The 126,142-nt window shown below is 41.9% G+C and overlaps 1 protein-coding gene across 1 annotated transcript; it reads right to left on the bottom strand.

Annotated features, from left to right (window-relative positions):
- Positions 1 to 26,609: 26,609 nt before the first annotated feature.
- On the bottom strand, positions 26,610 to 99,992 carry LOC124711235 (UDP-glycosyltransferase UGT5-like). The gene is made up of 6 exons (XM_047241196.1): positions 99,833 to 99,992; positions 55,641 to 55,890; positions 43,405 to 43,994; positions 34,998 to 35,220; positions 32,080 to 32,299; positions 26,610 to 28,348 (listed from the first exon to the last, which is right to left on the bottom strand). The coding sequence occupies exons 2-6, from the start codon at positions 55,888 to 55,890 to the stop codon at positions 28,042 to 28,044; spliced, it is 1,590 nt and encodes a 529-aa protein (XP_047097152.1). The 5' UTR covers positions 99,833 to 99,992; the 3' UTR covers positions 26,610 to 28,041.
- Between the last annotated feature and the right edge of the window lie 26,150 nt (positions 99,993 to 126,142).

The raw sequence follows: 126,142 nt of genomic DNA, 5'->3' as shown, positions 1-126,142 counted from the left end.
GTTAAACCTAACTAACCTAAGGACATCACTAACATCCATGCCCGAGGCAGGATTCGAACCTGCGACCGTAGCGGTCTTGCGGTTCCAGACTGCAGTGCCTTTAACCACACAGCCACTTCGGCCAGTGATGAACTGGTGTCAATTACAATTTTATAACATAAGAATACAATAACAAAGGTACAAAATACTTCATTAAAAACATAATAATACAGATAACATTTGTAGTAATACAGGCTTTACAAAACAATAGAAATAAACATATACGTCAGTGTTACAGGAATTATGACATAAGTACATACATAAAAGATCAGAATAACTTTTGAAACATCAACTTCACACATGAGCATTAAAACAAAACAGAATAAATAATGTCTAAACATCTTTACAAAGTAAATAACATATTATCAGAAAAATTCTACAACGTAACTCTCATAAGAGAAACACATAAAGACAGGAAGAACACAAATACCCAAAGGTACACAAACACATAGTGGGATAACACAAGGAAAGGACAGGGTTTGTTTTACTGCAGTATTTTGCAAACAAAACTTTCTTTACTTCTCGGAGATCTCCCTTTGTTCTTCATTATTTCCAAAAAGACCTATCTATATCTGCTTTCTGTACTTTTTTCGTATAACTTCTCAATGCATTTCTTCCAATTCATCGCAACTCATTCTCTTATATAGTCTATCCCTCCTAAGCTAACTTAAGTCTACTGAGCTCAGATGCATAAACTAAGGGACGAGGCAATGCAGCAGCACAAAACAATTAATACAAACAGCAATGACAAAAAAATGCAAATTGGCAAAGCAAGCAAAAGTATATCTAAATTAGCAGAGAAAATGCAGCATTACAACTAATATTAGCCAATGTGCAGCAACAAGAAAAATAAATCAGTACTAAAACTGGCTTAACAGAGTAATACAAAGCCAAATTCAGTTACACTATGCCTGGCAAACAGCAGCTGCAAATGCTATAACTAATATCTAAACATGACAAAGCTCAAGCAGAAAAAATAGTACACTAAAGACAACAATGCAGATAAGGAAAATGTCTATTCACATTTTAATGTCTATGTCATTAAAGTGGTGCACCACAACTTATTCTACCATAAAAATTACCAAGTACTTGAAAAGAAAATAATATATGCAGTTACTGTTATTAGTCCCTTCTTGTTGTTCTTTCCTTTCCAAGTGCTCCTTTTTCAAAAAATGTAGATCATAAAATTATTATCTAACAGATCTGTTGACAGAAAGTGTTCACATTAGCAAATGCATTTAATTTTATTTTATAAAACCAATGATGCAACAAACCTGGAAAACAGATATCAAATAAAATAAGCAACTATGTGCAAAGTAAAGCATAAAAATATCATTCAGTAGTCATGAGTTAGTAGAAGTTCTCTCAATTCTCGTAGAAAGACACTTGTCATAATCAGGTGTGCAGATGTACGAATATTTCCCATCAATTCATAAGCATTTCAGTAAGTAGCACAAAGTATGAGTAATCATATGTTTCCAAGTAATGAGCGTGTCGTATTTGCGATGCTTTCTACAAAGGAATGTCAATAGCGAGGTTAATGGCCTCTTTTTGCTCCACCTAATGGCTCTTTCTCCAGGCGGCTGGCACAGCTGGCCGCTCACGATGCATTACATCAAGGTCACTTGGCTTTTCTACGGAAATATTTACGACAGCAGTTTGCGCTACAGTGACAGTCTCACACAAAAAATTACACAGGTCGAGAATTTGCGTTACAAATCTGTAGAAACAAAATCCTATAAATATAACATTGTCCAAAAAATTTTCGACAGCATTGTAATACATTCACGCATGTACACACATTTCATAATTCTTAAAGTACGATTCTTGGTTTCCAACATCCTTTTCCACAAATCAGAGTCCCTAACCACTACTCATTATTTCTTACCTTATTACACATATACATACTCGTTGACACTTCTTCAATATTTCATCACAATAAATACAAAGCATAATCAAATTCCTCATATAGCATCAGCATATTGATCATAAACATACCTCAACAGCATAATACAAATCGTCGTCGTAATAATATCACAACACCTCAGTCAATTCTCAAAATCGTCGTAGCTTCCTCCAGTAATTTCAAAACCTAAAAAAAATTCTCTGCCCATTTCAGTAGTGTCATCTACCTCAAATGTACTTTAAAATCATGATCCCATACCAAATACATCATTCAGAGCTCTCATAGCATCACAATGGTTCCGAAAAAATATGAACAGTTCACAAAGTACAGACAAAATACAATTTCGTAAGTGTGAAGTTATCCAATGGTGTAATTACGTAAACATCTGTCACTGATGTAGTGAAAAAAATTTTTGTATCTCTCAGTTAAATGATCAGATAGCTGTGTAATTTATGTGGTAGAGAAATATGGTACCGATGTGTAAAGTTGTATAAGCAAATACCATATTAGCTAGTGCTCCTTGTGCTTGCCAAACACATGGTTCACAAAGTAAGTGTGTACCCCCCTGAGGATTAATGTAATTATACCCTCAGGTGTTACAGATTACAGCAATGGAATGAAATGTATCATGGAAAACTTTCTTTGTAATTCAAAAACCTTGAAAAATAAATGTTTTATGTACAAAATTAATTACTCAAATGCGTGTCCTGTAGCGCTAAATGTGCGTCTTGCTGTTAGATAATTCTGTGGAACTGTCGTAGTTATCGTCCTCTGTAAGCAAAGTTCTGCTGAAGTCAATGTACTCACCTCCTCATAAACAAAAGTGAAATGCTTTTGCGTATAGATATCTTAGTTATTACGCTTATTGCCATGATGAAGAAAGTACTGTGCTGTAACGTATTCTTGTGCTACGGAAAAGGCTGTCTCATTGTAGCTATACCACAAAAGTTACTACTAAAACATGTTTTACTTTCCAGAAGAATTCAGAAAAACTGTGCAGATATAAAACAGATACAGCACAAAAGCAATAATATAAATTGTGTCACTCATTAGTAGCGTCGTGATATAATCGTGCAGTTATCAAAGATACCAAATGCTAAGTCATCTTTAATCTCACCGAATGTACTTCAAATAAAGAGTATCTTTTCAAGTAAACCAAAATGTTGCATTAAAATCTCATTAGCAGTACATGTTCGAAGTATGTAAGCCTTATAGTCGTTACGTAATCGTGCAATTAACAAGCAAGAATGTACACACACAATAACACTGTGTCGTCTGTTCACTATAACAATGCACTCGTAATTTCTGTTTAAATAAGTTCTCTTGGTTCTTGACTTTGTTGCATGTTTACAGTTTCTAAGTCTGACAAAGCATACTAGTAATGGGAAGTGAAAAATTTTATAGCAAAGACTAAGTTAAAAAGCAGATTGTCTTTCAATAAACGGTTTTACATGTGAAATGTGGTGCAATCCTTTACTCTTCCTAGTACGCAGAGTTTCAACTTCAACGCAATTATCATGTGGTATACATCGGTAAAGAATACTGGAATTTTTCTCAAGGTTAGCGGCTATGTTATTTTTCTCTGAGCCAGCCAGCGTACGCGGCTGCCTGCGGTGCAAGTCATTGTCTGTTCCTTTGTTGGCACGCGTCGTTATTGGGATTAGGAGACCTAACTTCTACAAATTCACCTTGCCAAGAGGGCCCAACCCTGTTTGAATCTCGCTGGTTCTGATGAAATTCAGGTCTGTCGTAATGATTATATCGTCTGTCGTCATGTCGGTAATTTCTGTAATTAATTTCTTGTCGGTCACGTGGTGGAGAACTTCTCCCTGAGTCGTAACTGCGCGGAGGACATTTGTGTCTGAAGTTATTCTGTCTCCCTTGATAATAATTGTTTTGGTTCCCATATTGTCTGTTTCTATGGTTGTCTCTGTCACTTTCATTACTATGGAAATGCGATCTTTCTCTGTAACTATTAATACTCTGCCAGTGGTTGTCATATGGGTGGTGTCTGTTTTGATCATGATTTGTGTTGTAGGAATAGCCTTGTCGTGTCCATTTATTATTTCTGTTATCGCAGAATTGTGATGGATGTGACCTGTAATTGTTGTGTTCCTGTTTTCGCATCCCGCGATTATGAGTGTCAATTTCCAATTCTTGTAAGAGTCCCTGAAAAACTTCAATGTCCTCTTTGCAACGTCCTGCCAAAATAATGTGTCGTAAATGTTCAGGCAATTTGATTAAGCAAATGCGGATGAGTTCTGAGGGGCTGTATGGGTTTGACAGGTACTGATTCTTGTTCAACATGTCTTCAAAATATTTCAGAAGACTGGAAAATTCAGATTGTTCTAAATGTTTCAACATTATGATGCTATGTTTTACTCGGTCTTGTGTAGCTTGAGACCAATATGCTGAGAGGAAGGCATGATAAAATTCTCCTCCACTGTGGCAATCGTGAATGACCGATCACATTCTTACAGCTGGTTCATTCTCTAAATAGCTACACATAAATTCTAATCTGTGCTCTAATGGCCAGTTGGGAGGAAAACAATGAGAGAATTGAAGAAGCCACGCTTGTGGATGAATGTTGTTGCCGGAATTCTTAAATTTTTTGAATTTACATGTAGTAAATAAACAGCTTATAGTCAAAATCATCATGTCGGCGAGTCGCATATCGGTCATTGTTACTTCGTTTTGGCGGTTCCATCTCAAAATGCGGTGTACCTTGCCAATTTCTTTCATAATTTCCGAAGTACCCCGTGTTATTATTTTGTCGCTGTTCCGTATTTCTATGTCCCTCTTCCCGTATTGGAGCACGAGTGTCCTCTGAAATACGTAATTCTTGTATTACCTGTGTCAGCTGATCCTGTACTTCCCAGATTTCTCTTTGGTGTTGCGTATTAATTTGATTCTGATTTTGTTTGAATTTCCTAATTTGTTCGCACTCTTCTGTGTCATTAAAGACTACCGGTTTTGTGTCATTCAGATTATCATCTACCTTCGTAGATAAATTATTTAGCTGATCCGAAAGTTCAACTACTTTCTCTGATAATGTACTAATTTCCTCCATGTGTCTTTCTGAACCAATTTTCAGAGTATCTACTCTGTCCTTCAAGTTTTCCTGAGTTTTTGCAAGTTGCCAATTTTAGCTTGCAAGGTCTCATGATTTTCATGAACAATAGTTTGCAGTTCTTTTATGGCTGCTTTGTGATTCTGTAATGCATTTTCATGCCGCGAAAAAATAGGTTGAAAATGCTCACAAATTTGTGTTTTTACGTCATTACAGACTTCTTGACATTTCGATTCGATTTTAAATAACTCAGTAGTTAAATCTTCTCGTGTTTGTTCAAGTGTGGTGTCTAACTTTTGAAGATTTTGTTCCATTGTGTCTAACTTTTGAAGATTTTGTTCCATTGTGTCCAACTGTTGCTGTGTTTGTTTCTGATTTTGTTTCATTTGTTGTATTAAGTGCAATAATAATGTATTAGTGTCTGGAATCTGTTCCTCTATGCTTTTCGGCAGTGCATTTGCATCGGCAACATTCACATTTTGACGAGCAGAAAATGTGTCTTGACGCATTTGGGAAGACGGTGAGGACCCAAAACCTGAGTCTACAGTATTTGCAATATTGTGTTCTGTCATTTCGGATTCCTGAGGCGAGCTGTTGCCGACCGGTCGATCGATAATGCTTCCCTGTTCATTACTTGTTTCCCTGTCTACGCCATTGCTCCATTTCCCTACGCACAGTTACCAAATTACTACTTTGAATGGCTGTTAATTCATTACACAGTGGTGCCGATAAGCTACGCTCGTCGTCACTATTATTTCTCAGTTTACTTTGGAGCCTAGTGTTACGATTTTCACACGCCATTATTGTCACAATATTTCGCACGATAACACAGAAAAGCACCATTTGAAGAGCAAAATAAGAAAACACATTAACATAGAACTGAAAATAATATCTAGTTAATTGCAAGCGCAGCTGCGAAATACTTGGTGCAAATCTACATGCATGCCACAACTGTTTTACTGTACAACAATAAAAGACTGCAACTACAAAGGAGATTCTCTCTACAATTACGCGCTAGCAATAAACAAAAGCTACACTAATTAAACAAACTACAAGAAAAGATCAGAAGATTCCAGTGAGGTATCCTCGGCTAAGGGTGAAACGTCCCCTTTTGAAAAATTATACATGACTGTGCTTAAACTGACACACAATATTTTTTAGCGCAACGCACTCTGACTTTCAATAATACCTACAAAAGAATGGCCCTGACTAACATTAACCTATACCTTTCACAAATCACTTACCTCACAAAAATCTTCGTTACTCGAACTACTGCAATAAAGCGAGCGCCACTACTGCCAGCTAAATAAAAGATTCTAACTACTGAAGGCACTAACTACTGATAGGCATAGTTAGCAAATGAAAGATTTTGATAGAGAACAAACAATGTATTTACCTTAATAGTGTTCAAAAGTCGCAATATATATAGCAGTTCATGACATTCAGTCTTACAAATGTACTGTCTTTGATGGACACACGTCCAGATCATCCACTCTCAGAAATCCGCCATCTCACTTCCCCACATCCACCACTGCGGGCGGCTCACCTCCAACTGCGCAACGCTACGCGCTGTTAACAGCCAACTGCCCAACACTACAATAGCCAACAAGAATGCAAACCAGCCACAGACTGCATGCAGCACAGCCAGTGATTTTCATACAGAGCTCTACGTGGCGTTACCAATAAAAAAAAAACCTAAACAGCCTACTTATAACGTGTCGTGCTTCAATTGCATTATGCGCTGGGCAGCCGTCATGCTGAAACCACATGCGTTGTCGAACATATAGGGCAATAGCTTGGATTAGTACCGATAGTTCCTGCTCCAAAAACGTTCGATATTTGCGTCCATTGAACGTGCCGTCGATAAAATATGGACCAATGAGTTTGTTCCTCATGATGCCACACCATACTTTAACGGACGAAGGGCGTTGATGGTCAGTTTGCCGTTTTAGCAGTGGGGACTCCAGTAATGCACGCTACCATTGTTTATGAATGTAGACTTATCGGAAAATAGTACCTGGGGTAAGAACGCGGTGGTCGTTTGCATTTGTTGATGTGCCCATTCACTGAACACTACCCGGTTTCGGAAATCGGCGCCATGAAGTTACTGACGCAGTGACACGTGGTATGGATGATGCTTATGTCGATGCAGTATTGTGACATTATTACCTACGGACATACCGGAATCAGCGGTGTAATTGCCGGCTGCTTGTCCATGGGTTGTGGTGCACTACCGCTAGTACAGCTGTTTCACTAGCTTCTCCTATAACACTTTTGCTTCGTTTCCTTTTGCCGCTCTGTACATAAAGGCGTTCACAACCTTGTAAAAGAACTACCGAGAGCGACCTTTCTCTGGAAAACGCTCGGCAAACAACGCAACAGCAGCCTCAACATTTCTCCTACATTATCCTTAAATCAGGGTCATTTCAGTTTTTTCTTCTGCGGTTGCAACATTCATCGTCTACTTGCCGTCTGTTCTCCAAATGATAGGTAGGTATGTAGGCAACATTGCCCATGTATTGTTATGTTTATAAACGCTATCTGTTCTACGTTTGTACAATACGTGACCTCCGGTGGCGGTGTACTGCCTGTTATGACATGTCGTAGTTAGTTTAGACGGCCGCGATGGCGCGCCGAGTAGTCCCATATCACATCTGCCAGAGGAATATAACGCTGCGAATGGAGTTTCCAACTAGAAGTTACGATATACTAGTCTACCCTCGCAGCATGGAGGTGGGATCCCATGTGTCCTTGGATATTCAAGGGCAGCTGAGTAGCATGTCGTAAATTACGACTGCGTATCCATTTCTATTCCTCTGATTACAGCGCCACCTGTTGCGAAACAAACAAAATACTTCAGCGAAAACGTCCGTAGATTTTGCAGTAGAATCATAACCTGCAATAAAAAAGGGGGGTTCCCACCGAAAATTTCAAAGTTGACCCCCTCCACCCACGCACGTGGTGAGGTGGCGGGTCTAGTGTGGTACCGCTTGATGTCCCCTCAGAGACAAACAAATTGTAATTATAACTTTTTTATCCGATGTGTAGTTTTTGATATATTTCAATGTCTTCAGTTAAAATGAATTCCCTGGATACTGCAGTCGGTTTCAGTGCAAAGTTGCTCATGCAGTCATGATCATATTTCAAGGCAAAACCACTTGCTCTGTAGCCGAGCGCTGTTGACGTAAGGTTGTACAGTGGCACTACAGTCAGTGCCAGAGGTCGCGCCTGCAGCTACAGTGTGATTGCAGTTCTCAGCCTGCAGACCGCCGTAGAGCGTCGATGGATAAGGTGGTGAACAGTGGCGTAGAAATATTGTGGGTAAACAGCCAAGAAATGAATATGCTTAGGCGTCAGCAGAAAGTCTTTCAAGAGGGCAAGATTCTAAAATTTCCGCTGTTATATGATTCGGGGAGTTTAAGAATAATTTTGTACCATAAGAACTTGATATATAAGGAATTACACAAAACGTTCGACAGTTATCCACTCATCGTGTGTTTTAAGATATTATTTTCTTACCTAAAAGGTAAGCATATACTATTAATATCTGCGAAGTACATTTTTTTGCTATTATTAAATACAACGATTTACGAAACAAACCTCTAAAATATTTGCAAAAAAGTTTTTATTGAAACATTAATAACGTTTTAATACTGAAAATTAGAATGGTGAATTATAATAAAATCTATAATGAAGTAATAAGCAACCAGTTTTATTAAAGAAACGTCATTTCTTTACCGGCTTCGGACACTTAGTGCCCTTCTTCAGAATGTAATACCTATCGCATTATTTACCCAGTGTCAACAGTTAGATGCATGCAACAAAATTTGGTGCTCATAAAAAAATACAGTAGCAATATGTAATACAATACTGAATACATTAATAAAATAAAGAGCTCGTAGATGCTTAAACGCGGTTCATAATGTCTGTACAAAAAATATTTGCATATTATTTCCTTATATACAACTACAGCTGCTGAGGATGGATAAAAAACTAAACAGTAAAATCTGATCCGTTGAAGAGTTCCTACCGGATGTTAGCAAAAATACATAGTGGAAATGTCCCTGTTTCATACTCCTCTAAGGGGGGAAATAGGAATAAACTTATGAAAATAACGCTTCCTCAATTTTGATACCATCCGTTTTTACTCATAGAACTTCACGTCTGGTCATGCTAATGATTATTTTAAGCTCTGTGCCTTTTTAATGTGACTGTGATGATAAGAGTTCAATGAAATGTGTTTTGAAAGCTACAATTTTTTGGATTGTTTGCGTAACATGTGACTCAGGATCATAATTAGAAGCGATGAATCTGAGAATATTCCGGAACAACCACTCAATTTACTGGTGGAACCGACTCTTAACAACCTTAGATTGAACCAATACACCAAGTCTCTGTACGTCTTACAGATGGTTGCGGGACTTGGCTGTTCGATACGGGATGTCGAATTAAAGACCTGTCAGCCGTCTAGTTTCCAAATTTGTTTTACTTGGCTAACACTTTCAGAGGTTTACTACGGCATTTTCAGGACCCTGACCGACATATAGGAAGATTCTACCTCTCTTCTGATCAAAACAGGGGCCAGCAATACTCGTATTAGTAGATTTTTGCTATAGCGATCACTTCACCCATCATCTGCCAACTGTTAGATAAACATTTCATCTCCTCAATTGATACGTTGTTGTACAGCCGTGTCGAATGCGCTGAATAGTTAGTAACACGTTGCCTATACGCTGTATTGGGCTGAAAAGTTGCCAACTATATTTCTACAATGTTCTCTAAAGATCTGCATTTTCAGTTACTGAAGAATAGCTCCGAAACCACCGCAGCGCCAAGCAAACGCTTTAATTCAATGTGAATATCCTGACAACGAAACGGATCAAAGTTATGTCGTGCTTACTAAAGCCACATTGTTTCCTATTGTACTCGGCAATGTTAAATCTGGGTTTAGTAACAACAAAGACAAACATTTCTTGAAACAGATGAGAATTCTGTAGTGAATAAGGGAGTCTTGAGAAACAGATTCCAGATTGCCGCCCCTCTCCTCCATTCTTACCCACAGCCATGTGAATATATCCATTAGGCCAAATATCCTGAAGTCTGACAGTTCCCATTCGGCGAAGAGTATCTGCGGATAATACGAGCATATATCTAATGAAGTAGGACTGACTGAATCGGACGTAGGGGGCCTATCTGATTTTCAATACAATTCTGTTTCAAATGCCGTGTATGTACAGTAATGCAACGATTTGACACGTTGTATTGTATTGTATGTTAACCGGTGACCTAGAAACGACGAAGAGGCTCTGCCCCCGCCACAGCCGCAGTTGTCCATAACACCACAACGACTACCGCAGTCCACTTCACCCCTCCGCCGCCCCACACCGAACCCAGGGTTATTGTGCTGTTCGGCCCCCGCTGGACCTCCCAGGGAACGTCTCACACCTGACGAGTGTAGCCCCTATGTTTGCGTGGTAGAGCAATGGTAGTGTACGCGTACGTGGAGAACTTGTTTGCGCACCAATCGCCGACATAGTGTAACTGAGGCGGAGTAAGGGGAACCAGCCCGCATTCGCCAAGGCAGATGGAAAACAGCCTAAAAATCATCCACAGACTGGCCGGCTCACCGGACCTCGACACAAATCCGCCGGGCGGGTTCGTGAGACGGACCAGGCGCTCCTTCTCGCCCGGAAAGCCGTGCGTTAGACCGTGTGGGGGGGGGGGGGGGGGGGGGCATTTGACACGTTAATGAATACTGGAAGAGAGATTTCCAAACAAGCCGAGTAACGGAGAGATCATACAAGCAGCTACATAACACGCGGGCGTAGGTATGAGATCAGTTAACGTACTATATTTGGTAAAAATTAATATAATCAGTCACGTTCCATCCTCAGTGGCGAACGTGTGCCATTTGTGGTGTAGTGGACCGTTTTCGCACACTGTGCCAGAAATTAGGAAACAAAATTGATAACGTAGACACAGGTGCAGTTAAATGGGGGTAATCACAAAAAGAGCACTCAGATAGGCATCCAGAACAGGTAGTTAGACCCGTACAACTGAAGGGCAATATTCAGGAACAATCTACTAAAAGTAATCTCTGAGGCAAAAATACGGTACAGAATATCTAAAAAAAATTAATTATTTGGCGATATCCAAACATATACGTGGAGTATCACAACGAAGGACACTCATGTGCAGATAACATGGAACTAGACAGTGGAATGCTTTCGGAGAGGCGACATTAAAAGGGTACAGGTTGAGAGAACAGACAGTCAGAACATATTACAACTAGCTGAACTCTCTAGAAAGAAAATCAAACCTTGCACAAGCCGCACACTGTTTGTGGCGATCGTAAGTACTGAAAACACTTTAGTGAAAATGTAAACTATCACGTCACAAACCGGTTCACTTAGGACAGTTCTCGGTGAGGAACAGGAAGAAAGAGAGGCAGTAGTGAATTAGGCGCAGTCAGAGAAGACGGAGTAAACCTGAGATGGAAAAGGAAATTTACAACAAGCCCAACCGTTTGCGAGAACAAACTGGTAGTATTGCCGAAAAAGCACATAAACAGACTAATTATTGTCTTTAAATAAAAGGGTCATTGAAACTTCCTGGCAGATTAAAACTGTGTGCCCGACCGAGTCGGGCACACAGTTTTAATCTGCCAGGAAGTTTCATATCAGCGCACACTCCGCTGCAGAGTGAAAATCTCATTCTGAAAAGGGTCATTTCTTTTCGTCTCATAACGTATTTGTTTCAGTTACCTACTTACTGTACTGAACAGCGTGCGAACAGGCCTCGGAAGGTGGAATGGCACCGACCGACCGCCGTATCATTTTCTGCCGATAGACGTCACTGGGTGTGGATATGGAGGGGCATCTGGTCAGCACTTGGCTCTCCCGGCCGTTGTCAGTTTTTGTGCCTGCAGCCGCTACTTCTCAGTCAAGAAGCTCCCCAATTTATCTCACGGGTACGGAATGCACACGGCTTTCCAAATGCGCTGGGCAGACTCGACGATCACTCTTCCAAGTGCTAGCCAGGGCTGTCAGCGCTTTAAACTTCGGTGGTCTCACGGGGACCGGTGTTACGACTGCGGCGAGGCCGTCGGCACTCTGCTATGATGTAGCAGCTACTTCTATTTTTTTGTAAACAGGTAGAATACGGCGCTGCGGTCGTTAACGCCTATGTAAGACAAGTGACTGGTGCAGTTGTTACATCGATTAATGCTGCTACAATGAAGGTTATCAAGATTTAAGTGATTTTGAACGTTGTGTTACCGTCGGCGCACGAGCGACGGGACACAGCATCTCCGAGGTAGCGATGAAGTGGGGATTTTCCCGTACGACCATATCATGAGGGTACCGTGAACATCAGGAAACCGGCAAAACACCAAATTTCCGACAATGCTGCGGCGGGAAAATGATCCCGCAAGAACGGGACCAACGACGACTGAAGAGACTCGTTCAACGTGACAGAAGTGCCGCCCTTCCGCAAACTGCTGCATATTTCAGTGATGGGCCATTTACAAGTGTCAGCGTGCGAACCATTCAACGTCACATCAGCGATATGAGCGTTCGCAACCGACGCCCACTCGTGTACCCTTGATCACTGCACGACACAAAGCTTTACGCCTCGCCTGAGCCCGTCAACACCGATATTGGACTGTTAATGACTGCTAACACTATTGTCTGGTCGGTCGTGTCTCGTTTGAAATTGTATCGAGCAGCTGGACGTGTACCGGTATGGAGACAACCTCAAGAATCCATGAATCCTGTATGTCAGCAGGCAAACGTTCAAGATGGCAGACTCTTTGTAATGGAGTGCAGTTGGAGGGAGATGCGACCCCTGATACGTCTAGATACGACAAGTGATACGTACGTAAGCATCCTGTCTGACCACTTGCATTCATTCACGTCCACTGTGCATCCCGACGGACTGGGGCAATTCCACCAGGACAGTGCGACACTCGCATGTCCGCAATTGCTACAGAGTAGCTCCAGGAACAGTCTTCTGAGTTTAAACACTTCCACTGGCCACCAAGCTCCCCAGACATGAATACTGTTGAGCATATCTGGGACGCCTTGCTGTTGAAGAAGAGATCTCCAGCCCCTCGTATCCTTACGGATTCATGATGTCAATTCCCTCGAGCACTGCTTCAGACGTTAGTCGAGTCCTTGCCACGTCGTGTTGCAGCACTTCTGCGAGCTCGCGGGGCCCTACAAGATATTAGGCAGGCTTACCAGTTTCTTTGGCTCTTCAGTGTATTTTGCACAAAAGTGAAGTAATGGCGCCCTGAATGATACGTTTGGCAACTTCATCATCCCTCAGTATGGCTGAAAACTAGTGACGCCAGCCATGCGATAATATTTCACCGTAGCAACCTCTTCTATTACTTTTATCGGTATCTTGCGGCTCAGTACTCTCTGGGTTAACTGAATGTCCTCAAACAGTCTCCACCTAGCACAGTATGTGAGTTAGCACAGTCCGAAGTAACTTAGTATCAGGTTGTGTGGTATCTATGCCCCAAAGCTGAGGTCTCCATGCATGTTTATGTTCTTTAGTATGTCTTAAACTTAGCGAAGGATGCTCTCGGACAAATCTGTAACTTCGGATTACACTTATTTTATTAGCCTGAAATCTGTTCTTGTTTTTTGATTAGCGACGTCTCCCAAACCTTCTTCAGTCTGCAATCTAATCATGGACCACCTGCAGGAAGGAATGTCGCCGAAGACCTTAAACACTCGGACGTTGAATAGGTATCAAGTTTGAAAATCCCAGCAGCCTGTTAATATTTATCGCATTTGCAAACTAGGGCAAACTCCTTTTAATCAAGCAGCGCGGGGCGGGAGTGCTGTGAACACAAAAATAATTATTTAGTTAAAGGTGTCGACGATCGAGAGCGCATTAAGGGGGAAATTCCAGTAGACGCCGCCTCGTGGCCTCTCTGTGGAATGCTTTGTTTTGCTATGGCGGTGCCTGCGGGAAGAGGCCCGCTCTGCATGTCTTTGGTGGTCAAATAAACTCAAAGCCCATGCCAAGCTACTGCAGCGTGAGACGCTGTTCACACTAATCAACTGAGGTGGCGAAGTTATGGGATAGCGATATGCAAGTATACAGATGGCGGTAGTATCACGTACACAAGATATAAAGGGGCGGTGCATTTGTGGAGCTGTCATTTGTACTATGACGACTGATTTGATAATTTTTCTGACGATATTATGACTGCACGGCGAGAATTAACAGGCTTTGAACGCGGAATTTTAGTTGGAGCTAGGCACATGAGACATTCTATTTGGGATATCGCTAGGGAATTCAACACTCCGAGATCTAAAGAGCCAGAGAGCCTGCCGAGAATACTAAATTTCAGACATTACCTCTTATCATGGAGAACGCAGCGGCCGACGGAGTTCGCTTAAGGACCGAGAGCAGTAGCGGTTCCGTAGAGTTGTCAGTGGTAACAGACAAGCATCACTTCGCGAAATAATCGCAGAGATCAACGTGGGACGTACGAAGCACGTATTCGCTAGAGCTCTGAGGCGGAATATGGCGTTAATGAGCTATGGCAGCAGATGACCGACGCGAGTGCCTTTGCTAACAGAACGACATCGCCTGCAGTGCCTCTCCTGGGCTAGTAACCATATCGGTTGGACGCTAGACGACTGGTCAGAGCTGATGGCAGAGTTCGAATGTGGCGCAGACCCCACGAAACCATGGACCCAAGTTCTCAACTAGGCAGTGTGCAAGCTGATGGTGCCTCTGCGATGGTGTGGGCTGTGTTTACACGGAATCTACTGCGTCCTCTGGTCCAGCTGAACCAATCATTGACTGGAAATAGTTATGTTCGACTATCTTTAGACCATTTGCAGCCATTCATCGTGTTCCCAAACAACGATGGAATTTTTATGGACGATAATGCGCCATGTACACCAGACCACAGAGTTTTGCGATTGGTCTGATGAACATTCTGGACAATTCGGGCAAATTATTTGACCACCCAGATCGCCTGACATAAATCCCATCCATCATTTATGGGACATAATCGAGAGGTCAGCTAGTGTACAAATGCCTGCACCGGCAACACTTTCGCAGTTCTTGGCGGATATAGAGGTAGCATGTTTCTATTTTTCTACAGTGGCTTCCAACAACTTGATGAGTCCACGCCACATCGAGCTGCTGCACTAAGCCGGGCAAAAGGTGGTCCGACACGATATTATAATGGGTCGGGTTGTTTGGAGGAAGAGAGCAGACAGCGAGGTCATCAGTCTCATCGGATTAGGGAAAGACGGGGAAGGAAGTCGGCCGTGACCTTTCAAAGGAGCCATCCCAGCATTTGCCTGGAGCGATTTAGGGAAACCACGGAAAACCTAAATCAGGATTGAACCGTCGTCCTCCCGAATGCGAGTCCAGTGTGCTAACCACTGTGCCACCACGCTCGGTCATATTATAATGTATCCTATGACTTTTGTCACCTTAATTTAAATTCCTGAGTAAACCGTAGCAGTCTGAGGCGTTCTGCCTTTCGGGAGATGATTAGAGAGTGAAATTATGATGGTCCATCTGATTTCACGATCCCGATCTAGAACAGACCGTAAACTATCAAAGTCTTTCGCTAAGATGAGTACTCCCAGAGCAGGTGTAAGGCGATCACGTCATTTTGATGTCTCTAAGCCATCGATGTGGACGTCAGAGAGAGCAAGTTACGTTACTGTTAAACGATCGTTGGTCTTACCGTGGCACAGGCTTTGCCTCTATGCAGTCTGGTATATCCTTATTTGAAATTTGGCTGGTGATGGACGTATTCTGTAGAGTTGTGTTGACTTGTAATTGTGTCCGTTAGACGAAGAAAGATTTGTTGTAAAGGACGGCAAGGATGAATATGATGTATATATCAGAAGGAGAAAACGATATAAATTTTGAATAATGTTATTATTTTTGAAGATAAGAAGTCTGAGGTAAGACTGCAGCACTGCGCAGCTAGTTTTTCGGAGTGATTATTGTCAGCTAGTTAACTTGCTCGGCCGGCCGGAGTGGCCGTGCGGTTCTAGGCGCTACAGTCTGGAGCCGAGAGACCGCTACGGTCGCAGGTTCGAATCCTGCCTCGGGTATGGATGTGTGTGATGTCCTTAGGTTAGTTAGGTTTAATTAGTTCTAAGTTCTAGGCGACTGATGGCCCCATAAATTAAGTCGCATAGTGCTCAGAGCCATTTGAACCATTTAACTTGCTCAAAGCTGAGAGAAAGACAAGGCGACTTTCCTGAGTCATGCATTAAGGTATCAACTGATTAAGTTATTTGGTTTTTATAGAAATTCTCTGTTAACTCTGTACCCTTTTCAAATCATTGTTTACTTTGTTAAGCGTAGTACTGTTCAGGCCAATGTCATGTGTGAAGATTTCGCGAAATTTTTCTCTGTCATTTTGAATATATATTTCATTCTAAAGCCGTTGTTTTGGAATTTCATTTCGTAGGAATAGTTATTCGTTCCATGTCACTGTTTAAAGAGGTTTTATCATTACGCATTGCCACACTGCAGCACATCGTATGCAACAGTTTGAATTATGTTTGAAAAATTAAAAAAAAAATAGAAATCTAGCTTAGCCGTTGCCTGCTTGTTGTTTTCTGTCGTGCTTTCCATAAATCTGCAACAATGTCGTCAAGACCCGAGGTAAGTGGAAATTTTGTTCAGGTCCAGATAATTGTTTTACTTCAGTTGTGCATTTAATATAAAGACAAGCTGAATTCAGGCCAGTTACGGTTCAATTCAAATTGGGTTCTGTTTCGTCAAAAGTTGACATACGAGTTTAATAAGTTCGATAACTGTTTGTGGGTACATAGTTTATGTGATACATGGGGTTTTTATAGAGAGGGAGGTAAATTTGGGCTAAGTTTCTTACTGAAACGCATAGTGGGGATCTTGCACAGAGTCCTAATGTTCGAATCCTCGTAAAAGCATGATGTTGAATTAGACTGATTGCCCTAAATGATTAATGATATCACTGCGTTGCAGTTAAAAGTTCTTTCCTGCTTTCGAAAGCTAAATTTCCAAATCTCTAGAAAGCCTAGCGTTTCCAAGGACTAAATATTATGCACTTTTCGTAGCTTTTTTTCCATAATGAAATAAAAATATTCAATATATTAAACTTCAATTTAGAATTCACAATTCCTGGGTATCAAACAACGAAGTTAAAGCTACGAATCATACAGATGGCAAATACTACAACATATTTACTCGTATTCTTCCAACAGTTACTACACGCAATGCGCCGTATTTTCTCTCACTACCTTTTGAATATTTCAGTTCAGTTCAAAATCCATACTAAACGGAACAAAAGCATGTTTCCGTGCAGTATAAGGTATGCCGTCGGTCAATTAAGAATGCACTGCAGGGACTGACTATAAACCATTTAAGTTTCTATTGCATGCAGTCTACGCCAAGCACTTATATCTTCCCCAGCGCTTATGGATACTGCGTGGGGTCGTTATAGAATCTCTTTTAGGGCACGTTTTTACACACATTTGCATATAAGAAATTCCCTACTTGAGGTTCACCTCGGTCACTCGACAATATTGTTCGATAAATTCTCCTGCCTTAACGATTCGTATTGCACGAAAAGTAAAATTACTTGCTAACGGTCAGCACAAGCGAACCGTTACAAGGTGTTAAACTCACTTTGTTCATTAAGCAATAACTTCAGTGGCCAATTTCTATGTACGTCAATCTTCATTTCCTCCAGTAGCTCTAATACTTGTTGTTTTACTGTTCTAAGCAATATTTCTAAATTAGCAGAATTATTGAACCTATTTCAGAAAATGAAGATTTACTTACATAGAAAATGGCACCCGGAGTTATTGCTTAAAGAACAGAACGAGTTTAACTTGAATGCATATTTGGGGAACTTACTAGTATGAACAGCACCCTTTAATTAAACAGTTACAATTTGATGTCATCATTTGTCACTAGACGTCTTGCTTTATGTACTTTGTCATGCTAGAAGGTTTTCTGTAACTAGATTTCATACCACTTTTACACACTTCATTCTGATTTTACTTGGGTGGTTTGATAAATCTGGAAAATTTCGACGAAAGAACGGAACATATTTGCTCCGCATTCATGGCTGGTAAGCTTGATTATTCCAAGGGTCGTGTAAAGAATTCCAAGAATGTACTGTGTATAGTTCATTGTTGCCAGTGATCTGAAATGATCAGTGTGTCGGCTGCGATCGAAAATGGAAAAACCCGAATTTCGTGCTGTTATTAAACATTTTCATTTGAAGGTTTGGACTGGCGCGATTGCTCACAGTCGACCAAAAGAGCATCCGGCATAACATTTTCAACACAATATCTGGTGTTGTTTAATCGCAATAAACAAGACGTTTTGAGCGAATTTGTGACTGTTAATGAAATGTGGATCCATCATTACACACCAGAGTCAAAACGACAGTGAAAACAATGGATAAAGGCTGGTGGAAACGCACTACACAAGACAGATTATTTTGTCAGATTGTAAGGTGATGGCCACTGTTGTTTTGGGATTTCTAAGGAATAATCCTCACCGATTACTTGAAAAAAGACAGAACCATTACTGAACCCTATTATACTTCATTATCGGATCGTTTGAATCATGCATTCGCTGGAAGAAGACCAAGGTTGGCGCAAAAAGTGCTCTTTTTAGCATGATAATGCACCATCCCGCACATCAGCGATAACAATGGGGAAAGGACATGAACTGTTCACTAGACTTAGCCCCAAGTGATTTACTCCTATTGCCCAGTTTGATACTTTGGCTTGCCGAGAAGAAATTTTCGTCAAATAAAGAAGTGATAGTTGCAGTCGACGAGTATTTTGCAGAGTTTGACAGCACTTGTTTTTTTGATAGGATAAAAAATCTGGAGGATCATTGGACCATGTGTATATCCCTCAAAGGAAACTATGTCGAAAAATAAGGTGAATTGTGTACACCAACTTTTTTTAATTTTTTTACGTGACATATCAAACCACCCTCATAAGTATGGATTTTATTGCTAATTATTCTATCGTATTTTATGTTTTGCTTTTAGACACGCACCTTAGCCTATGAAACCAGTTTAATTAATGACTATGTATATCCTGTTTTAACTCGCTTTATCTCGTCACTAACATGGCTATAGCTCGAGCTTGCATAAGAGCAGGACGCCCTCAGGCCATCGCTAGCACTTTTTTGTGAACCAGCTTGTACAAAAGCATTAAACATTGATACTCGAATCAGAATAGTTTTAATGGTATTTTATGGCCACCAGCCATGTTATCCTTATCATTTAATATTAAATTTTTTCAGTGCCTTTGGCCGTCAGTTAAATTAGTTATTTTTTTTCTATTTTGTTTCAATAGATCTGATTATTCACTGAAACTCCCTGGTTGATTAAAACTTTGTGCCAGACCAGGACTCGAACTCAGGACTTTTGCTTTTCGTGGGAAAGTGCTCTGCCAATATTTTATGATTTTTTTTTAATCTTAGTGTGTGGTATTGCTCGTTATTGTTCATTGCATTTGCTCGGGACGGATGTTCGTTGACGCCTGTTCAAGTTCATCGTTGATCCGTTCACTCAGTTTTTTTTTTATTGCAGAGGGCAGCTAACCGCCTGACCGAACATGCTGAGCTACTGTGCCGGCAAAACTAACTGAGCTACCCACGCACGATCCATGACCCGATCTCACAGCTTAGCTTCCGCAGTACCTCATCTACTACTTTCCAAACTTCGAGTCGCGATCCAGCACACACTTTCAATCTTCCAGTAAATTTCATATGAGCGCTTCCATCGCTGCAGAGTGAAAATTCGTTCCTAATCAAATAAAATGCACCGTATTTAACTCTCTCTTCTTAATTTATTGCCCTCCCGCCGGAAGTTCCAATCCTCCCTCGGGCATGGGTGTGTGTGTTGTTCTTAGCGTAAGTTAGTTTAAGTAGCGTGTAAGTCTATGGACCAATGACCTCAGCAGTTTGGTCCCTTAGGAATTCACACACATTTGAACATTTAATTTATTCCAGAATGATATTTTCACTCTGCAGTGGAGTGTGCGCTGATAGGAAACTTCCTGGCAGATTAAAACTGTGTGCCGGACCGAGACTCCAACTCGGGACCTTTGCCTTTCCCGGGCAAGTGTTCTACCAACTGAGCTACCCAAGCACAACTCACGCCCCGTCCTCACAGCTTCACTTTTGCCAGTACCTCGTCTCCTACCTTCCAAACTATATAGAAGCTGTGAGGAGGGGGTGTGAGTCGTGCTTGGGTAGCTCATTTGGTAGAGCACTTGCCTGCGAAAGGCAAAGGTCCCGAGTTAGAGTCTCGGTCCGGCACACAGTTTTAATCTGCCAGGAAGTTTCATTTAATTTATTGTTTAGGTTCGCAATGAATCTGAACGTACGTCCGAGCTACGCTATGGCTCTTTGCGCTACTTACAAACATGGGATATATTTTTGGTATTTAGATGATGCTTCAGTTGGCCACTCGACTCCACCACGTCTCTGAACATTAGGCAGCATCGGCAGTGTTTAGCACCTCGACACGATTATTCTGTAGTCTCTCAATGGCTGTGCTTCTGTAATTGTGAATTACAATGAAAGTGATCCCGAAACTGAGCATTATGTCCCCACCTGACAGACACCCACCTAGCTAGCCTTTTGTACTCAGACATTCGCGTCCATTAGATGGAACCAACGTTCATATGTCATATCAAGATGGCACACATTCCTTTGCTGGATAATATCAGTGAAGACTGCTGCTATACCACTAGGAAACAAATGCATTGCATATATCCTCCTAACAAAGTTGTCCCAAACGAGAATAATGGTGCCACCACACCAGTATCTCTCTCCACAACAGCGGCAGAGTTGCAACGTGTCTCATGGGCACTCTAGAAGAACAGCCGACGGGAATCATTATCCTGCCTAAATCTAAGCTCATCTGTAAATGGGACACTGCGCCAGAGTTACTGTATCCAGCCCGGAAGGAATAGCACCTTATTTCGTGAGACGGACTAATTCTATGTCTCCATACTGTCGAGCAGACTACTGCTACATGGCTCTCCCCATTCTTCCTGAAACGGATACGCCGACTTGTGTCACGTCCGGATCGGTTATACAAGATGAACTGGTAGTTTTATCTTCTGTAAAGAAGCATCCACCCTCAAATTGTAGCTGTGGATCCTAGTGGAATGACCGCTCGCTGTGGCTCTCCACACATGGTCTTGCCTCTAATGTTGACGAACGATCTATGAGTTCAAATAGTTCTTCGTCTCTTTGACAAAATGGTTTTTTGTGCCATTTTCACATTTTTAGGGGTGCTCATCCGACAGCACTCTAATGAACGAAAGAGCTTAAGGATTCCTTAGCCTTGAGACAAGCCGATGACAGATTTTCATCCTATCTGTGACAAAATGGATTCTATTCTCATTTTTTACTATATCGGATGGAGGATGAGATGGTTTTGGGAAGGAAACCCAATCGAATATTGTGCCCCGAGAGGCGGGGGGACATTTTAACTATGCTCACTCAGCTACTAACCAGATTATTTCTCTCATCTTATTTTACTTATTTTACTATTGTCGGTAGTACTGATATTCATTTCTCCTGGCTAGAAGGATTTACACTCTAAGACAAAAGAAAAAAAAGAAAGCGATGCAACACGGAAAAGTTATACAAATTGTCCCAAACTCATATTCATGCAGATATCGATGGAAAATGTAAAAGTGTAGACTTTGGCAGCTGATGGATGAATGTGTGACGCTGCATCGCAGCTGGCAAGGATAGTAAACATGAAACATGTCGATGCCAGAGCGTAAAGTATTTGCGAATTTCATTCCATGTACTGATTCGAACAGTAACGATGGGTTGTGGACAGGCACATGAACAATATACGCAGGTGTCAGCATTTGAGACAGGACGTGTAATTGGGCTCAAAGAAGCCAGTTGGATTAATCGTTGAATCGTCCAACATTTGAATAGGACTGATGCCATTATTCGATGATGCTGGCAGGAATGGGTGAAACATAGCTGAAAACAGCGTCAAGATGGAAGTGGTCAACCTAGAGAGACGACACAACGTAAGGAACGAGAAATCGTTGCCGCGCGGGATTAGCCGAGCGGTCTCGAGCGCTGCAGTCATGGACTGTGCGGCTGGTCCCGGCGGAGGTTCGAGTCCCCCCTCGGGCATGGGTGTGTGTGTTTGTCCTTAGGATAATTTAGGTTAAGTAGTGTGTAAGCTTAGGGACGGATAACCTTAGCAGTTAAGTCCCATAAGATTTCACACACATTTGAACATTTTTGAGAAATCGTCAGACAGACTCTCAGAGCCCTGGTGCTTCAGTGACCACATTAAGCATTAACAGATGGCTCACAGAAAGGCGGCTGAGCTCACAACGCCCCTTGCGGCCATTACCACTGACTTCTGTAAACCAATAATCCGTCTACAGTGGTGTCGGGCACATACCACCTGGAACCTCATGGCGTGGAGTAGAGTTGTCTCCAGTTATGAGTCCTACGTCTGACTGAGCCCACATGACCAGAGAAGACATGTCTGGAGATGCTCCAGACAGCAGTGGGGTAACAATGTGACTGTCACCCGCCATATGGCCCAGCAATCAGGAGTGATGGTGTGGGGTGTCGTTTCACTTCACAGCCCGACTCCTTTGCTTGTCGTCCGCAGCTCATGGTCTCGCTGCCACGTTCTCGCTTTCCGAACATGGGGTCCCGGGTTCGATTCCCGGCGGGGTAGGGATTTTCACCTGCCTCAAGATGACTGAGTGTTTGTGTTGTCCTCATTATTTCATCATCATTCATGAAAGTGGCGAGATTGGAGTGAGAAAAGGTTGGGAATTTGTAAGGGCGCTGATAACCGTGTAGTTGAGCGGCCCACAAACCAAACATCATCATCATTATCCTTTGGTTGTCATCTGTGGCACCATTATAGCATAGCAGTACGTCGCTGATGTTCTAGGCCCAGTTTTGTTGCCCTTTATATCAAGGCAGTCTGGCCTTACGTTCCAGCAAGACAATGCTCTCCTACACACAAGGAGAGTGCTGGTCTTCATGCCTGCCAAACACTAATTTGGCCAGCTAGTTGGCTGAGTCTTTGCCCAGTTGAGAGCTTCTGTAGCATTAGGGGAGGGGCTCTCCAACCAGTGTCGGATTGTGATGATCTAAAGGGCCAATTGAACGAAATTTGGCACGATACCTCTCAGGAGGGCATCCAACATGTGAAGCTTTCTCTCTTGAATAAATCATGTAATTTTTCTGAAACTGTATTCATTTGTTTGTATGTATTTGTACTTCTACTGATTTCCATGCCTCTCTGATAGTTTCTTCATTGTGCGTTTTTTTTTTTCCTTTTCTCTTACAGCTTATTTATTCCGTTCTGTCTTACCCTGTTTCCAGGAAGTTCTCGTTGCACTTAAGACCGCGGAAGGATCTTGTCTGCTCTTTGTCCTGCAGCCTGTTTTCACCTATGTACTTGTACCTCTCTTTAAACTACTTCTCATCTGTGATATCAATATTCAATGCCATACTATAGCAGTTCTATCAAATTTGTTGCTCATGTAAATGCAAATGAACTATTCTTTGAACGAGGGACTGAGAACTGATGTTTCGCTTCCCCAGCCCCTCCCCCGACCAACCACAACGAATTCCTTTCGTAAGGGGAATGCTTATGGTAGGTCGACAAGCGCGCAGAGAATCCTGTACAAACTGTTGATAGACAACCTGATGGGAGATGTACAACGCAGAGTTTGCTACAATGTCTTTAAGCAGGACAGGTATTTTTGGGCGCTTGATGCAAGTCTCTTGTTCTAAAATTGTGCTGTTGTATGTTTCCTCCTCCTCGTAATTCCCCTCACATAATGAAATGACATTGCAGGATGGCAGTAAAATCCTGATCTGGAGTAGTTTGACTGATATCGCCGACCTTTTATCCGCCAACGTGTTGGGCACACTAATTTCATCTACATTTATTTTCTGCGCCATACTGTTTCCCTTTAACTGGAATATAACGCATACACTGCGTAATTATCTCATTTCTTAGCCCATATTTATCAAACCTCTTGGACAGCAAATACTCCTGTGGGACTGGAAAAGAATGCAGATCTATAAAAAGGGTTAATGATTATTTTACACATATAGTTTTTGCATACCCTAGGCATTGATTAATTTTTTGAATTACTGGTAACAAATTATTCTTTTTTTTTTTTGTTTTTTTTTTTCTCTTTTCCTGTTTCTTTCACGACAGGTGCGATAATTATTCTCGCTAATAACCTGAATTTTAAATATGCATTTCACATTAATAGCCTTCCCCCACGACGCAGCTAATCTGCATACAATATCAGTTGCCCAGTCGCTTTGAAGTTAAATGCCATTATGAGGGCACTCAAGAGTATCTACACTCATTATATAAGAGAGCACTTAGTGTAGTTCAGAGATTACAGCTGGAAGGTAATACAATGAAAGTTCGTTCAGTTTGCATTTTTCGCTCTATCTTACTTTATAGCATGAAGTCTTGGAACAACTCTGTGCACTCACAAAGAATATTTTCAGTTCAGAAAAAAGCAGTTCCAACGATCGGTTGTGTCAGATAGCGATCTTAAAAAAAGAAAGATCATTGTTTTACAATTTGCCAACAACGAGGTCATTCCACAAGCTCGGGTTGTTTCCAGGATGAGGAAGGAGATCGGCTGTGCACTTTCAAAGGTACAATCCCATCATTTGCCTGGAGTGAGTTGGGGAAATCACGGAGAACCTAAGTCTGGATGGTCGAACGCGGGTTTGAGTCGTCGTCCTGAATACGAAGTCCAGTGTGTTAACCATTGCACCACATCGCTCGAGTCTTGAAAGTAGTCCTGGTCAGTGTTCAAGCGTCTCGAAATTCTGACTGTATCTGTCTCGTGAGATTTGTGGTTAATGATACGGATTCATTCGGAAGGAACAATGGTTGACAATATGGGTTCAACCAAAAAAAAAAACAAAAAACTGCCGTTTCACTCACTTCCAGAAAAGGTGATCACTACTCACGGATAAGGCCTTACACCTGTTCCTACTGGCCGACTTCTGCCTACAAGGCAGTACGAGAAGCGATATACGCTTGCGGGACATGTGATCAGCACGTCGCCGATCTTTCCAGATGTTAATGCCAGTAGCATATTTCGGCGGGGTACCGGGCATCAATCCCGGGTCCCTCACCTTTGAAGGCATTCGAGTATGGAGGTGGTCACTCAGTAGCATTAAACGGAAAAAGATTTGATTAATAAGATTTGTTTATCAGTTGTACAGGAAGATGTGCATTATTTCGTAGTTTTCATTTCCAATACGACTGCGGCAGAACTGTAAATTTGAGTGATAAACCTCAGGTTTTCGAATTTAAGTTGAAAGGCTTCCTTAAGACACAACCCTTTTATTCTATGCCGGCGATCCACGCAGTACTGTAGTAGTATTTATTGCGTAAACTACTGTAAACTTATTGTTCTTTCAATTTTTATTTTTTCCTCTTTTGATAGTTAAAATTTCTTGCTGTCTTTCTCTGAATTATGTAGTAACTCGTTCCATGGCCAAATGCCTTTGAGCCACATGGTTCTACACATCCTTGTCAATAAAATTAAATGACAGTTGTAATGAGACTAATATCGCTGTCGCCTTTGTATACCAGTTATCATTTAATCATTACAAGTAAGACTTTTATTGCTCACTGCAGTACAGTACATTCTATTTTTAAGAAAATCTCGTACAAATTAATGTAAAAACGTTGTTAAATTACTATTTACACTATCATTAACATTACATGAAATGAGTCAAGTTTAGCCCAGTAAACACTAAAAGTTCAAAATTGGGCTGCTCTTCATGTCATATAAAGGGTGATTCAGCTGCCCCTACTGATGTAGTTTTATGCAGCCCACTATGTTAGATCTGGCCTTCAAAAACCACGAGCGAAATTTCCACAATCTCTCGCTCGTTACGTGCAAACTGTTAGTCCAACAGAAAAAAAATCACCAAGACATTTATTTAATGAAGTTAAATTTTGTACTAGCATACGTTTTCTCTAGGGACCGTAGTTTTCGAGTTATTCAATAAAAGCGCAGGCTAGAGGTGTGACCTTCAAACCCACTTCCTCACCCACACTCAGCCCCCACCGGTCAGGATTTCTAGTGTGTTGTTCATGACACTCCATCCACCACTGTACAAAAATTTGCGACTGCACGAATTATTTTCCCCATTCGACCTTTTCTGGTCTTTATTGATTGACCTATTACGCCACCGCCTTCGTCGAGCACGTAATATTGTAAAAGTAGCGTATGTGTAAACATTGTCCAACAATTTGGAAAATTTGGAAATTTGTGGTAAGGACTACGGCACCAAACTGCTGAGGTCATCAGTTCCTAGGCTTACGCAGTACTTAATCGAACTTAAACTAACTTACGTTAAAGACAGCACACACACCCATGCCCGACGGGGGTAGGTGGCAGGGGGTGGGGGGGGGGGGGGGGGGAGACCAACGCGAACCGTGACAAGACGCCTTACGAACACACGGCTACCCCGCGCGGCAAACATTGTCCAACAATTCTGTGAATTTTAACAGCGTATAATAAACAATTCCATCGGCGTATTCATCAGGGCTTCTGACTGTAAAACTACTGTGCTTCTAAGGCTCAAACTTGGATGGAATTATCAACGTTATTAGTTTTAGCGTAACGTTTACCTTAGTCGTTTTTCGTTAATTACCCTTATTACCACGCTGCTAGCCCGCGCGGCAAACATTGTCCAACAATTCTGTGAATTTTAACAGCATATAACAAACAATTCCATCGGCGTATTCATCAGGGCGTCTGACTATGAAACTACTGTGCTTCTAAGGATTAAACTTGGATCGAATTATCAACGCCATTAGTTTTAGCGTAACGTTTGCCTTAGTCATTTTTCGTTAATTACCCTTGTGCGTGCGTTCAGATTAATAGTGTTAACAAAGTAGCCGACTATGCTGGTGCCGCAATAGATCAATCAATAGAGACCACAAAAGATCGAGTATCGTGAACAGCGGGATTTGGGGGGAGGAGACCAAACTGCGAGGTCATAAGTCTCATCGGCTTTGGGAAGGATGAGGAAGCAAATCGGCCGTCCCCTTCCAAAGGAACCATCCCAGCATTCGGCTGTGGTGATTCAGGGAAATTACGGGAAACCTAAATCAGGATGGCAGACGTGTGATTGAACCGTCGTCCTGCCGAATGCGAGTCCAGTGTGCTAACCACTGCTCCACCTCGCTCGGTCTCGTGAACAGTTGGTGTAGTCGCAAAATTTTATTTAGTGGTAAGAGGGAGTGCCACGAATAACACACTTTAATTCTAGCTGATGAGGAATGTGTGTATTGGGGGGAGGTGCGATTGAAAGTAATTTTTGTACGTTTTCTGGAATAACCATGGTCTCCAGTGAATGCGTATCCTATTCCGATATTTAACTGCCTACAAAAAGGTCCATTTTTCTGTAGGACTAATAGTTTCCGCATAGCGAGAGAGAGAATATGAAAATCTCGCAGGTGTTTTTTTAAGGCCATATGTAACACTGTGGGTTGCATAAAACGACATCTGTAGGGGCAGATAAAGCACCCTGTATGTCTCATCCACAGTCTCCACTTCAGATCTTGAAGACAACAGGAGAATAAACAGATTAACTTCAGTAAAATATATTTTCATAATGTTATTGTAGTTAATGAAGCTTTGCAACTACTCATCCCTTCAGAGCCTAATGAGTATGTGAATTCCCAGCACATTTCTTGTGAACGACTAGAGTACTTTGAAGTTGGCTAGCAACAGAATTCCAGCCGATAAATAAGGTCAGACATGAGATGGGGCAGAAGAGCTTTACCTAGATGTGATAGCCCTCGGCGACTTGATATCACGTTTTGTAACGTGAGTCGCAAAGCATCATGGACACGTTGTTTGAACTGTCAGTTATTAATCCTGTTACACTGAGAGTAGCGTCTCTTCGGCTGCGGCACCGCTAGGGTAAGACGTCTCCTTTACTCCTTCTTCGTTGTTTTCTTTTTCTTCTGTTCGTGTGACGCAGAAGTTCTTTCTGTGATTAGCCTGTAGAGTGTCCTGACTGCCACGACAGCGATTGTGAGAACTAGGAGCGCTCCAGACAGCAGCAGGGCAGCGACGTCCAGCAGGAGGTACTGGTACCAGCTGAGGTGGAGGGCGGCGCTGCGCAGGTGGGGGGCGCCCCGGTGCCTCAGCACGTACTCTGTCCAGTACACGGCCGTCTCCACAGGGCTCTCTGGACGGTCCCAGAACAGGCGGGATCGCTGCTCCGCCTTCTCGCGGTATCTGCAAATAAAGACATGTGACATCAGATCTGCAAGTACACTGGGTCTCATAAATGAAAGCGAAAAACTAAAAACTGTTAACAGATAATCACGATATGTGTTAAATGTGAGTAGGCTTACATAAAGCATAGGACAAGTAATATGAAACAAACGAATCGTGAAAATACAGTTACAAACTAACAAGCTCAAATGTAAGGAAGATATACGTATCAGTTCAGAATAACTCTTAGCTCTAATACGAATAGTTATAAACTTGTAGTTATCTCATCGGGAAAATCCGATGTCTGTTCAGAAAATAACCGCTGAGTTCTACATCGACATCTACATACACATTCCGCAAGAAACCGTACAGCGTGTGGCGAAGGTAACCTGTATCTCTACTGGTCATTTCCTTTCTCGTTGCTCTCATAAATAGTGCGAGGGTGAAACGATTGTCTACACGCCTCCGTATGTGTCCCGGCAGAAAATCCAAAGAGTTTCTGGTCGTATGTTAGCGGCTAGAAACAATCAATGCCTTCCCTGCGTGAGAGCAATGGAGATACTATTGTAGACAGTGCTGCCAGATCAGAGCTACTAAACACAGCCTTCCGAAATGCTTTCACAAAAGAAGACGAAGTAAATATTCCAGAATTCGGATCGAGAACAGTTGCCAACATGACAAACGTAGAAGTAAATATCCTCGGAGTAGTGAAGCGCCGGCCGTAGTGGCAGAGCGATTCTAGGCGCTGCAGTCTGGAACCGCGCGACCGCTACGGTCGCAGGTTCGAATCCTGCCTCGGGCATGGATGTGTGTGATGCCCTTACGTTAGTTAGGTTTAAGTAGTTCTAAGTTCTAGGGGACTCATGACCTCAGCAGTTAAGTGCCATAGTGCTCAGAGCCATTTGAACCATTTGAGTAGTGAAGCAACTTAAATCACTTAATAAAAACAAGTCTACTGGTCCAGACTGTATACCAGTTACGTTCCTTTCGGAGTATTCTGATGCATTAGCTTCATACTTAACAATTATATACAACCGTTCGCTCGACGAAAGATCCGTACCCAAAGACTGGAAAGTTGCACAGGTCACACCAATATTCAAGAAAGGTAGTAGGAGTAATCCACTAAATTACAGGCCCATATTGTTAGCGTCGATATGCAGCAGGATTTTGGAACATACATTGTATTCGAACATTATGAATTACCTCGAAGAAAACGGTCTACTGACAAACAGTCAACATGGGTTTAGAAAACATCGTTCCTGTGAAATACAACTAGTTCTTTATTCACATGAAGTGTTGAGTGCTGTTGACAAGGGATTTCAGATCGATTCCGTATTTCTGGATTTCCGGAAGGCTCAAATGGTTCAAATGGCTCTGAGCACTATGCGACTTAACTTCTGAGGTCATCAGTCGCCTAGAGCTTAGAACTAATTAAACCTAACTAACCTAAGGACATCACACACATCCATGCCCGAGGCAGGATTCGAACCTGCGACCGTAGCGGTCGCTCGGCTCCAGACTGTAGCGCCTAGAACCGCTCGGCCACTCCGGCCGGCCTTTCCGGAAGGCTTTTGACACTGTACCACACAAGCGGCTAGTAATGAAATTGCGTGTATATCGAATATCGTCTCAGTTATGTGACTGGATTTGTGATTTCCCGTCACGGAGGGCACAGTTCGTAGTAACTGACGGAAAGTCATCGAGTAAAACAGAAGTGATTTCCGGCGTTCCCCAAGGTAGTGTTACAGGGCCTTTGCTAGGAGACAATCTGAGCAGCCGTCTTCGGTTGTTTGCAGATGACGCTATCGTTTATCGACTAATAAAGCCATCAGAAGATCAAACCAAACTACTAAACGATTTACAAAAGATATCTGAATGGTGCGAAAAGTGGCAGTTGACCCTAAATAACGAAAAGTGTGAGGTCATCCACATGAGTGCTAAAAGGAACTCGTTAAACGTCGGTTACACGATAAATCAGTCTAATCTAAAAGCCATAAATTCAACTATATACCTAGGTATTACAATTACGAACAACTTAAATTGGAAGGAACACATAGAAAATGTTGTGGGGAAGGCTAACCAAAGACTGCGTTTTATTGGCAGGACACTTAGAAAATGTAACAGACTTACTAAGGAGACTGCCTACACTACGCTTGTCCATCCTCTTTTAGAATACCAGATAGGACTGACGGAATACATCGACGAAGTTCAAAGAAATTCAGCAGGTTTTGTATTATCGCGAAATATGTGAGAGAGTGTCACAGAAATGATACAGGATTTGGGCTGGACATCATTAAAAGGAAGACGTTTGTAGTTGCGACGGAATCTTCTCACGAAATTCCAGTTACCAACTTTCTCCTCCGGATACGAAAATATTTTGTTGACACCGACCTACATAGCGAGGAACGATCACCACGATAAAATAAGGGAATCAGAGCTCGTACGGAAAGATATAGGTGTTCATTCTTTCCGCGCGATATACGAGATTGGAATAATAGACAATTATGAAGGTAGTTCGATGACCCCTCTGCCAGGCACTTAAATGAGATTTGCAGAGTATCCATGTAAATGTAGATGTAGATGTATTCGAACATTGTAAAACAACATGTGCACTTACAGGCTATGTTGTTTTACGATGGTTGAATACGTGTGCTGGCACTGTGTCACAGCGTCACGAATGTATTTAACAGTATTGACAACGACATGCTAATGTGTCACGTTATAGATCCACCCTTGGCGCCTACACTTTTCTAGCGAGTCTATGCAATAACATGTCAGTAAGTGCCTGAAGGTCACGATCAGCTGTCTCCTTGAAATGTTACGCTCAACATTATCCGAAGCGACGTCCGTAAACCACTGAAGCGCTCAGTCTGTTGTTGGTAAACTTCCCTGGGGCACTCCTGACAATACCCTTGTTTCTGAAGAACATTTGCCGTCGAGGACAACATACTGCGATCTATTACGTAAGAAGTCCTCGGGAAGCTAGAGGTCTTGGTACTATACAAAAGTAAACAGCATTTGTTAAGTCAGACGGATACTTTCCTGCTGGTTTATTGTCTCGCGTATAACAAGGTACGATGTTTACAGTACACGAAACAAGAGGTTTCCCTCAGACTATATTTTTGAACAATCGACTGTTATCCTCTTACTGTACTTAAAGACAAACTTCCGATGTGCCAACTACAGCTGCGATAGGGACATCGCAGGAAGAACAGCGGTGCAGATGATGTGGCGGAGAGCACTGAAGCTATGACCAAATGATTCAAATCACCGAGAGGGGCGATTTGAGTGAAGCAGACAAACGAAGCCAATAACTATAGAATGCAACTGTCAGCTCATTGCAGATGGAGCACTTGCCACTGGATAAGAAAAAGATACTCAATCGACAATGGCTTTGAAGGAACCATGTCAGCAATTACCTGAAGATATTTACGAAAACCATGGAAGAAGCAGAATCAGGGTACCATAACCGACATTAATATTAAAAACTATTTTAATATATCGCTGATTTGCTAGCGGAAACATATGGAACTGAAGGCAGATCGAAATTAGTGATACTGTAATGGATATGTGCAACTGAAACTGAAGAATAAATTTTAAAATTGTTCTGAATCAGGGTAGCTGCTCTGATGTGGTACATAATTCCATTTCGTTCAGTATAAATAGCACCTAAGAGAACTTGAGTCGCAAAAGATTACTTGCAAATTATGTTAAACAGTTTACGAGACACAGAAAGATGGAGAATAACTCACACTGGGTTATTTAAAACTTCATGAATAGCCCATTCCACCGACTGGATAGTTATGTTCTGCAGATCTAGTTTGATGCCGTAACCGTAGTGAACGATTCTTTGGACATTATAACCTTGCTCGGCTCCGACTGGTATGCCAATCAAGGGAACACCCCGAGCGGTCGCTTCCAAACTGCTCTGCAGTCCTCCGTGGGAGATGAAGAGCTTCACGTTTTTGTGAGCTGAAACAGAATCACTGTAAGTGTCAAGCACTCATGTTACTGTTAAAAATACATGATAAATAGTTATGTTCAGGTGTTTACCTCTCAAAACAAGCTCACCACAGGACTGACAAGTAGTACGTATTTAGTAATGGCGCTTGCATAGGCAGGTCAATTAGTAATACAGGTAAATATACTGTCAGTGAAAGCTGAAGAGGTAGGTTAGACTTAACTGGAATTACTAATATACGTTAATTGTAGTTCAGGTTATTATTTTTTTCACGGTCGCTCAAGACTGGAAGTTCGTCCATTCATTCTAACGCAAATCTGCAAGTGTAGCATTAGGAGGTGGAACAAGTTATATACTGTGTTCAGTGCCTTTTTCTGCAAGCGTATATTTGCCCAACACTAACTCTCTCTATCTCTGTCTCTCTCTCTCTCTCTCTGTCTCTGTCTGTCTGTCTGTCTCTTTCCCTCTTTGTTTCGTCTTTGGGGTCTACACATGATATTCAGTAATGTAATCCAGATTCGAAGGTGTCTACTGTGATCACCGTCTTCATATCGTCATTTACCGTACGGTGAGAGAGAAGTGTATGCAATATGCCTGTGAGTGAAATAACTATTCGCATGTTATGTTATAGACATCTTTCCTTATTGTCAAGACATTTTCAATTTTATTACATGATACACAGTTGGTATGAATTCAAAGAAAAGATGGTCACGGAGAGTTTCATCCAGTGATTGCTGGAAAAGGAATACTTTGTTTTAGTTTTAATTACAAGGAAATGGTTTCACGGAGAGTAATTTTTGTGGCGAGTCGACAAAGCAATCTCAGATCATACTCTTGAAATATTCAGCTGAAGGATTTTCCGCTTCTTCTCCTCAAGGTATCGATACACCAACAGCACCGTAGTGTAACTCCACTGTTGGACAGCGACAAAGACGCAGTTATTATAACAACATACACTGTGTTTCAAAGAGAACTACCTTATTTCAAAACTCCATATGTATTGATAAAAACATGCGACAAACATGGGATGAATTTCAAAATGCTCACAAAAATCTTGGTAGTTTTAACTATGCTAATACAAATGCTCTGCGTCTCCACCAGCAGCAGAATGTCACTGAGAAACTGACGTACTTTTTATCCATTGTGGTGGAGCTCCATGCTTCTGAAGATAGCTCAACGCTGGATAGGGGGCACGGCAACCCGAGACACGGCCCTGCATTCTTGACGTCCAACATCGCCAGACGTGACACCAAGCGATTTTTTCTCGTGGAAATTTGTGAAAGAAAGTGCGTTCATCTCCCCTTTGCCTCGTGACATAGAAGAAGTGAAGAACAGAGTAACAGCTGCCATAACTTCTGTAAAAGCAGATACATTGTGTAAAGTTTATGACGAACTCAGCTATCGCCTAGATGATGTTCGTGCTGCTCTTGGTGGACACATAGAACATTTGTAATAGCATATTTAAAATTGTTTGTAGACTTAGGGAACGCTTTTGACAATGTTGACTGGAATACTCTCTTTCAAATTCTAAAGGTAGCAGGGTAAAATACAGGGAGCGAAAGGCTATTTACAATTTGTACAGAAACCAGATGGCAGTTGTAAGAGTCGAAGGGCATGAAAGGGAATCAGTGGTTGGGAAGGGAGTGAGACAGGATTGTAGCCTCTCCCAGATGTTATTCAATCTGTATGTTGAGCAAGCAGTAAAGGAAACAAAAGAAAAATTCGGAGTAGGTATTAAAATCCATTGAGAAGATATAAAAACTTTGAGGTTAGCCGATGACATTGTAATTCTGTCAGAGACAGCAAAGGACGTGGAAGAGCAGTTGAACGGAATGGATAGTGTCTTAAAAGGAGGAATTAAGATGAAAATCAACAAAAGCAAAACGAGGATAAAGGAATGTAGTCGAATTAAGTCGGGTGATGCTGAGCGAATTAGATTAGGAAATGAGACACTTAAAGTAGTAAAGGAGTTTCGCTATTTGGGGAGCAAAATAACTGATGATGGTCGAAGTAGAGACGATATAAAATGTAGACTGGCAATGGCAAGGAAAGCGTTTCTGAAGAAGAGAAATTTGTTAACATCGAGTATAGATTTAAGTGGCAGGAAGTCGTTTCTGAAAGTATTTGTATAGAGTGTAGCCATGTATGGAAGTGAAACATGGACGATAAACAGTTTGGACAAGAAGAGAATACAAGCTTTCGAAATGTGGTGCTACAGAAGAATGCTCAAGTTTAGATGAGTAGATCACATAATTAATGAGGAGGTATTGAATAGAATTGGGGAGAAGAGGAGTTTGTGGCACAACTTGACAAGAAGAAGGGGCCGGTTGGTCGGACATGTTCTGAGGCATCAAGGGATCACAAATTTAGCACTGGAGGGCAGCGTGGAGGGTAAAAATCGTAGAGGAAGACCAAGAGATGAATACACTAAGCAGATTCAGAAGGATGTAGGTTGCAGTAAGTACTGGGAGATGAAGAAGCTTGCACAGGATAGAGCAGCACGGAGAGCTGCATCAAACCAGTCTCAGGACAGAAGACCACAGCAACAACAACACATTTAAAATTTTAAGATTTTGTATTTTGTATGTACCGGATGTTTGTAGTATATTTTGATCAATATGCAGTTTTGAAATCAGGTCATTCTTTTTGAGACACTCTATATTTCGGCAAGTGATAATGCACTTTGAGAGAAACCGTAGTGGAACTTACCTAGCAAGTCAGACTGTGGAAACCATTTGCCAAGATGCACATTTTCTGGCTTCCCAGGCATAGTGTCCGTCTCCCATTTCCACAGGACCAGTTGTTTCAGTTTAGAGAAAGCAGTTAGAAAAGCTTGAACACTCTCCTGGGGAAAATCAGTACTCCTTACAAAAGATCCCATGCTGAAGAAAATGACGCCGTCATTTGCGTTGTCCATTAGCTTCTTCAAGTCCTACAGCACACAAAGGAAACGATAATAGGTGCGTCACGACAAAATAAAAGGCCGATGTTTGTTATCAGGTATAGCTACACAGTTAATTTAATAACTCGTAAATGACGTTACTTAAAGTCTGTGAATATGACAGTTACTGCACTACCCTATGTTTCGTTGTGCGAAGTTCGCGTATGTCGAGGCATTACTCGTATTGGCAAGTGCTGTTTTATCCAAAGTACGTCTACTTGAAAATCATATCTGAATGTTTGTCGATCTGAATATTAGTATAGTGTTCTTTCACAGCAGCACGGTAATCGAAAAGCCACGTAATACAAAGTACGAAATTTGTCCGCACAGAAACACACACAGAGAGTACATCATTGAAATTTTGTTTTTGTTCCAGATGACAAGCACAGTACATACATATTGCTAATTGGTGGTTGTCAGAGTAGTCCATGTACTTCAGGATACAGCCACTGAAAATCGTCAAGAGGTCCAAAAACTGCATGCGCCCACTGATGGTCAGTAGCTTTGGGACCACTGTAAATGTTAGTCACAACTCTCCGCTCATAATTTTCTAACAGTACGTATCACCCTCTTGAACTATGTCCAAGTCACTATCCTGACCTCTGGAAAACCTTACATCCAACAAACCTTACCCATGACATCACATCCTACGTACTCCTCACCTTCACCTCCAAGTTTATCAAACTATTATTATACATGCTTTCCCAGCTCATCTAAACAATCACCTACAGCTTCACGTTAACCAGTGCAACTTGTATTCTAAAATCTCTTCCGATTACCAACTTCTGTTCTATTTAGCCGATATCGAAAATTCAGGCATTTTAGTAAACATAAAGTTGAAAAATATTCCTGACCGCTGGCTACAGATCGTCTCTTAAAGCTACTTCCCAAGATAGTATGTGGAACGAATACCGTCTATCCTCAGACTCGAATACCAACAGACTTCCGACAGATGAATGTTTTTTAAGTAGTATCTTTTCACGCTTCCAGCGCCTTTAGGTGGTTAAAACCCCACGAGCTTCCGATTGAGCTCAGCCATTGTCAAGTGGTAAATGACTACCGTGTCGCCTTGGCTACGCTTTTGTATAGCCACGCTTCTGGCTGTGACGTCACTACTGCTATCTTCAGGACCCATGAGAAATACGGGTCGCACAACGAACTTGTGTAGTCACACTAGTCGCCTTGTCCACCATAGTTAATGCTCGGCTCTGACAGAGCTCATGGGAAATCATTATGTCAACGAAAATGTACCCACTAAAGCTCTTAACTTTGTCGATGCTATCGAGAGCATGCAAGCATTTAAACGCGCAGTTAAAAATTATTAAGCTTGTTTGAAATAGTTACTCGCTCCCTGCTGGAGACAGCTGCTGGCACTCGTAAGACTTGCAGTGTCACGTGCTGTGTCGTACGTGCGGTGGTCTGTAATTCTCGAGGATCTTGTGATCTCTTCCTCGGCAAATATGGTAATATTTTCGCCCCGCGTCTCGCGATGGCTGGGTAATAGGCTGTGCTGAGTTGCAAATTCCTCCAATTTTTATTTCTACTGTTTTTACCCCTTAAAGCGTGTTAAGGATAGCGTAGGTATAAGCACCTCCCGTGTTCCGTCCGGCGTTGCTCCACAGTGTGTACTGTTTGGCCAACGCAGTAACAACCATAATGACATGGTATCTCGTATACTCCTGACGTTCCGAGTCCTAGACCGTCCTTCACAGGCCTCATGAATAGTCAAATTTTTGCTGGAGGCCTGAACACTGATGAAATGTTGTCTCTCTTCAGTAGCCAGCTAATCTTTCCCGATCACTGCCATATAAATATAAAGACGATAATTTCGCACTCTCTTCTGCAGTGGTATTTTTTCTGAGAATCACACCAGAAATAGCCTGGCGATGATTGTAGCCATTTTACTGGAAGCCTCTTCGGAGGTGGCTTAGTTCTAGTAGCACGATGGACGAGCGAATTCAGAACGTCACGCTTTTGTGCCAGAGGGTGGTGGATGAGAGCGTGCAGAAACCGATCTGTGTGTGTTGGTTTCCTATAGACACTGTGGCTGAGGAGCTCACTGGTTTTCCGGCGAACGAGGTCATGAAGGAAGAGCAATGCACCACACGTCCACGGGGCCAGATGATAAATGTGTCATAGCCGTAACGGTAAAAGTAACTCGGCTTAGCTGGAGCCGCGTCGAAAGCGATGTCTTCAAATTTCTCCACAAAAAAGTTGGCTGTGCATGGAGCTAACGTGCTTCCCATCGCCAAGGCGTCCAACTTCACGAAATACTGGACGCAAAATAGTAAATACTATGATGATAACTAGTGCTTAAACAGTTTGTGTTTGTGTGTGTTTGTGTCTGTTGGTATAAATGGGAGAGGAGACCTATACAGTCTTTGACAGAAAGACGCGTAAATAGGGAGACCACATCAAAAGTGACCATAATACTGTATCATCTTGCCCAAGAGGCAAATGTTTAATTCGACTGATAAATGTATCAGTGTTCTCGATGTGATGCACACAGCGACCCAAATGCGGTGTAAGGAGGCTGGCCAGATGTTTTGCCAGTCTATAAGTTGATGGTGTTCTCAGTGAATCTCCGGTAGCCCATAAAGAGTAGGTGGTCTCGGCCCCTGAGAGAGGTGATTCTTATAAACGGCCTCTTCCAGGGGTGACTGTTTCAGGAGCTTCCTCATCATTCTTGACGTCGGGTCCCATGGCAGTTTCCGGTAGGTATCCCCGTCGAGAATCAATTGGATTTTAGCGTCCGAGTCAGCTTTTTTCAGAATGACGGATGCATAGCCCTTGTCAGCTGACACAAGCACGACGGGAGGGAAGGGGGAATCGTTAGGGAGTTGCAAGACGTCCCTTACGTTCAGGCCAAATTAAGTTAGTCAGGGTGCTTTAGGTTTTGAAACAACCGGCACGTTTCGCGACGAATTTCGTCTGCACTCTCACAAGGCATTTTGCGGATTTTTGTGTCTAAGGTCTCTCATAATATCACACCTATGGATACTCCGAAGCGCTGTCGCAAACGTAAGACCTTCCTTAAATGCCGAAACGGCACTCGCGTCGATATCTCTCTCTGTCATATTGATGACCGTACGGTTGATTTGGTTCTGCACCGTGTTGTTGTTGAGGCAGTAAGATGAACTTCCCTTCCTGTTTCTCTGTGGTCTTCTTCCACGATGGGCTTTGCAGTGAACCGATGGTGCCACTATAGTACATCATGTCTCATTGCAGAAGAAGGCCACAAACAAATAGTAATAGAAATGTCATCAATATAACGGACAGAGATGTCGACGCGGGTGCCATTTCGGCATTTGAGAAAGGTTTTAACGTTGCACCAGCGCTTAGGGGCATCCCTCTCTGTGAAATTATAAGAAGGGTTGAACGAGCTTTCCGTAAGATGTCTCGTGAGAGTGGAGACGATATTCGTCGCGAAACGTACTAGATTGTTTTAAAATTTAAACCTTCCAGTTTGACTTGACTAGGACTGGTCGTCATGGACGTCTCGCGCTCCACAACGATTTCCTCATCGTGACTCTACTAGCTGACACGGCCAGTGCATCCGTGATTCTGAATGAACCTGATTACGACGCTAAAGTTCAGCTGATTCTCGACGAGAATACCTACCAACTGCCGCAGGACCCGTTGTCAACAATAATGAGGAAAACATCAGAGCTCCTAAAACAGTCATCACTGGAAGAGGCCGTTGTTAAGGATCTCCTCCCATAGGCCAGAGACTATCTACGCTTTATGGGCAACCAGAGATCCACGAAACGGATTCTCTTCTTCGCCCCTGTGTTAACTCCATTGGTTCACCAGCTTACAGACTGGCAAAACATCTAGACAACATGCGGGTCGCTGTGTGCATTACGTCAAAGGAGCACCGACGACTTTATCAACTGAACTAAACATCTGCGTCTTGGGCAAGGTGTGTATCGGTCAGTATTGATGTGGTCTCTCTACTTACGCGTGTGCCTGTCAACGCCTGCATAGATCTCCTCTCCCAGTTATCTGAAAAGACGATTGTGAAACTGTTTAGGCACAAGTTGACATCGTCGTATTTCCTATATGGCAGCCAGTATTTCGACCAAATGGACGGCGTAGCGATGGAAAGCTCGATACCTCCATCCATAGCCAACCTTCTTATGGAGATCTTTGTAGACATCTCTTTGTGAACGGCTCCAACTAAGCCAAGTTACTTTTGTCGTTACTGCGACGACACATTTAACATCATGCCCCATGGACATCAAACACTGGGAGACTTCTCAGAACACCTGGATGGCATTCACGACCAAATTATGGCTCTCAGCACTATGGGACTTAACTTCCGAGGTCATCAGTCCCCTAGAATTTAGAACTACTTAAACCTAACTAACCTAAGGACATCACACACATCCATGACCGAGGCAGGATTCGAACCTGCGACCGTAGCAGTCACGCGGTTCCGGACTGAAGCGCCTAGAACCGCTCGCCCAACGCGGCCGGCACAACCAAATTAGACTTACGATGGAAATAGAGACAAACGGTGCATTTCCGTCCATTGACGCCCTGGTTCGACGGAAAACCAATGGGCGCCTCAACCACAGCGTCTGTAGGAAACGAACACACACGGATCAGTATCTGTACGCTCCTAGCCGCCACCATCTGGCACAAATGCGTGGCGTTCTGAACTCCCTCGTCCATCGTGCTAAAATAATCTCAGAGACACTGGAAAACTGCAACAAGAACTAAGCGACCCCCGAACAGCCTTCCAGGAGAATGGCTACAATCATCACCAGGTGCCAGCCGGAGTGGCCGAGCGGTTAAAGGCGCTACAGTCTGGAACCGCACGACCGCTACGGTCGCAGGTTCGAATCCTGCCTCGGGCATGGATGTGTGTGATGTCCTTAGGTTAGTTAGGTTTAAGTAGTTCTAAGTTCTAGGGGACTTATGACTACAGCTTATAGCTCCCATAGTGCTCAGAGCCATTTGAGCCATTTCATCACCGGGTATCACAGGCTATTCCTGGTGAGAATCGCAGGAAAAACACCAGCGAAGAAGAGAGTAGCAATCTATCGTTTTTACCTTTCTGTGACAGTCTCGGTAAAAATTAGCTCGCTCTCGAAGAGACAACATTTCATCAGCGTTCAGACCCCCAGCAAAAGTACGGCAGCTCATGTGGCCTACGAAGGGCGATCTAGGCCTCAGAACGCCAAGATATCATGACAGTGGGGCTGCTACTACGTCGGCCAAACATTACGTACTAGGCACCCAGCCATCGTGAAGTTGAAGCGGACGTGATGAACGCGGGACGAAAAGACTACCACATCTGGCGAGGAAGAGAACGCCCTTGACGTCAAGGACAGCAGCGTGGCCACACAACGGCGAGACCAAGGCGACACATGGCAGCCACACAGATCTTGACAGCATCCGAGGAACACCTGACTTGGTTGGTAGCCTGAGAAGATTTTATTAATTCATATCGCCGTTAGACAAGCATTCATACAAATGTCTCTTTGCTTTTTGACTCTGATGTTTTTAGCTAATAAGTACAGCTCAGTATAAACCATTTCCGTACAATGATAAAAACTAAAAAATCGTTCATTATACAACAACAGTTTGCATACGTTACAGACCATCGGGAGCAGCACACAAAACTGATTCAGATTAGGTTATTCGACTCTGTGTCGCCCTTCTTGTTGCATCTCAATACGTGCATGCAGGAGTAAACGTCTTTAAGACACTTTACACAGCATGACTACATGAAACCTCTCCGATTTCCAAATGCAGTTAATTAATGAGACATACATACTTGTGGTTTGTAGCATCATCTAAAACAATTCAAACACTTTTGTGTAGATTTTTGTTCTAAACCATTCCTTTCTTTTATTTCAGGTGCTAAATAACTACCAGTAATGACTACACCACTACAATGCATGGTGTGTTATGTGGAAACAAAATGACCCTCTGCTGTCCAAAGAAATTTCCGAAGTGAATCTAAAAGGGAGAACAGCAAACGTTTATTATGACTTGTTACGACAAATTTTCAGCCACTGGAAGTGTAAACAGACAATCAGGTTCTGGAAATAAATGCACACCTGGTGAAATGGTGGAGGAGATCAAGAGACTTTCAAAAGAAGCCCAGCAGTACCTGTCGAGCATCCATCGCTCAAACGTTTTGAAGGTGCATACTGGTGGGAAAAATCAGCTGCTAAATAAATATTGTAATTCATGGTGAAAATCTTCGGATGTCTTTTATTTTCCACAGCGCTACATTTTCAACCTTAGTTGAAATTCAAAATGTCACAAGTTAGTGTAAGGTTGTAAACATCGTACTTACAGGCATAAATGGCTGGAATGTTACACCATGAAATAAAAGGTTACAAGCAGCTGTTGCAAGACGACCATAGTCACTAAAATTGTCAGCGAAATAATAACTGTACAAATCAATTGTCACCACAAGGCTTATTCACGTCGAAAATCAGTAACAAACGAACGGATGAAAATAGGTCAAGTAACACATGGAGTACAGGCAAAGATAATCCATAGTAAACATAAAAATATCACAGCATATGTTAACAATTGACCCATCAACCTAACAAACAACGTGCTGCAATATAGTCTTTGGTTAAAAGTAAAAACTGTGAAATAGATCGTAATATTAAGTTAGAACACAAACAGAAACAGAGAACGTCAAACTGACTGTGAATTACATTCAACTAAACCGAATGCATAGTTAAATATTCTAATTTTAAGCAGCATAACCAAATAAGGGGAAGAGCGGAGTAACCATTTCTTTAAAGCATAATTTTAATGATCCACTGTGAGCATAGGACAATGAACAAAAAAGAAAAGTAATATGGAGGAAAGAGAGGGAGAAAGGGGGTGAGAACCCATAAACGATATTATTGAGCAAGCCACAGTGTCTATAGACCAAGGCAGAGACGAATAAAAAATAAATGATAGCAAGCTAGGGGGGAGGGGGGGGGGGGGGCGGAAGGAAGACGGAAACCAACTAGAGGAGAAGGTGGAAATACAAATTAGGAAGAAGCAGGGAAATGAGGAGAAGAAACTGTGGTAACAAACACACGAACACAGGACATAGCTTACAAGTATTTTATTAATGTAAGCTTATAAAATACTTATGTAAGCTACGGGCTGTCCTCAAGTGTTCTGTTGGCACGGTTTCTTCTCCTCATTTCCATGTTTCTTCCTACTTTCTGTTCTCGCCTTCTCCCCTGGTTGGCTTCCGTCAGCGCATTAATATACAGGGTGTCAATTATTGAACTATATGAAATAAAATCGTCATAACTTCTCAACAGTTTGCGTTAGAAGGTTCAAACTGCACGGTTGGCAGCGGATATTATGGGAAATAGTATGCGCATTGTTCTTTGGTTAAGCGATGAAGCGCTCTTTCATTCTGATGGGTTCGTCAATAAGCAAAATTGCCGCATTGGGGGGACTGAGATTCCGCATTTTGCGATCGAGCAGTCTCTTCACCATCAACGGGTGACTGTGCGGTGTGCAGTGCCCAGTCATGGAGTAATCGGTGCGATATTCCTTGACGGCAGAGTGACTACCGAACGGTATGTGAAATTTTTGGAAGATGATTTCATCCTCATTATCCAAATTTACCCTAATTTCGACAAGATGTGGTTCATGCAAGACGGAGCTCGACCCCGTCGAAGCAGGAGAGTGTTTGATGTCATGGAGGAGCACTTTGTGGACCGTATTCTGGCTCTCGGGTACCCAGAGGCCACTGGCATGGGCCACGATTGGCCACCATATTCTACGGACTGACCACATGCGACTCCTTTTGGTGGGGCTGTATTAAGGACAAGGTGTACAGTAATAACCCCTACACCTTGCTGAACTGAAAACAGCCATTCACGAGGTCATGCAGAATTTCGCTATTCATCTGCGTCACATCGTCGCCAATGATGGCAGGCATATCGACCATGTCATAACCTAAATCCGAATATCTGTAGTGACATTTACATGTTGAATAAAGTTTGTGCATGCCGCCGTTTCTAATTTACGTTTTTTTTTTTCATGTAGTTCATAATTGTCAGCCTGTAACATTTCTATGGACCTTGTATATTGAAATAAAAATCTGATCATGGTCATGTCTGTATATCAGAAAAATTGGTTAAGGATTCTAGTATAAGGCACTAATAATCCTACTAAAAGCGCTGTACCTACCTGTGGTAGTGCCTGTGGTTGCTGTATGTGCATACCGCCGGTCTCAATCACGCTGGGTAAGTGGGGTCGAGGGTACGCGAAGCTCACGTGGCTTTGGACGATCAGCAGTGACGCATTAGCTATCAAAGCTGACACACTTGGCATTGTAGGATCTTTGAAATTCTGCTTCATCATTTCATCAATTTTCGGGCAGTAGTAATAATTGAACACATATCTTGCATACGCCACTGACAGAGAGTTGTGCAGCCGCTGCCAGAAAGTCATGTGGTCTGTATATGTGTACACAACATCCGGAACATATGATGGTGTATACGGATCACCAACTGCATCTCCTGTAAAGGGAAACCCTCCGAAGGAAGACAAAGCGACCACAGGAATGCTAAATTTGTGTGCCAAGCCTAGGAGACACTCGTCCATGAAATATTCAATAAGAAGCAGATCGAACTTTTTCTCTTTTGTGTTGATCAGTTTCTGAATAGACTCCAGCTGGAATAATTTCCCACAAATATCGATGCCCGCGTCCACCAAGACATCATATAGCTTCATACCTCCAGCTGAAGATTGTAGTTTCATGGTATTTCCACTTTTTGCTGAAAAAAAAATACCGAGACTGTATTAATATCCAAGCCATTATGAAAGATGATTGAGAGTGCAGTACATATAAATATCATGTTAATACCACACAGTCTGGAGCCGAGCGACCGCTACGGTCGCAGGTTCGAATCCTGCCTCGGGCGTGGATGTGTGTGATGTCCTTAGGTTAGTTAGGTTTAATTAGTTCTAAGTTCTAGGCGATTGAGGACCTCAGAACTTAAGTCGCATAGTGCACAGAGCCATTTGAACCAATACCACACACATTGGCAACAATACAAGAATTCAAGAATCATGAGGCACAGAAATCTTCATGTAACGCTTTCTGGTTCTGTGTAAACCTTGTAACACATCCAGTAACAAGAGGCGCACAGGTGTTGTACAGGAACCAGCTCCTCCTAAAGCCCAGACGCATAGGCAGGTTTTACACTGGGGGTACAAAAGTTGTGCGATTGCGATATGAATGTATATAGATGGCAATAGTATCTCGTACACAAGGTATGATAGGATGGTGCATTGGTGGAGATGTCATTTGTACTCGGGTGATTCATGTGATAAGGTTTCCGAAGTGGTTAGACCGCACGGCAGGAATTGACAGACTTTGGCCGCCGAATCGTAGTTGGAGCTGGACGCATGAGACATTCCATTTCGTGAATCGTTACGGAGTTCAATACTCCGAGATCCACGGTGTCAACAGGGTGACAAGAATACTTAATTTCAGGCATTACCTCTCACCACAGACCACTCAGCGGCCCTACGGCCTTCACTTAACAACGGAGAGCAGTGGCGTTTGCGTAGAGTTGCCAGCGCTTACATACAAGCAACACTACATTAAATAACCGCAGAAATCAATGTGAGACGTACGAAGATCATATTCGTTAGAGCAGTGCGATGAAATTTCACGTTAATGGGCTGTGGCAGTAGAAGACAGACGCGAGTGCCTTGGCTAACATCACGACGTCGCCTGCAAACGCCTCTCATGGGCTCGTGACCATATCGGTTGGACCCTAGACGACGGGAAAACCGTAGCCTGCTCAAATGAGTCCAGATTTCAGTTGGTACGATCTCATTGTAGGGCTCGAGTGTGAGCAGAACCTACGAAACTATGGATCCAAGTTGTCAACAATGCACTGAGCAAGCCAGTGGTGGCTCTATGATAGTGTGGGCTGTGTTTACATGGAATGGACTGGGTCCTCTGGCCCAACCGACTCTATCAATGAGTGGAAATGCTTACATTCGGCTGCTTGGAGAGCATTCGGAGCCATTCGTGGACTTCATCTTCCCTAACAACAATGGAATTTTTATGGATGACAGTGCGCCAAGTGAGAACATTCTGGACAAATTGAGTGAATGATTTAGCCACCTAGATCGACCGACATGGATCCCAGTGAATACTTATGGTATATACTCGAGAGGTCGGTTCGTGCACAAGATCCTGCACTAGCAAAGTTTACACAATTATGGACTGCTATAGAGATAACACGGCTCAGTATTTCTGCAGGGGATTTACGTCGACTTGTTGAATCCATGCCACGTCAAGGTACTGCGCGATGAGGAGAAAAAATAGGCTCGACACGTTATTAGGAGGTCGAGAAGAGAAATCTGATTCAGTTCTGCAAACCACTCCAGCACCATTTATGAGATGTGTCTTTGCACATCTCATAAATGGTGCTGGAGTGGTTCTGCTGGAAACAGATTACCCCCTCAAGATATAGTTGAAGCACTGATAGGATCTTAATATTATTCATAATGCAGGTATGCTGAGGAGCATCAACTCGGCCATCAATCCTGTGGAGCACATCATATCCATTGAAAGACATTCAACCCAAACTGCTACAGACGGACAGCCGCAGCGAGATGACTCATGGGATGCATTTGGGGTCTAAACGGGCGTCTTGCGACCTGTATACTCGTTCTGGACAATTTTTCACTGAGGACAATACAGATTCGCCGGAAAAATTGACGAGACTGTCCTGATGGTTGTATGTTTGCTAAGTTGTCCAGCCTCTCGAAGCTGTTTCTGCACCTTAGATTTTGCCATGAAGGGTTGACAAGTTCGTTCTTCTGGATAAGTGTTGTCACACGCCTACTGGTTTCTCCAGTATAACGATAATGTTTGATCCATCGTTGCGCAGTTGCGCTCGGGAAATACGAAGGTCACTCCGAAAGAAATGCAAACTATTTTTTTTTTTAAATCCATCTTTTACTCTACATGTTTGAAAGTTTTACAGTGTGTAGATACATCCTGTAGGAACAATATTTTCATTTCTCCACATAATTTCCATCCGTCTCAACTGCCTTTCGCCATCTTGGAACCAACACCTGTATACCCGCACGATAAAATTCTGGACCAACCTGATGGAGCCACTGTTTGGCAGCATGCACAACGGAGTCATCGTCTTCAAACCTTGTTCCACGAAGAGAGTCCTTCAGTTTCCCAAAGAGATGATAGTCACATGGAGTCAGGTCAGGACTGTATGGCGGGTGTTTCAGTGTTGTCCATCCGAGTTTTGTGATCGTTTCCATGGTTTTTTGACTGACATGTGGCCATGCATTGTCGTGCAACAGCCGGCCGGGGTGGCCGAGCAGTTCTAGCCGCTACAGTCTGGAACCGCGTGACCACTGCGGTCACAGGTTCGAATCCTGCCTCGGGCATGGATGTGTTGTTGTCCTTAGGTTAGTTAGGTTTAAGTAGTTCTAAGTTCTAGGGGACTGATGACCTCAGAAGTTAAGTTCCATAGTGCTCAGAGCCATTTGAATTTTGTCGTGTAACAGCAAAACATCCTGCTTTTGCCGATCTGGTCGAACACGACTCAGTCGAGCTTGAAGTTTCTTCAATGTCGTCACATATGCATCAGAATTTATGGTGGTTCCACTTGGCAAGCAAGAGTCCTTGGGAATCGGAAAACACCGTAGCCATAACTTTTCGAGCAGAAGGTGTGGTTTTGAATTTTTTTTTCTTGAGTGAATTTGCATGATGCCACTCCAATGATTGCCTCTTCGTCTCTGGCGAAAAATGATGGAGCCATGTTTCATCACCTGTCACATTTCTTACAAGAAATTCATCTCCACCATTCTCGTACTGTTCCAAAAGTTCACTGCATACCGTTTTTCTTGTTTCTTTGTGAGCCACTGTCAACATCCTGGGAACCCACTTGGCACAAACCTTTTTTAACGCCAACACTTTCAGTATTCTGCAAACACTTCCTTCCCCTATCCCAACGTAGCGTGACAACTCGTTCACTGTGATGCGTCTGTCAGCAGTCACCAATTCGTTAACTCTCTGCACATTGTCTGGAGTGTGTGCAGTACGAGGCCTGCCGCTGCGAGGACAATCTTCAATATTGCCGTGCTTGCTTTCATCACGTAACCTGCTTGCCCACCGACTAACTGTACTGCCATGGACAGCAGCATCTCCATACACCTTTTTCAACCTCTTGTGCATGTTTCCCACCGTCTCGTTTTCACAAGACAGGAATTCTATGACAGCACGTTGCTTCTGACGAACGTCAAGTGTAGCAGCCATCTTGAAGACATGATGTGACGGCGCCACTCACGGAAACAGGTTGAATTAAGTTTGAAAACAAGCAGGAAGGAAGTAAAACTTTCACACATGCAGAATGAAAACTGTATTTTTAAAAAAAATAGTGTGCATTTCTTTTGGAGTGACCCTCGTACCTTGCCCTGGCCTTCCAACGCCGTCAGATTCCTTTCCTTCACAAGAGCGATGAAGCGGTCACGAATTGACTGCGGGGCAGAGCGCATACACGAGGCGGTTAGACTGAAAGCTACGCGGTGCAAGTATCTGACCTTGCTCGTGTACTGTTATTGGCTATAAGAAAACTAATGGTACGCTGGCAGACCTAACACACCGTGACAATGAAACTGAGAATAATTCTAACGTATTATGTCAAACACAGATAGTAGGTTTAAGTTTTCGACTCCAGGGACGTCATTCTCCAACAGAGAAGACACTGATTTATAACCAAAATTCAGTCGCCTCTTCTGTGGTATATTAACCACACATTATAAAATGTGTCCCACAATATACAATCAAGCGCTACATTGATCCGGAATAATGTGTCTCCTTCGGCGAAAAGAAAGAAACAAAAAGGAATTCACACGGATTCGAAGATGAGACACTTTACTTATACAGTCTGCACAATGTTCGTTCAGCTACAGTGATTATTTACGAACTTATGTGTACGCATTTAACACGCACTGTATCTATAGAGAATTCGAGCATATTCTGTTTGCAGAAAAGACATTGAGCCTTCTTAGAACAGATCCGGTTATTTAGCTACTACCAATGTGTTTTACACAACCCACTACACGTCAAAAAACCATGCACGAGATTATCATGATTCTCTCACTCGCTACGCGCATACTATTAGTCCTACATAAAAATGAATAGGGCTGTTTTGCAGGAAATTTGATGTAGTTAAATTCTGTAATGGGATACGTTTTCGCTGGAGGCCACAGTTTTCGAGTTATTGAAGAAAAAAGCGTCTGAAGGCCAATTTTGTACGGTTTTCTTGAATAATTCGAAAATAGTGGTCGTAAGTGAAAATGTATGCAAGCACAAAACTAAACTACACAAAATTTCCTACAAAAAGGTCCTGTTCATTACCTCTGTAGGACTAATAGTTTGCACACGGCGAGAACGAGAATATGGAAACATTGCGCATGATATCTGAAGGCGTTGAGGGTTGCATAAAAGCCATTGGTAGAGGCTAAATCACCCGGTAAATCAATTATGTTATATTTATTTCGAATCTGGTATACCATGGCGTATCCAAAATCCTTATAAAAATGATTTATAAATGAATAAAACTCTACTACTACTACTATTACTACTGCTATGCAAGAACACAAGCAAAAGAAGAACCTACTACACCTCCTACATATCAGTATTCTAGGAATCCAGCCCACAACTGGTGCTGCCATGTGTTACAGTGAAGAGAAGTGCGTCATCAACAGCATCCATGACGCCGTCCGAGTGCCATTTTCTCATCTTCTTTTACGACATAACTCTCTGCTGATCCTCGGCGTTCACTTGCGACGTATGACAGAGCTTCATGCATTGATTTTAGTACCTATAGTACCTAGTTTGAATATCTTTTTGTTCATGGCAACATATCTTTTTACGTGGATTCAAATAAGATCTACACGGTTTAAGTAGCTTCAGTACAACGGATATGATTAACTGATTTACATTGTAATTTATTTTTATGCACAGCACCTCCCCCTTCGCGGTTCGGTGCATTAGCTCCACTTTCTCTATCGGAATCTCGCTGGGTTTTCAGATACCACGGCCAATGCAGTTTTTCTCATGGCTGATTGAGTAGTGCTAGGTAGTTGAGTGTTCCTTAAGACATCTCTTACAGCTTATAATATGGTACGTTTTCACTGGTGCTTATGTACATTTTCGTACGCTTTGCCGGGGCTATTTTACTCTCTCCGCACCAAATACTCGCTTTATTTTGTTTTGAGCACACCATCTTTCTTATGATTTTGATCAATTTGACAAAAGTTTCGAGCGGGTTTTAATTTATCAATGATGTAAAGGAAAGGGAAAATCTTCGGGACAGCGTAAAATAATGTTGTACACACAATTTATGTAAATACGTCACTTACAGGACTATTCTACTCCATCTAACAACGTTAACTAAGCCAGTGTAAAAATGAGAAAAAGTTGTAAAATGCTTCCCTTCTATACCCTGTTTAGACCACCTGAGGATACGCCTAAATTGGCGTGAAACCGGTCATGGTTTTTATAAAAAGATTTTCGACAGAGAGACGTGTGTTCTGCCTTCTTATAAAAATGTGGACTTCGTCTGCGTTTGATCGCTATTTAAAATAAAATGTACAAAACTGTTTATGATGGAGGGAACCCTCCATTGTATACACCCACTACAAAGAAATTACATAGAAATAGTACTCACTCCACAGCAGTTGTAAAAGGAAGTGTATAACATTATAGAATGAGATATGTCTAATGAAACGTGTTTGGCTGCTAAAAGTGGAACGCGTTAAGTCTTCAACGACTGGGTAGGAGAATCACAGATCCTACAAAAAGTCTGACCATATGTAAATGCTGTCCTTGACAAGTTAGTGTGCAGACACTCATGGGTGAGAAAATAACAGAAATGGAAGGTATCAAAGGGAAAGCAGAACTGTTAAAATCCGTTTTCAAATGCTCCTTTACTGCCACAGTTTAATTCTGATGAATTAATGAAATTTGTGTCGGTGGCGTTGAGTAACAGTTGAAATCTCGAAAACTAAACTAGGCTCCAGAGATCGATGGAATTTCTGCCCTGTCCTATCCGTAATTTTCAGCTCAGTTAACTCCCATTTTAAACACAATGTTCCGTAGGTCGCTCAAACAAAAAACTGTGCACAGTGGTTCTAAGAAAGAAGAGATCACACCTGTCTACAAGAATTGCAGCAGAAGTGACCTACCGAACTACCCATCCATCGTAACTGACGTCCATCTGTTTAGAATCGTAGAACATAAACACAGTGAGATACTTCGAACAAAATAACGTACACCATGTCAACCATTGAAGTGTATGAAATCTGAAAAGCAGATGACTCAATACTACTCCAAAGGTTAGTCAGATAGGTACGATAATATGGAATATATAACGAAATTTACGAGTGGGTTAATGATTTCTTGACACAGAGGACGCCACGTGTTATCCTGGATGGAAACTTATCGACAGAAGAGAAGTAAATTCAGGCGTGCTCCACGGAACCGTATTGAGACCCTTGCTGTTCATATTGTTAATGATGGAGCAGATAATATCAATAGCAACCTTTTAGATCAGATTAGATTAGATTTACTTTCATTCCAATTTACCCACAGTGAGGAGGTCCTCTGAGATGTACAGCATGCCAGAAAACAATAACACATAACAAATATTTACAACTTAAACAAATAAGCTAATGTACTTTCCACAGGTTCCAATTGGAATGATCGTCATTTTTTAATGAACACAGTATGAAAGAATCATTTTACAAACACTCATTTACTAAGATCACATTAATGAACTGATTTTAAAATTAAAAAAGTGTTTATTTATAAGGTAATAAAAATATAATAGAACTACTACAATACTTATTTACAATGAACACATTACTGCACTGACATGGTGCAGAAGTTAGAATACACAAATCAGTTAGTTCTACAGAGAAATTCATCAATGGAGTAGAAGGAGTTGGCCACCAATAAATCCTTTAGGTTTCTCTTAAACTGAATTTCATTGGTTGTTAAGCTTTTTATCGCTGCTGGCATGTTATTGAAAATGTGTGTTCCTGAATAATGCCCACCTTTTTGTACAAGAGTAAGTTACGTTAAATCCTTGTGAAGATTATTATTATTTCTAGTATTGATTCCATGAATTCAGCTGTTGGTTTGAAAAAGTGATATATTTTTAATGCCAAATTTCATTGAGGAATAAATATTCTGGGAAGTAGTAGTTAGTATCCTTAGTTTCCTAAACAGGCTTCTGCAGGATGTTCTTGAGTTCACACCACTTATAACTCTCATTGCGCGCTTTTGTGCCCAGAAAACTTTAGCTTGGTTTGATGAATTACTCCAAAAACCAATCCCATATGACATTATGGAATGAAAGTAAGCATAGTATGTCAGCTTTTTCATTTTTATATCCCCTATGTCTGACACAATTCGCATTGCAAATAGAGATTTGTTAAAATGCTTCAGCAGTTCTGTGGTGTGCTCCTCCCAGTTGTATTTATTATCAAGCTGTAATCCCAAGAATTTAACACTGCCCACTTCTTCTATCTGCTTGCCATCATATGTCAGGCATGTACTCGTGGGACGCCCTTTACAAGTTTTGAACTGCATGTAGTGTGTTATTTCAAAGTTTAATGACGAAGAATTGGCTAGGAACCAGTGATTAATGTCCACAAATATTTTATTAGCCGATCTTTCTAAGACTACACTTGATTTGCTATTTGTTGCAATGTTTTGTATCATCAGCAAACAAAACAAACTTGGCATCTGGTAATGTTACTGATGAAAGCTCATTTATATATACAAGAAAAAGTAAGGGCCCTAAGATGGAACCGTGTGGGACCCTACATGTCATTAGTTCCTAGTTGGATGATGCTTGATAGCATAATACATATCTCTTTCCTTATAACACCTTTTGCTTCCTGCCAGAGACATAAGATTTGAACCATTTTGCAGCGTTTCCAGTTACACCATAATATTCTAATCTACCTAAAAGGATACTGCGATTTGCACAGTCAAATGCCTTTGACAGATCGCAAAATATACCAGTTGCCTGCAATTTTTTGTCTAATGAATTAAGTATATTTTCATTGTAAATGTACATAGCCTTCTTAATATCAGAACCCTTCAGAAATGCGAACTGCAACATTGACAGTATATTATTTGCAGATTACACAGCTATCTGTAATGAAGTACTTAGCAAAAAAAGCTGCACAAATATGCATATGGTCAGAATTAATAAGTTTATGAAGTAAGGATTGACAACATCCTTTAAATAGATTATAGGATTCCAAAGGGATAATTAACAAAAAGTATAAAAGAGATGAAAGTAGAAAGTGATCAACATTTTGACTATAGAAGAAAGATTTCTGGCGAAAATCTAATGAAAAACGTGTTAAACCTTTAAGATGATAATACAAATTTCTGAAAAGTATGCAAGAACTGTAATTGTAAAACTCAGAAGAATTGAAATAAATAAATGATACAGTAGTAGGGGCGATGGTGATACCAGAGAAAATGATGAATGATATGATAACACACTACTGTAATTAAATACAAGAAGGATTATTGCAAATAATAATATCACTATGGAATGAGATAACATTAAGGGAAATCTTAATCAGAAACATTAGGAAAATGTATGTAATAGCACAATAAGATAATAGATAAATGAGATTTGATTGAACAGAACTTAATAAAAAGAATGGGAAGAATCACCATCAATTATTTGTGAGTAAATTTAACCTCAAGGTCACTTATGAAAGAATAATGTGTCATCGGTGCCATGTTTTAGCCACATTTTTCCATAATTTGATAAGTGATGATGAACCTAAAGAAATATTTCATAAATATAAATAATTTGATAAACAAATAGGCTTCTAAATGAATATGGAATATGAGTAATTTAGACTCTGTAAAGAATTTCAATAGCAAATAACACAACAGCTGATATTTTTAAAATTTAGTAGTAAAAGCAGTAATTTTGCCTGAATATACTGGTAAATAAATTCCGGAAAGAAATACAGAATGAGTGAAAATCGTGCTGACCCATCTATGACATCATAAGTGTGACAAAACAGATGTCAATAAATATGGGGATATTCTCTTATTTCCAAAACATACATAACTTTTTGCAAGTTATTGGAGGAAGCTTGGTTACTGCATCAGAAGAATATCAAGCAGGAATAAGAAAAGGTAGATCTTGTACAAAACAAATCAACAATCTGAAACTTATAGTGGCTCAAAGAGCAAAACAGCTCTAGAATGGTGCTGCTGTTTATAACTTTTAAAAATGTTTATAATTCTGCTGACAGATTGACCTTATTGAACATGCTGAATGAATTTGGGAGAGAGGGGAAACATGGAAACCCTTACAAGAAACATACACAAGGTCTAAAGTAAAATCAGTTGTACAAGAATCATATGCATTTGAGTTAAGACAACCATTAACTGAATATGTGATCTGCAAATAAAGGAAGGAATACACAGCACTGAACAGCAGGGGTGGAATATAAATCAGCTGAAAACCAAGTAATTTCAGTATTGAGTGTTTAGTATTTGAAGATGGTTTAGGATTTCCAATGGATAAAATCCACAAAACACAAAAATCGAACTGATATTATAATCTAACAACTAATAAAGCAATACTAAAAAATCACTGATGAAAAAACAGAGTTTAAGACTAACAATAAATATCCAACACCTGGAAAATACGTGAAAATGTACAAAAGACGAACAATAAACGAACGTACCTCAAAAGTAATATAAAAGAATGCTTCAGAGCAAGATTAGCGAATGTACAACATATATATACACTTAGATGCAACAATATTTTTGATGGCTACTTGTCTGACTGTGTAAACTGTTAAGACAATAAAACCACATAATAACCAGTAATTAATTATAAGAATTTCTGGTAATGTCATATTCCAGAGACTTGCATACATTCTGAGATAAATATCTTCAGATTATCATCATAGATCCTATGTGCAGACTGTTGTTAGATTTGCAAATTTGTTGCTCATGGAAAATTTAGTGATTGATTATGAAGGTTTTTTATTTGAAGCTATTAATGTTTAGCACTATTTAGAAAGTTCAGTTTTCAATTGACTTGAATGTTGTCTAATTTAAGTTGAAGGCATCCTTGTGGCACACACTTGTCATTCTATACAGTAATTTCTCATAATAATTTAGAACTTTTTGTTTTTAGCACTATATACTGTGGTCAACATTATCTTTGACATTCCTTTATTTTTAGGTTTATATGTTTCCTAAAGCTTTTATGAGCACATGGCAGTTATATAAAGACTCACTGAATTACCAAGTAGCTTTGTCTGATGTGGGAAACATATATGAGAAAATAAATAAACATAAAAATTATGAATACTTTTCCAGAAACATCACAACTTCAACAATATTAATTATAGCATCAATTTGACCAAATTCTACATGTGTAGCATAAACACTAAATCTTGAATTGGTAAATATAAACGAAAAAATCATTAAAAAAAATCATGCACAAGATACTATTTCACAGAACAACAGCTAAACGAAGACATTTGGAAATATCACAAAAGTATAAAATACATAAGGAACGTTACAGATAATGTTAAGAAAAATGGGTATGTCCAAAGAAACATTCATAATAGACAGAAAGAAAAGAAATGTACATTAAATACTAAAATTTAAGAGGCCTCGAACGTACTCAATAATCTGGAGGACATTGGTTTAATGAAGCAAGAAACTGTGTTAGTATAAAGAGAAAATCAAGAAATATCAGATTTTATGAAGTTATCAAATAAAACACGTAAGATGGTAAAAGGCAGTAGAAAAGAAAACAGGAAAAATGAACCAGCCGAAAGAGTTTTAGAAAAGCTCCTTATATGTTTTTCTCACTTATATTTAGCATTAAATAAGAAGCGTCATGTATGTTACCTCCATATTGTCGATGTTACTATTCTTATTTATGACGCATATTTATGAGTCACTTTGAAAGCAACAGAAATGCAATATTTTGGAGAAATCCTGAATTACACTTTGTTGATTCTGACTTCTACTATTAACTTATTCTATATAAGTAGAATGCCACATTTTCACACTATGTAGAAAGCATACATTTTCCATCCTGCTTCTCCGAAACGCTGGGAAAAATTATGAGAACTTATAAATTGTAAACGCCAAAAAACTGATTTTCAGACTCTCTAATGACTAACAGTGATACCAATAAGTCTTTTCTAAGACATTATCTGAAACATGGTATGTAGAGAGGACAGCTAAATGCATCAAAAACATTGTACATTCTGTTTATATCATTGGGTTGCAAAAAATCTTTGATATAATAGTGCTGAAAACCTTGAGACACAAGAAACTACAGAAAATTACTTACCGAAATCCGGAAAAATCACTGGAATTCTTATGACATCCCAGTTCTCAGGTATATCTTTCTCCATTTCATTAATCAGCAATGTGATGTTGTGGCCTCGTTGCGACAGTCCAGTAATGAGCGGTTTGAGTGAAAACCAGTGGCTCCTGGCTGGCAAGGGGAAAAGAGCCAACACGTTTGCTGTGTCCACATGGCCAGCAAATAAGGTACACACCGTGGACACCACCAAAGTCAAATGCCAACAGCCTTTCATCTGCAACAAAACATGGGCATTTCATTTTCTCAGTACTAAACATGTGCAGGATATCCTATAAGTCCTCGTACTCATACCGAGTTCGTACAATTGGGGAACTAAATAATTGTTTTACTGGTATCTTTGGTTTGAAGCTGAAGAAAACACATGAAAATTACAGGATTTAGACCGAAGATCACAAATGTATACTCTCACAACAACATTGAACAATCAACTGGAGCCTGCTGTGCTCTGTTGGCGCAATTTCCTAATTTTCTGCTGAACATGCGATATATCGCCTTTCACACAATAGAAATGTGATTTTCCTGTCCAGGAAAACCCACGTTATGTGCAAGAGTTTTAAAGAAATCCGCCTCATGTTGCAATGCTGTCTGGGATGGAATCACGATTACTGTTCATACCATATCGTTTTGACGGGTATATGAATGGAAATTCTTTTTTACACAGGTTGTAAATGTGGTTAGCGTCTGAGCTAAAAAAACAAGGGAAACTGCAATTAAATCGCCTCGCAGTATTACGTATAACAGAATCGTGCTTGCTACCTCTGGGAGCGTTACTCTAACCGCGGGATTGCGCCTTACCTGACTGGGGTAACTTGGTCTGTTTTCGTCTGTACTCTTCAGTATCCTATTCCTCGCATTATAAGATTTTGTTGTTGAGATCAAATGATAACGATGGCTTACCTGAGCGGGTTGGGTTGGGAGCAGTTGTAACAGTGTAACGTTCACAACGTAATGAGGCGAAAATAAGTTCCTTGTTGTAATTTTTTTCCTACAAGCAACCGTTGATGTTCAGGCTTTTTGCGCTGAACACTGGAGGAAAAATAGCCACTCCTCTCTTTTTAACTACAGCCACTTCACGTTCTGTCAAAACTTTCTTCGCATATGAAACACTGCTCTAACGCTACTGAAGGTAGCATATAAGCTCAGTATCACCACGAGAAGTATCTAACAGCAGAAAGCTTAAGAAAAACGTGTCGTAATGCCACTCAAATAAGAAGTCACCAGCGAACATCCACATCGAACAGCTGCAGAAATACTTATCTGAAAAAAAAAGGTTACAAGGCAAAAACCTGCGTTCTGCTTTTATTCTAGGTAACTAGAGAAATTTATTGCATTTTTGAACCATCGTACGTCGGTAAACAGTGGGTCAAAAATATTTTTGACCAGTGATATGAGCAGGAAATTTAATGCTATTCAATTCAGTAAAAACGCGTGATTTATAACTTACAAGTTAAATATGAAAAGAAGACCGAAAAGGACGAGGTTTTTCGGTCCTCCCCAAGTTAGCACAGGGTTCTCGAGATCAAAAACTCAGATTTCACTTCACAGAATACCACAAACGACATTACAAAATATTATTAATTTCAGAATACTTTCCAAGTACCCCTGCACTTATTACCTACGGCCCTGACTATACGCTCTCTTCCATACGCTGCACATATAGAGCAGGTCGTTAAACCTCTGTTTTATACACATGGAACAATACGTAAACACTCACACAGCCCAAAATTTCCTTACTCCTTCCACTGAAAACAATCATACTCTGCCATAGTACGTGGTTTAAAAAAACCACCGTATTGATACTGTTCCATTACTTGAGGAGCTTAACACAGATTAGAGTTATTTCCTCTAGACGAGATGTGAAAGATTAAGATCATCCAATATCAGAGGACTCAGTGACAAATACATCGTTATCACAGACTGATAGTGAGACCACATGTTTCTTCGTTGTCTGATAGAATTAGAACTTCGTCAGATAGAGTATTTATCAAGTTGCTGAATTACCACATGATCCCAAAATGAGGTAAGAATTGTGAATCACTAATTCGAAAAGAATCTGCAGAAAGGCAAGGTGATTTTCATAGAAATGAAAAGAAACAAACGACATTACAATTAATAATCACACAGTTTACGGGAGTAGCATTTCTTTTTTACTAGGAGACCACTGTATTATGCAGTAGTTTGTATCAAAGCTTAATTTTCTACAGTCAACATTAGTAGGACGAACTGTTTGATGAAAAACCTCTTGCCAACGAAAAATGTAACTGTTCTGACATTATTCTTTTGCGTTTCCTTTCCCACCGTAACCCCTAGATTTATGACGCTTTATTGTACTTTAACAACGATTTCATATTCATCTGGCCTCGTTACTGGCGCTGTGCAAGGTAATTTTGATGGTAGGACTGCCACCACAATTCTTACAAATCAGCAGATTTACCCCTCAGCTTTTTCTCCCCTGGGTTCCTCCACGCAAACCAGCCTTGAAATTTCGTTCTCTTCAGCTTGGTCATCTGTCTTGGAGTCAACTCTATTCAATTAGAAAAACGTGTCGAAAATGGCCACTTTAATGAATGTCATATTATGCCATCTTGATTGTCTTCCCTAGTTGATCATCAAGGGGAGATCGTTTTACTCCATAACATGTTGGTTAAAATTACTGGAGTCACCTGCTGTGCCGGGGTGGATATGCAGGTTGCCATCAGATACCCGAAATTAAACACCTGCGGGCGTGGCCGCAGTTGGATGGATAACCGATCACGGACGCCACGTGCAATTGACAATTTTCCCTTTTCCTTTACGGTAGAAGGGAGCAGGAGAGGTCCCTAATCACCAACCATCGCGCCATTGTCCTGGATTTACTAGATGGTGATCCGTCCGTCGGAAAAGACGTTAGCCTCGGAGGCCCTCTTGAAACAGTTCGGGAGGAGTACGTTATGTGCCGGCACCGGGATCCATCCTCTCCCTTCTCTTCTCGTATCCAACACGAACATGACACTACACTCGACACACACATTACTGTCATCTACATTCAACGGTCACACTTGCGAAAGAAGTGTACCTGCAGCGCGAAGGGTAGGAAAAACGTTTCCAATTAGGCGCTTGGAACTCCCCGCAGTATCTTCCAACTATTCGGCCATACGACTTTACTTTCATCTGTCCTAGCCTGTGACAGACTGAGCCTAGATTCCCAAAATGAGCACAGACTTTTCTTTGCATTTCTATGAAATCCACCTCCCACTACCGGCAACTATTTCCGCATTATTAATCACTATTAATTTTTTCGCCCTTTATTGTTTGTTAATCTTCTAAAAAACCATCTTCTGAAGACACCGCAGAATTTCAAAGGGTGTATTCCAGTTAACATTGTCACAAACTTTCTCCACATCTAACAATGCTATTGGTGTGTGTATGTCTTCCTTCAATCTATCTTCCGTAAAGGGTGATCAAAAAGTTTTCAATCAAGTGACACATTAACGCCTTGCCTACAAGTCGGTGCTTATGTACCCGCATCAGATCGCGCTGGTCGTCATATACGCTGCAGCAACATCCTGAAGTGGAAACGTTTTGGTTGTTCGTGGTGACATAAATCTTTAGGATTAGTACTGACGCACGTGGTCCCATACTTCTTTGTAACCCTGAGAGATCGTCCTCAAGGTCTCCTAACATACTTCGATTCTTCTTTACATACCCTACTGGCCATTAAAATTACTACACCACGAAGATGACGTGCTACAGACGCGAAATTTAACCGGCAGGAAGAAGATGCTGTGATATGCAAATGATTAGCTTTTCAGAGCATTCACACAAGGTTGGCGCCGGTGGCGACACCTACAACGTGCTGACATGAGGAAAGTTTCCAACCGATTTCTCATACACAAACAGCAGTTCACCGGCGTTGCCTGGTGAAACGTTGTTGTGATGCGTCGTGTAAGGGGGATAAATGCGTACCATCACGTTTCCGACTTTGATAAAGGTCGGATTCTAGCCTATCGCGATTGCGGTTTATCGTATCGCGACATTGCTGCTCGCGTTGGTCGAGATCCAATGACTGTTAGCAGAATATGGAATCGGCAGGTTCAGGAGGGTAATACGGAACGCCGTACTGGATCCCAACGCCTTCGTATCACTAGCAGTCGAGACGACAGGCATCGTGCAGCCACATCTCGATCCCTGAGTCAACAGATGGGGACGTTTGCAAGACAACAACCATCTGCACGAACAGTTAGACGGCGTTTGCAGCAGCATGGACTATCAGCTCGGAGACCATGGCTGTGGTTACCCTTGACGCTGCATCACAGACAGGAGTGCCTGCGATGGTGTACTCAACGACGAACCTGGGTGCACGAATGGCAAAACTTTTTTTTTTTTTTTCGATGAATCCAGGTTCTGTTTACAGCAACATGATGGTCGCATCCGTGTTTGGCAACATCGCGGTGAACGCACATTGGAAGCCTGTATTCGTCATCGCCATAGTGGCGTATCACCCGGCGTGATGGTATGGGGTGCCATTGGTTACACGTCTCGGTCACCTCTTGTTCGCATTGATGGCACTTTGAACAGTGGACGTTACATTTCGGATGTGTTACGACCCGTGGCTCTACCCTTCATTCGAGCCCTGCGAAACCCTACATTCCAGCAGGATAATGCACGACCGCGTGTTGCAGGTCCTGTACGGGCCGTCCTGGATACATAAAATGTTCGAGTGCTGCCCTGGCCAGCCCATTCTACAGATCTCTCACCAATTGAAAACATCTGGTCAATGGTGGCCGAGCAACTGGCTCGTCGCAATAGACCAGTCACTAGTCTTGATGAACTGTGGTATCGTGTTGAAGCTTCATGGGCAGCTGTACCTGTACACGCCATCCCAGCTGTGTTTGACTCAATGCCCAGGCGTATCAAGGCCATTATTACGGCCAGAGGTGGTTGTTCTGGGTACTGATTTTTCAGGATCTATGCACCCAAATTGCGTGAAAATGTAATCAAATGTCAGTTCTAGTATAATATATTTGTCCAATGAATACCTGTTTATCATTTGCATTTCTTCTTGGTGTAGCAATTTTAATGGCCAGTAGTGTAAAATTTTTATAATTTGGCATTCTTAACTTATTTGACACATAATTCAGTAGTATTCTCTTCTGTCAGCACCATCCTTTTTTTGAAGAGTATTTATTACATTCTTTTTGAAGTCTCACAGTGCTTCGGCCCTCTCATATATCTTGCACATCAGATGGTGGATTTCTGCCGCATCTGAAATGAGCCCAGGATTGTCCGAGGGAATGTCGTCTACAATAGGGGCACTGTTTCGAATTAAGTCTGTCAGTTCTCCGTCAAATTACTAAAATTAATATCGCAGTGTCGTATCTGAAAGATCCATCTTCTTTATCTTCCCGTTCTACACAGCTGAGGTGTACGTTTTATAGAAATGGGAAGAAAAGGTAGATAAAGATGAGATACGGTATACAATACTGCGAGAAGAATCTGACAGAGCACTAGCTCACCACAGTATATTGTTTAAGATACTGCGGTCTAATGCGCTCTGTACCATGCACCAAAATTACGTTGTGTGTTGAAAATGGTTTCCATGCACATGGACACTGTAACTGTGGCTGTATGGTACAGTGCGTATTAGGTCGCAGTCTCTGTAGCAGTAAATGGTCTCTAGAATGGAGACCACGCATTTCCGGACGTAATTTCAAAAATGGCTCTGACCACTATGGGACTTAACAGCTGAGGTCATCAGTCCCCTAGAACTTAGAACTACTTAAACCTAACTAACCTAAAGACATCACACACATCCATGCCCGAGGCAGGATTCGAACCTGCGACCGTAGTGGTCGCGCGGTTCCAGACTGAAGCGCCTATAACCGCTCGGCCACCACGGCCGGCGACGTAATTTCATTAGACCTTTCTTGTTCTGTATCCTCTCATCGATCAATCCCTATAATTTGTACACGGTGGAAAACATCACCCTGTATATAAATACCAGGTGAATACCCAGCATTGCATGGGTATATATTTATTCCAATCTTCTATTAGTCCATCTCCTTCTTCCCCCTTTCTCTGTCCATCTTCATCACCGCGTCTCTCTGTCCACATCCTCCATTCCCCAACTATCTGCACATTTCCTCCTGCCCTCTCACTGTCTTTCTCCTCCTCCTCCTCCTCCTCCCCCTCCCTCTGTCAACCTGCTTCTCCCCCCTCGGTCCATCTCCTTCTTCCCCCTCTGTGCATCTTCTCTTCCCCTCTCTGATTCCATCTCTTCCAACCCCTCTCTCTGGCAGTCTCCTCCTCCCCCAATTTCTGTCCAACGTCTCCTCTCCCTTCTCTTTGTCCATCTCCTCCTCCCCCTCTTACCGTGCATCACTTTATCTTTCTGTGTGCATCTCCTCATCTACCCTCTCTCAGTCCATTTCCTCCTACCCTATCTTTGTCCTCGTCCTCCTCGTCCTCCTCCTCCTCTTCCCCCCTATTTCTGTCTGTCTCCTCCTTCCCCCTCTCGTCTGTCGATCCCTTCCCCTCCTCTTCTCGGTCCACTTTAGCAGTCTCACCCCAAGAGGGGGCTGTTGGTTATTATCACCAAAGTATTTCTTTCCATGTTTGTACCAAATTTGAATTTAATCGTTCCTGCAGTTTAGGACGACATTTTTTCCCATGGCTTTGCTCCCATATTCACATGCCAAATACATTTCATTTCATGTAACATATTTAACGCGTATTCGTATACTTTTTCCACTTGTATGTCTAGGGATTTTCGCTCTGCAGTTTCATTTTCACGCAGCTCGATGTTCATGTCGTCTTATCTCCAGAAATATATGCCACACTACAGAATTTTCCAGGTACATTCAGTGGAATATGTGACTACTGTCCCTAAGTATGCTGTGAACAGAGCTAGTGGTACAGAAATAATAAATTTAAACGTCATGCATGATTTGGAAGTTCTTCACGCATCTCAGAGTTTATGACGTCGTATGTCCTCGTCTATGTGTTATATATAATTTTGTAGGCACATTCAGCGGCATATGTGGATACTGTCTGCAAGAGTCTTACGAACAGAGCTAGCAGGAAAGAAGTAATAAATTGAAACGTGATGCATGATGTGGTACTTTTTCTCGCTCCTTGAGTATTTGACTTCACATCTCCTGAACTATGTGTCGTACAAAGATATATTCTTGTCGGTACATTCAGCGGCAAATGCGGTTACTGTCTGCGGAAAATAGTAGTTGTGAACAGAGTCAGTAACAAAGAAGTAATAAATTTATACGTCTTACAAGATGCGGCAGTTGTTTATGACATCATATACCCTGAACTAAACCCGCCAGGGTAGCCGAGCGCACTAACGCGCTGCTTCCTGGACTCGGGTAGGCGCGCTGGCCCCAGATCGAATCCGCCCAGCGGATTAACGACGAGGGCCGGTGTGCCAGCCAGCTTGGATGTGGTTTTTAGGCGGTTTTCCACATCCCGCTAGGTGAATACCGGGCTGGTCCCCACGTTCCGCCTCAGTTGCACGCATCGACGCATCACAGACATTTGAAGCACGTCCGCTCTATTTCACGATTTACACTAGACGCAGGCAGTTGGAGGTACACTGATTCCGTCCTGGGGTGGGGGGGTGGGAGTTAAGGGGTGACGGCAGGAAGGGCATCCGGCCATCCCCACTGCCAAATCCGTTGTAACCACGCCGACCCTGCGATCGCTGCGGGACTATGGCGTAAGCGAAAGAAAGAGTTCCCTGACCTAAGTGTCATATAACGATATAAATTTTCTGGTAAATTCAGCGTTATGTATGAATACTGTCTGTAAAATTTGCCATGAATACAGTTAGCAGCAGCTTCATATGTCAGTTTTATTACATGAACTGCAAAAATGTAATAAGCAATAAATGTTTTCTTTCCTTCATTTTGTGGGTGTCATCAGCGAGAAAAAGTTTCGTAAAAGTTTGAAATTATGCGTAAAATTTGCTGCACGTCTGAAAGTGCTCTCGTTCTCAAGTGCTGAATGACTAAGGTGTGGGTATTTTCACATCTTCGTCTACAGTGCTTTTTCACCCCTACCCCTTTGATTGGTGGATGGTTCTCACACTCACTGTGATTTTTTTCCAGACAGTAAATGATAAGTGTACCACTTTTGATTGAAACTGGTCCCCTGGTTTAGGAGGAGATGTGGAACTTGTAAACATACGTTCACACATACCTACATACATTTCTATAATTTGTATGGATATGGATATATAGATAATATACTACACATAGAACTTTAACTTTTGTATGGGATGATGGATAATGTTTTCATCGCTGTAGACAAGAAGAGGTCTGTGATCATTTTCAGATTAAGGGTAGTGAATTTCCATTCACAGTGGATAACATTGTCCCAAAAGTAAATTAAGATAGTTCCAGTACCTCAGTTCAGATCACAGGTTTTGGGAGGTTTCCGTTGGTTATCAGGCGAACGTCGAAACCGTGTGAACACTAAGAAGTGTTCCCAATTTGGTTCTCTCTGCCTCTCTCGCAGCCCACTGGGATATTGGCTGGAAAGAGCCGCCCCTCCACAATGGCCGGATCGCAAAAAACTGCTCTGTTACTTGCAGTAAGAGAAGTCCACCTTCTATAATTATGTCTACAAACTGATTTGCCTTGTACGACCTTTCTGTGTGTCCCTTCCATTTTTCGGCTTTCCCTTCTTTGCATAGTATTGGTTTGCCATCTGAGCTAGTAATATTCAAGCTATTGATGTTCATACGGCTGCTCTTACTTTATAGAATATTGGGTAGCAGATCCTGTCGCAATACTGGGGCAGTACTGTACACCACGACGCATCGGTGCCTGATTATTTTAGCAATCAGAATTCATTGAACCAACTTCGCTGGTCACTGCTTATGGAAAATGTGAGGTTCGCAGCTTGTATGTTTGCACCGACAGCGGCGCAGCTGACGCGCCAAGACTGTTATCTTATCGTGAATTATCTGGCCGGAAAAGTGTGGCACATTGCGTAGTGTTTCGTGACCTACCGATTTAGCAAGAAAATTCCAGCAGAACTGCGGCAGCTGATACCGCTTACGTAATAGATAAGCAGGAAGTCTTTAATTACTGCACCAATCGCGGCACAACGTCTTGGGTCTGAGAATCCGAAGCCGCATTTTAGAGCTACCCATAGCGAAATAGCTTCTCAGGGTAGCTTCACAACCAATTTTAACATGTGAAATCGTACCACGAGACAGATGAGTTACTTCTCTTGCCAGCATCCTACAATTCCTCCAGGTACTCCTCAGAGCTTCGCCGCTATAATGGAGTGACTCTGAGGTTGAGCACTAAATTAATTCCAACCGTGACAGGCAAATTTCAACACTTCGGTTTTGGTGGTAATACTGTGGTTGCATCACTTTTCTGCGGCAGTGATGCGTATACACAACACGATAAATGTTTCGACAGGCCGTACTTTCTCCTAGCAACCCACAACAAACCAAAAGATGAGAATGTGGGCAATTACAGAGTAGCAAACGTGTGAAGAGAACCGGCACCCAGGAAGAAAATTGTAAGATTCTGCCATGTTAAAAATTGGTTTTAAGGACGTGCGACTGAAAGACTGGCTGCCAGAATCAAAGAGAGAGAGAGAGAGAGAGAGAGAGAGAGAGAGAGAGCGAGAGAGGGAGACTTCACAAGTGATAAAAAGACCGACTGGCGGCTGACTTGAGAACTGGGCTGGTGAGATCTGTATGCGATCTGGTCATGTTGATACTTTCACCTCAAGACTCAGAAGCACTCAGACCGGCGCTGAGAGTGCTGTGAGCATAGCACTGCCGAGATTGGAGGTTTAGCGCTGTTTACATGTCTCGCCAAACTCTTCAGGCATTGGCGGCCTACTACAGCGTGGGGGTGGTCCTATCGATATGTTCGTGTTGCTGTCACGTAGATATTCTAGCCCAGGTGTAAGATCATTCGGGGTAGTGTACTGAAACAACTTTGGACAATATAGAATACCCAGCTGCTTCTAGGCTCACACCCTGCTATTCGATGAATTCCTATAAATCCAAATGCTTCAAATAATTTTTATTTACGAGCAATAACTTGCAGACTTTAGGCTAAAAAGATAAGTTAATTGTATCGGAAGGAACTGAAAATAGCATAACATATAGCAGGTCTATCAGAAATGCCAAGAAAAATTGTAGATCAAAAAGAGTACAAAATAACGGCAAATGCTTTACTACAGAGGAACAGAGCAGGGAGGAAATTCAGTTGTAGCCTACATTGTAAATTTATTCACTTAAAATAATAAAATATATTTTATAGAAGCACAGACAGGTAAACAAAAGATATTCCGTAGAAATCGTTCGGAACTTTACAGAAACGAGCTCACATTCAGATTAGGACGTAGAAGTCCCACACAAAGAATTATAGAAACTAATAAAGGACAATAGATTCAACTACAGTATGGTATAAGCGATCTTAAAGGAAACTTTGTACAAAACCAAAAATTAATTTCCAGTTGGGAACGCAGGCTGGGGTGACAGAAACGTCAGGGCTGCACATTAAAAGAATTTGCTGAAAACAGCCAGTTCATATTTAAAATATTCTTTCAGAAGAAAAATGGTAAATCGACTTGATGGAGACTATAAATGACGTCCATCGGCCCATTTGATTTTATACAATGAAATATCTTATCAAGCTATAAAAAATTTGTATGATCTCATAGTCGTAGTGAGTCAAGTTAGCATGAATTAATAAGACGCAGAGTAAAGATGATTACAAAGCTGGACTGAAACCAAATCAGCTGCCTGAAATTCACAGACGTTTATAGAACGTATTTAATAACTAAAAAACAAATTCTGCACCTTGAAGAATGAAGAGCGTGTCGACACTGAGTCAAACAGCAATTATTTAGCAAAGATACAATGGAAGATGTATATTCTAATTCAAAAAAGAACGACTCACGGCTAAGGAATTATTCGAACTGGACGGAAATCGGTCCACGTGATGTGCATGTACAGACAAACAGATGATTATATTTTCAGAAAAACTGGAAGATTTATTCAAAAGAAAGAGCTTCACAATCTGAACAAGTCAATAACGTGTTGGTCTACCCTTGATCCTTAAGCAACCAGTTTTTCGGCTTGTCACTGACTGACAGAGTTGTTGTATGATCTCCTGATTGTTATAGAGCAAACTTCTGTCCAATTGGCTCGTTACATTGTCAAAATCCCGAGTTGGTTACAGGGCCTGCCCATAATGCTCAAACGTGTGTAACGTCCCCCTTCCCTTCTATCGACAATGTTAGAAATATATGACCGTGTAAGCATGTGCCTAAGCAATTGGAATAAAATTTTGAAAAGGCTATCGTTCCGAAGATTCAATATAAAGTCGATAAATGAGGGGGAGGTTAATAACAAGATGCCTTCTAGGACAACTTATTTCGCCTACTTAATTACTGTAAAATTTAGTATGGTTGTTCGAAAAGTTTGTGCTATCATTCACGTACTGTGCCAGCGAGAAGGGGTACTACGTGGATCGGAACAGAATAACAGGGGTTACTGAAATAACTATAGCTAAAAGAAATACGGTCGCCAGCCCAATTGGGCAAAATTTCTGTTCGGTAGGTGAATTAATGAGCCGAACAGTCAATGTCAAGAATTACTCGAACACGCGCGGCAACAGAGGGCTGCACGCACGTTAGCAAAAACAATTCAAACCTTTGCGTAATAAAGAGAGAAAGAAATTAGTTTGCACTCGTAATATTATTAACTAATAGAGCTGAAATTTGGAAAACATTCAAGATAACACTTAGATTAATGGTTACTTACTGTTGTAAGTGATAATGGCGCTACCTCACAATAACGTCTATTATTTTCATATGAATTTTGGAAAATGGCAAAAAATAATTAAAAGAAACTCTATTGACTTCTGAACAGGGAAGTAGAAATTGATGATTACTGTATCGAAAAGTAATTATTATACTTTAGCACGACTGTAAGTCAAAATGTGAACCAGAACTTTACTAACAACAAATTACATAATCATTGATATTTGCACTCACTCATTAATTCTAGTTAGTGCTTTTGTTCATACTGCCAGGAATCATTTTAATTTGATTAGTTGATTTACTATTTGCAACAATTAGATCGCCTCAGATTAAAGTTCAAATTTAAAGTTAGTGAGACTGAAATTACTGAATGCTCTAAGTTCAAATCTTTAATCTAACTGAATCATTTAGTTCATAAGCAAAATTAACTGGCACTGCAATTTTCATTTTTCATAAACAGTACTTGGATTATTGTAACAATAGGACACCTACTTGGTGTATGATTTTAGGAGAACCGCGGGTAAATAGTTTTGATTAATCTATGGTAATTATTCACTCACAAAACACCACAAAGCTGAGTAACGCCGTTAAAAAACTAGTGACAATAAGCTGTGATGCAGCAATCTTACTTCAGTCCATTCTCGCCGTAACGCAGTTGCTTACGACGATACTGGTGCTGGCTCCTTTCCATGACAATTAGCGAGCACGGGAGTTATTGGCAATGATACTGGCGTGACGGGTCCTTGATGTTGCTGCAGCCAATATTTCCACCGCCCACGCTCATCACTTGCCACGTGCCGCTAAACAATCACTCCTCCAGTACAGTGCACGCCATCCATGCGTCCGCACTTCTCCAAATCTCTCATACCAGAGTTCTCTCTCTGTGTAGCGCGCGCTCTGACGTAACATCCTCTCGCGTCCAGAGATGCCGCTACTCCGATACTTATTCGTTGACAAAACCTAATGTTTCCCTAACATTCCCTCAGCGATATTTACATAATATACATAACTGATTATACAGCAAAATAAACAAATTAATTCATACATCGTGTACATATAAATTTACATAAAGATAAAAGCATGTATTTATACAACAATAAATCGTCAAAGAGCACATCGGCATGAAAGTGTTACACGTGCTCAACTGGGGAAAGATTCGGCCATCTTTCTGGCCGCGGTTGGGTTGGGAAAGTAAGAAGACAACTTACACCACGTGCGGGAGGGCATTATCTTGCTTAAATATAAGCCCAGGATGGCTTGCCACGAAAGGTAAGAAAACGGGGCGTAGAATATTGTCTACGTACCGCTGTGCTGTAGTTGTATTACAGATGACAACCAAAGAGGTCCTGCTATGAAATGAAGTGACACCCCAGACCATCACTCCTGGTTGTCGGCCTGTATGCCGGGAGACAATCAGGTTGGTAGCCAAACCATATCCGGCACATCTCCAGACACGTCTCCGATGGTGATCAGGACTCAGGTCGAAGCGGGACTCATCAATGAAGCAAATTCTACTTCAGTAAGTTAGATTCCAAGCTGAAGACGCGTGTAGACACGCCCTGGCCTGTTGTGGGGCACGAACCTGATTGTCGTCCGTCATACGGCACGACAGCCGGAATGATGGTCTGGGTTGCCATTTCTTTTTATACCATGAACCCTTTGGTTTCCGCCCACAGCGCCCTTACAGCAGCGCTACATCGATAATACTCTACACCCCATTTCGTTGCCATTCACGCAAGCAATCCTGGCCATACTGCCCATCAAGATAATTCCCGCTCCAAGAATTTAGTCTGTTTGCCTTTATGCTTGCCAAAACCTACCTTGGCCAGCAAGGTCGCCAGATCTCTCCCTAATTTGGAAAGTTTAGAGCATTATGGTCGGGGTCCACCAACCAGCTCTGCATTTTAACGATCTAACGAGCCATTCGGACAGAATTTAGCACGATATGCCATGGGAGGACATTCAACAACTCTATCAATAAAAGCCGAGCAACTTCTTGTATAACGGCCAGAGGTGAACCAATGCATCACTGACTTTCTATATTTGTGGAACTCTTTCTCTTAAATAAATCACAGAGTTTTCCCGAAATTGTAATTATTTGTTTTTTTTTATACGAGGGTGAGTCAAATGAAAACCTTAAATATTTTTTTAAATATTATTTACTGTGCGGAAGTGGTACAAAGCTGTATCACTTTTTTCAACATAATCTCCCCCACGCTCAATGAAAGTCCTCCAGCGCTTACAAAGTGCATAAATTCCTTTAGAAAAAAAAGTCTTTTGGTAGTCGGCGCAACCACTCATGCACCGCGTGGCGTACCTCTTCATCAGAACGGACCCTCTTTCCTCCCATTGCGTCTTTGAGTGGTCCAAACATATGTAAATCACTTGGGGCAACGTCTGGTGAGTATGGTGGACGAGGAAGACACTCAAAATGCAGGTCTGTGATTGTTGCAACTGTTGTACGGGCAGTGTGGGGCGTTGCATTGTCATGTTGCAAAAGGACACCTGCTGACAGCAATCCACGTCGCTTTGATTTGATTGCAGGCCGCAGATGATTTTTTAGGAGATCTGTGTATGATGCACTGGTGACAGCGTTCCCTCTAGGCATATAATGTTCCAAAATGACGCCTTCTTCGTCCCAGAAGAGAGTCAGCATAGCCTTCCCTGCTGATAGTTCTGTTCGGAACCTGTTTGGTTTTGGTAATGAGGAATGGCGCCATTCCTTGCTCGCTCTCTTCGTTTCCGGTTGGTGGAAGGAACTCAGGTTTCGTCCCCAATAACGATTCTTGCAAGGAAGCCATCACCGTCTTGATCAAAGCGCCGAAGAAGTCCTTCACAAACATCCACATGTCGTTCTCTCATTTCAGGAGTCAGCTGCCGTGGCACCCATCTTGCAGACACTTTGTGAAACTGGAACACATCATGCACAATGTGGTGTGCTGACCCATGACTAATCTGTAAACATGCTGCAATGTCATTCAGTGTCACTCGGCGGTTTTCCTTCACTATGGCTTCAACTGCTGCAATGTTCTGTGGAGTCACAACTCGTTGTGCCTGACCTGGACGAGGAGCATCTTCCACTGAAGTCACACCATTTGCGAACTTCCTACTCCATTCGTAGACTTGCTGCTGTGACAAACATGGATCACCGTACTGGACCTTCATTCGTCGACGAATTTCAATAGGTTTCACACCTTCACTACGCAAAAATCGAATAACAGAACGCTGTTCTTCCCTGGTGCAAGTCGCAAGTGAGGCGGCCATCTTTATACTGATACTGCGACGGTATGTGTGGATCTGCACTATGCTGCCACCTACTGGCCATCTTGTACGCTGTTTGTAGCACGCTTACCAACTTACAGGATAACGGCGCGAAATTTCGATTTGTTATTACAAATTTAAGGTTTTAATTTGACTCGCCCTCTTACATGTACCGCATATCTACCGATTTCCATCCCATTTGGATAATTCCTTCGTGGTGCATGGTTTTCTTTTTTTTTCGTCTTAGAGTCTAATTATGAAGAATATAGAATAAAATAAGTTCTACAACGGAAGAAGATTGCTCTGAAAAGCCCCACGTATGACCTCATAGCTATAACGGTGAACCTTTCCATGATACACAACTTCTCAGCACAGATTGTTGAGCATATTCGTAACGTTCTCGCACTTACTAAACTATTAGTGACAAAACGCGCCGCTGTTCGTTCGACGTGCTCTCCTTGTCTCTTTCTCTCTCTCTCTCTCTCTCTCTCTCTCTCTCTCTCTCCCAATAATCAAACCTTATAAGGCTTCCAGACTGATGGAGAATACACAAGAACAAGTCGAATAAATGTTCTGAACGCCACATCTTTCGTAGACGAGCTACATTCCTTTAAAATTCTTCCACTAAATCTGATCCTGGCATCTGCTTTCCCCCCCTTTTTTTGAGCCATCAGGCTTCTGACTGGTTTGATGCGGCCCACCATGAGTTCCTCTACTGTGCCAACCTCTTCATCTCAGAGTAGCATTTGCAACCTATGTCTTAAATCGTTTGCTTGATGTGTTCAAAAATGGCTCTGAGCACTATGGGACTCAACTGCTGTGGTCATAAGTCCCCTAGAACTTAGAACTACTTAAACCTAACTAACCTAAGGACATCACACACATCCATGCCCGAGGCAGGATTCGAACCTGCGACCATAGCGGTCGTGCGGTTCCAGACTGTAGCGCCTTTAACCGCTCGGGCACTCCGGCCGGCGCTTGATGTGTTCCAATCTCTATCTTCCTCTGCAGCTTTTACCCTCTAGAGTTCCCTCAAGTACCATGGAAGTTATTCCCTGATGTCGTAACAAATGTTCTGTCATTAAGTCCCTTCTTCTTGTCAGTGTTTTCTATATACTTCTGTCTTGTCCGATTCTGCACAGAATCTCCTCATTCCTTACCTTATCAGTACACCTCATTTTCAACATTCGTCTGTAGCACCACATATCAGATGTTTCGATTCTCTTCTGTTCCAGTTTTCCCACGGACCATGCTTCACTACCATACAATGCTGCTCTCCACACGTACATTCTCAGAAATTTCTTCTTCAAATTAAGGCCTGTGTTTCGTATTAGTAGACTTCTCTTGCCCAGGAAAGTCGTTTTTGGCAGTGCTAGTCTGCTTTTGATGTCCTCCTTACTCCGTCCGTCACTGGTTATTTTGCTGCCTAAGTAATAGAATTCCTTAACTTCATTCGTGAGCACCAGTCCTGATTTTAAGTTCCTCGTTGCTCTCATTTCTGCTACTTCTTCGATTTACTATGTTCATATTCTGCACTCATCACATTGTTCATTCCATTCAGCATATCCTGTAATTCTTCTTAATTTTACTGAGGACGTCAAATCTTATCATTGATATCCTTTCACCTTGATTTTAATTCCACTCTTGATCCTTTCTTTTATTTCGGTCATTGGTTCTTCGATGTAAAGAGGGGGCGAAACAAAACATCCCTGTGTTACATCCTTTTTAATCCTAGCACTTCGTTCTTGGTCTTCCACTGTTATTATTCCCTGTTGGCTCTTGGGCATGTTGTATATTATCCATCTCTCCCTATAGCTTCCCCCCATTTTCCTCAGAATTTCGAACTTCTTGCACAATTTGACATTGCCTAACGCGTTTTCCAGGTCAACAAATCCTATCAAAGTTTCTTGATTTTTCTTTAGTCTTGCTTCGATTATCAGCCGCAACATCAGAACTGCCTCTCTCTTTACCTGTCCTAAACCCAGACCGACCGTCTGTATCCTCAACTTCCTTTTCCATTCTTCTGCATATTATCAGCAGCTTGGACCCATGAGCTGTTTCTGTGGTAATTCTCGCACGTGTCAACTTTGGGAGTCTTGGGAAATCTGTGAATGGTATTTTTCCAAAAGTCAGATAGTATTTCGCAAGGTTCATACAATCTACACACCAACGTGAATAATCGTTTTTTTTTTGTTTTTTTTTTTGTTTTTTTTTTTTTTTTTTTTTTTGCCACTTCCCCCAATGATTTTAGAAATTCTAATGGAATGTGATCTTCCTTATTAGGTCTTAAGTCTTCGAAACTCTTTTAAATTATGATACCAACGCTGAATTCCCTATCTCTTCTATAGCGACTCCTGTTTCTTCTTCTATCACATCAGACATTGAGAAATTTATACCAAATAAACTAACAAACGATGGAGTTGATCGCCCTTGCTACACAAAACGGGTCAGAACACTGTTTCAGAAACAATGGAAGAAGCATGCCAAATTTAAACGAACGCAAAATCTTCAAGACTGGTGATCTTTTACACAGGCTCGAAATTTAGCATCGGTCTTCAATGCGACATTCTTATAATAGTTTCCAACGAAACTTTGTTTCGAAACCTGAATAAAAATCAAAAGAGATTCTAGTCGTACGTAAAGTATGCTATGGGCAAGACACAATCAATGCCTTCTCTGGCGATAGCAACGGAAATACTATCGATGACACTGCTGCTAAAGCAGAGTTGCTAAAGACAGTCTTCCGAAATTCCTTCACCAAAGAATATGAAGTAAATATTCCAGAATTCGAATCAAGAACAGCTGCCAACATGAGTAACTTAGAAGTAGATATCCTCGGAGTAGTGAAGCAACATAAATCATTTAATAAAGCAAATCTGCCTACTACGTTTCCTTCTCTTCCCTTTCCTGCTATCGAATTCCAGTCACGCATGACTATTAAATTTTCGTCTCCCTTCACTATCTGAATGATTTCTTTTATCTCATCATACATTTCATCAATCTCTTCGTCATCTTGCGGAGCTAGTTGGCATATAAACTTGTACTACTGTGGTAGGCGTGGGCTTCGTGCCCATCTTGGCCACAATAATGCGTTCACTATGCTGTTTTTAGTAGCTTACCCGCACTTAGCTTCCGTCTTAGCTTCCCTGCACTGCCTGTTTATTTCATTCCTACGCGACTTGTATTTCTGTATTGCTGAATTTTCCTGAATATTTTTTTACTTCCTTCTTTCATCGACCATTTGAAGTATTTCTTCTGTTAAGCATGGTTTCATCGCAGCCACCTTGTTTGTGCCTATATTTTCTTTCCAATTTCTGTGACTGCCCTTTTTAGAGATGTCCATTCCTCTTCAACTGAAGTGATTACTGAGTTATTCCTTATCACAGCATCTTTAGCCTTAGAGAACTTCATGCGTATCTCTTCATTCCTTACTATTTCCCTATTCCACTTCTTTGCATTTTGATTCATCCTGACTAGTCTCTTCAACTTCAGCCTACTCTTCATCACTAATAAATTGTGATCTGAGTCTATATCTGCTCCTTACAATCCAGTATCTGATTTCGGAATCTGTCTTACCATGATGTAATCTAATTGAAATCTTCCTTATCACCCGCCCTTTTCCAAGTATCCTCCTCCACTTGTGATTACTGACAGAGTGCTCCCTATGACTAGTTGAAATTTATTGCAGAACTCGATTAGTCTTTCTCTTCTCTCATTTCTAGTTCCAAGTTCATATGCTCCCGTATCCCTTTCTTCCACTCCTTCCACTACAGCCGCATTCCAGTCGCCATGATTAATAGATTTTCATATCCCTTTACGTAATGAATTACACGTTTAATCTTCACATATACTTTCCCTATCTCTTCATATTCGGCTTGTGACGTCGGCATGTATACCTGAGAACTATCGTTGTCGCTAGTAGTTTGCCTTCGATTCTGAGGAGAACAACCCTATCAGAGAACTGTGTAACTCAGTCTCAGCCCTACCTTCCTATTCATAACGACTCCTACTCCCATTATACCATTTTCTGCTGCTTTTGATATTAGCCGATACTCATCTGACCAGAAATCCCTGTCTTCCTTCCATTTCATTTCACTGACCTCTACTATGTCTAGATTGAGCCTTACCATTTCCCTTGTCAGATTTTCTAGCTTCCCTAACAATTCATACATCTGACAAGCCACGCCCCGACTCGTAAAACGTTATCCTTTCATTCGTTATTCAATCTTTTTCTCGTGGTCACCTACACTTTGGCAGTCCCCTCCCAGAGGTCCGAATGGGGGACTATACTGGAATCTTTTGACAATGGAGAGATCATCGTGACACTTTTTCAATCATAGGCCACATGTCCTGTGGATATACATTACGTGTCTTTAACACAGTGGTTTCCATTGCCTTTTGCATTCTCATGCCAATTATCATTGCTTATTCTTCTCCTTTTAAACTCCCCCCCTCCGTCAAGAGGGTGCCCTGAACCTCCAACCGCTCCTCAGACCACTTCGATAAGGGCGTTGGTAGAATTTGGATCAATTCTTATGCCGGAAGTCTTCGGCCGCCAATGCTGATGATTTTTATTCAGAATTTAAGCGGTGGCGAGGTTGGAACTCGGGATCGAGAACGTTTTGATCACTAATCAGAGACGCCACCTCTGCAATTTGTAATACGTCCTCATTCCACTGTACTTCACTCCGGGTGGTTATCTGTAGGCAATCTATGTGATCAAAAGTATCCGGACACTCCCAAAAACGGTGCATTGAGCTGCCACCTACTGCCAGGTACTCCATATCAGCGACCTCAGCAGTCATTAGACATCGTGAGAGAGCAGAATAGGGTGCTCTGCGGAACTCACAGACTTCGAACGTGGTCAGGTGATTGGGTGTCACTTGTGTCATACGTCTGTACCCTAGGTCCAGTGTTCCCGATGTGATAGTGAAGTGGAAACGTGAAGGGACACGTACAGCACAAAAGCGGACAGGCCAACCTCGTCTGTTGACTGACAGAGAACGCCGGCAGTTGAAGAGGGTCGTAATTTGTAACAGGCAGACATCTATCCAGACCATCACACAGGAATTCCAAACTGCTTCAGGATCCACTGCAAGTACTACGGCAGTTAGGCGGGAGGTGAGAAAATATGGGTTTCATGATCGAGTGGCTGCTCATAAGCCACACATCAGGCCGGTAAATGCCAAACGCCTAGCTTGATTTAAGGAGCGTAAACAATGGACGATTGAACACTGGAAAAACGTTGTGCAGAGTGACGAATCACGGTACACAATGTGGCGATTCGATGGCAGGGTGTAGGTATGGCGAATGCCCGGTATACGTCGGCTGCCATCTACATCTACATCTACATTTATACTCCGCAAGCCACCCAACGGTGTGTGGCGGAGGGCACTTTACGTGCCACTGTCATTACCTCCCTTTCCTGTTCCAGGTGCGTATGGCTCTGAGCACTATGGGACTTAACTTCTGAGGTCATCAGTCCCCTAGAACTTAGAACTACTTAAACCTAACTAACCTAAGGACATCACACACATCCATGCCCGAGGCAGGATTCGAACCTGCGACCGTAGCGTTCCAGACTGTGGCGCCTAGAACCGCTCGGCCACCCTAGCCCCAGTCGCGGGAAGAACGACTGCCGGAAAGCCTCCGTGCACGCTCGAATCTCTCTAATTTTACATTCGTGATCTCCTCGGGAGGTATAAGTAGGGGGAAGCAATATATTCGATACCTCATCCAGAAACGCACTCTCTCGAATCCTGGAGAGCAAGATCCGTCGCGATGCAGAGTGCCTCTCTTGCAGAGTCTGCCACTTGAGTTTGCTAAACATCTCCGTAACGCTATCACGCTTACCAAATAACCCTGTGACGAAACGCACCGCTCTTCTTTGGATCTTCTCTATCTCCTCTGTTAACCCGAACTGGTACGGATCCCACACTGATGAACAATACTCAAGTATAGGTCGAACGAGTGTTTTGTAAGCCACTTCCTTGATGATGGACTACATTTTCTAAGGAATCTCCCAATGAATCTCAACCTGGCACCCGCCTTACCAACAATTAATTTTATATGATCATTCCACTTCAAATCGTTCCGTACGCATACTCCCAGATGTTTTATAGAAGTAACTACTACCAGTGTTTGTTCCGCTATCATATACTCATGCAATAAAGGATCCTTCTTTCTATGTATTCGCAATACATTACATTTGTCTATGTTAAGGGTCAGTTGCCACTCCCTGCACCAAGTGCCTATCCGCTGCAGATCTTCCTGCATTTCGCTGCAATTTTCTAATGATGCAAATTCTCTGTATACTACAGCATCATCCGCGAAAAGCCGCATGGAACTTCCGACACTGTCTACAAGGTTATTTATATTTATTGTGAAAAGCAATGGTCCCATAACACTCCCCTGTGGCACGCCAGATATTACTTTACCGTCTGTAGACGTCTCTCCATTGAGCACAACATGCTGTGTTCTGTTTGCTAAAAACTCTTCAATCCAGCCACACAGCTGGTCTGATATTCCGTAGGCTCTTACTTTGTTTATCAGGCGACAGTGCGGAACCGTATCGAACGCCTTCCGGAAGTCAAGCAAAATGGCATCTACCTGGGAGCTTGTATCTAATATTTTCTGGGTATCATGAACAAATAAAGCGAGCTGGGTCTCACACGATCGCTGTTTCCGGAATCCATGTTGATTCCTACATAGTAGATTCTGGGTTTCCAGAAATTACATGATACGCGAGCAAAAAACATGTTCTAAAATTCTACAACAGATCGATGTCAGAGATATAGGCCTATAGTTTTGCGCATCTGCTCGACGACCCTTCTTGAAAACTGGAACTACCTCTGCTCTTTTCCAATCGTTTGGAACCTTCCGTTCCTCTGGAGACTTGCGTTAGACGGCTTTTAGAAGAGGGGCAAGCTCTTTCGCGTACTCTGTGTAGAATCGAATTGGTATCCCGTCAGGTCCAGTGGACATTCCTCTGTTGTATGATTTCAGTTGCTTTTCTATTCCTTGGACACTTATTTCGATGTTGGCCACTTTTTCGTTCGTGCGAGGATTTAGAGAAGGAACTGCAGTGCGGTCTTCCTCTGTGAAACTGCTTTAGAAAAAGGTGTTTAGTATTTCAGCTTTACGCGTGTCATCCTCTGTTTCCATGCCATTATCATCCCAGAGTGTCTGGATATGCTGTTTCGATCCACTTACTGATTTAAGGTAAGACCAGAACTTCCTAGGATTTTCTGTCAAGCCGGTACATAGAATTTTACTTTCTAATTCACTGAACGCTTCACGCATAGTCCTCCTTACGCTAGCTTTGACATCGTTTAGCTTCTGTTTGTCTGATAGGTTTTGGCGGGGTTTAATTGACAGTGAAGCTCTCTTTGCTTTCGCAGTAGTTTCCTAGCTTTGTTGTCGAACCACGGTTGGGTTTTTCCCGTCCCTCACAGTTTTAATCGGAGCATACCTGTCTAAAACGCATTTTACGATTGCCTTGAACTTTTTCCATAAACACTCAACAATGTCAGTGTCGGAACAGAAATTTTCGTTTTGATCTGTTAAGTAGTATGAAATCTGCCTCCTATTACTCTTGCTAAACAGATAAACCTTCCTCCCTTTTTTTATATTCCTATTTACTTCCATATTCAGGGATGCTGCAACGGCCTTATGATCACTGATACCCTGTTCTGCGCTTACAGAGTCGAAAAGTTCGGGATTGTTTGTTATCGGTAGGTCCAAGATGTTATCTCCACGAGTCGGTTCTCTGTTTAATTGCTCGAGGTAATTTTCGGATAGTGCACTCAGTGTAATGTCACTCGATGCTCTGTCCCTACCACCCGTCCTAAACATCTGAGTGTCCCAGTCTATATCTGGTAAATTGAAATCTCCACCTAAGACTATAACACGCTGAGGAAATTAATGTGAAATGTATTCCAGATTTTCTCTCAGTTGTTCTGCCAATAATGCTGCTGCATCGGGAGGTCGGTAAAAGGAGCCAATTATTAACCTAGCTCGATTGTTGATATAAACTCCACCCATAATAATTCACAGGAACTATCCACTTCTATTTCACCACAGGATAAACTACTACTAACAGCGACATACACGCCACCACCGGTTGCATGCAATCTATCCTTTCTAAACACTGTCTGTGCCTTTGTAAAAATGTCGGCAGAATTTATCTCTGGCTTCATCCAGCTTTCCGTACCTATACCGATTTCAGCTTTGGTGCTTTCTATCAGCGCTTGAAGTTCCGGTACTTTACCAACGCAGCTTCGACAGTTTACAATTACAATACCGATTGCTGCTTGGTCCCCGCATGTCCTGACTTTGCCCCGCACCCTTTGAGGCTGTTGCACTTTCTGTACTTGCCCGAGGCCATCTAACCTAAAAAAAACCGCCCAGTCCACGCCACATAACCCCTGCTACTGGTGTAGCCGCCTGCTGTGTGTAGTGGCCTCCTGACCTATCCAACGGAACCCGAAACCCCACCACCCAATGGCGCAAGTCGAGGAATCTGCAGCCCCAGCGTGTGTTGTGCCAACAGTAAAATTCGGAGGTGGTTCTGTTATGTTGTGGTCGTGCTTTTCATGAAGGGTTCTTGCGCTCCTTTTGTTTTGCGTGGTTCTATCACAGCACAGGCCTACATTGATGTTATAAGCATCTTCTTGCTTCCCACTGTTTAAGAGCAATTCGGGGAAGGCGTTTGCATCTTTTAACACGATCAAGTACCTGTTCAAAATGCACGGTGTGTGGCGGAGTGGTTACACGACAATAACATCCCTGTAATGCACTGGCCTGCACAGAGTCTTGACCTGAATCCTGTAGAACACCTTTGAGATTTTTGGGAACGCCGACTTCGTGCCAGGCCTCACCGACCGACATCGATGCCTCTCCTCAGTGCAGCACTTCGTGAAAAGTAGGCTATCATTCCCCAAGAAATCTGATTAAACGTATCTCTTCGAGAGTGGAAGCTATCATCGAGGCTAAGGGCAGGCCGACACCATACTGAATTCCAGCATTACCGATGGAGGGCGCCACGAACTTGTAAGTCATTTTCAGCCAGGTGTCCGGGTACTTTTGATCACTTTACGGTGGTTACTATTTTCCGTGATCTGTCGCCAATAGCATAATCGAACAGAATGAGTCTCTTGGCTACAGCTAAAGACAGTTACGCATTGATAAGCCTGAAGAAGGCATTTATGCAGTACTGGGTGTCGAATGGCTAAAGATGAATCTGTGGTACACGGCAAGGGAGCTCACCTTGCAGAGGAGCAGATTCACGGCTTATAAGAGCGCAGTAGGAAGGCTACAGTTGTGCGACGCAAGGTCAGTAACTTTTTATAAGCGGCAGCGTAATCACCGTGCCTATACTGCTCTCTCATCGTGAACAAGACGTTACTTATCTGGCAGCCCGTCTTTCTAACGTTGCGCAATCGCCATGTCTATAGGTGCTGTCTCATCGTGAACTTATCTGGCAGCGCGTCTTTCTAACACTGGCTCACTGTCCGTACAAGCACCAAGTAATTGCTAGTCTTGGAAACAAACGAATCAACCTCCTAAGTCAGTTTACATATTTCCATTCAATAATGTATTACAGAATGATTTTCTTGACTGACGTATCACTTACAAACAAGGAACTGATTGCAGAAATGGAATTTTCCTCTTGTATAATTTCAATGTTTTAATCCGACAACAATCCATGTTTTGGTGACTGTCCTTGGTTCAGTGTAAAGTTATTGCATATGTGTTTACCGATTATTGTTAGTACCCCAGTAAAATACAAATGCATATATAAAGAAAAACCACGCACTACGAAGAAATCATCCGAGTTTGACAGAAATTGGTAGATGTCATGTACATGCAAAGACAAGCAAATGATTACAATTCACAAACATTGGATGATTTATCCAAGAGAGTGAGCTTCACCAATTGAGCAGGTCAATAACGCATCCCTCCACCTCTGGCACTTGTGCAAGCAGTTACTCGACTTTGAATTATTTGATTTGTTGAATGTTCTGACGGGTATCAGACCAAACTCTGTCCATTTAGAGTGTTATATCGCAGAAATCCAGATCTGGTGGGAGGATTCTGCCACTTTGGTGTCCTACCACTGACCAGGGCGTCTCCAGACACATCTTTGTTGGTCACTGGGGCTGAGTTCCATGTGGGACTAATGACTGAAGACAACTATACTGAATGCAGTGAGAGTCCAGGTCTGAAGACGCCCTGGGCAGTGGTGGGATTGCAATACGACTGTCGCCAGCCATACAGCCTGAGAACCGGGAGTGCGAATTCTTTATATAGTAAGAACCCTTTGGTTGTCACCCGCGGCACCATTACAGCACAAAGGTACACTGACGATACTCTACGCCTCATTTTGTTACCCTTCATGTGAGAAATCTTGGGCTTAAGTTCCAGCACGACAATGCCGCCGCTCACCCCCTCCCCCCATGGCCCTACTCACCGCACAGTGGGATATTCTGCTGCTTGTCGCTGTGCTTGCCAAACCCCACATTGGGCTGCAAGGTCGGCGGATCCCTCCCCAACTGGAAACGTTTGGAGCAAATGGGCAGTGTTCTCAAACCATCTCGGGTTGTTGACGATCTAGTGCGCCAATTGGACAGAATTTGGCGCGATACCTCTCAGGAGGACATCTAAGAAACCTGTCAATCAGATCCAAGCAAAAGAACTGCTTTCACAAGTACCAGAGGTGGATCCAAGACTTGCTGACTTGCTCAATTTGTGAAGCAGTTTCTCTTGAAGAAACGATCCAATTCTTATGAAAGTTTAGTCGTTTGTTTGTCTGTATACGTGAATCACAGTCTAGTGATTTCCATCTCAAACGAAGAGTTCCTTCGTGGTCTCTCTCTCTCTCTCTCGCTGTTTTGTGTGTATGTGTGTGTTAGAGGGTATACTGTTGTATGAAACTTCCTTTGTGAATTATTTTTATTGTACTTTTACGTAACGTTACCGTAAATTTTATGATGTATACAGGGTGGTCCATTGATCGTGACCGGGCCAAATATCTCACGAAATAAGCGTCAGACGAAAAAACTACAAAGAACGAAACTTGTCTAGCTTGAAGGAGGAAACCAGATGGCGCTATGGTTGGACCGTCAGATGGCGCTGCCGTAAGTCAAACGGATATCAACTGCGGTTTTTTTGAAATAGGAACCCCCATTTTTTATTACATATTCGTGTAGTACGTAACGAAATATGGGTGTTTTAGATAGATGGCGCTGTAATAGTCACAAACATATGGCTCACAGTTTTACACGAACAGTTGGTAACAGGTAGGTTTTTTAAATTAAAATACAGAACGTAGGTACTTTTGAACATTTTATTTCAATTGTTCCAATGTGATATATGTACCTTTGTGAACTTATAATTTCTGAGAACACATGCTGTTACAGCGTGAGTACCTGTAAATACCACATTAATGCAATATATGCTCAAAATGATGTCCGTCAACCTCAATGCATTTGGCAGTACGTGTAACGACTTGCCTCTCAACAGCCAGTAGTTCGCCTTCCGTAATGTCCGCACATAGATTGACAATGCGCTGATGCATGTTGTCAGGCGTTGTCGGTGGATCACGATATTAAATATCCTTCAACTTTCCCCACAGAAAGAAACCCGGCGACGTCAGATCCGGTGAACGTGCGGACCATGGTATGGAGCTTCGACGACCAATCCACATCTCATGAAATATGCTATTCAATACCGCTTCAACCGCACGCGAGCTATGTGCCGGACATCCATAATGTTGGAAGTACATCGCCATTCTGTCATGCAGTGAAACATCTTGTAGTAACATCGGTAGAACATTACGTAGGAAATCAACATACATTGCATCATTTAGATTGCCATCGATAAAATTGGGGCCAGTTATCCTTCCTCCTATAATGCCACACCATACATTAACCCGCCGAGGTCGCTGATGTTCCACTTGTCGCAGCCATCGTGGATTTTCCGTTGCCCAATGGTGCATATTATGCCGGTTTACGTTACCGCTGTTGGTGAATTACGCTTCGTCGTTAAATAGAACGTGTGTCCTCGTCCCGTAATTTCTCTTGTGCCCAGTGGCAGAACTGTACACGACGTTCAAAGTCGTCGCCATGCAATTCCTGGTGCATAGAAATATGGTACGGGTGCAATCGATGTTGATGTAGCATTCTCAACACCGACGTTTTTGAGATTCCCGATTCTCGCGCAATTTCTCTGCTACTGATGTGCGGATTAGCAGCGACACCAGCTAAAAGACCTACTTGGGCATCATCATTTGTTGCAGGTCGTGGTTGACGTTTTACATGTGGCTGAACACTTACTGTTTCCTTAAATAACGTAACTATCCGGCGAACGGTCCGGGCACTTGGATGATGTCGTCCAGGATACCGAGCAGCATACATAGCACACGCCTGTTGGGCATTTTGATCACAATAGCCATACATCAACACGATATCGACCTTTTCCGCAACTGGTGAACGGTCCATTTTAACACGGGTAATGTATCACGAAGCAAATACTCCGCACTGGCGGAATGGTACGTGATACCACGTACTTATACGTTTGTGACTATTACAGCGTCATCTATCAAAAAGCGAAAAAAGTGGTCCAACTAAAACATTCATATTTCTTTACGTACTACTCGAATATGTAATAAAAATGGGGGTTTCCATTTTAAAAAAAACGCAGGTGATATCCGTTTGACCTATGGCAGCGCCATCTAGCGGGCCAACCATAGTGCCATCTGGTTTCTCCCCTTCAAGCTAGACGAATTTCGTTCTTTTTAGTTTTTTCGTTTGATGCTTATTTCGTGAGATATTTGGCCTGGTCACCATCAATGGACCACCCTGTATAATCGAAAGGTATGCCAGTTCGGTCAAACTTAATATCTGTGTTTTATAATCGAGGTAGCAAGGAAGGAGACATTTGATAATGTGTTGGTGGTGGACAGAGCTTGATGGTGGTGTGATGGTGGGGGAATTGTTTGTCTTATGTGGAAAGAAGAAAGAATGTCAAGCAATATTCAGATGGTAACTTGGGAAGATGACTGCGAAAGCAAATTCTGAAACTAGAAGAAGTTTAATCGAAGCTATTTTGAGACGTTGTCGACTTAATAAGGAGTTTTGTCGCGGATGGAATTGTCAGCGCAATTCGTAGCCATCTCTGCTCTCTCATTCCCGACTCACGTGCCGGCGCTTGGCTTTACGCCGTAACACGAAGTTACAACACAATTTTCCGAAATTCCTTCACTAAAGAAGACGAAGTAAATATTCTAGAATTCGAATCAAGAATAACTGCCAACATGAATAGCTTAGAAGCAGACACCCTCGGTGTAGCGAAGCAACTTAAAACAATTAGTAAAGGCAACACCTTCGGTTCAGATTGTATACCAGTTAGGCTCCTTTCAGAGTATACTGATACAATAGCGTCATACTAAGCAACAGTATACAACCGCTCCTCGTCGAAATATCCCCGCCTAAAGACTGTAAAGTCGCACAAGTCACACCAATACGCAAGAAAGGAAGTAGGAGCAATCCCCTGAATTATGGACCCAAATCGCTAACGTCGATTTGCAGAAGGATTTTGGAACATATGTGTGTAAGAACACTATAAATTACCCCGAAGAAAACGATTTATTTACAAACAGCCAACACGGATTCATAAAATATAATTTTTGTGAAACACAGCTAGCTCTTTATTCTCACGAAGTAAGTAAAGAGGCCTATCGACAGGGTATGGCGAACTGAATAAATATATTTAGATTTCCATAAGGCTTTTGACATCGTTCCACACAAGCGACTTGTAGTCAAATTGGCAGCCTACGGTGAATCGTCACAGTCATGCGACTGGATTTGTGATTTCCTTTCAGAAAGGTCGCAGCACGTAGTAATCGACGGAAAATCATCAAGTGAAACAGAAGTTATATCCATTGTTCCCCAAGGAAGTTCTAAAGACCCTCTGCTTCTTATGAGACAATCTGAGCAGCCCTCTTAGATTGTTTGCCGATGGCTTTAATTTACCATCTTTTAAAGTCATCAGAAGGTCAAAACCAATTGCGAAATGACTTACAGAAGATATATGTATGGCGCGAAAAGTGGCAACAGACTCAAAATAATGAGAAGCGTAAAATCATCCACATGAGTACTAAATGAAACCAGTTACATTTCGGTTACGCGATAAATTACACAAATTTAAAGACTGTAAATTCAACTAAATACCTAGGAACTACAATTACGAAACACTTAAATTGGAGCGATCACATACACTACCGGCCATTAAAATTGCTATACCACGAAGATGACGTACTACAATCACGAAATTTAACCGACAGGAAAAAGATGCTGTGATATGCAAATGATTAGCTTTTCAGAGCATTCACACAAGGTTCGCGCCGGTGGCGACACCTACAACGTGCTGACATTAGGAAAGTTTCCAACCGATTTCTCATACACAAACAGCAGTTGACCGGCGCTGCCTGGTGAAACGTTGTTGTGATGCCTCGTGTAAGGAGGAGAAATGCGTACCATCACATTTCCGACTTTGATAAAGGTCGGATTCTAGCCTATCGCGATTGCGGTTTATCGTATCGCGACAATGCTGCTCGCGATGGTAGAGATCCAATGACTGTTAGCAGAATATGGAAACTATGGGTTCAGGAGGGTAATACTGGACGCCGTGCTGGATCCCAACGGCCTCGTATCACTAGCAGTCCAGATGACAGGCATCTTATCCGCATGGCTGTAACGGGTCGTGCAGCCACGTCTCGAACCCTGAGTTAACAGATGGGGACGTTTTGCAAGACAACAACCATCTGCACAAACAATTCGACGTCGTTTACAGCAGCATGGACTATCAGCTCGGAGACCATGGCTGCGGTTACCCTTGACGCTGCATCACACACAGGAGCGCCTGCGATGGTGTACTCAACGACGAACCTGGGTGCACGAATGGCAAAACGTCATTTTTTCGGATGAATCCAGGCTCTGTTTAGAGCATCATGATGGTCGCATCCTTGTTTGGCGAAATCGCGGTGAACGCAGATAGGAAGCGTGTATTCGTCATTGCCATACTAGCGTATCACCCGGCGTGATGGTATGGGGTGCCATTGGTTACACGTCTCTGTCACCTCTTGTTCGCACTGACGACACTTTGAACAGTGAACGTTACATTTCAGATGTGTTACGATCCGTGGCTCTACCATTCATTCGATCCCTGCGAAACCCTACATTTCAGCAGTATAATGCACGACCGCATGTTGCAGGTCCTGTACGGGCCTTTCTGGATACAGAAAATGTTCGACTGCTGCACTGGCCAGCCGGCCGGAGTGGCCGTGCGGTTCTAGGCGCTTCAGTCCGGAACCGCGTGGCCGCCACGGTCGCAGGCTCGAATCCTGCCTCTGGCATGGATGTGTGTGATGTCCTTTAGTTAGGTTTAAGTAGTTCTAAGTTCTAGGGGACTTATGACCTCTGCAGTTGAGTCCCATAGTGCTCAGAGCCATTTGAACCATTTTTGCCCTGGCCAGCACATTCTCCAGATCTCTCACCAATTGAAAACGTCTGTTCAATGGTGGCCGAGCAACTGGCTCATCACAATACGCCAGTCACTACTCTTGATGAACTGTGGTATCGTGTTGAAGCTGCAAGGGCATCTGTATCTGTACACGTCATCCAAGCTCTCACTCAATGCCCAGGCGTATCAAGGCCATTATTACGGCCAGAGGTGGTTGTTCTGGGTACTGATTTCTCAGGACCTATGCACCCAAATTGCGTGAAAATGTAATCACATGTCAGTTCTAGTATAATATATTTATCCGATGAATACCCGTTTATCATCTGCATTTCTACTTGGCGTAGCATTTTTAATGGCCAATAGTGTATGTAATGTTGTGGGGATGATAAACCAAAGATTGCGTTTTATTGGCAGAACACTTGGAATATGCAACCGCTCTACTAAATAAAATGCCTACACTACGATCGTCCGTGCTCTGCTGCAGTATGAGATCATTAGCTGATAGGATTGACGAACGACTTTGGCGAAGTCTACAAGAAGGTCAGCCCGTTTTGTATTGCCATGAAATAGGGGAGAGAGTGCCACGGATATTATAAGTTAGGATGGCTGTCATTAAAACAAAGCGGGTTTTCTTTGCGGCAAGAGCTTTTCGCGAAATTTCAGTGACCATCACCGGTTGGTGTGGCCGAGAGGTTCTAGGCGCTTCAGTTTGGAACAGCACGACCGCTACGGTCGCAGGTTCGAATCCTGCCACGGGCATGGATGTGTGTGATGTCCTTAGGTTAGTTAGGTTTAAGTAGTTCTAAGTTCAAGGGGGACTGATGACCTCAGATGTTAAGTCCCATATTGGTCAGAGCCATTTGAACCATTCCAGTGACCATCTTCTCCTCCAAAAGCGAAAATATTTTATTACTGCATAGGGCGAAACGATCATAGTAATAAAATAAGATAAATCAGAACTCTTACAGAAAGATTTAAGTGTTCATTTTGCCCATGCACTGTTAGAGTGTGTACAACACAATTATTCAACCAGTCACCTAATTCACAAAAATTCTTTCCATTTAAATTTTACCGCAGCGTAAATGGGATATGCAAACATTTTTTGTGAATTTGTGATATATGTGAAGTTACAACGCTCTGCCATCTTTTTTTGTAATTTATGTAAGGAAATATGTGAAATATATAATTTACTAAATATAGTTTATCATGGATTATTGAAATGAAAATGTATGTGTATGAAGTTTTACATGTATCTGCAAACTGCCATTTGTATAAAACGGTATTATGCGCTTGGGGACAATGTGTAGGATATGGACTGCTTTTGTACTGTACGGAAGCTACTGTGGGAAGCGTAAAAGATGGCTTGGGTTTTTGGCGCGCTACCTGTAGAGCGAGCTGGAACGAGAAAACGTAGTCTGCAGGCAGCGGTGAAAGAGGTAACACACAGACGGAACAGGCGATGCTTTGCCTGGAAATTTGTTTCACAATAGCCTCGGATGACGACTGCTAAATTATTACGGCTTTGGCACAAGTTTCTGAGCTACGTCATGGACGTTAAAACGACCCCAAGAAGACTTAATTAGTCCATACTTCAAGAAACATGTACACCATACCATGGGTAGTGTAGCTTCCATTACCACCCGCCAAACCCAGCTACTACAGATAACAGTTTCGAACAGTATAACTAGAAACGTAAAAGCTTGAACCATTAATTCAAAATTAACTTTTTTTGAATAATTATTGTGATAAACATGAAACTGGGTTAACCCGATTATTTTATTCCTAGTCATTAACCTATACAGAGTCCTTTCTTGGTGTTTGATAATTCTGAGCAAACCTGTTATAAAAACATTTCAAGGGCTTTAATCAGTATCTACAAGCACTAATTTTCATCTTTGAATAAATGTTTGAAAACAATATTTGTGAACTAATTTTTTAAGTGAATGTAAAAGTACTGTATGATACGTAATAGAAGTGCTGAAGTGACATTTTTCTGACAAATTTAAAGATTTTTATATTCTTACACTCCTTGTGGCAACGAGTAAAGTGGAAGTGAGTAAATAGGTTTTGAGTATAGTATAGATAAAATTATTTCAGTTATAAATGAAATTCAGTAAAGTACAATAAATTATAAAAGACAATTGTTTATGTGGCTCAGTAACACTGAAGCAGTATTGCATAAAAATACTGAAAGACAGCCGGCCGGGTGGCTTTTGATGGATCATTTGTTAAGAGAAAAGTATAAACAAAGTGTCTTAATTAATTCAAACGTGCGGATTATGCTATTATAATATTTAATTTGTTGGTTATATAAAATGAAAACATAGAAGCCCCCACTGGCCAAAATTATTTAGCATATGGTGATGATTAAAAATTCGTGGCTTTTCTAGATCTCAACCTCGTATATATGAATGTGGATGCAGTAGCTAAAAGATTCCTGTGTCTTTCTAAGGACTACATTTTCTGAAGATGGATAAAATACTAAATATCCTGTAAGGTAATATTTATTTGTGGAGCTATATTAGGGAACAGAAGGAAAGTAGGCTGAATTTACTCTTCCTACTTTTCTGAAATTTAACCATCTGTTTGCCTAGGTAGCCTGACAACCGTAAATCCAACAGACATTTAAAGAATTTGGTATAAAGGGTCCTAGATTCAGTATTATCCCACTTTACTGCGTTTCTTTCTAACAGCTGGAAAACACTTGGGAAAAGAAAAAAATAGTCTGGTTTCCACATCCGTTTGTCATCCATCACGGTCAAATCCTGTCAGAAGGGTACCGTCAATATGACACGTGCACACCACATGCACAATTCCCTGTATAATAATAATAATAAAATGGTTCAAATGGCTCTGAGCACTACGGGACTTAACATCTGACGTCATCAGTCCCCTAGAACTTAGAACTACTTAAACCTAACTAACCTAAGGACATCACACACATCCATGCCCGAGGCAGGATTCGAACCTGCGACCGTAGCAGCAGCGCGGTTCCGGACTGAAGCGCCTAGAACCGCTCGGCCACCGCGGCCGGCCGACTATTTGTTCCGTTAGAGTATAGCGTTGTAAGTGGAACAGTAGAGAAATAGTCTGAAGGTGGTTCAAAGAACCGTTAGCCAGGTTCTTAACTGTAAATTGCAGAGTAATAATGTAGAAGTTCAAATGGTTCAAATGGCTCTGAGCACTATGGGACTCAACTGCTACGGTCATTAGTCCCCTAGAACTTAGAACTACTTAAACCTAACTAACCTAAGGACATCACACACATCCATGCCCGAGGCAGGATTCTAACCTGCGACCGTAGCGGTCTTGCGGTTCCAGACTGCAGCGCCTTTAACCGCACGGCCACTTCGGCCAGCAATGTAGAAGTAGCAGTAAATGTTTGTGTATAGGCCAAGACAGGAGGTTGTATTTTAATAAGAACAGGCAGCACCAGGGGAGGGTTTTACACAAGCTCACCACATTTAATATCTCCGGAATTTCACCTGTAGGGAAAATGGAAACAAAAGGCGGAGGAAACAATGATGAATCCTAAAGACATGAACTGCCGTAAAAAACGGGATAGTGGTGCAATACTGTCGGCCCAGAATCGCTATGTAACATGTAGCAACGCCCAAGATCAACTTTCTGAGCACTTGCTATGACAGGCTAATTGTATTTCGGGCTTGCAGCCGGTCATCGTGGGAAAACAGTAAACACATGACCCGTGACTGGCTTACACGTTTGCTTAAAAGTTCGACTAGTACTCGCGATCTGACAGTTACGTACAAACTTAGCCATGTATGTAGGTAATAATAATAATAATAATAATAATAACAATAACAGGCCCGGGAAAAGAATAGGCCTCCGGTATGTTCTGCCAGTCGTAAAAGGCGACGAAAAGAACAAACCACTAATAGGGCTAACCCCCCTTTTAGTGTGATTGGTTGGTTCAGGACAGAACTAAAGAAGCCTCGGACAAGCGCCGTCATGGTCGGGGACGACGCTTGAACCCTATGCCCGCCCACAATGGTAACGACACTGCTACCAACTGGAAAATGATTAAAATCCAAATAGAGGTGTTTTGCAGGATATGCTTCCTGCAACCACCCTAGAAGGAAAACAAAGACAGAGGGTGAGATGGTCAGATGAAGTTAATCCACACCTCATGTTCTGTTATTACCAAGCAACAAACCTAGGAACCAAAACAACTGGATACAGATCACAAGTATACACAACATTTATTAATAGATACCCAGAATTAAAATTTTTAACAGAACAACGACTAGCTGATCAGATCCGTGTAATAATAAAAAATAACAGGATACTCCAGTCAGAATTAGAAAACATCAAACAACGAGTACAACAAATACTGGAACAAAATAATGTGCAATCAGAAGAAGAAGAAAATACAGTAATGGACTCAAACATCCCAGAGCAAACAAACAAAGAACAACACGCATCAATTAAACAGTCAGAGGAAAACGAAATTTTAAGACAGCCACCAGAACAAGCACAAATGGAACACGAAGTGACACACGTGTTAGATACAGAAGAAAAATTTCAGCTGGCATATATAGAATACAAAGACACAAATACAGACATTAGACCATTCTTGCAAAGACCACCAAATAACTCACAAGTCGAAACAACAATAACAACTATCAACACAATCATACACAACAAAATAAATGAAAATACAACTATGGAAGAGTTACAACTACTTGTTTATATAGGAGAACTCACTACACTAAATATACACACTAGGCAGAGATCAGAACCAACCAACACACAGAAGAAACCCGCAAAACCAGCATGGCAACACAGGCTACAGATCAGAATAGAAAAACTGAGAAAAGACATCGGACAGCTAACACAATTTATAAAAAATGAAATGTCAGAAAAAAACGAAAAAAGTTAGGTAAAATCTCACAACAAGAAGTGATAGAGCAATTAGATGAAAAGAAGCAGAAATTACAAGCATTGGCCAAACGACTTAGAAGATACAAAAAAAGTGAAAATAGAAGGAAACAAAACCAAACATTCAACACAAACCAAAAGAAATTTTACCAGACAATAGATAACACACACATTAAAATAGACAATCCACCAAACGTAACAGACATGGAACACTTCTGGAGCAACATATGGTCAAACCCAGTACAACATAACAGGCATACACGGTGGATACAAGCAGAAACAGACACATACAAGATGACACCACAAATGCCTGAAGTGATAATTTTGCAACATGAAGTCACCCAAGCAATTAATTCTACTCACAATTGGAAAGCCCCTGGAAAAGATAAAATAGCAAATTTCTGGCTAAAGAAATTCACCTCAACACACTCACATCTAACTAAATTATTTAACAGTTACATTCCAGACCCATACACATTTCCTGATACACTTACACATGGAATAACTTAACTGAAACCTAAATATCAAGCAGACACAGCAAACCCAGCTAAAGATCGCCCCATAACATGCCTACCAACAATATACAAAATATTAACTTCAGTCATTACACAGAAATTAATGACACATACAACACAGAACAAAATTATAAATGAAGAACAAAAAGACTGTTGCAAAGGAGCACGAGGATGTAAAGAGCAATTGATAATAGATGCAGAGGTGACATATCAACCTAAAACTAAACAAAGGTCGCTACACTACGCATACATTGATTACGAAAACGCTTTTGATAGTGTACCCCACTCATGGTTACTGCAAATATTGGAAATATACAAAGTAGATCCTAAATTGATACAGTTCCTAAACATAGTAATGAAAAATTGGAAAACCACACTTAATATCCAAACAAATTCAAATAATATCACATCACAGCCAATACAGATTAAGCATGGAATATACCAAGGAGACTCATTAAGTCCTTTCTGGTTCTTCCTTGCTCTGAACCCACTATCCAACATGCTAAATAATACAAATTATGGATACAATATTACTGGAACATACCCACACAAAATCACACATCTGCTATACATGGATGATCTAAAACTACTGGCAGCAACAACTCAACCAATTACTAAAGATAACAGAAGTATTCAGCAATGATATAAATATGGCTTTTGGAACAGACAAATGTAAGAAAAATAGCATAGTCAAGGGAAAACACACTAAACAAGAAGATTACGTATTGGATAACCACAGTGACTGCATAGAAGCGATGGAAAAAACAGATGCCTATAAATATCTAGGATACATACAAAAAATAGGAATAGATAATACAAATATTAAAGAAGAACTAAAAGAAAAATATAGACAAAGACTAACAAAAATACTGAAAACAGAATTGACAGCAAGAAACAAGACAAAAGCTATAAATACTTATGCTATACCAATATTGACCTACTCATTTGGAGTAGTGAAATGGAGTAACACAGACCTAGAAGCACTCAATACACTTACACGATCACAATGCCACAAATATAGAATACATCACATACATTCAGCAACTGAAAGATTCACATTAAGCAGAAAGGAAAGAGGAAGGGGATTTATCGACATAAAAAACCTACATTATGCACAGGTAGACAATTTAAGAAAATACTTTATAGAACGAGCAGAAACTAGCAAAATACACAAAGCAATCACTCATATAAATACATCGGCTACACCACTGCAATTTCATAACCACTTCTACAACCCTTTAGATCACATAACATCAACAGATACGAAGAAAGTAAATTGGAAAAAGAAAACACTACATGGCAAGCACCCGTATCATCTAACACAGCCACACATCGATCAAGACGCATCCAACACATGGCTAAGAAAAGGCAATATATACAGTGAGACGGAAGGATTCATGATTGCAATACAGGATCAAACAATAAACACCAGATATTACAGCAAGCATATTATTAAAGACCCCAATACCACAACAGATAAATGCAGACTTTGCAAACAACAAATAGAAACAGTAGATCACATCACAAGTGGATGTACAATACTAGCAAATACAGAATACCCCAGAAGACATGACAATGTAGCAAAAATAATACATCAACAGCTTGCCTTACAACATAAACTTATAAAACAACATGTTCCCACATACAAGTATGCACCACAAAATGTACTGGAGAACGATGAATACAAATTACACTGGAACAGAACCATTATAACAGATAAAACAACACCACATAACAAACCTGACATCATACTCACCAATAAAAAGAAGAAATTAACACAACTAATCGAAATATCCATACCCAATACAATAAATATACAAAAGAAAACAGGAGAAAAAATTGAAAAATACACCCAACTGGCTGAGGAAGTCAAGGACATGTGGCATCAGGATAAAGTTGACATTATACCAATTATACTATCAACTACAGGAGTCATACCACACAATATCCACCAGTACATCAATGCAATACAGCTACATCCAAACTTATACATACAACTACAGAAATCTGTAATTATTGACACTTGTTCAATTACCCGAAAGTTCCTAAATGCAATGTAACATATACCGTACAGTTAAAAGGAAGTCACGCTTGATCAAGGTCCGCTACACCTTCCATTTTTAACCAGACATAACGTCTGAGACAAGAAAGAAATAATAATAATAATATTATTTGGTGTGGCCCAATGGTTTGGTGCAAGTCTTTATTGGACGCCATTTCGGCGACTTGAATGTCCCTAGCCTACCCTCCTTATCCAATCAGTGAAAGGGGACAGTTTAACGTGTAACCTGGATCACGTGTTGTTTCTTGGCGACTCCTCACATTGTTTAGTGGTGAAGGCTGTGGTAAAACGAAGACTGAAGATTCTGTCGTCCGACCGAGATTCGATCCCGCTACCACTCGGTTTCCTGCCACACCCTTCGCCGCTAACCCACCAGGTTCAAATGGCTCTGAGCACTATGCGACTTAACTTCTGAGGTCATCAGCCGGCTAGAACTTAGAACTAATTAAACCTAACTAACCTAAGGACATCACACACATCCATGCCCGAGGCAGCATTCGAACCTGCAACCGTAGCGGTCGCTCGGCTCCAGCCTGCAGCGCCTAGAACCGCACGGCCACTCCGGCCGGCTAACCCACCAGGCCCAACATGTGTATAGATAGTTAACCCACAATTTTTGATGAGTGAGTTTGTATCAGAACCTGTGTCATATATGGCAGTATTTTTGGTCGTATTGACTTAGAAGTTTTAATTTTTTTACACTGTCAAAGGACCGTTATTAACAATAGTATTTGACGTAATATCACCTTCATACGTCTAGCCGTTCCTTCGAAAAAGGGGTCTTAACGGGCCGACAGACAGACGGACGACAGGCAAAAAATATTTTTTATGTGATATAATTACAACTGTCAGGTTTTTTTTCCTTTATTTGTATTGTGAAAACTTGTATCTTCCCAAATTTTACGATTCTAGGTCAACGGGAAGTACCCTATAGACTTTGATAAGTGATCATACAATGTACGGTTTTAAGGCCGGCGTCTTCTTCAGTTAAAACCATGAGATTTTATGAGTGAGTTTGCGATTATCGAAATGTGTGACATAAGCAGTCGTATCTCTTGACTGCATTGACTTAGAAGCTTCAGTTTATCGCACCGACAAGGGGCGTAGACTTAGTATGTGACATAAATTTCAACTTTGTATGTCTACTTATTTCTAAGAAAAAGTGGTCTTAAAAGCTGGACAGATAGCTGGACACCAAGGTGATCCTATAGGTATTCCACTTTTTACAGATTGAGGAACTCTAGAAAGATACAAGTCGTTTTAATGAAAAAAGCTGATGTCCCAATTCGTCTACTGTAAACTTATTTGTGTATGTCAAATAATTTTCACATTCTCCTCTATAACAACGCGTGGATGTATTTATATATTTCGACTATACATGATGTCTCAAAAAGATATACTTATCTCTCAGTATTATGTTGTCACACTCTGGATCACTGCGTCCAGCTATTGGAGGAACGAATACATTGTCTAGTTTATGTTCATTGCTGCTAGATGTCGGTTGTCTTCTGTTTGTTTGGTTGCCGTCACATGTTGAAAAATGGTTACATCGCATTTTTGCTGTCACACCCTTCACCGCTAACCCACCAGGCCCAACCGACATGTATACAGATGGTTAACCTATACATTTTGATGAGTGAGTTTGCGAGTATCATAATATGTGACGCACATGGCCAAAATAATTTTCTGTTCTCGAGTTTGCGAAATGTGATTCCGTGATTACAGTGCTAAGACGTATCAGACTGAAGTTCCATGCCTTCACTGATGATATCTAGCAATATGTAACAGAAAGAGTTTTGGCCGCCATCGTGTTTCCGACGAAATGTCGCACGAATTCAAACCACCGTCCAACGTAGTTTTACAAAATCAACTCGTCGTGCTAGTCGAGAGTGACAACTACAGTTGCGAATTTTTTGATACACCAGTTAGTATGAAGCCGTACAAGTTACAACAGTTACAGGCTCTGCGTCATGATGATAAACGCAAATGTGTGGCATTTTCTGAAGAGCTTCACAATGCTATTGACGATGATAACATTTTCGCACAACGCAACGCGTTCTGCGATGAAGCGACTTTCCGTTTTAGTGGGAAAGTAGACAAACAGAATGTTCGAATTTGGGGTCTGCAGAATCCACATCCATACACCTAACATGTACGAGATTCACCCAAAGTCAATGTGTTCTTTGCGATGTCTCACTCATCTGTTCACGGCCCATTCTTCTTTGATGGAAACACGGTGAACGGTTAGCAGTGTTATGAAACTGGTTGTTGTCTAGGCTAAACGACGATAACTTAATTTTTCAACACGACGGGGCACCCCATAACTGGAGTTGCCAAGTGCGCGAATATCTGAATGAAACTCGACCGCGCCGTTGGATTAGTCGTCAGACAGCCGGCGACTTATCACTTCTCAGCTGACCTCTGCAGTCGCCGGATTTGGCGCCCTGTGACTTCTTCCTGTGGGGTTTCATTAAGGAATACGTTTATGCACCAACAATACCACAGAACCTAGAAGACTTGAGGAATCGGATTCGTACTGCCATAATATCAGTGACGATGGACAAGCTTGGGAAGAATTCGAGTATAGATACGATATTTTTCCTGTCGCTGGTTGAGGATATTTTGAATATCAGTAATCTAAATTTTAGAGATTCGCAAACACTTCTCCCAGTTTCCATAGTTGTATGTCGTACAGTTTTATACACATAAGTGTTCGGAATACGTGTTTTCTTTTCGACACACTCTGTATTTTCGGTGGGTCTTCTTAGCTGGCTCACCGTGTACTGTGGCATATTTTGAAAGTACAGAGGGAATCAGTTATCCCAACTATTAGACCACGTTGCGTCAGTATTAAAAAAAAAATTTTCTCTGTCAATCTTTCCATTACCTGATAACAATTTATTTCACACAGTAATAAAATCTAGTTTGCACCGGAGCGAACATAAGCGCACACAAGCCGATGAGCATTGACAGACAATTCGCCAGTGTTCAGTGCCTTTCGCTTGTACACGTGAACAAGTTTTTACAAATGTGATGTTATTGTTTTTTGACGCCAATAGTCTGCACACAGGCTACAGCACTATAAATATAGGTTAGACACACGATCCAAAACTTTGACATTCAGAGAGGATAATTTTGCGTACCAAGTACACTATTTTTGACGAGGTAAGGCAAAAGGGTTAGGAAAAGAAGAGTGTAGGTGTCTGAAATTGCATATGAGCGAGAGATGCGTGGAGGTACTAAACTCAACACAGAATTTCCACTGCAGCTTCCCTTAGCATTAGTCGGAAACTTTGCACTTGTGACTATTAACTCGTTTCGCTAGCTTCTCATTACAACTGACGAGCAAATTTAAACGCAGAAAAGTAATACCGGTGCCCAATTGAACCTGAAGACTCTGTCTGTTTGCAGCCGGAGACGTTTACTCTAGTGACTGTTTCGCATTTCAGCAGCTGCTACATATCAGATAGTTTCTGATGTCTAGAGCGACATATGCGAAGCACTTCCCGGATTTTATTCACGTATGTATAAGGAAGATATTGTCAATAAAATGTGATTCGTATATTTTTAATTTTAATCAATAGGGTGTTAAGTAAGATATGAAAAACCTTCGTGGAAAGAACAGATGACTTAAAATGAAGCACATCTGGTCATTTTTTTTATTTTCTTAATTACAGACACTTTTTTTCCTTGTTATATGTTTGCTTCGTACCTGTCTCTTTGTTTTCAAATTTGCAGCTTAGTTCTACAAGTATTTTACCCTGTCCGAATGTCGTCTTCTGCTGAACAAATGATATGTTCCAAAATGTTTACCGCCGGCCGCGGTGGTCTCGCGGTTCTAGGCGCGCAGTCCGGAACCGCGCGACTGCTACGGTCGCAGGTTCGAATCCTGCCTCGGGCATGGATGTGTGTGATGTCCTTAGGTTAGTTAGGTTTAAGTAGTTCTAAGTTCTAGGGGACTGATGACCACAGCTGTTAAGTCCCATAGTGCTCAGAGCCATTTGAGCCAAAAATGTTTACCATTATCCTTCATTCGAGTTTCTAACAACCACATGAAATGTATTCGCAGCTGCGAATATGAACAACTATCAGCCGTATGAGGGAATGGTCGCAGTGGAAATTTGTACTCGAACCTGGATTTCCCGCTTCAGGCGAGAAGTCGCCTTAACCGCTTTAGGCTATTCGTGAACGACTCACAACCGGATCGAAACTTCCATGCATGTAGTCGTTGGGCTGCATCACAACCTGCACCCGTACACACATTACGTAATTCCTGCACACGGGAAAACATTTTAATTGAAAGTCAAGCGAACAATGTCAGTACTCACGAGAGGTCTTGAAAATACGACGAATAGGTGCTTTAAATGCCCCCGAAATTAAAAATCCAATGGATTGAGACCAGGAGATCGAGCAGGCCAAGACGTTGCTGCCTCACCACCTATCCATTTATCCGGCGAACGCTGATTTAAAATTGTTCTTGCTTACAGCGCAAAATGAGGTGGCGCCCTATCGTGCATGAATCACATGTTCTGACGTAAGTGTAGTGGGAGATCTTCCAACAAAACAGTTAAATGTTCCATTTAAAATTCACTCTAAGATTCTCCACTCACTGTTCCACGGAAAATGAAAGGTCCATTTAACCTGTCTCCAGCCCATACATTAACGCTGAACTGTTGGTGATCTCTTGTTTCTGAAACTGCAACAGGGTTCTCATCGGCCCATATATTAGTGTTGTAAAACTTGGGCACTCCATTCCTGTTCCTGATACACTTTGGTTCATCGGTGAGTAGTATGGTAGACAGAAAGTGTAGCTCCTGAGCACGCAGTCCCAGCAATCAATTACAAAAAGCTTTTCTGGATCGAAAATTTGTTTCACAAAGACCTTCCACTCTCTATAGATGACTGGATAAAGAACCTGTCGCGTGACACATTCTCACGTTCAGCTACTTTGCCGGTACTGCTGCCATTATTGCCCTTGATATGACGTAGTACTCTGCCTTCCAAATCAGATGTCCTAAAACTATACGGTCTTCCACAATGACATAACCTTTTGTCGGACGAGCCTGTCTCAATAATACGTCGATATTTTATTTATTCGATGTGTCTGTTAGGAAATCTTTCAGCAAACGAACGTCTAGCTTCAGCCGCATCACAAATTGCAAGTTCATGTACAGTGTATAGTAGTCCAACACGACATCGGTAGAGCAGACGTCACGACCTTGGCTGGAAGTCAGACACAACACGTCGGTCTCCAGCCGGGGTGGCTAACGCATACTATTATTCGGTGGCGCCCCTCTCGGAAGTAGCCTATTCGATTCCTGGAGGGGAAAAATGTTCAGAATACACTAAACATCAGGCCAGTAAGAACTGTAAGAGTAAGCTTCCAGTATTGGTTGTGTTTTCAATATGATTTGTTTATTTACTGGTTTCATGGCGATCAGGATAAACATAGGCTTTAACTCAACACTTCCCAAAACAAACATTTAAGAAAAGAAAGAAATACCTGTCGAGCAAAGTAGGAAATATGAAAACAAAAAGGAACGAAACACACATATAACGACAAAACTGTCTCTGCAACTAAGATAATAATAATAAAAAAATTGACCATATGTGTACACGGAGCATTTTGCTTCTTCTTTGGGGCATCTATCCATTCCCCCAGAGATTTCCCAAATATTACTTAACATTCTGTATACACATTCTTCCCATACTTCCTTTTCCTTCGGCGTTTGTGCTGAATAGGTCTTTGGTCATATAAGCACCTATGATATCTATGTTTTTCTGTCAGCAACATTATGTTGTCATCACACCACTTCATCACTCGTGCAACTCGTATCACAACAGCTAAAGTAGACAAGACAGCAGGCGATATAGCTCTGTGTACTGTCAGCACCGAAGTGGTGAGGAGGCAAACTTCCTTTGTTAATCCGCTAATAGACGGACAGCCAGCGAACACTCCCGAATGTGAACCGCCGAACACGACCGAATGCAATTCGCTTGCACTCGCCTACTCTTTAGAGCTGAGAGGACTGTCACTCGCCGACGTTGACTCGCTATATTCACTCCGGTGTAAACCAGCTTAAGACTGTGTACGAAAGTTCAAGACTTACCTTGGGCGAAGTCACGAGGACGAATCCCCAAACAGTTGTGCTAATGTGCACGTGTGCCACTGTGATCTGTGACACCTCATAAACGCCTTGGAAGCGACGTCTGCTGAACACTTCAGTTGTTATGTAATCGAAAGAGATGACGTTCGTCTGCGGTACAGATTATTCTATTGCTAGCACTTTGTCAAATGAAACGCCGGTTGCGTCAAGCGGCTCTGGTGTCTGGGTAGTGAACTACTTCGGTCGCCGTATTTCACGGAGTGTGCCTTAGATGGCACCAGGTGGCAGAAGCAACGCACTCTATGGAATTGAATTTACGCGTCGTATTGTAAGAACTGCCCACGCAGTTAGTGGCAGTAAACGTTAAGTGATGTGAGTCTGGCAACAACTTACGTACTGTCGTCGTAAATATAAACTGGGAGAATTACGTGGCTTGCTAATACGAAGCTATTCCATTACAGCAACCGTCCCAAATTACGATTGCGAATACGGTTCTACACAAACCTTACACCCAGATACAGCGTACTCCGCGAGAAACCTTGCGGTATGTGTGCAAGGTAGTTTGCATACCACAGGTGTTGGTAAGTCTCCGTGTGAGCTCGAATCTACCTTATTTTACCTTCAAGATCTACGTTTGTTGTAGTGTGAAAAATGGACGATAGACCATTATTATTAAGTGCGTCGAAATGTATAGGTCGCTGCCCGCATTGTGGGATATTATGGTGGAAGAGTAGAAGAACGGAAGTGTTATGAAAGATGAATAGTATAATTTGTTGCTCAGAAAATATAGGAAACGGTCTTAAAGAGAAACGTTCTTAAAAAATTTAATTAATACAGGTAGAAATCTGTGAGTACAGGTACATAAAGATATTTATGTCTGTTTACACAATACTTGCCCGAAAATAATCCTTTAGCGCAAGCACGTCACATGACGCGTACCATAACTATGTCTCAAATTCTGTGAGGTTAAACTGCACTTGTAATTTCAAACCTTTGAAGAAACTGTCAGTAGCGAGGTAAGGTAAAGCAATAAATAACCACTGTTTTGATGAAACTGCGCCTCTCATTGTGTTATTTCATTTTTTGATGATGATGATATGGACGTCCGCAGAAATTTATTGGCGGGGGGGGGGGGGGGGGGGTGGGAAGGGGGCAATGTAATGTTAAACCACCAACATAAAAAAGTTGTCATACATGTAATCTTTTTTTTTCTTTTCGTGCAACCTCTGTTCTCTCGACAAGGCTTCTTGAGTGACCATAGTGATCATTTACGCTCCTTGAACCAATTTTTCATTCATCTTTCCTTTCTGCTTGCAACAGCGTAGAGTAATTGCCACAGCATCAGCATCCTTATCGCCCAACATTTAGAACAACAGTAGCAATGCGCAATATTATTCACAATTTAATTGAAGAAGTTATTGAATAGTCATGAGAGAGCGTCAATAATGTTGCGCTATATTGTTTACCGTGTAGGGACTACTTAATGATAATTGCCGCCATTGGTCGCGAAGAATTAAGGGAATTCTCGTAAGTAATCTATGTTGGCTTTCGATCGACTCTGCCGTAGGAAGCATTCCCCCCCAGCGGACGAACGAAAAGCAAATGCAAGGGCGGTAGGAATTATTCTGACAATGGTAGACGATAATTCGCTTGGTATACAAGACTGCAAAAGATGTGTGGGCACGTTCGAAAATTCCCATATGCATTTGCGTTAAAGGATTATATGAACATCGAGAAGAAAGTGGACGAATCGAAGTTAGATTAGCTTGCGAGACGCAATGCATCGCTGTTCCGAGTACGTAATTCCAGCGTAGAATTTTCAGACAAGCAAGCAGCTGTGCATACCTCGATGGACCTACTACCGTGCGAAACTTTTGCAAGAAAGTATGCAGTGTAATGAGGCGAACTTCTCTGTCAAGAAACTTGAAAAATGTCGTTTAGAGGGAAAAAACCAGGCGGAGCTGTTCAAAGGGGACGAGGCAACAGCCGTTGTGGTAACAGTCACGGTAATTATATAAAACAAACATGACCGCGCTCCACGAAGTTTTCGTTGTCAAGAGCACGCACATATTGGTAAATATCGGCGACAATTTGGCGATCGCGTTTCAAGGAATGAGCAGGTAAACCATAAATGGGGCCAGACAAAACATCCTCAACTTCTGTAACACTAGTAGCTAGCAAAAGTGAGTTACTAACAGTGAAACACAATGACACAAAATGTCATCCTACAAATGAACAGCGTGCGACCACGTTGGGCACCAACATTCACATACGACATAGTCCACTTTCCGAGAAAATGAAAGAAACAATGTATGTGTTCTCGAGCAACAGACCACATGACTTACCAACGTGATAAATTCATCACTATTCACAGGACGTGAAGAGTCACTAAAAGTAGATGGTGGTCGATATCTGCAGAGTTCTGGTTTCGCCACTGTCAAAAGATACCTTTCAGGAGAATGTGGAAGACAAATAACAGGCTTACACAATAAGTCGTCCTATGCTTGTGCATAAGTTCGTAGCGTTTTTGTTTTACGGTATTCTGGTTGGCATGCGTTTGTATATCGAGTCATTTTTTATTAGTAGTTCTCTGTTGCTGTTTGAGTATACATATTGTCATTTTGTCATTTGGAGTAGTAAGTGGAGCTATGGACGCTAGAAAATAGAGTGCGAAGTGGAGAATACGGAACGTTTCCGACGTATTAATCTGAGTTCAGTAGAGTGATGACAGCAGCGGAGGCAGCCGGCACCATTTGCGCCGTGTATGGGGATAATACCGTTGGGCAGAGCTCGACAAGAAAATCGTTCTCGTTTGAAGGAGAATCGTTTTGACGTTAGTAACTCCCCACGTTCAGGAAGAGCTTCCCTTCGCGGTTTGATGGAGAGCTTTTAAACGCATTACTCCGCAATGATTCATGTTAGTGTACTCGAGAACTGGCAATGATGAACTGTGAACATTCCACCAATGTGCGACATTTTCATGCGATGGGAAGATTCAGAAATCGACTGCGTACGTACCGTATTGTAGGGAAGCAGCCTACTCACGCCTTATAAAATTCACATCAGTCTTTCCATTGTGTGCCAGCCATTCCGCTGTAACTAGCTCTGACGTCATAAATGTTGCGCAATACTTTAAAAATCAAGTAAATAACCTGAAACGTTTCTAGCATGTCAGGAGTAATACTAAATCAATATGTGTCGAATATCAGTTCAATAACTTTAACCATTTTCGAAATTTGGACGTTTTTCTGTAAAAATCATTGGCGCAACAGAAAAGAGCTAGAAACTTAAAAATTTATATTTAGATTCCTTTTGCATAATAATTTAGTATAAACAGTATTCTGGATCTCACCAATTAAAATTTTAGTTGAAATTCATGATTTTCTGGTCTTTATCTTAAAAATTAAGGAAGCAAGATAGATTAAGTAGGCGAATAAATGAAGCTACGATGTTTACATTTAAGTAGAAGGGAGATCCGCTATAATCATGAAGATGTGAGAAGTTTCAACTGAATAACTATAAAACTATAGCGATAGCGTATCTCCAAAGAGCAAGTTCAGAGTTCGTCTGTTTTGTGTAGTGTAATTAAATTAATTCTCTCGCCCAAAATATTTGTCTTAGCCATGTCAGACTTTTATTATGATTACTTACTTGTGTGCTGATTACACAACTAAATTGAAAGCTTCATCGGCCATCAGCAAAGGAAGTAATGATTTATTCGATAACCTAAAGTGGTGCATTACTAGCCCAGCGGCTAGTCGGGAGAGCAGATTTGATCAGGTGTTCCCTTAGCCGTCCGCACCGCGGCTTTATATGTAAGAACGCTGCACGAGGAAGGAAGGCCCCAGTTCTCTCCAGACGCTGATTAGCGCACCACCTGTGCTGGGAGTCGCGTCGCGTCGGTATCGTTGATATAAACAGCCTCGGCTGCAGTAATAAGTTACTCGGGATACGCGTAACCATGAAATCGTTTTCGAGTGAAGTGTTAATTTTGGGATGACGTTAATGATCTATCTTTAGTTTACGTATGTCGTATTTTCACGTGCCGCCGCAGGACAAACATTCTACCATTATTTATCGTGGCGTTTGATGAACATTATCATCAAATTATGGCGAGCATTCACTGAAACGTTTAATTTGAACAGTTATAGTTGCATCAGCGCATTAGACTCTGAACTGCCTTGGTAGTTGGATTGTTTGGATTCTTATTGGTCTGTGACTTTCAGAATATAGTGAACATTTTACAGACTGTAGCTATAAATGTATTTCTCAGATGAAGTGGGCACTAGGAATTCTAATTACAGGCTTCACATTTTGCTAATCACTTTCTGGTTGCCAATATTGTAGTTAGAGAGCCAGTGTTGAGAACGGCAAACAGCATAAATACAAAACATTTATTCTATTATTCCACCCGCCGCCCCACAGTATGCTCTAAGACAAAGTCACAAAAACCAGGGGATATTCATATCTGCATCTCTGCTGCTCCTCATCAACTCGCTTTTGAACAACACCAACCGTTCGTATCCTGTATCGTTACTGGTGACGAGAAATGGTGCTTTTATGCTAACATAAGGTAAAGAATGGAATGGTTGAGCCCAAACGAAGCAGCAACTCCCCTTACAAAGCCATCTGCACATCCACAATAGATAATGCTACGCATCTGGTGGAACAGCGGCAGTATGCTGTACTACGAATTACTTCCCCAAGACATAACCAACACTGCTGACATTTGTCAACACTGAGACGTCTTGCAGAAGCAGACCACTAGCAACTGCCAGGAAGTCTGTGTGAAGTGATGCTACTCTATGACGAATACCACCCGCATTCTCTTAGATTCACAAAAACACTTGGAATCTGTCTACTTTCTTTTGTAATCAGGACTTTAATAAATGGCAAGGTAATGTTAATCAGAACACAGGGAGGAGTTGTGATCTAAATAACAATAGATTTATTCATTCTTAACATCACAAGACAAATAAAGTGGCTAAAGAAACGTCACACAAACATTTTTATTTGACAAACGCTTCCAGTAATATGGGGTCTATGGTGGACAAAGTGATCAGCTGGGGATGGACACACGACACTAACCAGAACACTAATCGCTTTATGTAACTCCATACATGTGAATCCAGGGTATGATACAAAAACTACACCACAATCAAGCAGCTGTACTCCACTATTCCATATCGAGCGAGGTGGTGCAGTGGTTAGACACTGGACTCGCATTCGGGAGGACGACGGTTCAATCCCGCGTCCGGCCATCCTGATTTAGGTTTTCCGTGATTTCCCTAAATCACTCCAGGCAAATGCCGGGATGGTTCCTTTGGAAGGGCACGGCCGACTTCCTTCCCCGTCCCTCCCTAATCTGATAAGACCGATGACCTCTCTGTCTGGTCTCCTTCCCCAAAGAACCCAACCCATCTACTATTCCATAAAGAAAAATATGGTTCCAAAGAACAGGATGCTGAGAAGCATATATTGGAGCCCTACGTCATAGCGGCGAATACTATTTTCTGGTGGTCAGGGTGGCACCACGATGTGTTTGGCGACTGAAGTCATTGATGGCAGCAATCTGTTATTAATGGCGCGCGCCCGAAAAATGCAAATACGCGGTCTTGCGTTCAGCTAATTCGCAAAACAGGCACTTCCTTATGAGCATCTTAAATCCTGGTGGATTCCAGTGTGTAGGTCGACCCGTTTGCTGGTCTGCCAAACCAATTTGACTCTGTGCCATGACTATGTGTGACGGAATATGTCAAATGTTTAGATGGTCGACTCAAAACAAATAATTACACCCACACATCACTCGTTGTGTGCTTGATGCTTGAAGCAGTGCATCTGATGGTTCAGAAGGTGACTGGCACAGGCTCTAAGTGGCACACAAGCAAAGGAACAAGTCTCACCATTTAGGCAAAGACCCACAGTTCTTTACTAGCAAAGCACCAGTACAAGAGTGTCCTCCGCTCTTTCCCTCAACTTTCCTCGCCACCTCAGTAGCAAAGCACATTTACATCTTGGACTACTCCCACTTTTAGAGCAAGTCAGCACGAGCTGGAGTCCCGCAGTCGAAGATAGGAGACTGCCCCTTGCTCTGCATACACATATTTGACCAATAAGAGACTTTAAAGTTAATTGGGAGAAAAGGAAAAAAAGATTCAGCTTTCAGCCTCTTTCTCATGCGCTTATGCCATGTCTTTTGCTAACAGCATGACCTGGATGGAACCACAGCCCCCCATAAAAAGATCGTTATCTCCCCTGTTGCGTACATTTCGAACTTTCCAAAGAATGGCCATAAACTCACTAAAAGCCGCGTGCCTTCATAAATATTCTGGGCGCCAGTGACCTGTCCTACAGAAATTCGCAGAAAGCTCACAGTTGTCTCCTCTGCTTTCTGCCTAACAAGGGCTCATCCTCTGCTTTATTGCCAGTTTTCAATGAGCTGCCCATTGCAGCGGCGACTTCTCGGCTCTAGTCAGCCTACGTGGATGCGGCCGCCGACCGACCGGCGCCATCCAACGTGTCTGCACAATGAGCCGTGGGATTTGGTAGTTCCCCTCAGGCCTCAGGCGCTGTACGCTTTTACGGCAGTCGTTTAAAACGGCACCCTATTCCTCTGAATGCAGGTAAAGCTTACTGCTATTCCTTCACTAGAGCACACAAGCAAGAGCGTTAACTACTGCCCGCCCTTTCATCATGATGTACGAAGTCAGATCGTATCCAGATATAGCAACCAAGTAATTAAACTCAACTTCCCTAAGAACATTATGCAGCATAATATTGCATTAGAAGTGAGAGTGGTCTGCAATGTCTCACACTTTAGAGGAGTTGGTTGGAAACTCATTCTGCACCCATCCATTATGCACCTCATCTTGCACCTTCAGAATTTCTTGTCCGCAGCTCGTGGTCGTGCGGTAGCGGGTTCGATTCCCGGCGGGGTCAGGGATTTTCTCTGCCTCGTGATGACTGGGTGGTGTGTGATGTCCTTAGGTTAGTTACGTTTTAGTAGTTCAGAGTTCTAGGGGACTGATGACCATAGATGTTAAGTCCCATAGTGCTCAGAGCCATTTGAACCATTTTTGAACCTTCAGAATAGCACTTTCTCCGCTCTTTGTCGAACTACCTTCAAGGAACTTCCTTTTCGGATGTAAATGCTCTCCAAACAAGGCCCGACGAGTTCTTCGCCTGAAAACACGATTTATACAGTCACGAAATCGAAAAGCTGCACCAGCTTTGCCAGAATATTGTAAATAGCGAAAATATTATTAAAGACTCAAGTGTCTGTTATGTGTATTTGTTGTGTTTAGTAACCCTACGGAAAAACGCTACGTGCTTATGCACCAATCCAGCACATTCCAGACATCACACGTGAGTTGATATCAGTCCTTCAGGCGACGATAGAGGGGTGATGGTATCCTTAGCAAGTGCTGAAGCTGAATCGTGAAACAAAGCGCGGAAATAATCGTGAAAGCTTCGAGGAAAGGCAATTTGTACTACTTTAGCGAATTCAGCTCCAGTATTTCAATGGGTGGACGTGGTCCTGTCGTAAATCTTAACCACTACTCGGGAAACAGATTCATGGCATCGAAAGCTAGGCCTTAATCACGTTGATAAAGTTAAGAAACACGTCAAATAGTGAAATAACACTTGAAGCGCCAGGCGACCGGATAAATCAGTTATATATTTTGTACATTGTAGGCAAGATGAAATGACCATGCCTTTTCCCAAGCAGGTTGAAGACAGAACAAATGAACCTCTATCTTCGATACTCTGGCCAACAATCACTTGGTGGAGCGAAATTTGTTGTCACATTCATTGTCAAAAGTGAAGAGTATCAGTCATTCAAAGAATACAAGACATATGCAGAAAATTTTCGGCAGAAAGGACTAAGAATGCTGCATTTCAACAATGGAGACGAATACAAGGGTGATTCAGCTGCCCCTGCCACCGTCGTTTTACGCAACCCACAATACTATAGCTGGCCTTCAAAAACCATGCGTAAGATTCTCGTATTCTCTCGCTCGCTACACCCCCTATTAAGGGGATACGGAATCACCTATCCCCGCAATGTTAATATATGCCTACTATAGGGAACATTTTCTCACAAACTACTGGAGACAGAGAGGTAAAAATTTTACTGTATGTGCATTCATATGTTACAACAATACTGAAACAACAGTTTATTGTCAAAGTATTTTCTTACAGAGATATTGTACATTTATTTTTAAGTAAATTTTTTCCATCGCTTTTTACTAGACTATCACCCCTAAGTCTTTTGTAAATCAAGTAATTAAAAAATCGTTGTTTCAGTATGTAATAGGGACCTATATCACTACGTCATAAAAATTTCAGACTTCTAGGTTGACCAGTACCTGAGATAATGTTCCTAGATGAAGTAAAAAGTAAACTTACGGGAAACGGAGAAAGAAGATTAAAACATTCCTGATCCGTAGCTAATACCCCCTTCACAGTCTTCATAATCATCTTCAAGTCTTCTTTTGGCACCCCTCTGCACCTGTCTTGCTTTTTTCACTAATGTCTTGATTATATTATCAGCATGCCTTAGTCTGTGCTGATCTAAAAAGAACATAGCACGTACCGTACGGGAACCAACACACATACCCAACTTTTGAAGGACCTGGCATTTAGTTATATTTCCAAGATTGAAGGTTGCCACAGCATCATACACACCAAAATGTAGTGTATTAATTCCGACAAACACTGTTTTTGGGAGACGATGCCATATCACACTATTCAAGCACTCGTTGGGGTTCTGCGTTTTTCCGTGAAGACATTTCATCAGAAGACTTCTGTCAGCCAGATCTCTGAAAATGGGCTTTATTTCTGCCATGATGGCTGATGGTAGACTGTGGTGGTGAATGTATTTCTCTCCTGTTGTTAGTCCCCTATTGTATTTACACCAGCTGTTTTCACCTTTGGGGCACAAACCATGTTGTGGATGCTCATCCGTGGATGCGGTGTGGAAATATAAAGCCCATATAGCTCTCCTCATTTCTTCAAGATTGCCTGTATTTTGCCTGATTGCAAGGCCATAGCAGTTCTGAATGTGGTCTATTATGGAATCAGTCAATCTTCCTCTGCCATCCAAGGTTTTCCCATGATCTAGTTTTTTCCCTTTCATAACTGATTTTAACCTTCTCAGCCTGGCACCCATTCTCTTCTGCACATGTCCTGTACATTCAAGTTTGCTTATATTTACACTGTTCCCATATGGTTTGCTTTCCAAAACTTCTTTGAATGCTTTAGAGTCACCATCTCCCAGATATTTGACATAGCGAACATTATACCACTGTGAAGAGCGATGAAAAATTTTCTTCACCCCAGCAACCTCCATGCCACCACTACTACCATAATAATTAGCAATACAGTAATCACTGTGTTCATTTTTCAGCCTGCCTGTGCACCTACAGTATTTAGACATTATTGCAACATCAATAACCTTGCCAGTATCAACACTAGTTGCTGTTACAACACCATTGTTGGAGGTGTGGCCCCTTTTCTGCCACGTGCCATCAAACGCCACTGTGAGGTCACGACTGCCGTCATTTTCTTCCACTGCTTCTTCCACAGCAACCTGCATTGACTTCTGTGCTACATCTTCAACTGCAGATCCTAGTACATAATTGTAAGCTTCAAACTTTGAAGGTGCACTTGGAAGATTTAGAACACCACATAGCATATCACCAGCTGCTTTGCCCTTACCAATTGCTCGCAATCCATAAACTAACCTAATATTTACACTATAAAGTTCAGTTTTCTTGTATCCATTATTTACAGTTACTGAAACCGAACTTGGAAACTTACAGCTGTATTTACAAACACTGCATATTAAATTAAACTGGGCAGCCAGGCCAACATGGGATTCTACTTTCAGAGAAACGTTTCCATGACATTTTTTGCAGCACAAACTGTTTTCAAGAGCTTCACACAATATATTCGTATCAATGAGTTCAAAAACTTCATTCCCTCTATCAAGTAAATTATATTTCTCTTCCAAATCTCTTAGTTTTTTATGAGAAGCACTGTTTTCATTTGGTGTAAGTTCGTTCGGCAAATCAGTAATAAGTGGATTCACATTTTCCAACAGTGATGATGATGAACTGCTTTGCTTTGCTAATGAATCATTATTTCTTTTCTTTTGCCAGTTCACACGCTTTTTAAATACTTTTGCTTTAGCTCTAGGCATTTTCACTGCGAAAAATGAAGCACTAAATACGAAATAACTCAACAACAACTACTTTCTTATATCACACTGTTTACAAAACAGTCCCGCCACAAAGTCAAAGAGTAACTTGAGGAAACTAGAGAGAAACATTTTCGGGCAACTAATGTATAAATAGTCGCTGGAAACCGGGATATTTGAATTCATGTCACTTTAAAGGTACTGCCAAAAAGTTCATGGTCAGCCACGAGAGATGTGTATAACTAAAGCGCAATACCCGATCTTGCGGTGGCGTTCTCGCTTCCCGGGTTCGATTCTCGGCGGAGTCAGGGGTTCCTCTGCCTCGAGATGACTGGGTGTTGTGTGTCTTTTATCATCATTTCATCCTCATTCACTCGCAGGTCGCCGTAGTGGCGTTAAAGAACTTGTGGAGCGGCGGCCAACCGCACCGCGAGGGGTCTCCCGGCCACCAATGCCATACGCTCATTCACATTCATCAAGTTCTTTAACGCCACTACGGCGACCTGCGAGTGAATGAGGATGAAATGATGATAAAAGACACACAACACCCAGTCATCTCGAGGCAGAGGAACCCCTGACTCCGCCGAGAATCGAACCCGGGAAGCGAGAACGCCACCGCAAGACCACGATGCGCGGACTCTAGTGTGTTGTTCGTGGCACTAACTTCTACCACCGTAAAAAAATTCGCGACTAAAGAACTATTCTCGTTATTCTACTAAAAAAAAGTCTCTATTAACTGTGCTATTACGCCAAGAGCGTATTCCGCTATTTCTTTAACATAATTAATTTAAACATGCCCGCGAGAGTAACGAACGAAAAACGACTTTTGTAAACATTACGCTAAAACTAATCACGTTACGAATTCGATCGAACCTTAATCATTACAAGCATAGTAGTTTCGCAGTCAGAAGCCGTGAGGAATACAACGATGTCACTGTTTATTTTATGGTGTTTTAAAATTCACAAACGACATTTTCACAATTTGTAAGTACTCGATTAAAGTGGGCCATAATAAGGCCAGTCAATGAATACCAAAAAATGTCAAACGTGAGAAATAACTTGTGGAGTAGCTAATAATTTTACATTGGTAAGAGAAAGTGACATGAAAACCATACTAGAAATCCTGTCCGGTTTGAGCTAAGTGAGGGAATGGGGGTGCGTTTGAAAGTCACTTTTGTATGTTTTTCGTGAATAACTTGAAAAATACGGCCTCTAACGAAAACATATTCTAGTACGACAATTAAGTACATTAAATTCTCTACAAGTAGGTCCTGTTCATTTTTTCCGTAGGGCTAATCGTTAGTGCGTAGTGAGCGAAGCAATATAAAATTTCGCGTGTGATTTATGAAGGCCAGATATAACATTGCGGAATGCATGAAACCACAGCAGTAAGGGAACTGTAGGAAAGAAGAATATCTGCTAAATGAACGAATTCGTAGGCAGTTGACTGCCCCTGGCGCACCTCAACAAAACGACGTTTCAGAACTGTTCTAGCAAACCCCTTCACGTACTGTGCGACGTATGCTATTGGAGAGTGGAATGTCACAAAATTACTGGGGCGAAGTTATAACCATGTAAAAATTATTTGCGCGATAGACGTCCGACAACAACTAATGATGGAGAAGTCCCAACAATACTTGACGTTCATGAGGATCGCACAGCAATCATATGCAATTACTTGGATGTAGTGCGTGGGCGAAAATGAAACTGACGTGGCGATTCTGAAACAAAAAGGACAGCCTCACGTAATGGTTAGATATTCAAAAGTAATGAAACCCACACTCTGTGGAATTTAGAACGATTGGCAGAGACGTTGTATTTGGTGAAAAAAACCTTCCTGCGAAATTGAACTACGGTATTACAGTAATGCTTGATCTGGAGACCACAACCATGGCAGATGATGGAGATTCACAGAATAGAGATGTTATGGAAATAGGAGAAGCACCTGACGCAGAACAAAGATTTGCGAAGACGTGTGGTTTCCGAGCACATCGACGTAGAAAAGGAGATGGAACGGGAGGATAAGAGTGCTGACAATAACTATTCCACAACAGGTGGCGATAATTGTGAAACACGAGAACATGTTACTGTTTTCTTGCGATATCCATCCAAGTGCTCGAAGAGTGTTTGCTGACGATCCCCAACCAGTGCCACGGAGTTTATGGAGGAGAATGCCCTTTCCGTTTTTGAGCTTAGCAGATGGTCGTGTCAAGCACTTCTTAAAATAAGTGTCCCGTCTAAATGACAATAGCAGCAAAGTACTATGCACCTGTCTGGCTTAATAGTTACACGTAAAAAGACAGACATACAACTCAACAATTGTCCAGTAGCCGAGGGAAAAATTCTTATACATTTGGATTTATCTAGAGAATGAGACCATTAAAATAATAAGAGGGACCGGCACTAGGTCTGCGCTGATCACTAGTAATTAGTTTTTTTCTGTCCTGCATTATATGACTACACTAAACCAAGCTGTAACCGCGCGAACTCCGTGGCTTGCGGACGCGGCACTGACGCCACTGAATAGCTCGCATTACTTGAGACCAGAGACAGATATCAGTATCATTGTCATTTCAAAAACTTTTTGGTACTTTTAGCTACATTTCATTCCCAACAATGTATGGTCTAAAACGGATCTAACAGTAAGCTAACCGCTACATAACTTTTTCACTACAAGATTTGTAAATCAAGTGCACAACGTTGACAAATAGAATCATTTCACAATGACTGTTAAGAAATATGGAAAGATAAATGATTCAATACGAAGCTAAGATGTTGCACTACCACGTGTACAAAAATCAGATTCTTTAGCCGCATACTTTCTTCAAAATCGGTTGGGAAGCGTTACGAAACTAAGAAATCACGCGAAACGAAAAGTAGACTTTTTCTTTTTTCACGACGTAAGTAACGCTTTTAAGGAAAAAATAAATTCATAAAACGATGTGGCGAAGTCTTATATACCGCTAAGAATTTTTAAAACATGAAAATCGGAGAAGTGGATTTTCCCCCATTTCGCCGTCCCGGCTCGGCGCGGCGCGCAATGTGAATGCACTACTCGTCGGCCTAAGCTGGCTAGGCACGAGCCGAGCCAGTACGCGTCAGCCCGGCCCGGCCCGGCCGGCAGTGTGAACGCAGCCTAATGAATTACGTGTTTGCTGTGGAGCGAAACAGAATAAGATAAAGAGATGCCACTTTTATCACAGCCAGGACTCTCATGCAAATTGAATTCAATACCATCGATGAATGGAAATGTTGCTGGAACAAAACTGTCCTCCAAAACGCCTGAAACAGCCCTACATCCAAAAGAAACCCTTAAATTTGACCAGCCTCGGGCAATTTGGACTACCCTGAACCTCATCCGAATGGGCCATGGAAGATATGCACTTTAAACAAGTGGGGCAAATCTTCATCACTACCATGTGACTGTGGTGCGGAACAACAGACAGTTCCTCATGCTGTATCTACATATCCTACACGTGCATACAAGGGTCCTTTTGAAGACTTTATGACAGCAGGGAGTGGTGTGATAAAATACATAAAAAAACCTTGATATCTGCATATAGCTGTTGTCATTTGTGTTTTTGGTGCTGGAGAGCTGTGTTCAAATGTTGACATGTGGTAGTTTTTGATTTTTGAGTACGTACTACCATATTATAAATAAATAATAAATAAATTTCATTTCCAATGTTCCATGTTTTTTTGCGTGCCCTATGTCGTTTTTCTAAAGAAGACTCACAAAACGAACCCACCATGAAACTTACTGCTTTTCTTGGATCTACTTTGTTTCCTCTATCAACACTACTTGTTACGTTTCCCAGATGAAGTAGCAGTTCTCAAGTATGGGTCGAAAGCGACTTTCACAAGCTAGCTCCTTCGTAGATGGACCACACGTCCTGAGGATTCTTCCAATAAATCCGTCAGATATCTGGTTTTCCTACAATTATTGTTATGGATCAGATCCACTTTAAACTGTTCCAGAGGCATACTCCAGGATCTTTAATGGATGAGGATGTTTCCAGTACTGTTCGTCGACCATGAAATCAAACAGGCCTATTTATACACAACACAGCAGTATATGTTTTTGCTGAGGTTCAATATCGCTGCACCAGGCGTCGATCCTCTGCCAGTCTTCCTGCATTTGGTCCTTCTTCGTAGCGTTTATAGCGTCCCCTGTGAAATAATAAGAAAAGACTTAAAAAACAGTATTTATAAAGAAGAGACATTTAAAAATTGAATAATATACATTTTTCTCATGTATCCGTATTATATAATTTCTCTATGTAAGTTTCGAGGGCAAAGAAATATAACAAAATGATCTAAAGAGACGACAAGATGCACTCTTTTGTTAATTTCTTAGTCGTCTTCACTTCTTCTCTTGTCTTGCTTGCGTGTAGACTGACATCTTCCGAGTGCTGGCAAACGTAAGCATATTTGTACTAATTAGGCAGAAATATATTGATTTAATATTATTGTTCACTTTTAATTTGTAAGAGGTGATCCCGATATCATGTCCGCCTTCCTTTGAATAAACCTGAGTTCGAGCAATTTACAGTTCAACAATCGCAGCGGCCGATGCAGCCAACGACGCCATTACGTGGCGATTAACTTACAAAATTTAGCGGAAGCCAAAAACTCGCCCGCTTTAACATAATATACATTTTCCTCCACAGCTGCCCGACGCTGCAGAAAATGCGTAGCTTTAAGATTCTTATTTTCAGTACAACAGCCAGAGCCAGGACTCCGATTACAATGCAATGGTTAACGGAGGTAAGAAAAAATACTATCGCGCGTGTGTGGGCCGCAATTGTAATTAATAACTAAAGATTTTTTGCTTTAAAGTCAACTGATTAGCCGAGGAAATTAATATGAAAAGTTTATTCCATTGTTAAACTAAGATTCAGCGAGTCTAACGTTCATTAACGTAATAAATTATTTTCACTGAAGATCAATATCGCTAAAAAAAAAAGAGAACTTCACAAAAGCATTTAATTCTAAATCAAAATAGAATGAAATACACTTTTGATTAAGGCCCACCACGTAAGTCGGCAACAATCACCGCTACCAATAAATTTCTGTAGTAAACAATAAATTAAATTACGACGGCCGACGGACGCGAGACGTTACATCTTTATATACAAGGGGCTTGCGTTAAGTAATGCACCGCATTCTTTTTCTCGGCCAGTTTCGCTTGAAAAAACGTTATGGAACGCGGTGCAATATTCCCGCTTCAGCCACTATAGTTTCATGAAGTTCCGATTGGTGGCGCCACTATACGTAGCCTTCAAAATGGCATCTGTAACGGAGATGCGTTCCAAGCAGAAAGCAGTCGTTGAGTCTCTTTTGATAGAAAACCAGAGGATCACAGATATTCATAGACGCTTGCAGCACATCTCTGGAGGCATGGCAGTGAATAACAGGAAGGTGAATGATTCGCCGCGGCGTCTATCATCATCGCAACAAGGTTGCGCTACCTGTCCGATCTCCCACGTGCCGGGCGGCCTCGCAAAGCTGTGACTCCTGCAAAATTTGGAATGTGCCGACACTCTCATTCGAGATGATCGACGGATCACAATCAAACATATCGTTGCACAACTAAACATTTCTGTAGGTAGTGTTGACACACTCGCTCACTAGTTGGGGTACTCGAATGTGTGTGTGCCTGCTTGGATCCTCGCTGCATAACAGAGGACCTAAAAGAGCAAGGAAGGACCATCTGTGCGCAATCGCCTGCGCATTACGAGGCTGATCGTGAAACATCATAGGCGATAAACATGCGTTCGTCACTTCGAACAAGAAACAAAGCGGCAATCCATGCAGTGTTGCAACACCACCTCTGCTCCACAGAAAGCCGCATCCTGGACCAGTAAAATCGTGGCGACGATCTTCTGGGACTCTAAGGGGATTTTTCAGTTTGATGTCGTTCCTCATGGTGCGACGATCAGTTCTGAAGTGTACTGTGCTACACTCAGGAAATTGAAAAAAAGAAACACCTCAGCACGTTAGTCGCCACAAAAATGCGAACAGGCTGCTCCTTCTCCATGACACGCAAGACTTCATGCAAGTCTGCGCACCCGAGCGGGGATTACAAAACTTTCGAGGACTGTTCTACTTAATCCGTCCTACAGCTTGGATCTCGTACCTTCTAACTTACATTTGTTTTTCCGTGGGAAGCAGTACGTGGATGATGAGGAAGCTACTGATGCAGCAAGATATTGGCTCTGATGTCGAGCAGTAGAGTGGTACCATGCCGGCATACAGGCCGCTCTCCCAATAAGGTGGCGTAAGGCCGTCATATTGAATGCAGATTATCTTGAAAAATAGTTTTTTCTAGCAAAAATAGTGGGGAATAAAATGGGGTATTGCAATCCTGAAAAGGAACTAGCCTGCTTCCAAAAAAAAAAAAAATTTGTTGGATCACATATTGAACATAGTAAAAAAAGTCTGATAAATTTCCCATGAATGAATCGAACTTTCTCGTTGCTCCTGCGTGACTGATACGCTTGTTTTTTTTTTTCAAAAATCGTATAAAGAATTTCAGTTCATTGTTGACAGCTCTCTGAATTGCTCAGTGTGTCGGCTGCTATTGAAAATGGAGTTTCATGTTGTTACTAAAGATTTTCATTAGAAGGGTTGGTCTCCCACACACATAAAAAAAAGTTGATGAAGTTCACGCGAACTTTGCTCCAGCATTGAAGCTCACTTCCGTTTGGAATTATGAATTTAAACGTGGTCGGAGAATCACCGAAGATGAAGTGCGCTCCTACCGTCCTGTTGAAGTCACCACAAAAGAAACCCTTGACAAAATCCAAGAGACGGTAACGCAAGACCGCCCAATAAAACTTCATGAGATTGCTAAGACTACAGATATTTCAATAGTGCGTGTGCCTAATATCCTGCATGAAGAATTTGCTACGAAAGAGCTGTGTGCAAGATGGGTGTCACTGCTGCTCACAGTCTACCAAAACTCATCAGGCACATTTCAGTACAATATCTGGCAATGTTTAATCGCAGTCCGCAAGACGTTTTGCACCAATTTGTGACTATTACACACCAGAGTCAAAACAGCAGTGAGAACAATCGATGAATGGTGGTGAAAATACACTGAAGAAGGCAAAGACCATTTTGTCACCTGATAAGGTGATCACCAGTTTTCCGGAATTGCCAAGGAATAATACTTATATATTAGTTGAAAAAAGCAGAAACATAACTGGACTGAAACGCCTGGTTAAATCCGCAGGATAGAACAGGTAGTTGGAATTGTGGAAAGAGGCCATAAAGGAGCAGCTGTCGGTTACACTCGAACATATATAACTTTACAGCGCAAATTTCTGACCTTAACTATCGACTGAATATGTCACACAATCTTATGGCTTAAGGGCACAACCCCTTTAATTTTTAAACAGCTGAAGGCCTGTGATTTAAAACACAACTACAATAAATTTTCAAAAGGCAGAAAGAGCAAGGTTTTATTCTTAAATAATATTTCAAATGAGGCTGAAGGCCCAAGACTTGACAAGTCAGGAATTTTAATTTTAAAACGGCTGAGGGCCCATGATTTAAAAACACAACTACAATACATTTTCAAAGGCAAAAGGCCCAAAGCTTTATCCTTCAATAATTTTAAAAAAGGAAGCTGAAGGCCCAAACAATCTAAGACTTAACAATAAGGAATTTTACTTTTAAAATGGCTGAAGGCCGATTATTTAAAACAAAACTAAAAGTATACAAATTCAAACCATCGGCTATGAGACATTAAAATACACAATCAACACCAATAAGATAAGGCAGTACAGCCAGCGGCGCTCAGAAGTTTCCTGGGGTCGGTCTTCACTAGAAACATTAATGTTCGCTTAGAGGAAACAGGTAGTCGACCCAACTATATCCGATCCGCCGGCAACCCAACCAAGAGACAGTTAACGGACCCACCGACAAGAATACTTGCTTTCCACCCAACCAGTACACAAGGAACTCAATGCAAAAGGTAAAAGGCTTAGCCGCCCACAACCAAGTATGCATAAGCAGTCAAAACTACACACACATGTTGGACAGTGACAACACCGTGAGGAAAGGACACTGCCTGAATTTTACGTCAGCGGCCAGAGCAGGTAATGAGAACGCTAACAGCCACAAGGCAGAAAATTCCGCTTGTGCACTTGGACTTCAAATAACCAAAATATGGTTAAACTCACCTGGATGGTGGCCAAACTTTCACAAACTCGAACACTCGCTGTTGCTCACAGGAATACCCCCAACAGCCAACCATGAAAACCAACGACACAATGAGAACAGACTGACTTCGATAATTAATTAAATGACCACTCAACTTTGATGTCCTGGGTCGGTGAGCCATGAACCTCGTCGCAATCGGAACAGCTCCCACACACTCCGACACTGCGTGGAGAGCGCCAGCAGGCCCAGCCCACTGCACCACGTGGATATTTCCTGGGTGATCCATACCAATCGACCGACTGCCGCACACCGGCTAGCCGGAAACTATAAGCACCAGACCAAAGATAGTACAGGGTACGAATGTCCATACACACCGCTGCTGCCACATATAGAAAGAGGAAGAACCACGATATAACCGCAATAACCGCCGCAAAACCAACGCATAAGTCAGGGCCAGCACAGCTCATGGACCTTGTTGTGTTTCATTGTTGGTTTGTTTGAAACTTGCGTTGGCTGGAAAACAAGTGCTTTCTCCAGGCTAATGCACCATCCAGCACATCAACGATGACAATGGCGAAAGTAAATAAACTAGGCTTTGAATTGATTGGCTCTGAGCACTATGGGACTCAACTGCTGAGGTCATTAGTCCCCTAGAACTTAGAACTAGTTAAACCTAACTATCCTAAGGACATCACAAACATCCATGCCCGAGGCAGGATTCGAACCTGCGACCGTAGCGGTCTTGCGGTTCCAGACTGCAGCGCCTTTAACCGCACGGCCACTTCGGCCGGCTTTGAATTGATTCCTAATCCACCCTCTTCACCAGACTTAGCCCAAAGAGAATTCCTCCTGCCTTCTAACTAGAAACTTTGACTTGCTGGGAAGAAATTTTCATCAAATAGGAACTGATAGTGGCAGTCAACGAGTATTTTTACAGTTTGACGTAACCTATTTTTCCAATGGAGTTCAAACGCTGGACTAAATTATATTCCTCAAAGGAGACTATGTCGAGAAACAAGGTGAATTGTTTACACGGCAAACATTTTTTCTTGCTTTTTTACCAGACTTACCAAACAACCCTAATATACCTCCGCATTCATCGTTTTCTTAAGCGGAATAAGAGGACCACGTTGTAACCACACACCATACCGTAACGCCGCCTCCTCCGTACTTCACTGTTGTTGCTACAGATGATGGCAGATAACGTTTTCATTTTCCCAACTCGCACACTTCCATCGGATTTCCACAGGGTATACCGTGATTCATTACTACAATCACTTGTTTGTAGCCACCAGCTGCCCAGTGACGTCACTTTTCATTTCACCTCAAGAATCGCTTAGCATCGACTACAGAAATGTGTGGCTTATGAGGACTGCTTAGCCACTGTACTCTGTTCTTTTTAAGTTGCTAAGCACACTCTCTGTGCTCGCTGGAGCGCTGGTAGGACTTTGGAGCTCACAGGTGTTATGTCTCCTGCTATCATGCGATTGTTTACAGTCATCCTCCGCAATAGTTCAAATGGCTCTGAGCACTATGGGACTTAACTTCTGAGGTCATCAGTCCCCTAGAACTTAGAACTACTTAAACCTAACTAACCTAAGGACATCACACACATCGATGCCCGAGGCAGGATTCTAACCTGTGACCGTAGCGTTCGCGCGGCTCCAGACTGTAGCGCCTAGAACCGCTCGGCCACCCCGGCCGGCCCTCCACAATGCTCGGCGGTCCCTGTCAACCAGTACATGGGGTCTGACTGATGCCGGCCGTGGTGGCCGTGCAGTTCTAGGCGCTGCAGTCCGGAACTGCGAGACTGCTACGGTCGCAGGTTCGAATCCTGCCTCGGGCATGGATGTGTGTGATGTCCTTAGGTTAGTTAGGTTTAAGTAGTTCTAAGTTCTAGGGGACTGATGACCTAAGATGTTAAGTCCCATAGTGCTCAGAGCCATTTGAACCATTTTTTTTTTTTTTGTCTGACTGATCTTGATTTAGCTGAGGCTGTTCCTTCGTGTTTCCACACGAGATTCATATCACCAGTAGTCAACTTGTGCAACATCAGCAGTATTGAAGTGTACCTAATGGGTCTGTTATCCATCCAATGACCAGCCCACGTTCGAAGCCACTGAGCTCTCACGACCGACCCATTCTGTTCCTTCCTGCTTCTCTGCTCACAACAAAACATTCACGCCGGCCAAAGTGGCCGTGCGGTTAAAGGCGCTGCAATCTGGAACCGCAAGACCGCTATGGTCGCAGGTTCGAATCCTGCCTCGGGCATGGATGTTTGTGATGTCCTTAGGTTAGCTAGGTTTAACTAGTTCTAAGTTCTAGGGGACTAATGACCTCAGCAGTTGAGTCCCATAGTGCTCAGAGCCATTTGAACCAAAACATTCACCGCTTGCTTTTATGCTTGCGGGTCCACCTCTCGTAAAACCTGGCGACCAGTTTCCCATTAGATAGGGGTGTCCGCATACTTTTGATCAGATAATGTATGTTCCACGTTATGGTGAAGATTTCCCTTCTGTTTACTTCAAGGAAGAATAGGCAGTCTCGGTTGCAAAATGGTTTTTGGTTATTCAATTTGAGGCGCATTTATTTAATTTGTGACGCGTTTCACTCTCACAGGAGCATCATCAGGCATCTGAGGGGAGAATGAGTTTCTCAGAAGAAATTTATGAGCCACGAATCGGGTATAAAGCTACATTGTCATTTAAATAAATCAACTAGGAAACCCCGACCCCAGTTGTGAAAAGAGCGGAAACAAAGACAAACCCACCCGGTAAAAATATTCGAGGACCACTGGCAAGTGTGCAGAAATCACCAAAAATGCCATGTCGTCAACAAAATTTGCAGGACACATTCACCGGGGAAAAACGCTTGAGGATCACTGGCGAGAGTACAGAACGTCGCGCATTCACCAAAAGTGGCACGTCATCTAATAAAATATACAGGACACATCTACCTACGGAAATAAGTAAGAATATGTTTCAAGGCGAAGGGCAGTAAGTGGGACAAACATAAGAAACCACATAAATAAGGGTAGAAATAAAGAAACAAGGACTGATGGCTAAGAGACCATGGCTCACAGAATATGCGAATAATATAAGGAATAAAATCGTACAGGAGTGACACGTTATCTGTGTTTGCGGGTACTCGCTCTTAACACAACGCAGGGCATGTTGCAACATAGGCAGGTGCACAAAGCGTCCTTATGACACACGATTACGGCTCCTAGTACAGATATATGAATCGAAGCGACCGATACCGTAGTAGGTGGCGCCGCCAGACGGGAAAACAAAGAGTGGGTTTACAGAGCAATGATAAACTGGATTTATTATAGAAAACAAGATAAAAACAAGGAAGCACAACTGAATCATCGTGTGTATAGATATTTATTTAAAAAGTAACATCTAGCCTCGAAGTAGCCCTGGTTGTTCGTTGAGCAGGCCTAGGCGCTTAAAATAGACTCTTTTAGAAATTTCAAATTCTTCGAGGATGTTCATCTTCTTTCCTTTTTCTACAACAAGCAAAACATCGAGATCATTTATGGACGGCTGGCGATGACGAGAGGTTTTCAACTATTGCGCGAAGGGAGAATATTTTATTTGAAGTTATCTTTTTTTTTTTTTTTTTTCTAAAAGATGCTCATCGAAACGGACTATTGGACTATTATAAGTACCCCTACGATGGCCGATATAGTGTGCGTCACAATAAACACACTTGATTTTATATACTTCCGTCTCAAGAAGGGGAAAGACTTAGGTTTCTCATTGTGAGGAAGCAGGAACTGTGTTTTCACAAGAACTAGTGGTAGCTTTCCTGAAAATATCGAAACATACCTTATTATTAACCAACTTGAGGGATAAATCTAAATAATGTAGCACACCCTGCTGATCCATGTCTTCATGGCTAATAGGAAATTTACGAGTAGGATGAAGACTGATAAATTCGAGTCAAGGGGTATCAATATCCACTTCTTGGTCTTTAAGCACAATCAATATTCCATCGACATAACATAAATTTTCCGGAATAGTCCCCCATTCGGATCTCCGGGAGGGAACTGCCAAAGGAGAGGTGACCACGAGAAAAAGATTTGATAACCAACGGAAGGATAACGTTCTGGAATGTCAGAAGCTTGAACGTGATAGCGAAACTAGAAAATCTGAAAAGGGAGATGCAAAGATTCAGTCTAGATATAGTACGGGTCAGTGAAGTGAAATTGAAAGAAGACAAGGATTTCTGATCAGATGAGTGTAGGGCAATATCAACAGCAGCAGAAAATGGGCGTAGGATTCGTTATGAATAGGCGGGTAGGGAAGAGAGTGTGTTACTGTGAACAGTTCAGTGATAGGGTTGTTCTTATCAGAATCGACAGCAAACCAACAAGGACAACGGTAGTTCAGGTATACACGCCGACGTCAATATCTGAAGATGAAGAGATAGGAAAAGTATAAGTGTATACTGAAAGAGTAATACATACGTAAAGGGTGATGAAAAACTAATAATCATGGGGGACTGGAATGTAGTTCTAGGAGAAGAAGTAGAAAATAAGGTTACAGGAGAATATGGGCTTGGGTCAAGGAATGAGAGAAGAAGGAGATTAATTGAGTTTTGTAATATATTTCAACTAGTAATAGCGAATACCCCGTTCAAGAATCACAAGAGGAGGAGGTATACTTGAAAACCTCGGGCATATACGGGAAGATTTCAGTTAGATTTCATAATAGGTCAGACAGAGATTCCGGAATCAGATACTGGGTTGTAAGATGTACCCAGGAGTATATATAAATCAGATCACAATATAGTAGTGATAAAGAGTAGACTGAAGTTTAAGAGACTAGTATGGGAGAACCAATATGCAAACGAGCGGGAGACAGAAGATCTAAGGAATGACGAGATACGCTTGAACTTCTCTAAAGCTATAGATATGTCAATAAGAAATAGCTCAGTAAGCAGTACAGTTGAAGAGGAGTGGACATATCTAAAAGGGACAATCACAGAAGTTGGAAAGGCAAACATTGATACAAAGGAGGTAATTGCGAAGAAACCATATGTAACAGAAGAAATACTTCAGCTGATCGACGAAAGAAGAAAATACAAAAATGTTCAGGGAAATTCGGGAATATAGAAATACAAGTCGCTGAGGAATGAAATAAATAGGAAGCACAGGGAAGCTAAGAGGAAATCGCTGGACGAAAAATATGAAACAATTGAAAAGAACTGAGTGTCGTCTCGCGTCCGTCGGCCGTCGTAATTTAATATATATATATTCTTGTTATTATTATTTTTTGATTGTTGCCGACTTACGTGGTGGGCCTTAATAAAAATGATTTTTAAGTTGAACAATGTAATAAACTTTTCATATTAATTTCCTCGGCTAGTCAGTTCACTTTAAAGCAAGAAATCTTTAGTTATTAATTAAAATTGCGGCACACACACGCGCGAGAGTATTTTTCTTACCTCCGTTAACCTTTGTATTGTAGTCAGAGTCCTGGCTCTGGCTCTCGGCTATGGTACTGAAAATAAGAATCTTAAAGCTAAGTATTTTCTGCAACGTCGGGCGGCTGTGGAGAAAAATTAATATTATGCTAATAGCGGGCGAGTATTTCGCTTCCGCTAATTTTTCATAAGTTAATATCGCCACGTAATGGCGTCGTTGGCTGCGTCGGCTGCTGCGATTGTTGAACTGTAAATTACTTGAATGTAGGTTAATTCAAGGAAGGCGGACATGAAATCGGGATCACCTCTTACAAATTAAAAGTGCACAATAATATTAAATCAGTATATTATATGCTTCACTCATACAAATATGCTTACATTTGCCAGCACTCGCAAGATGTCCGTCGCTACACAATAAAGACAGGAGAAGAAGTAATGAAGGCGACTAAAAAATTAACAAAAGAGTGTATCTTGTCACCTCTTTAGATCATTTTGACATAAATTATTTCTTTGCATTTGAAACTTGGACAGAGAAATTATTATTTTAGGGCTACATGAAAAAAAAAATCTCTTACAAATTATGAATGTCTTCTTTATAAATATTATTTTTAAGTCTTTTCGTAATATGGCACTGGGGACGCTATATTGCCCCCCGCAATGTTTATGTCATAAAAAATGTTCGTGTTTTTTGACATAAATATTTCCTCTTTCATGTCCACAGTGTCCACACGCAGATTTTTCTTTCACAGTCTACATATGTCACATCGTATATTTAAAGCGTTAAATTACTGAGGTGTGTTGCCCACAAAGTGTAATACAGATGAGGTTCAAGGTATACAACCACGAGTTAGTCCGGAATATTTGAAGTCCCAGGGGTGTCAACTGTTCGCTCCCCATTTGGCGCGGCCGTAGGGAAACCTGGGGAAAACCTCGGCGGAGCGACAGACTAACTGCTTGGGTCGCTTTCACTTAAACGTTTCTGGGATGTCATTGGAGTACAGGATGTGCATACTTTGTCAACAATTTTTCATTGCACTATGCAAAGGAATGAGGTCATTATAACAATTGATTGCGGTGTCGTTGATGATCTACGCCGCGGCGTTTAGCTCGCGACGGCGTCGGTTGGTGTGTTCGGTGCTCGGCGGTCGCGGCGGCTGCGGAGAGGTCAACGCCCGCTCGACGCCAGCGTGTCTCTCGCCGACGCGGAACGTCAGAATCAGCTGATCGGCTGCACCGTTGGCGATGCGCTTCTGTCTCGCCCGGGCGTGGCGGAGTGGGATGATATTCGCCCCCCGCTCTTGTTGGCAGGAGTTAGCTCTGCTACGCATCTCCGACGTAGTACATGAAACATACACACAACCAACGTAATATTTGTTTCCCGCTGCAGATGGTTACGCTAGTGGGAAAGAAGCATTTATTAGTGCGGCAGTTGTTATTAAGCTTTCGCCAGTTTCCGAGTGTCAAGCCAGCACTGTCTTGCAGAATACATGACATGGACCTTCTCCCGTGAATGCAGTTTTGATGCAATACTGTTTCCATTACACGTCAGTTTTTGTCTTGACAAAATTATTTGTTTTCGCCGCACTCGCAGGCACTGGTGAGTGTCCCAATACGAGCTTAGCACAAACATTCTCCGTTTCTGTGGTCGCTGTTTTGCAACAGTCCACGCATCGCATTCCAATCTCGCATTGTTGTGCTCACTGAAATTACAGTCTGTCCCAAAAATATTTACTGTGGGTTCACTTCACGTTAACAGTTCACATTTATAAGCATATCCACAGTTTTTCGTGCGTAATATTGGCGTTTGGCGTCCTTACCGCTGTTGAACGTTCAATACTAGCACTTCACTGTCCGTATCACAGTTTCACCTTCACAGTTTTTCACACTGCTTAAAGTAACTGTTTCGATTAGTTCACAAACACTAATGTATTTAATTCAGTCTGAACTGGATTTTGGCTCGTGCTGGATCTTACCAGTCTCTCGCACTAATTATCTCTTTTCATTTTCCACTTAGAGTCGTACTTGCCTTCAGATTTTTTGACTATACAATTGTATTTCCGTCTCATCTGAGGCAAGTCCCCATGTCATGTCTGCCCACTCATTGCGTACTTGCCCTCCAGAGCCAGGCTCGACTTTACAAAACTTCGCCTCTCGCATTATCGTACACATTTTATAATCTAGGCCTAGCGTGCAAGTTCCTAGATTCATGTTAGATTTGTGACTTTTGTTTACACTACAAATTCGTGCAAATCTCTGCCTTAGCAGATGGCAATATATTTTAACAGTGCTTAGCGGTAGTCGCGTTTACTGATTTGCTTTGTACCTTGTCCACTACACATGAGGTACCTTGGGTGATGTGCACCCTGCACTCATGTTGTTTAGTAAATTTCACAAGTTGCATTACTACTACAGTTCAAAAATATTCATGACACACTAATGAAAAATTCTTACATGCTGTTGAATTTTATTTTTTATTTTTTAAAGCATTTTTAAACATGAAATTTGTAAAA

The sequence above is a fragment of the Schistocerca piceifrons genome, chromosome 8 (assembly GCF_021461385.2).
Source record: "Schistocerca piceifrons isolate TAMUIC-IGC-003096 chromosome 8, iqSchPice1.1, whole genome shotgun sequence".
NCBI classification, from domain to species: Eukaryota; Metazoa; Arthropoda; class Insecta; order Orthoptera; family Acrididae; genus Schistocerca; species Schistocerca piceifrons.
Note: the sequence above shows the minus strand (reverse complement) of the source record. Positions and strands in the feature narration are given on the sequence as shown.

What these genes read in the sequence shown, in the direction of transcription:
- LOC124711235 (XM_047241196.1), bottom strand. Translation starts at nt 55,890, where the DNA reads ATGAAAGGCTGTTGGCATTTGACTTTGGTGGTGTCCACGGTGTGTACC. An exon ending in AGTGATTTTTCCGGATTTCG is followed by an intron (nt 43,995 to 55,640) that starts GTAAGTAATTTT and finishes TTTTTTTTTCAG; the next exon opens with CAAAAAGTGGAAATACCATG. An exon ending in TCCACAGTCTGACTTGCTAG is followed by an intron (nt 32,300 to 34,997) that starts GTAAGTTCCACT and finishes ATTCTGTTTCAG; the next exon opens with CTCACAAAAACGTGAAGCTC.